This window comes from Aegilops tauschii, unplaced genomic scaffold, assembly GCF_002575655.3.
Source record: "Aegilops tauschii subsp. strangulata cultivar AL8/78 unplaced genomic scaffold, Aet v6.0 ptg000777l_obj, whole genome shotgun sequence".
In the NCBI taxonomy this organism is placed as follows: Eukaryota; Viridiplantae; Streptophyta; class Magnoliopsida; order Poales; family Poaceae; genus Aegilops; species Aegilops tauschii.
In genome coordinates, this window is record NW_027333006.1 from 40093 (window position 1) to 152030 (window position 111938).

A 111938-nucleotide genomic window follows, 5' to 3' on the forward strand; every position below is an offset into this window, starting at 1 on the left:
GCTGATCCTGGACGTGTACGTCATGTATACGTGTGCCTTGCTTGGTGTTGTGCAGACACGTGGTTTGTTTTGAGAAAACAAAGTGTTGCTAGGTCCAACACGTGTGCACAAGAGTGGTTTGGCATGGATCGAAAGGATTTGATTCTTTTCTGCTAGGTGCGCGGAGAAGCTAATAAATCAAACACGAGCATAATAATTTGCAGACGAGGGACTTGTCAGATTCAAGTTTGCATGAAAGTTTTGCTAGGTTGGTTTGATCAGATGGCTTGGAGCGTGTGGAGAGGCAACGGAGGACGTGGACAAGCGTGTCATGTGGATCATGCATACACAGGGCGTCAAGCAATGCATGGAGAAGTGCGGGCGACACGACGCAGGGTGGAGCATGGTTGTAGTCGGATAATTTCGGCTGGGTTGGACTGGACAGTGACAGTCTGACGGATCGGCAGGGATGTTGGTCAAAGCAGAAGACGGCGGTGATTTCAGTGATGACGGCATAAGCGCGTGATGCTGATGGTGGTCGAATTCTGGGGCGTGGAAACACGTGGTGCATACCTGAGGGCTTGTGCGGCTTCGACAGACTATGTCGCGGGGTTGATTCAAGATGGTGCACACATGAGAGAGCTTGAAGTCGACGGGGCGCGGGGTAGCATGGCCAGCTACATGGAGTCATGTTGAAGGTGAAGCTGGAGTCTGATGGATGACTACACTCTGTGCTGATGGAGGGGCTATGACGTAAGAATTCGGACAGTCGAAGCCTATTTCAGCGGGATAGCGAGAGACACATGGTTCAGACTAGTTACCAGTGGTCTGATGGAGACGTGATACTCGACATCGGTTAGTGATGATCGATGGTTCTCTGCAGTGGGGGTTAAGTGGTGTGGGTTCGCGACCCTTGAGACTCGATCGGGACAGCAGAGGCTCGACGCGGTGATAGCGGCGAGGTATGCGGTAAGCACGGGACACAACGACAGGCCAAGGCACTAGTGGTCAGACATGTGGTCAGACAAAGTGTGCAGGGGTGCTGAAGCAGTGTTGGAGAGTACCGGATTCTAGTTGGTGACTGGGTCTATCGGTGCCGGTTGATGGACAGGAGTTGACCATGGAGAATCTGAGAAAGTCGCGGAAAGTCTGAAATTGTCAAAAGCTGAGAGAGTACATGGCCGTATATTCTGTGGTTTTCAGTGCACATGGCAAAGTGCGGATGACAAATACAGAAGGAGGCGGAGTGCTATAGTTGTGGGACATGCCAGAGACTATCCGGAATAAGGACGAGACAACTGTGAATTTGACTCATGATGACAAAGGGCGACGGTGAAATTTCTTCAAGTTTTAGACAAGGAATCAAGAAAGAGCAGTGACGTTGAGTTTAGGTAACTCCTATATGTAGCATCCAATATGTAAGTTGTTCACTTTCATGCAGACAGTGGTCGGTGTGTGATGGCGTTGAGTGGATACTCCAGAAATTGGGAGCCCAAAGTAGAGTAATGAAGAACTTAATTTTTGCTCGAGTGCTGACTGTGAAGAGGACGAGAAGGGACTACAGTTGTAGGTGGAGTCACATGGAGTCTAGGAGTAGCAGCAGTGCTCATGGTGTATCTCAAGTGCAATGTACATGGAAGTTCGATGCATGGATGAATTCAAGGTGCTGGAGAATATTCGCCAAGGTAGAGTTGTTAGAGTTGTGTCGAATATTATTGTAAAAGATAGGTTACAGTTGGACTTGGTTTTTTAAACTGTGTGTAGACATGGTAGGAGTTGTGTCCTAATAGGACACTTGTATCCTAGGCCTCTCATATATATCGAGAGTAGACACACGATGTAACCTATGCCAACATAATAACACAGGCACACAGGGGGAGCCGGCGGCGTCTGCCGGCGCCCGGATGGCTGGTGTGCGGTATTGTAGCGGTGTCACGGGAAGGAGCGCCCGTAGTCGGGCCCCGGGATGTAGCCATGATGGTGAACATCGTTAACAAATCTTGGTGACGTGCTTGTCTGATTGCTTGGTCCTCGGGATATCCCTCTAGTAGCAGCACAAAGAAAGAGGAAGAACGGCAACCGAAAATCATACCGACGAAAAAGGAAAAATCTTTGTCTTCACACAACCACCACCCATCCAAGGCCTAAACCGGTCAGTAGACCTCCAGACACCATAGCCCGCGACCTCAACGAAACCCGGGGATCTTCGACCCCGCTGGCTCCTAGACGAATGCAAGAGCCCCACCTAATCGCGAACGGAGCCCGAGGAAACTTATTCAGACGCGATGCCGCCGCAACAGCCTCGACATCATCTCCTTCAACACTAACCCTATTGAGAACCCATCCGATGCACAGCTCCGAGGTTCCCCCTCCCTCCCGCTATCGGAGTGGCCGGCGAAGGGAGAGGGAACCAGTGGCAGCGCCGACGGCACTCGAACGTGGTCGCCTCCTTTTGTCTGTGTACGAGTAGCAATGTGGACATGAGTCGTCCATCCTATTTTAGCTAGGTAGTGCGTCTACACGTTCCAGATTTTGGAAGCTTCTAATTCTTGGTTTTTAGTTTTCTTTTTTTTCATTTATCTGTTCATTTTCCTTGATTTTTTGAGGATTTTTTCTTTTAAAAAAAGTTTAGAAAATTTCAGAAGTGGTCGTGCTTAAAAGAAAAAATCTTCCTTTTAGGGGAAAAATCAAGATCTCAAAAAATCAGAATTTTTAAAATTGTTCAAAAAACTTAAAAAAATTTGTTCACAAAACATTTTCTAGAAAATGCGCATGTTTTTCATAAAAATGTTGTAAAAGTGGCAAAAAATGTTTATTTTTCTTAAAATTAAATAGTTTTCGTGTTTGTTTTTGAAACCATAATAATTTTCCCGTTTTTATAGAAAAGAAAGTAAAAAAACATCCTTAAAACAAGTAAAATTAAAAAGATCTAGTTAAATCACTAAATACCAGCGGACGACAATGTCACTGCTAGCGGACGGAATGGTCCGACCCATAGCGGACGTTCTATGATTCATTCCGTCATTTTGACGCACAGAGTGTCTTATAGGAGCTCTCCTCGCGAAGAGCAGTGAATAGGGCCACTGACTCTGTACATTTTAAAACCAAGCTGATAGAAACCAAATCGAGCCTATTTTTCTTTGGTTAATACGATTTTTTATTTATGGTATGGTATAGAATCTAGATAAGGATGAAGAGGGACCTTGGGCGGCGCATGGACATCACACGAAACGTGTCACCAGGGAGTGTCAAAACCGTTGTTTGTTGGAAAAGTCCAAAATAAACCTTAATTTGTAGGCGAAAGCTAAATCGAGCCTGAACTTCTAATCCTCGAAATCAGCACACCAAACAATCTGATCCCCGTCTATTTTAAACCTAGAGCGTGTTTACAGGGATTGTCAACGTGGCATCAGATTTCAAAACATGTTCCACATTTTCTTGAAATTTTCAATCATTTTGAAATCAGAATATTCCTAAAAGCATAAGAATTCCAATTTTTTTTGCAAAAATGTGAACAACTTTTTGGAATTATGAACAGTTTTTGAAACCTGAATAAAATTTAAAGTGCAAAAAAACTTTCAAAATTTGTTCCAAGTTTTTAAAAAATTAGAAAGTGTTCGCATTTTAAAATTTTGCTCAGGTTTCAAAATTTATTCACATTTTTTAAAAAAATTTATGTTTAAAAATGTTCATGTTTTAAAAAATTGTTCTCAGTTAAATTTTTTGTTCATGTTTAAAAATTTGTTAGCGTTTAAACAATGGTTCATGTTTATAAAATGTGCGGGGATTTCAAAAATGCTTCATGTTTTCCAAATTTGTTGTTGCTTTTCAAAAAATGTTCATAATTCCAAAAGTTGTCCACAACTTTGCAAAAATGTTTCTAAATTGAAATATTGTTTTTTTGTTTCAAGAATATTTGGATTCAGTATTGTTGATAATTTTCAAGAAAATGTTTTTGAATTTCGACACCATGTTGTGTGCTTAAATATTTTCGCGCTTCTCATTTATCACCAACAGTCATCAGTTAGAGTGGTTAGCCGGAGTTGTTCAGCAGCGTTAGATCACAAGTGTGATTCCCTGTGAGTCTTACATTTTTCGGTATTTTCAAGCCGCGCACTACATAAAAGAAAAACTCAATTCGCCCTGGTGGGGCGGCCAAGTTGCCTCCTGCCGCACCCAATGATCTCTGCTGCCACCTCGACAATCCCTTCGAAAACCCACTCAGGGTTTAAACTAGGCCGGAATAAGAGTTCAGTGTGCTGATTTCAGGGATTAAAAGTTTGGGGTTCAATTTAGCAATCGTTTACAAGTTTAAGGTTTGTTTCTGATTTTTTTTTCCTTAGATCTTTGCCTCAATCTAACAGCGCGCGAGCGACCTGCGGAGGGTTCGGCCGGTCGACCGGACCGAATCGTTTCCCTTATTCTTTTTTTTTGTGGTGTCTGCGACATCGTTTCCCTTAATCAAGTTGTGCGTTTTCGACGTCGACTGGTCGCTCATTTTTTGTTTCGATCCCAATCTTTCTTGGCAAGATAAGTTGAACTCAGAAAAGGTTGAAAGTTGGCATGGTATCATAATTTCACCCACATAGCATGTGCAAAAAAGTACAGAGGGTTACCGCAAAAACTGGATGCACTTCGTGTACAAAATGGACAATCTCTTTCGAAGTATCAGGGTTTCGGACGAAAACTCATCTGTTACAAAGGCATTTCATTTTTTAAATAACCTAAGCATTAACAAATTGAATATAATGATAAAACACACTAATATTAAACATAAGAAAAAAGAATCACTGAAAAATCTATTTTCAAAGTTAAGTTATTCACAAACTAGTGATTCACACAAATTTCAAATATTTCAAAATTTAAACTATTCAAATTTGTAAACTACCGGCACTAACAGAAAGTTTGTAATTTTTTGTACCTAAAGCAAAAATATTCACAAAAAAACTCTAAATACAGCAAAAAAACAAATCAAAAATAAATAAAGCAAAAAAAATAAAGCAAAAAAAAAGAAAATTAAAAAGCCCACCTACTGGGCCAGAGCGGCCTGCATACGACTAGAAACCCAACCTATAGTTGGGCCAGGATGCAGGCCCGCAAGCCCAGTAGGCCCACATGCAGAGTAGGAGAGGTAGGCCCAGAAGGCCTACTTTTGAGAGGAGCTCAAAGCAGTGCCCGCGCCGGGGCTTATAAACTGGTCTGGGCGCTCCTCAACTAGCGAGATGGGACTAAACTTCTGCGCCCCTCGCCTGGCAGCGCACACCCTTTAGTACCGGGTCGTGGCTCCAACCGGTACTAAAAGGGGGTCTTTAGTACCGGTTGGTGCCACCACCCGGTACTAAAGGGGGGCACTTCCCGCCGCTTGGCCTGGCCAAAACAGACCTTTAGTATCGGTTGGTGGCTTCAACCGGTACTAAAAGGTGTGTTCTATATAAGAAAACACTTCAAATTTTTTTTTCAGTTTCTCATCTCTCCCTCTGCTTCTTTCTCCTCTGCCCCGTCGCTGTCCGTGTCGCTGTCCGTCGCCGGCCCGGCCGTCCCCGTCCTCGTCGCCGCGCCCCGCCCCGTCGTCCCGTCGTCCCCGCCCGGCCCGTCCCCGTCCCCGTCGTCGCCGCCCCGTCCCCATCCCCGTCGTCACCGCCCGTCTCCGTCCCCGTCGCTGCCCCCCGTTGCCGCGCCTCGCCGGTGAGCTCCTGCCCCGGCCGCCATGTCCACACACACATTTTATTTTTTTGACATTTCCATCATTTTCTTTTAGTTATTTTAAAACTGAAAAGGCGATCCAGGGGGTGCAAAGAAAGTTAGTAATGGCGCACCTTCATAAAGTGCGCCATTACTATGTGTATGACTTGGTCAAAGTTAGTAATGGCGCACTTTGTGTAGGTGCGCCATTACTAAGTTTGACATAGTAATGGCGCACCTATGCAAAGTGCGCCATTACTAAGTTTGACGCAGTCATACACATAGTAATGACGCACTTTGTACATGTGCACCATTACTATGTCAATTAGTAATGGCACGCTATCATGTGGTGCGCCACTGCTAATAATTTTTTTTTCAAAACTAGTAATGGCGCACCACACATCAGATGCGCCATTAGTAATATGTCAATAATGGCGCACCTGTATGTGGTGCGCCATTAATGTCCATATTAGCTATAGCCCTTTTCCTAGTAGTGACATGTATGACATCATAATCTCCGCACTGGTCCACCTCCTCCTTCGACATTGGCATAGTTTCAGACTCATACGTCTTTACTGTTGCCAACTTGTCGGTTTTTTATATTTATTTATTTTGTTAAATTATTCATTTGTGGTTGCGTGCATCTTAGCTATAGAGGCACATCCGACAATGCACAAGTCAGCTCAAGCTACATCTAGCAACACTATATCTCGTCAATAGATAATAGCATCTATAGCAGATTCCCTATCCTAAAATTTCAAAATGTATTCCTCATCAAAAAAAAACTATTTTCAGGGGATTATACTTTTCTTCATCTAGCAAGTTCCCTATAGCTTTATCTCTCAAAAAATTATTTTGCCAATCGATTCAAACCTTTGCTCAAATAATTGAAACAAATTCATCACATTTCAAAGCAACATAAACTATTCAATGCACCACAGCATAATTGAACTACGAGCATAGATAAAGTCCAACTGATCCATCAAACAACTAAACATAACCATAATTTGTGCTAAAAGGTACCGAATGAATGAGTTCGTTGAAAAAACCAAACACATGGTGGACAAAAAGATCATAGTTCACATACTAAAAGCTAATGTGAAAAAAATGCTCAAGGAACCTTCTAGAAGGTTCTAAAACCGGTAAAAACCTAAGCCGGCCCATTTCTTGATGTTCGCTCGGTCGCATGTACGTCTTGTCAACAGTTTGCAAGGTGGCGAATAGGGAATTCCGGCTAAGCAAGCGACGCTAAATCCTGCGCCCTCTGCACCCGCTATAGTACAATAGTGCTGCGATCCAAACGGGGGACGTCCTGCTTAATTGTACACTGCAGTAACCACCCCGCCATCCCCAACTGGACGTGCTAGCTTTCATCTTTTTATGTCTTTTCTTCGTTAATTTTTCTTTTGTTTTTATTTCGTTTTTTGTTTTTATTTTTCTTCTTCCTGGGTTTGACGAACGTTTTTTTTTCAAATTCGATGAACTTTTTCCAAATTTAAAGAACTTTTTTTCCAATCCGATGAACTTTTTTAAGATTGGTGAAATTTTTTCAAAATCGATGAACTGTTTTTCAAATCTATGGTATTTTTTAAAAAGTGATGAAGTTTTCCCAATTTCATGAACTTTTTTCCGAAATTTGATGCAAAAATCAATGAACTTCTCCAAATCGAGGAACTGTTTTTCAAATTTGATGATTTTTTTTTGAAAAGTTAACACAGTCAACTGCAAAGCGGTCAAACGTTTAATGGTCAACACAGTCAACTCAATTGAACGATCAAAGCGGTCAATTGAACTGAACGAGCGAGTTTCTTTTTGTGGAGCGATCGAAGGAAGGAGAGCTCCTCCTTGGCGCCTTCAGCGCCCGCTGGCGATTCCAGCGCCCACTGTGTCACTAGCATGGGCCTGGCCCAGCAGCGAACGCTGGCTGCTGCCGCTCGCTTGATCGCTGGCTATCGCTGCCCGCTCGATCGCTGGCTCCCGCTTGATCTTTTTTTCTTCATTCTAAAAATGCTACAGTACAGACTATTTTTCTTAGAAAAAACCGGTTTGCTACTGTATGTACACTTGTCTTAGAAAAAAGTTCATCAACTTTAAAAATAAGTTCATTGAATTTGAAAAAAAAAATCATCGTGTTTCAAAAAAGTTCATCGAGTTTGAAAAAAGTTCATCGAGTTTCAAAAAAGTTCATCGAGTTTGAGAAAAAGTTCATCGAGCTTCAAAAAAGTTCATCGAGCTTCAAAAAAGTTCATCGAGTTTGAGAAAAAGTTCATCGAGCTCAAAAACTGTTCATCGAGTTTGAAAAAAGTTCACCGAGTTAGAAAAAAGTTCATCGAGATTTTAAAAAAGTTCATTGATTTTAAAAAAAGTTCATCGAATTTGAGAAAAAGTTCACCAAAATTTGAAATATAAATTTCATCGAATTTGAGAAAAAGTTCATAGATTTTGCATCAAACCCAGGAAGAAAGAGAAAAAAGAAAAACGGAAAATGGAAAAAGGAAAAAGGAAAAAGGAAAAAAGAAAAGACAAGGAAGAAAAGAACAAGAAAGATGCACGTAACCACATTACGCTTGCTAGCGTGGTGGTTAGTGATGTGTGCTGCTGAAGCAGGAGGTTGCTTGTTCGAATCCCGGTTCACCCGCTTTTCTTTTGCTTCGCGATTTTTGCGGGAAGCAAAACGGGCCGGCCCAAAAACGCGACGCGAGGAGAGGGGGGTATGCGCCCGATTGCGGGAACAACTAAAACGGGCGAGGCGCCAAATAGGATTTAGCTGAAGGAAGGGATCGATCCAGATAAGTGGGCCGGCCCAAGTGAGCTTGGACATAAGCGCCATGAGGCAAAAGCAGTGCATAAGGCACCAATGAAGAGGACTCGCAAGCGACACGCGTTCGGAGGCGAGAGTGGTTCATGGGCTGGCCCGACATGTTAGGCGAGCAATATTAACGCTCATCAGTACTACCTCTATATACCATTTTTTATTCAATTTGCATGGGATTCAGGTAGCACCGCGAGTGCCATCGATAAACCATCTTTTGTTCGTCGATGACAGCCTGTTGGTCTTCAAGGCAAACGATATGGGTGCTACAGAGGGAACCTAGTTCTGTACATATACTATCAAGCAACAGGGCAACGAATCAATTACTCGAGGTCTTCAATTTTCTTCAGTAAAGGGTTGTCGGATACCACACGCCAAGAAATAAAGTCTCTCCTCAACGTCCCAAATGAAACCTTGGGCGAGAACTAATTGGGCATGCCGTCCGACATTGGAAATTCCAAGAACGGGGCCTTCAAGTATCTAAAGGACCGATTATGGAGTAAGATTCAGGGCATGTCCAGTCCCAGAGGTGCAAGCCATGGAAGCAGCGTGAGGTCCAATCCTATGCCCAAGAGGTTCATATATCTCAGGCTCTCCCAAGATCACAATAAATTTGAAGGATGGCCATCACTTTGGATATCCAACAAATTCGAACAGAGATCAAGTGCTCCAGATGCTCCAAAGAAAATAGGGATAGACGCCTGTTAAATATGTTTTCCGGCCATGGTATTGCTGATCACAAATCGACTCATTATTTCCATGTTGGAGCTCCAGGACATGTCCAGTCCGGTTGCTGCACCGGACACCGCTCCACTAGCAGTAGTCGCTGCCTTTCCGCCACGAGACGCTGCTCTGGGCCATGGAGAGAACCGCTGCTACCGGACCTCTAGGTGCGTCAGATATGCATGAATGGGCAGGATCAATTGACCAATCTATTTCAATATACCCCCTTGAAACGTTTGCATCTAGCCCCTGAAAACATCATGTCTTTGCAACTTACTCTCCACGTCCAATGGATTAGCATATAGGCAGGCCAGCAAATTGACATATACCCCCTTGAAACGGTTGCATCTAGCCGCTGGAAACATCATGTCTTTGCATCGAGTAAAGTATATATAGCCAGCGTCATAGAACATTGTTCTGAATCAAAAGAGCCGGAGAGCATTTCACAGCCAATTGGCATATGTGTGAGATAAACCAAGAAAAGTAGCTTTCCTGACTGTGAAAAGATAAACAACAAACTCACTGAATACAACATGTGCGTGAATGGGTGTTGCAAAATCTCTTTTCACAAACTAGGTGCTTGACTAAAACAAACAAATATAGTCACTTTCAGTGCAATCAAGAAGCAATATTTAATTTCTCCGAAGTTCCGAAGTTCTAAATTTTAAGTTTCAAAGAAGAGCAGATTGCTTAACACTTCTTTGGAACTGAGTGGCCATTCTAGAGGAAGCTGTACACAATTGTATGAAATGTTTCAGAGAAACAAAAGTAAACTGCAAATCGATGTTTGGCCATCACCCTATTGTAAAATTGGGGATGCGTTGACAATACTGTCCATGGGTAGAAACAAAGGCAAACTGCTAACCGATGTTCGGCCTCTCCTTCTCTCTTATTCAGCATCAATATCTCTAAACCACAGTCGGCCATGTCCTAGAACCAAGTGACCGAGGTGAGAGGTAAAAACATAATCAAAATGATCAAAATGATATGCTCAGGACTATGATCAAAATATAAAACATGTCAACCCTTAAAATACCAAATCAATAGTATTAGATTTATCATGAAATATATTTTCATATGATATGTGTACTATTCCTACATGTTGTAGATATAGATAATTTTCTCTGTAGTTTCGGTTAAAATTTATGAAGTTTGATTTTTCCTGAAAGTCAATGCGCAATATATGACGGAAAAGGTAGCTTCCTCGATGGCTCCATGGTGCGATGTGATTATTGCCGTCCGATGTCATGCATGAATCGCAGAAATTTGCCAACGTGGCCTGACATGAGAGAATCATTCGCTCCCTTGTGTTTCATGCGCGACACGTTCATCACCGTCAGATTTGCTAGACTCCACCTTCTTGGATCTTCTAGTCACAAACAATTTTCAAAGAGAAACACTGATTGAAAGAAAGAATGGATGCTTGTATTTTGATAATTTGTTCAGGCTTATATACTGTCTGAACAGTCGTTTACAATGTCAGTTGTTACATGTTTCCATCCTACGGAAGAGGTAAACTGCCATACACAATGTTTGGACAAAGTAGGTCTTCCAACTGCTGGTAGTTTAGCCTAAAGATAACGCTAATTGTCTATTAGCCTAATGCTAACTACCCATGACAATTTTGACCAACAGATAGCCAACACCACGTCATCCCCTTTCCATCTCGTTCGGATTCGTCGCTATCTTGAAGCCTATGCTCTACAATATGTTTACCGTGGTAGGTAGGGGAGATTCTACAACAACTCTCATCGCTCGCTCGGGGATTGGCTACGAGCTACATCATGCGTGAGACTTCCCTGAGAAAGCACATATTGGGGGGTATTAGGGGTGTTGATTTCGGATGAGGAAATTTGAAGCCTCACTGGACTACAATCTATCTGACGCCAACATCTACGCGTGAGATTTTCCATGAGAAAGCACATATTGGGGGGATTAGAAAAAATGTTTATAATATAAAAACTATATAGAAAATAAAATATGCCAAATGAAAAAAATCAGGAAGAAAGAAAAAAGAAGGAAAACCAAAGCCAAAATACGACACAGGAAAAAGAGGAAAAAACTCATCAGCAGCCAACGACCGAGAACAACACAGCGAACCCACGCGTACATATCCTAAAAAAAGACGCCGATAAGTGCCACACGTGTGGGCGTTAGGGGGGCTGCCCACACATTTTGTGTGGTGTATAAGAGGAACAGCCCACACACCCACGTGTGGGCAAAAAAAGTAATGCCCACACACCTCTTTTTTCCCTCCCGACCCCTCTCACACGCGTGCGTGTGGGCGAAATAGATAACGCCCACACGCCCCGTACGTCAGGCCTCGTACCTCGTGGTCCCGCATGCCCGCGTGACAGTCACCGCGCGTCCTGCAGTTGCCATGGTCCAGACCCTCGTCCATGTTCGTTTAACTGCAGTTGCCATGTCGCTGAACTTCGGTTGCCATGTCAGACAACTACAGTTGCCATGGTGCTCAACTGCAGTTGTCATGTATGATCTGATCTACTGTAGTTGCCATGATTTCAAAACTTTAGGAGTTGCCACCCACTAAACACTAGCAGTTGCCATGTAGCACTACAAGAAGGCATGGCAAAAAAACATGTTCGGGTAAAAAAGAGAGTTGCCATGTGCTCACAAGCACGCTAGGGCAGTTGCCATGTAAAAGAAAGAGTTGCCATCTGCTTACGTGCACGCTACGGCAGTTGCCATGTACCATGCAAAAACACATGGCAACTCGGGTAAAAAAGAGTTGCCATCTGCTTACAAGCAAAGCTAGGGCAGTTGTCATATACCTGCAGAAACACATGGCAACTACCAGCTTTGGGTGTGGGCTAGGAGACGGGCGTGTGGGCGAAGTGATAAACGCCCACACACCATAGGTTGAGTCATAGCAGAGAGGAAAAGAAAGCAGACACAAATTCGCAGCGCGGCGCGGCTCCGGCTTCCTGTAAACGTAGCCAGGTGTCGCCGGCGCCGGTCCTTACCGCCGCCGCGCCAGGAGATGATGCTGCCCGGGCATGCCTTGTGCCGCGCTGAACAAGGTAAGCCAGACTCCCCTTATCTGAGCTCACTCCAAGGTTGCGTTGCAACACCGGGACCCGTGCTTGATGTCTTGTTTGCTTTGCTTCGTTAGAGAATCTCCAACAGATGCGCTAGATTAGCCGCGCGCTGAAAAAAACGACTATATTGCGTGATCGAAACTGGCGCTCGAGCAGACAAACCTGTTGGAAAGTCGGACTTTGCTTAGCGTTTCTGTGGGGGTGTGAGGTGACGGCAATTCAGTGTTCGCCGTGGTGGCTGTTCTAGGATCTTCGTTGCCCCGCTTGTTCACTGTCCAAATCGTTTGGAGCTCGGTTGGGAGTCGTGGGAATGGTGGAGGTGAGTAGCTCCTGCGCTGCCCTTGCTTTGCTGTGTAGCGGGAGCCTAATCAGGGAATGCTTCAAGAGCTTAGAATTGTCTCATGCCATGAACCCGTGTCTTTGATGGAACATTTGCACTATATTTTCTTGCCCGTTCTTATTAAATAGCCCTGCTTCAGTACTCCCGCCGTTAAAAAATACTTGTCGTGGTTTTAGTTAGCTCAAAAGATCCGTTGCTCATTGGTGGAACACTTCACTGTATTTTTTTAACCGTTCTTATCAAATAGTGCTGCTTCAGTAGGTAGATCTGTTTCTAGAGAGAACTAGTTAATTATTGGCTTAATAAGGAATGCTTTGGAGGCAATCGAGACGATAAGTATTCTGAGTGTCCTTAATTCACCATCGCTTTGAGATAAACATAAGTGTGTCTGTTCTGTACTTAAAAAAAAAGTCTGTACTCTAGCCTCATTTCGCATCAACTCAGTTAAATTAAAAGTATGTACTCTAGCCTCATTTCGCATCAACTCAGTTAAATTGCATTAGTGGTAGATGGTCTTGAAAACATTTCGACCTGACTAGTTAGAAAGGCAGGTTGTGTATTACTCCCTCCGTCCCATAATATAAGAGCGCTTTTGACACTAATGGGCCATGCGGACCATGGGCTGTTCACACTAATTCTGTAGATATGTGAGTTCATATCAATTAGTTGCACTTCTCAGCATACCCCTATCTTAATTAAGATGATGCTGATTGGTTGGTTGTACTGTTTCTTGGCAGGACTGTTTGAAGATGCTCCAAGGAAACTTTTATTTAATTTCTTGGTTGTTATATTGGCTCTGGAATTTATCAATAAGGCTGATTTGATTGCCAAAACATCGGCTCTAAAGGCTGACACTCACACTCCTATTATGTCTGCTTCACAAGAATGGAGTTCAGTTCGGCCCATGGTATCCCAAACCAAAGTTGTCACAAGTATTGCAATGAGTCAGCATAGACAAAAGAAGCCATATTCATCACCATCAGCTCTATCATCTGTGCACTCTCCTATCTCTGCGCCGAGCTATAGCTCCATCTCGGGTGCTTCTGAACTCTCTTTTGATTCACTGGACCTGTTCGATCCTTCGATGCAGCACAACAGGCGCTCAGCAGAAGAGGTTCCTGCTCATGTGGATGCTGACCTCCCTGATGCAGCTTCGAATACTAGTACAGCTCCTTCTGGAGTGGTGCAGCCCCCACTATCTCCATACGATGGTAACTTTTCAAGTTTTCCTAGATCCTGAAATAATTTAATTCCAAATGATTTCATCATGTCAAACATGACTACAAATTACATAAAAGGTGATACTTGTGTATTTTAATCTAATCTGCATCTTCCTCATTTGGGAAAGTAGCACCATGTGACTGATCGTAATATCAATTGTCTTACCCATAGTTTTAAATAGCACGCTATGCCTCTTAGCGGCGGACCTTTTCTAAACGCTATAGCGCGCTATTTAAAATGTGTGTTCATGTATTTGGACCAAAGTGCCTTAGCACAGTACCTCTTCTAAACGCTATAGCGTGTTATAACAGAGCTATATCGCGCTATTTAAAACCACTCTTACCTGGCTGTAAATTATATAAGCTTGTTAGCTTTTATTAGTTCAAGCATAATGTTTTGATCCATCATTTTGGAATGGTGACTGATGAAATGGTTGGTAGCAGTTTCATAAATAATCAATGGTGATGGATAACATTTGACATCAATCATAGATACTTATGTATGTTAGTACACCCTGATATTTGCTCTAGATGCGCTGTCGTACAGTCAAATATGTTATATAATTCACTCTCTGTTTCACTAGGCTGTTGTGCTCCGAACATGGTACAGAGACGAGGTAGCGAGAACTGCCATTGTGTTTACCCGGTAAGAGTTGTGCTCTTTCTTCACAATGTTTCCTTGAATTCAAATTGGAGCAACGAATTTCTTGAGGAGCTTGCGTCACATCTCAACTTGCGGGTTACTCAGTTTGAGATTGTAAATTTCTATGTTGTTGGAACTTCTGGGCTAAATATGACAATGGACATAGCTCCCCACACTGGAAATAGCTTCTCATCCGAACAAGTTACTGCGATGAATTATTCTCTTAGCCTGCATACAATTCGGATCAATCCAGTACTGATTGGGGACTACAATCTTCTTGATCTAGTGTGGTTCAGGCCATTGGCTCCAGCTCCTGGTAATCCTTTGACACCTTGACATTCTTCTATGTGTTACAAAGCTGTAGATCTTTTAGTGTCTAATTAAGGTAGAGAAACTGGAATTCCACTTCATTTAGTTCTCTTTTAATTATGTCCGATTGTCGACTGCTTGAACCTTGAACCACCAACTTGTCCATTCTATCTGTCAGATGCAAACTCAAACAATCCTCGATGACACATCTTACTACTCATCCGGTTTGAAGATCTTGCTACTCATTCGAGCATTTCTGATCGCTGTAAATCAAGCCTGTCAGATCTAACTATGAATCGTCAGTTCCCTCACGTTTCTTCAGGTGTGGCAATGCCTGTAATTTGAATAAAGTTGTTCAGGTTAGTGGTTAAACTGAAACCCATCTTGAACCAGGAACCTTGCCTCGGACTACTTGTTCTCGACTTAGTTGGCACTGGAAACTTGAACCAATTTATTTCTGGCGAACACCCACATAGATGGATTTAACTGATTTATTCACGGGACTGCTCGACAGGAACCACCTTATGGTTGTGGGCAAGACATATCCATATGAATGATGTGTGTTGAACTGCTTAGCATATTGACAGCAAACAAATCCATCCGTGGCTGATAATATCATCTGTTTAGCACCGTGACCTATTCAGAAGTAGATCATCAACATCTTCTCCTGTGAACACTAGTTAAGTTGTGTTCGTCACTTGACAGTATTCGCTTACACATTGGCATTGACTATTCTGACCTGAAATTGCCGATGACACCTGAACAATCACACCAATCTGATCTCAAAACGAATTCATCACCACTAATCCTAAAACTGACAAGAGGCTTCCCTATTGGTCACTATAAGATCAACTTCAAGTGATGATCTTTTCTTGAGAAAATAAGAACTGGCCCTTATTTTTCATGTATAAACTTATCTCTCTCAGAGGTTAATGGTTATGCATAGAAAACAACGGCCTTTCTTATTCTAGAGAAAACAACAGTGGTTGTTCCTGTAACAGAAATTACTAATGTGCTAGACTAGTAGATGAATAGCAAGTTAATTCTGTTCAAATGTGTACGATAAACAAAAGGAATATATTTGTCCGTCCTTTAACAAGCTCTGCTTCAATTGTATGTATTTAGTAGTTGTGTCCAGTTTATTTGAAAAGTGCACGAGTTCTTGACACACTGGTTAATTCTGGAGTTTATGACGCATATACAAATAGGTTTGCCAAAAGGGTCTTTAACTAGAATATTTCCACACATTTTGCAAGATGCAATCACTAACTAGAAGATTGTAGAAGTTACTTCCCCGTTTGATGCCTTTTCCCCTCCAAAATTTTGATGCAGATGCAATAGCAGGCAGCTCGAGCGTACTTATGCTTCTTTTTGCATTTTGGTTGGGCTACAGGAAGTACGGATCCAAAAGGAAATCAAAGGAGAGAGCAAAGATTGAGTCCATCCTACAAAAGAATGGAACTGTCCATTTGAAACGGTACACTTATGCCCAAGTGAAAAGAATAACGAGATCTTTTGCTGAAAAGCTAGGTCAAGGTGGATTTGGTGCTGTTTACAGAGGCGACCTCTTTGATGGTCGTCAGATAGCAGTCAAAATACTCAAGGACTACAAGACTGATGGGGAGGATTTCATCAATGAGGTAGCTAGCATTAGTAGAACTTCTCACGTTAACGTTCTTAATCTCTTAGGATTTTGCTTGGAAGGATCTAAAAGGGCATTAATTTATGACTATATGCCTAATGGTTCACTTGAAAAGTATGCCTTCAAGGATGGCTCTAAAGGTGGAAATACTTTAGGTTGGGAAAAATTATTTGATATAGCAGTGGGCATTGCTCGAGGACTTGAATATCTCCACAGAGGATGCAATACCCGCATGGTGCATTTTGATATCAAGCCCCACAACATTCTATTGGATCAAAATTTCTGTCCAAAGATTTCTGATTTTGGACTAGCCAAGCAGTGCCTCAATAAAGAAAGTGTTATTTCCATTGGTGGTGCAAGAGGAACAATAGGCTATATAGCCCCCGAGGTTTATTCGAAGCAATTTGGAACAGTAAGTACTAAGTCTGATGTTTACAGTTATGGAATGATGGTTCTTGAGATGGTTGGGGCAAGGGACAAGAATATCAGCCAAAATAGTGAATCTACCAGCCAATATTTCCCACAATGGATTTATGAACATTTAGATGAATATTGTCTTAGTGCTTCCGAGATAAATGGAGGGACCTCAGAGATTGTAAGGAAGATGATAGTGGTAGGGAGGTGCATACAGTTGAGTCCTACAGATCGTCCAACAATGACTAGAGTTGTCGAGATGCTTGAAGGGAGCACAACTAACATCGAATTGCCACCAACGGTGCTCTTGAGTTGATAGGTTTGTATTGTTCTCCGGCACTTGCTCAAGTATTGCATAATTTGTGAGAAAGATTGGAAATTTTTAATTCTTAAATGATGGACTGAAAATTTAAAGACTTCCGAGTGCCATTTGTGTGTATGCAGTGGGGATTCCACCAAATTATTGACCGAGTGTGACCATATTTGTGGAGACATATTCTAATTGGGCCTAGCAATTGGCAGCTCATGACGGGCGTGAGGGCGTGTGCACGTTTTTTTTCTTCTTTTTTCTCCTGGTTTTGTTGTTTTTCTATTTTTATTATAAATTTTCCTCTCGGTAGTGTTTTTTAGAAAATTTGATTACTTTTAAATATACAAACTTTTTTAATTTATCATATATTTCTAATTCGTGAAAATTTCTTAAAATTTTGTGATTTTTAAAATTCGTAAACACTTTTGCAAATTCCTGAGTATTTTATTTTTTTGAACATTATTCCAAATCTGTCATAATTTTGAAAATTTATGAATCTTTTAAATCCGTGAATTTTTTATTTCACCAACTTTTTCAAAACTGAAAATGATAAAAGATAGCATTCTTTTCCAAGCCAGCAGGAGTGAACCAGAGGATTGTGGGCCGTGGCCCGTGCCCATTTTTGTGGCAACCTGGCCCTTAAAGCGCAAAATAGGAGCATTTTCTATTTACCGCGCATTGCGACTTAATATCGAGTCTTACATAGAGCCTACGAGCGAGTGGCTGGACTGGGCCATCTCAGTTTTGGTTTTTTTAGAAAGCATGCTTGTATTCAAATCATCAAATCTCTACTTCTAATGGACGAGTTGGTTGAATAGTCCCCCCACTTTCGTCTGGTTTTTTTTCGACTGGTTTTTTTCGTCCCACCTTCGTCTGGTTTTTTTTCGTCGTTTTTTTTTCGTCTGGTTTTTCTTTCGTATCTCACCCCGCACGTAAAACTAACCTCAATCTCGATCTGTTTCATCTCAGCCTCCAGCCCCGAGAGGAGCCGCCGCCGCCGCCGAGAGGAGACGCCCCAGCCCCGAGAGGAGCCACCGCCGCCGAGAGGAGACGCCCCAACCCCGAGAGGATCCGCCGCCGCTGGGGAACGAGGTCGCCGCCGCCTCCCTCGCCCGCGGCCATGATGACCGATCTGGCGTGGGCGCCGCAGATCACCCTCTGGTCCATGGCCTCGACCAGGTACGAATCCCTCCTCCACTTCTTCTGGTTTGGTTATTTCCGCATCTTGATCTGATTCGGGCGTGTGTGCAGTTTGCTATGATCTGGCGACGGGATGCAAGGAGAAGCTGCTGCGGTTTCAAGGGGCCGTGAGGATGCCCACCATGAAGGCGTGTCTGGGATGATGGAGGTGATATCCAGGCCCTGCTGATATCGGCCAGGTCCCCGATGCCGTCGACTGGCGGCGGCCACCGTGTCCTCTTCCATGGCGTCGGCGGGGCCTTCCCCTGCCAAGCGCAGCGGCTCCTTGGCTGGATCACCGTCGCACACCTCGCCGGCGTGGTCGGCAAGATCTGCATCTCGATCCTCGCCACTCTCCATCCTCTTGCAGGTAATAGGCTTTCCGCCCCCTCTTTTATCTCCCGCGTTCTCGTGTGCACGGATTGTGAGCGTGAAGGAATATTTCTCTTCTATTTCATGGTGCTGCTGTGCTCCTTCTGCCTTCACACTGCACATATATAGATTCTTCAAAGGAATTGGATGCTGATAATATCAACTTAGTTCCCTGAATGTGATATATATATATATTCTTCCCTCGCTTTGAATTGATTGCCCCAAACAATATATCTCTGGTTGACAGTCATGGCCTATTATTATTGTTGTTAATTTACAACACTCTGCGCTGTATTGTCCAATCATGGTCCAAACTTAAACCTTGGCTGTGGATTCATTGTATGTACCATATGCTGTTCATAGCTACAAAATTGCAATCTCTTGAAAATGTTCTTGAATACAGTAATTTTTTTGTCACATAACCCATATGCTGATGATAAAGTTTGTTGTATGAGCTTGTGGCATACTGATCCGACAGGTGGCAGGTATGCGTTCAGATGTTGCAGCTCTAAGGAAGGGTAGTATATGGCACATGGCTTTGTGGGTTGTTCGACAAGAAGTGTTTTGGGCATATTCGAAAGGCAATCTTGTCAAAATTGTACATCGATTTTCTTATTCCGCCATCAGCTTCTATTGATATGAGCGATACAAAAAGTTCAGCACTGAATTTTAGTATGTTAACTTGCAAGATTTCTCGTGACTATTTTTTTTGTTATAGGTTTATAAATTTCGAAATATAGTTGCAGCTTCACGGAATGGACGGCCCAAATTATGTTAGTGTCTATATGTTTACTTGGTGGTGGTCTAGCGTGAGTGACACCTGCATCTGTAACTTACCCATTGGATGTTGTTCGAAATCACCTGACAACACAGGTGATGCTTTTCTTCCTTTTGTGATTTGTGAATAACACTAAGCCAATCAATCAATCAATATAACTTCCAGTTAGAACTTAGAGCATCTTTACCTAACGCTTTCATGCAATGCAGCTTTACAGACCAAAGGAACAGGTTTTAGTAAGCTAAACTTTCATGTCTATAAAATTCTGCAGAAAACCACTAGGTATTACAAGGGCATCTTTCACACGTTGTCTACAATTTGTAGAGAAGAGAGTGGTAGAGGATTGTATAAAGGCCTTTGGTCCACCTTATTGGTAAGCCGTCTGCTTCTACTGAGAATTGTTTTTTAGTTGACTTCCCAGTAACTTTTATGAGTTACAGGGAGTTGGACCTGATATATCAATCAACGTTTATGTATATGAATCCCTGAGGTCTCATTGGCAAATGGAAAGTTGAATGTCAAACTGTGCGACCAATGATTTGCTATGGTACCTCCCTCTTCTCTCTTCTATGAACCCTATAACACACGTCTCAAATCTTAATTTCTTTTATCCTATTGCAGGTTAATTCCAGTTGGCTGTGTTAACCTACAGTAATCAATCAAGTCAACAAATATAACAATGATACTTTGTCTTCTGATTTTTGGTGGTGATTTTTTTTGTGACTGAACTAACAGGAGCTGAAGCATGTGTTCTTATTTTTTTATATGACTAGATGCATATGAACTGAAGCTCCATAATTTTCTTTTCAAGTCGACATTGGTGGCAACCAATACAATTAGCGTTATTTACAACCAATGAAGTCTTATAATTTTCTTTCTTAGAAATATACAGTGACACTGACTATCATTTAGTAGCTCTACCGGCACTAGCCAAAAACAATAATATTTATTTATTTAACCACCAAATAGAACAATAGGTTATTCTGCATTATGGGTACACAAATCACAACACTATATTTCAGCTGTAGAAATCTGTGTGGATGCCTGCTGATATTTTAAGCCTACATATTGCCGATTTGGTTTGAGGAATGCTTGAAGCATAATTTACTCCCTAATGTGCAAATAGCAGTATCATTTTTTGTCAAGAAACTGAGAAGACGGAAGAGAGTTGGTGTTGTCAGTGTGGTGAGCCTATGCGGCAACCACAAGGCTGAAGTCTGCTTTGATCGTTGTTCAAGATTTGAGCTTTGGCTCCGGTTTTGATAGCTCTATATCAGTGAGTTTAGTACAGTAACTATTTTAAGTATCTTTACTGTGCATAGTTGCATACATTTTATTCATGGATTAGTCTTGGTAATATTAACATTTGAAAAGCAATTTTTGTGTGACCATTTTTTCATCTTAGTATCTCCATCTACCAGCAAAAGGCAACGTGCACAAACCTGTATTTAACATGCAACATGAGATAGTGTGCATCGAAACTATGCTTATGTTTTTGTGACATTCATGTGGCATCTCATTTTATTATCCATTTCTGTAGCATGCAATGTTTATTTTCTTCTTTTGGTCCATAATCCCTCCTCAAAGAAATATAAGAGTGTTTAGATCACTAAAGAAGTGATCTAAACGCTCTTATATTTCTTTACATAGGGAGTACATGTCATGATTGTTGGATACACATGCAGACTTTCAACGAGTTTTTGTTCTCGGACTTGGGATCCACAGTCCAAAGTTGATTGGTGGATCAAGTGAACTTGGTGCATCTCCATTCAAGCTGGTGTACAATTACCAGCCTGCTTGTTTAGCGCAGTCTCCACAATCATACAAGCAAATGAGCATCTGTGGTGGCTTTGGGCGCGTGTTTGAGGCTGGTCCGGTATTTAGATCAGAAAAATCAAACACTCACAGGCATCTGTGTGAGTTTATTGGGTTGGATGCAGAAATGGAGATTAAGAAGCACTACTTTGAGGCAAGGAAGATTTGGAGGAAATAATTCTTTAGTTTGTCTATTGAAGCGATGCTGACCAAGTACTGATTTTTGTTTTCAGGTTTGTGATATCATAGATTGCTAATTGTAGCAATATTCAAACACCCAAATGAAAATTGTCAGAAGGAACTCGAGACAATAAATAGGCAGTATCCATTTGAACCTCTGAAGGTAAGACATTACTCCTTACTGTTTTGTGTTGTTATATGTGTGCTTTTGCTTAATTTACTGTCTCAACTTCTTCTAATTTATATACAGTACCTAGAGAAAACGTTGAAGCTAACGTACGAGGAAGGGATTAAAATGCTCAAGGTACTAACATGTACTTTTATGTATGTCTATGATATCATTATTGTGGCGTTGTATACAATATGCTCTTTTTTGTTGTTCTCACAGTATGATCGATACTAGAACTTAATAGCCCAATTATATTGCATGAAAGGCCTTTGTTGGAAATGATAAAACAGCTAGACAGTGAAATGCCGACCAGCCCCATGTCACTCCATCCCCATGGGCGACCCTAAGCCCGGCGACCCCCACCCTCCTCCCCTCACCGTCGCCGAGCGGGCGGCGGCGGGGACGGTTCCTTTTCTCCGCGGTTGTGTCCTCCATGAGTTGGGGAGCTCATGGGGCGGGCGGCAAGCGGAGGGCGACGGCCAGCGCGGTGTCGTGCCTCTTGCGTCGGCGGATGTGGTGAGGTGGGTGGCCTAGGAGGCGTGGGCGACTCGGTTGCTGGGGCAGCTGCCCGGGAGCGGGCTCGAAGGCTCAGATCATGGCGGTCCCGATCTGTCCGCTCCGGCCATGGGGCTGGCCGTTGGATACTGTGACATGGGCATGGTTGGGCTGCGTCCAGGCCGTGCTTACTGCGTGAGCTTTGGCTTTCGTGGTGTATCTGAGGCTCGGTTGTGTTGTGTTGTGCGTTGGTGTTGACTCGCCTCCATGTTGGTCGTGCGGATCGATCGAAGGGCTCTCGGAACTGGTGGTCATGGTTTGCTGCTGCCCGTATAGCGTGGTCTTGGCTTGCTCTCGATCTGCGGTGGCTGAGTTCCTTCCTCGGGGCTGGGTTAGGTCGAGGGGCTTAGGACGAAAGTCTTGGTTTGATGGGCGTTGAAGGATACCAGCGACCATGGCGTTGTAGCTCCCTCCTCTTTGGAGTTGTCATCGATGAGTTCCTCCTCTTCACTAGACCATGGCTTGCTGGTTTTAAGGGTTGCCGTGGGGGTTGTTGGTGTGGGCGGCCATCTCCTGAGGTCTGCCAGCTGTTGTGGGTCACTCTGGGCGAAATCTTAAGTCTTCGAAGGGGGTCGATGACCGCGACTTACTTTGTCCGTGTCAACAAACAATTCGAAATACCTCGACTTTTTCAGAACAGGTCCGAGTCAAATAGCAATGATTCGAAGCACTTCTTTTTCCATTACACTATTTCAGAAACCTAATGACTCGATTGTATGGATATGGAAAATACAGGATTTCCGATCCTAGCGGGAAAAGGAGGGAAACGGCGGCACCCTTGGGCGTCGTTATCCTTCTTGAAGGCATCTCGGAAGAGTTCATCCACTCATCTCTGGGGTGTGGGCAAGTTGGTGGTATAGTTTCGAGTTGGCTGATGTCGGAATTGTTGTTTCTTTTTTGTTTCTCTTCTTTTTTCGGGGCTTTGCACAATTTTCCCTTTTAAATCGCGTGGTTTTCGGCCTTGTTTTCCTCATAAACAGGGCCATTCTGTAATTTTATTTTCCTCTCTTAATGAATTGGGCAAAGCTCCTGCCTTTCTCCTAAAAAAGGCCTTTGTTGGGTAGACAATACATCTACATATAACAACTGTGCAGACTACAAATGTTTTCCCCATTCCTTCCCAAATTAGAAAAGGTATAATTAAGTTCAATGACATGTGGGTTTACCAAGGTAACCAATCAAGCTAAACTGGATTAGCATTTTTTTCTACTCCCTCCGTCGTAAAATATAAGAGCGTTTTTGACACTATACTAGAGTCAAAAACACTCTTATATTATGGGACGGAGGGAGTAACTTCTATGAATGCCACACAAATTGTAATGGTAATTTCTATACATGTGTGTGATTTTGCAGCATACCAATGAAGCCTTAAAAATAACTTGGATTGGTGAAAAGTAAAATTAGACGGTGGGAGCTGTGTGAGTACGCAAGTTGTACCTTGTCGGTTTTGATGACAAGAAGTCTCTCTATGAGGGCATCCATAGCTTGATGATTTTGCACCTCTAAGATTGCCTTTAATGATTTTCTGTTTGCCTTTATATATTGCAGGTTTCATTCTGGAATCCTCTAGGCAGGGTGCTTGCAATCCCCTACATCTCGGCTGCAACAAAAAAGACCCAACGAGGCTGTTGTTTCAAGCTCAGACCCTCTTCATTGCACGCGGTGCTAGAAGGAGAACTGGGTTGTGGTGGTGTTGCTGGTCGTTTTCCTTTTTACTTTTGCACTTTGGCCATCATAAACGACACAGGCTTGCTCCCCGGATGGATCTCTTTCTCTCCCTGGATCTTTTAAACAGGTGTTGTGATTAAAATTGTGATAAATCAGTGTTCATCACTATTCTTTTTGGACTTGAATAGATCTATGTCTAAATTACACATAATGTGTAGGAGAAAATTACTATAGCTGGACTTTCATGTCTTTCTTGAATCCATGGCAAAGCATAGTCACCTTAGTACTATGTTGCTTTGCACATGTCTTCTCATGGCCTTATTAAAGATCTTGTTTCCATGGCTTTAAACACAAGATGATATTTTTGTAGCATATTTCATATAAGTTTTCCTCCTATAAGGCTATAATTTCAAATTCAAGCCCACCCAACACACAAAGTTTCTATCTTCTTATTTTCTATACAAGTAGTAGCTTGCGCAGCGGTGGTGTTGATGAACGACACCCAATGCAGAGGCGGCAGTTACCATAGGGAAGAGGTCAAGAACATCTAGCTCTTGTGGTGTTCCTCCTCATTGTTGTCATCGCCATCAACAGCAACAATGACGACCGGCTCATGGGACGGCTACTAGAGAGGGAGCGAGGAAGGGGGAGACAGATCTTTCAGGTACAATGGTACGACAACCATGTTTTGAAATATCAATGAGATTTGGTGCTAAGTTAGCATCGTGTTTTATCCAATCTATCAAACACCATAAGTTTCATGTCGAATGTGTTGTAGAAATATGTTCTTCCATAAATATGGTTTTAGTCCTTCATATTTTAGTATCGTTGTAAATTTATCCATTCACATATCACTCTGAGAAACATTTTTAATTGGGGGAAGGAAGAATGGAAGAAAAGAAGAGTGCTTTGACGTAAAAAAAAGAAGTCATCAATATAGCCCGTTGCAACGCACGGGCGTTCTACTAGGAGATGCAAGTGAAGTGGAATAATGAAAATACATTGCATCAAGTACATTTTCCGATTGTTACTGTAATTTTTTTCTATACATGTGAAAATGGAAGTGCATTATGCTTATGTATGCAATCAAAAAAAAATTAAAAGGCCCGTGGCAACGCATGGGCATTGTACTAGGGAAATAAGACGAATAGACATGCAGACTAAGCTCCATATCCAAGGGATTTTGGTAGTACATGCCATGTTTATGCTCACTGTTGAATAGTCTGTATATAACTATTTATGCAATACTTGGACCACAGGAGCAATTCATTCTGTATATTTTGCTGGGGATTGTGCCTTGCAGTCAATTTATAGAAGGGTAAGATGTATCGCAATATCTTTGACTTGCATTCTCTGCGATGTCAAGTAAGAAAATAGAATATATACTCTTTGAATTATCTTTTCTTTTTTTCGATGTCTCTATCTTACTTCTATAATCCAATTGGCATTCGCTAGAGTTTCTGTTGATGAAACATTTGTTTTGTGATGTGAGGAGGTTCTGTTTGTGACTTTGCAATCAATATTCGTAGATACGGTTCGTAGATCATGATATCTGCACAATCTCAATCTACTCCTGTGACCATATATTGTATTAATGGGTTGTGTCAGGGTTATTTTATCAACTGCTGGGTTGTTGATCTACATTACGGTTTAATTCTTACACGAATTAATGTTGACTCGATTCTCTGTAGTAGGTTGAGAGGCTTCTCCTCTCATGATTTACTCTGATTAGTTTGCCTGGCTCCATGCTCCTCATGATTTCTTTGAATTTTTCTGTAGGAGCTCGGTCAAAAATCACCTAAGGAAAATCTGTCGTTCTTCTCTACAAGGGTTGCATGTGGAATTTGAGGAGAATCTGTGCACCAGCATCCGACTCCTTGATGTTGCTCTGATCATATTGTGTAAATATATTTCTAATAAAGCAATCGCCCGATGGTGTACATGTTGTAAATAACAAGATGTAATCATCAAGTGTGAGAGATGGCAACATCATGATGGGATGGTATGTACTGTTGTGCTCATCAATAGAGTTAGATCACTTTTCTGTCTGAGAGTCGATTTTTTTGTGTTAGATGGATTGACAAGTACCAAAGATTGATGCCAAGCAGAACTAAAACCTGTCCATGGATTACCTTCGGTCCCGCATTCCAATCAACATCATTGGGCCGAGCGAGCGCGCGGGTGGCGCAAGAGGCAATGGGCAGCCGGTGGAGACTGAGTGGTGAGCGGCGGTGGCGAGGTCGAGCAATTGGCACCAGCGGCGAGTAGGCAATTACCGTGACGGGCGAGCGGACGAGGCGTGTAGGTGTCACGATTGCATCACAATTGGAATAAAGTAAACAATGCATACGTGTGGCTATTGACTGATTTTGTGTGTTGTGTGCTTGTGTTAACAGCCAGCCAAATCAATCAGCCAAGGGCCATTATGTACGTGAGTGTGTTAACAGTGGGTATATCTGAAGATTATTTCTCAACTCGGCATGTGGGTAGAGACTAAAAAGACGATGCCATGGTAGCATGGCAGACCTGGCAAGTGCCACGAACATCATGATATTCTTCCTTTTCTTAATTCCTTGATTTGAAAATTAATTTGCTCTGCATGTATAGGAACATAGCAGTCGGGCAAACGACACTTTGGCATCTTGATCTATCAAGGGATTTTTTTTTACTTTAGAAAATGTGGGTTCGGATTGGTCTGTTGAGTTATGGCTGGCTGATCGGAATAATTTTTCTATTTAAAAAATGTGGCAAATAGCATTTCATTAGAGATTGGTCTGTTGAGTTATGGTTGGCTGATCATAATAATTTTCCTATTTAAAAATGTAGCAAATAGCATTTCATTAGAGATGGCTTTGCAGCAAATTGCAAATCACGCAAACCAAGCCATCGTCGCCTCGTTGCTCTCGCCGGGAGCGACAACAACCGCCGGTCTCTTCTTCGCCTTCTTAGCCGGCATCTCCTCCATCCGGATGCCCTGCGGCACGAGCCACTCCGCCACCGCATGGGACTCGACCTCCAGGAAGTTTAGATCCGTCTTCGGCCGTCCGGCACGCCACACCGCCACGTCGTAGGCACAAGCAGCCTCATCGGCGGTGGGATACGTGCCGAGCCACCAACGCTGCCCGGCATCGGAGAACTCCAGTCCGAAGGTCCCGGAGGGCTTCGCCCTCATGCCGAAGAAACCGGACTTTCCCTTCGGCGTCTTCTTCGGCGCCATCGGGGAGCGGGCGGCGGCCAAGCGGGGAGCGGGGCGGCGACGTGCGGCGCGGGGCGGACGCGGACGGAGCGGGGCGGCGGCGTGCGGCGCGGAGCAGAAGCGGACGGAGCGGAGCGGTGGACGGACCGGAGAGGAGGCGAACGGAGCAGGGCCGGAGAGGAGGCGGACGGAGCGGGGCCGGGCGGAGGATGGACCGGAGGCGGAGGCGGCCGGAGAGGAGGCGGGCGGGGTCGGGGCGGCCGGAGCGGAGGCGAACGTGATGGGGCAGCGCAGCGGTAGGCGGCGGCCTAGGCGGGGTGGAATCAGTGGTGGGGATCTGGATCTACGACGGGGCGAGACCTTAGAATGTTAACATGTAACTCTTGCAAACTATTTCAAAAGCCCGTGGCAACGCACGGCCAGTCTACTAGTAATACATAGTCCTTGACACGTACAAGTAAGCACACCCTAACGCACACACAAAAAACTAGAAAAACAAAGAGCACTCTAACAAGTAGTAAAATACAAAGTGTTAGAGTTGTGTCGAATATTATTGTACAAAGTAGGTTATAGTTGCACTTGGTTTTTGAACTATGTGTAGACAAGGTAGTAGTTGTGTCCTAATAGGACACTTCTATCCTAGGCCTTTCATATATATCGAGGGTTGACACACGATGTAACCTATGCCAACATAATAGCACATGCACGCAGGGGAGGCGGTGGCGCGTGTTGACGCCCGGGTGGCCGGTGTGCGGTATTGTAGCGGTGTCACGGGGAGTAGCGCCCGTAGTCAGGCCCCGGGGATGTAGTCATGATGGTGAACCTCATTAACAAGTCTTGGTGATGTGCTTGTGTGATTGCTTGATCCTCGGTAGATCGATGGTGCGCTTCGGATTCATTCTAACCAGTAGTATCATGAGCAAGGTTTTGAAGAGGTTTTGGATCGTTGTTGATCAAGAGGAAAAGCTCCGATGGTCGGTCTTGAAGAGAGGCGTCGTGTTCTATTCCGATCTACTGACGGTACGCAGCAGATAAGGTCTGATGTGAAGGTCAGATGGTCGTGACACGGAGGCCAAAGCAGCAGGTTTGGAAGCAATCGGAAGCAACCAAGGCAGCGGCAGGTCGGATCTGAAGCAGCGGCGGCTAGGGCACGGAGCGCAGCGAGCGTCGCAGGAGGCAGTCACCAGGGCGGGCCAAGGCGTGGAATTTTCTGCGGGACGGCTGTATTTTGGTTTTCTGCGGGACGGCTGCAGGCCCAGGTGCTGGGTGGCCGAGAAGGTAGCGGTGCTGCTGATCCTGGACGTGTACGTCATGTATACGTGTGCCTTGCTTGGTGTTGTGCAGACACGTGGTTTGTTTTGAGAAAACAAAGTGTTGCTAGGTCCAACACGTGTGCACAAGAGTGGTTTGGCATGGATCGAAAGGATTTGATTCTTTTCTGCTAGGTGCGCGGAGAAGCTAATAAATCAAACACGAGCATAATAATTTGCAGACGAGGGACTTGTCAGATTCAAGTTTGCATGAAAGTTTTGCTAGGTTGGTTTGATCAGATGGCTTGGAGCGTGTGGAGAGGCAACGGAGGACGTGGACAAGCGTGTCATGTGGATCATGCATACACAGGGCGTCAAGCAATGCATGGAGAAGTGCGGGCGACACGACGCAGGGTGGAGCATGGTTGTAGTCGGATAATTTCGGCTGGGTTGGACTGGACAGTGACAGTCTGACGGATCGGCAGGGATGTTGGTCAAAGCAGAAGACGGCGGTGATTTCAGTGATGACGGCATAAGCGCGTGATGCTGATGGTGGTCGAATTCTGGGGCGTGGAAACACGTGGTGCATACCTGAGGGCTTGTGCGGCTTCGACAGACTATGTCGCGGGGTTGATTCAAGATGGTGCACACATGAGAGAGCTTGAAGTCGACGGGGCGCGGGGTAGCATGGCCAGCTACATGGAGTCATGTTGAAGGTGAAGCTGGAGTCTGATGGATGACTACACTCTGTGCTGATGGAGGGGCTATGACGTAAGAATTCGGACAGTCGAAGCCTATTTCAGCGGGATAGCGAGAGACACATGGTTCAGACTAGTTACCAGTGGTCTGATGGAGACGTGATACTCGACATCGGTTAGTGATGATCGATGGTTCTCTGCAGTGGGGGTTAAGTGGTGTGGGTTCGCGACCCTTGAGACTCGATCGGGACAGCAGAGGCTCGACGCGGTGATAGCGGCGAGGTATGCGGTAAGCACGGGACACAACGACAGGCCAAGGCACTAGTGGTCAGACATGTGGTCAGACAAAGTGTGCAGGGGTGCTGAAGCAGTGTTGGAGAGTACCGGATTCTAGTTGGTGACTGGGTCTATCGGTGCCGGTTGATGGACAGGAGTTGACCATGGAGAATCTGAGAAAGTCGCGGAAAGTCTGAAATTGTCAAAAGCTGAGAGAGTACATGGCCGTATATTCTGTGGTTTTCAGTGCACATGGCAAAGTGCGGATGACAAATACAGAAGGAGGCGGAGTGCTATAGTTGTGGGACATGCCAGAGACTATCCGGAATAAGGACGAGACAACTGTGAATTTGACTCATGATGACAAAGGGCGACGGTGAAATTTCTTCAAGTTTTAGACAAGGAATCAAGAAAGAGCAGTGACGTTGAGTTTAGGTAACTCCTATATGTAGCATCCAATATGTAAGTTGTTCACTTTCATGCAGACAGTGGTCGGTGTGTGATGGCGTTGAGTGGATACTCCAGAAATTGGGAGCCCAAAGTAGAGTAATGAAGAACTTAATTTTTGCTCGAGTGCTGACTGTGAAGAGGACGAGAAGGGACTACAGTTGTAGGTGGAGTCACATGGAGTCTAGGAGTAGCAGCAGTGCTCATGGTGTATCTCAAGTGCAATGTACATGGAAGTTCGATGCATGGATGAATTCAAGGTGCTGGAGAATATTCGCCAAGGTAGAGTTGTTAGAGTTGTGTCGAATATTATTGTAAAAGATAGGTTACAGTTGGACTTGGTTTTTTAAACTGTGTGTAGACATGGTAGGAGTTGTGTCCTAATAGGACACTTGTATCCTAGGCCTCTCATATATATCGAGAGTAGACACACGATGTAACCTATGCCAACATAATAACACAGGCACACAGGGGGAGCCGGCGGCGTCTGCCGGCGCCCGGATGGCTGGTGTGCGGTATTGTAGCGGTGTCACGGGAAGGAGCGCCCGTAGTCGGGCCCCGGGATGTAGCCATGATGGTGAACATCGTTAACAAATCTTGGTGACGTGCTTGTCTGATTGCTTGGTCCTCGGGATATCCCTCTAGTAGCAGCACAAAGAAAGAGGAAGAACGGCAACCGAAAATCATACCGACGAAAAAGGAAAAATCTTTGTCTTCACACAACCACCACCCATCCAAGGCCTAAACCGGTCAGTAGACCTCCAGACACCATAGCCCGCGACCTCAACGAAACCCGGGGATCTTCGACCCCGCTGGCTCCTAGACGAATGCAAGAGCCCCACCTAATCGCGAACGGAGCCCGAGGAAACTTATTCAGACGCGATGCCGCCGCAACAGCCTCGACATCATCTCCTTCAACACTAACCCTATTGAGAACCCATCCGATGCACAGCTCCGAGGTTCCCCCTCCCTCCCGCTATCGGAGTGGCCGGCGAAGGGAGAGGGAACCAGTGGCAGCGCCGACGGCACTCGAACGTGGTCGCCTCCTTTTGTCTGTGTACGAGTAGCAATGTGGACATGAGTCGTCCATCCTATTTTAGCTAGGTAGTGCGTCTACACGTTCCAGATTTTGGAAGCTTCTAATTCTTGGTTTTTAGTTTTCTTTTTTTTCATTTATCTGTTCATTTTCCTTGATTTTTTGAGGATTTTTTCTTTTAAAAAAAGTTTAGAAAATTTCAGAAGTGGTCGTGCTTAAAAGAAAAAATCTTCCTTTTAGGGGAAAAATCAAGATCTCAAAAAATCAGAATTTTTAAAATTGTTCAAAAAACTTAAAAAAATTTGTTCACAAAACATTTTCTAGAAAATGCGCATGTTTTTCATAAAAATGTTGTAAAAGTGGCAAAAAATGTTTATTTTTCTTAAAATTAAATAGTTTTCGTGTTTGTTTTTGAAACCATAATAATTTTCCCGTTTTTATAGAAAAGAAAGTAAAAAAACATCCTTAAAACAAGTAAAATTAAAAAGATCTAGTTAAATCACTAAATACCAGCGGACGACAATGTCACTGCTAGCGGACGGAATGGTCCGACCCATAGCGGACGTTCTATGATTCATTCCGTCATTTTGACGCACAGAGTGTCTTATAGGAGCTCTCCTCGCGAAGAGCAGTGAATAGGGCCACTGACTCTGTACATTTTAAAACCAAGCTGATAGAAACCAAATCGAGCCTATTTTTCTTTGGTTAATACGATTTTTTATTTATGGTATGGTATAGAATCTAGATAAGGATGAAGAGGGACCTTGGGCGGCGCATGGACATCACACGAAACGTGTCACCAGGGAGTGTCAAAACCGTTGTTTGTTGGAAAAGTCCAAAATAAACCTTAATTTGTAGGCGAAAGCTAAATCGAGCCTGAATTTCTAATCCTCGAAATCAGCACACCAAACAATCTGATCCCCGTCTATTTTAAACCTAGAGCGTGTTTACAGGGATTGTCAACGTGGCATCAGATTTCAAAACATGTTCCACATTTTCTTGAAATTTTCAATCATTTTGAAATCAGAATATTCCTAAAAGCATAAGAATTCCAATTTTTTTTGCAAAAATGTGAACAACTTTTTGGAATTATGAACAGTTTTTGAAACCTGAATAAAATTTAAAGTGCAAAAAAACTTTCAAAATTTGTTCCAAGTTTTTAAAAAATTAGAAAGTGTTCGCATTTTAAAATTTTGCTCAGGTTTCAAAATTTATTCACATTTTTTAAAAAACTTTATGTTTAAAAATGTTCATGTTTTAAAAAATTGTTCTCAGTTAAATTTTTTGTTCATGTTTAAAAATTTGTTAGCGTTTAAACAATGGTTCATGTTTATAAAATGTCCGGGGATTTCAAAAATGCTTCATGTTTTCCAAATTTGTTGTTGCTTTTCAAAAAATGTTCATAATTCCAAAAGTTGTCCACAACTTTGCAAAAATGTTTCTAAATTGAAATATTGTTTTTTTGTTTCAAGAATATTTGGATTCAGTATTGTTGATAATTTTCAAGAAAATGTTTTTGAATTTCGACACCATGTTGTGTGCTTAAATATTTTCGCGCTTCTCATTTATCACCAACAGTCATCAGTTAGAGTGGTTAGCCGGAGTTGTTCAGCAGCGTTAGATCACAAGTGTGATTCCCTGTGAGTCTTACATTTTTCGGTATTTTCAAGCCGCGCACTACATAAAAGAAAAACTCAATTCGCCCTGGTGGGGCGGCCAAGTTGCCTCCTGCCGCACCCAATGATCTCTGCTGCCACCTCGACAATCCCTTCGAAAACCCACTCAGGGTTTAAACTAGGCCGGAATAAGAGTTCAGTGTGCTGATTTCAGGGATTAAAAGTTTGGGGTTCAATTTAGCAATCGTTTACAAGTTTAAGGTTTGTTTCTGATTTTTTTTTTCCTTAGATCTTTGCCTCAATCTAACAGCGCGCGAGCGACCTGCGGAGGGTTCGGCCGGTCGACCGGACCGAATCGTTTCCCTTATTCTTTTTTTTTTGTGGTGTCTGCGACATCGTTTCCCTTAATCAAGTTGTGCGTTTTCGACGTCGACTGGTCGCTCATTTTTTGTTTCGATCCCAATCTTTCTTGGCAAGAAAAGTTGAACTCAGAAAAGGTTGAAAGTTGGCATGGTATCATAATTTCACCCACATAGCATGTGCAAAAAAGTACAGAGGGTTACCGCAAAAACTGGATGCACTTCGTGTACAAAATGGACAATCTCTTTCGAAGTATCAGGGTTTCGGACGAAAACTCATCTGTTACAAAGGCATTTCATTTTTAAAATAACCTAAGCATTAACAAATTGAATATAATGATAAAACACACTAATATTAAACATAAGAAAAAAGAATCACTGAAAAATCTATTTTCAAAGTTAAGTTATTCACAAACTAGTGATTCACACAAATTTCAAATATTTCAAAATTTAAACTATTCAAGTTTGTAAACTACCGGCACTAACAGAAAGTTTGTAATTTTTTGTACCTAAAGCAAAAATATTCACAAAAAAACTCTAAATACAGCAAAAAAACAAATCAAAAATAAATAAAGCAAAAAAAATAAAGCAAAAAAAAAAAGAAAATTAAAAAGCCCACCTACTGGGCCAGAGCGGCCTGCATACGACTAGAAACCCAACCTGTAGTTGGGCCAGGATGCAGGCCCGCAAGCCCAGTAGGCCCACATGCAGAGTAGGAGAGGTAGGCCCAGAAGGCCTACTTTTGAGAGGAGCTCAAAGCAGTGCCCGCGCCGGGGCTTATAAACTGGTCTGGGCGCTCCTCAACTAGCGAGATGGGACTAAACTTCTGCGCCCCTCGCCTGGCAGCGCACACCCTTTAGTACCGGGTCGTGGCTCCAACCGGTACTAAAGGGGGGTCTTTAGTACCGGTTGGTGCCACCACCCGGTACTAAAGGGGGGCACTTCCCGCCGCTTGGCCTGGCCAAAACAGACCTTTAGTATCGGTTGGTGGCTTCAACCGGTACTAAAAGGTGTGTTCTATATAAGAAAACACTTCAAATTTTTTTTTCAGTTTCTCATCTCTCCCTCTGCTTCTTTCTCCTCTGCCCCGTCGCTGTCCGTGTCGCTGTCCGTCGCCGGCCCGGCCGTCCCCGTCCTCGTCGTCCTCGTCGCCGCGCCCCGCCCCGTCGTCCCGTCGTCCCCGCCCGGCCCGTCCCCGTCCCCGTCGTCGCCGCCCCGTCCCCATCCCCGTCGTCACCGCCCGTCTCCGTCCCCGTCGCTGCCCCCCGTTGCCGCGCCTCGCCGGTGAGCTCCTGCCCCGGCCGCCATGTCCACACACACATTTTATTTTTTTGACATTTCCATCATTTTCTTTTAGTTATTTTAAAACTGAAAAGGCGATCCAGGGGGTGCAAAGAAAGTTAGTAATGGCGCACCTTCATAAAGTGCGCCATTACTATGTGTATGACTTGGTCAAAGTTAGTAATGGCGCACTTTGTGTAGGTGCGCCATTACTAAGTTTGACATAGTAATGGCGCACCTATGCAAAGTGCGCCATTACTAAGTTTGACGCAGTCATACACATAGTAATGGCGCACTTTGTACATGTGCACCATTACTATGTCAATTAGTAATGGCACGCTATCATGTGGTGCGCCACTGCTAATAATTTTTTTTTCAAAACTAGTAATGGCGCACCACACATCAGATGCGCCATTAGTAATATGTCAATTATGGCGCACCTGTATGTGGTGCACCATTAATGTCCATATTAGCTATAGCCCTTTTCCTAGTAGTGACATGTATGACATCATAATCTCCGCACTGGTCCACCTCCTCCTTCGACATTGGCATAGTTTCAGACTCATACGTCTTTACTGTTGCCAACTTGTCGGTTTTTTATATTTATTTATTTTATTAAATTATTCATTTGTGGTTGCGTGCATCTTAGCTATAGAGGCACATCCGACAATGCACAAGTCAGCTCAAGCTACATCTAGCAACACTATATCTCGTCAATAGATAATAGCATCTATAGCAGATTCCCTATCCTAAAATTTCAAAATGTATTCCTCATCCAAAAAAAACTATTTTCAGGGGATTATACTTTTCTTCATCTAGCAAGTTCCCTATAGCTTTATCTCTCAAAAAATTATTTTGCCAATCGATTCAAACCTTTGCTCAAATAATTGAAACAAATTCATCACATTTCAAAGCAACATAAACTATTCAATGCACCACAGCATAATTGAACTACGAGCATAGATAAAGTCCAACTGATCCATCAAACAGCTAAACATAACCATAATTTGTGCTAAAAGGTACCGAATGAATGAGTTCGTTGAAAAAACCAAACACATGGTGGACAAAAAGATCATAGTTCACATACGAACATTCTTTTGTAAAAGTGAACAACTTTTGAAAATGCAAACAATCTATGAATATTTTCCGAAATCTTGAACAATTTTGAAATTAAAAACATTTTCTGAAAACATGGAGAATTGTTGATTTTTTTGGAATAGCGAATCATTTTAGAAATGTCAACCATTTTCTGAAAATCTGAACAATTTTTAAAATTATGAACATTTTTAGAAATTATGAGTATTTTTCTTAGAAAATGCAATTAAAAAAAAATTAACATGTTTTGAGAATATGTGAGTTTTGGGGAAAATTATAAAAGAATAAGAAAATAAAAAAAACATAAACACAAGTAAAGTAAGCTAATGTGAAAAAAATGCTCAAGGAACCTTCTAGAAGGTTCTAAAACCGGTAAAAACCTAAGCCGGCCCATATCTTGATGTTCGCTCGGTCGCATGTACGTCTTGTCAACAGTTTGCAAGGTGGCGAATAGGGAATTCCGGCTAAGCAAGCGACGCTAAATCCTGCGCCCTCTGCACCCGCTATAGTACAATAGTGCTGCGATCCAAACGGGGGACGTCCTGCTTAATTGTACACTGCAGTAACCACCCCGCCATCCCCAACTGGACGTGCTAGCTTTCATCTTTTTATGTCTTTTCTTCATTAATTTTTCTTTTGTTTTTATTTCGTTTTTTGTTTTTATTTTTCTTCTTCCTGGGTTTGACGAACGTTTTTTTTTCAAATTCGATGAACTTTTTCCAAATTTAAAGAACTTTTTTTCCAATCCGATGAACTTTTTTAAGATTGGTGAAATTTTTTCAAAATCGATGAACTGTTTTTCAAATCTATGGTATTTTTTAAAAAGTGATGAAGTTTTCCCAATTTCATGAACTTTTTTCCGAAATTTGATGCAAAAATCAATGAACTTCTCCAAATCGAGGAACTGTTTTTCAAATTTGATGATTTTTTTTTGAAAAGTTAACACAGTCAACTGCAAAGCGGTCAAACGTTTAATGGTCAACACAGTCAACTCAATTGAACGATCAAAGCGGTCAATTGAACTGAACGAGCGAGTTTCTTTTTGTGGAGCGATCGAAGGAAGGAGAGCTCCTCCTTGGCGCCTTCAGCGCCCGCTGGCGATTCCAGCGCCCACTGTGTCACTAGCATGGGCCTGGCCCAGCAGCGAACGCTGGCTGCTGCCGCTCGCTTGATCGCTGGCTATCGCTGCCCGCTCGATCGCTGGCTCCCGCTTGATCTTTTTTTCTTCATTCTAAAAATGCTACAGTACAGACTATTTTTCTTAGAAAAAACCGGTTTGCTACTGTATGTACACTTGTCTTAGAAAAAAGTTCATCAACTTTAAAAATAAGTTCATTGAATTTGAAAAAAAAAAATCATCGTGTTTCAAAAAAGTTCATCGAGTTTGAAAAAAGTTCATCGAGTTTCAAAAAAGTTCATCGAGTTTGAGAAAAAGTTCATCGAGCTTCAAAAAAGTTCATCGAGCTTCAAAAAAGTTCATCGAGTTTGAGAAAAAGTTCATCGAGCTCAAAAACTGTTCATCGAGTTTGAAAAAAGTTCACCGAGTTAGAAAAAAGTTCATCGAGATTTTAAAAAAGTTCATTGATTTTAAAAAAAGTTCATCGAATTTGAGAAAAAGTTCACCAAAATTTGAAATATAAATTTCATCGAATTTGAGAAAAAGTTCATAGATTTTGCATCAAACCCAGGAAGAAAGAGAAAAAAGAAAAACGGAAAATGGAAAAAGGAAAAAGGAAAAAGGAAAAAAGAAAAGACAAGGAAGAAAAGAACAAGAAAGATGCACGTAACCACATTACGCTTGCTAGCGTGGTGGTTAGTGATGTGTGCTGCTGAAGCAGGAGGTTGCTTGTTCGAATCCCGGTTCACCCGCTTTTCTTTTGCTTCGCGATTTTTGCGGGAAGCAAAACGGGCCGGCCCAAAAACGCGACGCGAGGAGAGGGGGGTATGCGCCCGATTGCGGGAACAACTAAAACGGGCGAGGCGCCAAATAGGATTTAGCTGAAGGAAGGGATCGATCCAGATAAGTGGGCCGGCCCAAGTGAGCTTGGACATAAGCGCCATGAGGCAAAAGCAGTGCATAAGGCACCAATGAAGAGGACTCGCAAGCGACACGCGTTCGGAGGCGAGAGTGGTTCATGGGCTGGCCCGACATGTTAGGCGAGCAATATTAACGCTCATCAGTACTACCTCTATATACCATTTTTTATTCAATTTGCATGGGATTCAGGTAGCACCGCGAGTGCCATCGATAAACCATCTTTTGTTCGTCGATGACAGCCTGTTGGTCTTCAAGGCAAACGATATGGGTGCTACAGAGGGAACCTAGTTCTGTACATATACTATCAAGCAACAGGGCAACGAATCAATTACTCGAGGTCTTCAATTTTCTTCAGTAAAGGGTTGTCGGATACCACACGCCAAGAAATAAAGTCTCTCCTCAACGTCCCAAATGAAACCTTGGGCGAGAACTAATTGGGCATGCCGTCCGACATTGGAAATTCCAAGAACGGGGCCTTCAAGTATCTAAAGGACCGATTATGGAGTAAGATTCAGGGCATGTCCAGTCCCAGAGGTGCAAGCCATGGAAGCAGCGTGAGGTCCAATCCTATGCCCGAGAGGTTCATATATCTCAGGCTCTCCCAAGATCACAATAAATTTGAAGGATGGCCATCACTTTGGATATCCAACAAATTCGAACAGAGATCAAGTGCTCCAGATGCTCCAAAGAAAATAGGGATAGACGCCTGTTAAATATGTTTTCCGGCCATGGTATTGCTGATCACAAATCGACTCATTATTTCCATGTTGGAGCTCCAGGACATGTCCAGTCCGGTTGCTGCACCGGACACCGCTCCACTAGCAGTAGTCGCTGCCTTTCCGCCACGAGACGCTGCTCTGGGCCATGGAGAGAACCGCTGCTACCGGACCTCTAGGTGCGTCAGATATGCATGAATGGGCAGGATCAATTGACCAATCTATTTCAATATACCCCCTTGAAACGTTTGCATCTAGCCCCTGAAAACATCATGTCTTTGCAACTTACTCTCCACGTCCAATGGATTAGCATATAGGCAGGCCAGCAAATTGACATATACCCCCTTGAAACGGTTGCATCTAGCCGCTGGAAACATCATGTCTTTGCATCGAGTAAAGTATATATAGCCAGCGTCATAGAACATTGTTCTGAATCAAAAGAGCCGGAGAGCATTTCACAGCCAATTGGCATATGTGTGAGATAAACCAAGAAAAGTAGCTTTCCTGACTGTGAAAAGATAAACAACAAACTCACTGAATACAACATGTGCGTGAATGGGTGTTGCAAAATCTCTTTTCACAAACTAGGTGCTTGACTAAAACAAACAAATATAGTCACTTTCAGTGCAATCAAGAAGCAATATTTAATTTCTCCGAAGTTCCGAAGTTCTAAATTTTAAGTTTCAAAGAAGAGCAGATTGCTTAACACTTCTTTGGAACTGAGTGGCCATTCTAGAGGAAGCTGTACACAATTGTATGAAATGTTTCAGAGAAACAAAAGTAAACTGCAAATCGATGTTTGGCCATCACCCTATTGTAAAATTGGGGATGCGTTGACAATACTGTCCATGGGTAGAAACAAAGGCAAACTGCTAACCGATGTTCGGCCTCTCCTTCTCTCTTATTCAGCATCAATATCTCTAAACCACAGTCGGCCATGTCCTAGAACCAAGTGACCGAGGTGAGAGGTAAAAACATAATCAAAATGATCAAAATGATATGCTCAGGACTATGATCAAAATATAAAACATGTCAACCCTTAAAATACCAAATCAATAGTATTAGATTTATCATGAAATATATTTTCATATGATATGTGTACTATTCCTACATGTTGTAGATATAGATAATTTTCTCTGTAGTTTCGGTTAAAATTTATGAAGTTTGATTTTTCCTGAAAGTCAATGCGCAATATATGACGGAAAAGGTAGCTTCCTCGATGGCTCCATGGTGCGATGTGATTATTGCCGTCCGATGTCATGCATGAATCGCAGAAATTTGCCAACGTGGCCTGACATGAGAGAATCATTCGCTCCCTTGTGTTTCATGCGCGACACGTTCATCACCGTCAGATTTGCTAGACTCCACCTTCTTGGATCTTCTAGTCACAAACAATTTTCAAAGAGAAACACGGATTGAAAGAAAGAATGGATGCTTGTATTTTGTCGTTTACAATGTCAGTTGTTACATGTTTCCATCCTACGGAAGAGGTAAACTGCCATACACAATGTTTGGACAAAGTAGGTCTTCCAACTGCTGGTAGTTTAGCCTAAAGATAACGCTAATTGTCTATTAGCCTAATGCTAACTACCCATGACAATTTTGACCAACAGATAGCCAACACCACGTCATCCCCTTTCCATCTCGTTCGGATTCGTCGCTATCTTGAAGCCTATGCTCTACAATATGTTTACCGTGGTAGGTAGGGGAGATTCTACAACAACTCTCATCGCTCGCTCGGGGATTGGCTACGAGCTACATCATGCGTGAGACTTCCCTGAGAAAGCACATATTGGGGGGTATTAGGGGTGTTGATTTCGGATGAGGAAATTTGAAGCCTCACTGGACTACAATCTATCTGACGCCAACATCTACGCGTGAGATTTTCCATGAGAAAGCACATATTGGGGGGATTAGAAAAAATGTTTATAATATAAAAACTATATAGAAAATAAAATATGCCAAATGAAAAAAATCAGGAAGAAAGAAAAAAGAAGGAAAACCAAAGCCAAAATACGACACAGGAAAAAGAGGAAAAAACTCATCAGCAGCCAACGACCGAGAACAACACAGCGAACCCACGCGTACATATCCTAAAAAAAGACGCCGATAAGTGCCACACGTGTGGGCGTTAGGGGGGCTGCCCACACATTTTGTGTGGTGTATAAGAGGAACAGCCCACACACCCACGTGTGGGCAAAAAAAGTAATGCCCACACACCTCTTTTTTCCCTCCCGACCCCTCTCACACGCGTGCGTGTGGGCGAAATAGATAACGCCCACACGCCCCGTACGTCAGGCCTCGTACCTCGTGGTCCCGCATGCCCGCGTGACAGTCACCGCGCGTCCTGCAGTTGCCATGGTCCAGACCCTCGTCCATGTTCGTTTAACTGCAGTTGCCATGTCGCTGAACTTCGGTTGCCATGTCAGACAACTACAGTTGCCATGGTGCTCAACTGCAGTTGTCATGTATGATCTGATCTACTATAGTTGCCATGATTTCAAAACTTTAGGAGTTGCCACCCACTAAACACTAGCAGTTGCCATGTAGCACTACAAGAAGGCATGGCAAAAAAACATGTTCGGGTAAAAAAGAGAGTTGCCATGTGCTCACAAGCACGCTAGGGCAGTTGCCATGTAAAAGAAAGAGTTGCCATCTGCTTACGTGCACGCTACGGCAGTTGCCATGTACCATGCAAAAACACATGGCAACTCGGGTAAAAAAGAGTTGCCATCTGCTTACAAGCAAAGCTAGGGCAGTTGTCATATACCTGCAGAAACACATGGCAACTACCAGCTTTGGGTGTGGGCTAGGAGACGGGCGTGTGGGTGAAGTGATAAACGCCCACACACCAGCCCCCGTGTGGTGAAAAAAGGACGTGTGGGCGACCGGATGAATGCCCACACACCAGCTTAGTCCTACGTGGCACACAAAAACTGCTAAAACGCGCCAAGATTCGTGCAGAATTGGTTGGACGAGGATCCATGCGTGTGGGCGAGTTGCCAGACGCCCACACGTGTGGGCGTTAACATTTTCGTAAAAAAAAAAGAAGAACCCACGTGTACATGACCGGCCCACCTTCCTCCGCTGCGAGCGATGAGAGTTGTTGGGGCATAGACGCGACTGCTTGACGCCCGCCAATGCCCCCAACAACCCCAGCCGCAACCACGATTCCGCCGCCGCCGCCGAGCTCTTCACTTCGGGCACCGCTGCTGCTGCGAGGCGACACTATGAGGATTTTGACGATGTTGCCATGCCAGATGCCGCAAGCATGGTGCCGTGCAGTCGATGAGAGCGAGAGGGAGGCACGGCCGCACGGGTAGTGATGCGCGATGCGTGCGTGAGCATTGCCCAAGGTTGATAGAGGGTCACGCCTCACGCGGCTACTGATTATTTCATATCTACAGCCGGCTGGCGCCTAGCGCCGGCCAACGCGGCCGAACACCGAACGTCCGCGTTCTCCCACCTGCTCCCTTGTTTCTGCCAAGTCTCTTTCTCCTACCAAACTCCCACCATAGGTTGAGTCATAGCAGAGAGGAAAAGAAAGCAGACACAAATTCGCAGCGCGGCGCGGCTCCGGCTTCCTGTAAACGTAGCCAGGTGTCGCCGGCGCCGGTCCTTACCGCCGCCGCGCCAGGAGATGATGCTGCCCGGGCATGCCTTGTGCCGCGCTGAACAAGGTAAGCCAGACTCCCCTTATCTGAGCTCACTCCAAGGTTGCGTTGCAACACCGGGACCCGTGCTTGATGTCTTGTTTGCTTTGCTTCGTTAGAGAATCTCCAACAGATGCGCTAGATTAGCCGCGCGCTGAAAAAAACGACTATATTGCGTGATCGAAACTGGCGCTCGAGCAGACAAACCTGTTGGAAAGTCGGACTTTGCTTAGCGTTTCTGTGGGGGTGTGAGGTGACGGCAATTCAGTGTTCGCCGTGGTGGCTGTTCTAGGATCTTCGTTGCCCCGCTTGTTCACTGTCCAAATCGTTTGGAGCTCGGTTGGGAGTCGTGGGAATGGTGGAGGTGAGTAGCTCCTGCGCTGCCCTTGCTTTGCTGTGTAGCGGGAGCCTAATCAGGGAATGCTTCAAGAGCTTAGAATTGTCTCATGCCATGAACCCGTGTCTTTGATGGAACATTTGCACTATATTTTCTTGCCCGTTCTTATTAAATAGCCCTGCTTCAGTACTCCCGCCGTTAAAAAATACTTGTCGTGGTTTTAGTTAGCTCAAAAGATCCGTTGCTCATTGGTGGAACACTTCACTGTATTTTTTTAACCGTTCTTATCAAATAGTGCTGCTTCAGTAGGTAGATCTGTTTCTAGAGAGAACTAGTTAATTATTGGCTTAATAAGGAATGCTTTGGAGGCAATCGAGACGATAAGTATTCTGAGTGTCCTTAATTCACCATCGCTTTGAGATAAACATAAGTGTGTCTGTTCTGTACTAAAAAAAAAGTCTGTACTCTAGCCTCATTTCGCATCAACTCAGTTAAATTAAAAGTATGTACTCTAGCCTCATTTCGCATCAACTCAGTTAAATTGCATTAGTGGTAGATGGTCTTGAAAACATTTCGACCTGACTAGTTAGAAAGGCAGGTTGTGTATTACTCCCTCCGTCCCATAATATAAGAGCGCTTTTGACACTAATGGGCCATGCGGACCATGGGCTGTTCACACTAATTCTGTAGATATGTGAGTTCATATCAATTAGTTGCACTTCTCAGCATACCCCTATCTTAATTAAGATGATGCTGATTGGTTGGTTGTACTGTTTCTTGGCAGGACTGTTTGAAGATGCTCCAAGGAAACTTTTATTTAATTTCTTGGTCGTTATATTGGCTCTGGAATTTATCAATAAGGCTGATTTGATTGCCAAAACATCGGCTCTAAAGGCTGACACTCACACTCCTATTATGTCTGCTTCACAAGAATGGAGTTCAGTTCGGCCCATGGTATCCCAAACCAAAGTTGTCACAAGTATTGCAATGAGTCAGCATAGACAAAAGAAGCCATATTCATCACCATCAGCTCTATCATCTGTGCACTCTCCTATCTCTGCGCCGAGCTATAGCTCCATCTCGGGTGCTTCTGAACTCTCTTTTGATTCACTGGACCTGTTCGATCCTTCGATGCAGCACAACAGGCGCTCAGCAGAAGAGGTTCCTGCTCATGTGGATGCTGACCTCCCTGATGCAGCTTCGAATACTAGTACAGCTCCTTCTGGAGTGGTGCAGCCCCCACTATCTCCATACGATGGTAACTTTTCAAGTTTTCCTAGATCCTGAAATAATTTAATTCCAAATGATTTCATCATGTCAAACATGACTACAAATTACATAAAAGGTGATACTTGTGTATTTTAATCTAATCTGCATCTTCCTCATTTGGGAAAGTAGCACCATGTGACTGATCGTAATATCAATTGTCTTACCCATAGTTTTAAATAGCACGCTATGCCTCTTAGCGGCGGACCTTTTCTAAACGCTATAGCGCGCTATTTAAAATGTGTGTTCATGTATTTGGACCAAAGTGCCTTAGCACAGTACCTCTTCTAAACGCTATAGCGTGTTATAACAGAGCTATATCGCGCTATTTAAAACCACTCTTACCTGGCTGTAAATTATATAAGCTTGTTAGCTTTTATTAGTTCAAGCATAATGTTTTGATCCATCATTTTGGAATGGTGACTGATGAAATGGTTGGTAGCAGTTTCATAAATAATCAATGGTGATGGATAACATTTGACATCAATCATAGATACTTATGTATGTTAGTACACCCTGATATTTGCTCTAGATGCGCTGTCGTACAGTCAAATATGTTATATAATTCACTCTCTGTTTCACTAGGCTGTTGTGCTCCGAACATGGTACAGAGACGAGGTAGCGAGAACTGCCATTGTGTTTACCCGGTAAGAGTTGTGCTCTTTCTTCACAATGTTTCCTTGAATTCAAATTGGAGCAACGAATTTCTTGAGGAGCTTGCGTCACATCTCAACTTGCGGGTTACTCAGTTTGAGATTGTAAATTTCTATGTTGTTGGAACTTCTGGGCTAAATATGACAATGGACATAGCTCCCCACACTGGAAATAGCTTCTCATCCGAACAAGTTACTGCGATGAATTATTCTCTTAGCCTGCATACAATTCGGATCAATCCAGTACTGATTGGGGACTACAATCTTCTTGATCTAGTATGGTTCAGGCCATTGGCTCCAGCTCCTGGTAATCCTTTGACACCTTGACATTCTTCTATGTGTTACAAAGCTGTAGATCTTTTAGTGTCTAATTAAGGTAGAGAAACTGGAATTCCACTTCATTTAGTTCTCTTTTAATTATGTCCGATTGTCGACTGCTTGAACCTTGAACCACCAACTTGTCCATTCTATCTGTCAGATGCAAACTCAAACAATCCTCGATGACACATCTTACTACTCATCCGGTTTGAAGATCTTGCTACTCATTCGAGCATTTCTGATCGCTGTAAATCAAGCCTGTCAGATCTAACTATGAATCGTCAGTTCCCTCACGTTTCTTCAGGTGTGGCAATGCCTGTAATTTGAATAAAGTTGTTCAGGTTAGTGGTTAAACTGAAACCCATCTTGAACCAGGAACCTTGCCTCGGACTACTTGTTCTCGACTTAGTTGGCACTGGAAACTTGAACCAATTTATTTCTGGCGAACACCCACATAGATGGATTTAACTGATTTATTCACGGGACTGCTCGACAGGAACCACCTTATGGTTGTGGGCAAGACATATCCATATGAATGATGTGTGTTGAACTGCTTAGCATATTGACAGCAAACAAATCCATCCGTGGCTGATAATATCATCTGTTTAGCACCGTGACCTATTCAGAAGTAGATCATCAACATCTTCTCCTGTGAACACTAGTTAAGTTGTGTTCGTCACTTGACAGTATTCGCTTACACATTGGCATTGACTATTCTGACCTGAAATTGCCGATGACACCTGAACAATCACACCAATCTGATCTCAAAACGAATTCATCACCACTAATCCTAAAACTGACAAGAGGCTTCCCTATTGGTCACTATAAGATCAACTTCAAGTGATGATCTTTTCTTGAGAAAATAAGAACTGGCCCTTATTTTTCATGTATAAACTTATCTCTCTCAGAGGTTAATGGTTATGCATAGAAAACAACGGCCTTTCTTATTCTAGAGAAAACAACAGTGGTTGTTCCTGTAACAGAAATTACTAATGTGCTAGACTAGTAGATGAATAGCAAGTTAATTCTGTTCAAATGTGTACGATAAACAAAAGGAATATATTTGTCCGTCCTTTAACAAGCTCTGCTTCAATTGTATGTATTTAGTAGTTGTGTCCAGTTTATTTGAAAAGTGCACGAGTTCTTGACACACTGGTTAATTCTGGAGTTTATGACGCATATACAAATAGGTTTGCCAAAAGGGTCTTTAACTAGAATATTTCCACACATTTTGCAAGATGCAATCACTAACTAGAAGATTGTAGAAGTTACTTCCCCGTTTGATGCCTTTTCCCCTCCAAAATTTTGATGCAGATGCAATAGCAGGCAGCTCGAGCGTACTTATGCTTCTTTTTGCATTTTGGTTGGGCTACAGGAAGTACGGATCCAAAAGGAAATCAAAGGAGAGAGCAAAGATTGAGTCCATCCTACAAAAGAATGGAACTGTCCATTTGAAACGGTACACTTATGCCCAAGTGAAAAGAATAACGAGATCTTTTGCTGAAAAGCTAGGTCAAGGTGGATTTGGTGCTGTTTACAGAGGCGACCTCTTTGATGGTCGTCAGATAGCAGTCAAAATACTCAAGGACTACAAGACTGATGGGGAGGATTTCATCAATGAGGTAGCTAGCATTAGTAGAACTTCTCACGTTAACGTTCTTAATCTCTTAGGATTTTGCTTGGAAGGATCTAAAAGGGCATTAATTTATGACTATATGCCTAATGGTTCACTTGAAAAGTATGCCTTCAAGGATGGCTCTAAAGGTGGAAATACTTTAGGTTGGGAAAAATTATTTGATATAGCAGTGGGCATTGCTCGAGGACTTGAATATCTCCACAGAGGATGCAATACCCGCATGGTGCATTTTGATATCAAGCCCCACAACATTCTATTGGATCAAAATTTCTGTCCAAAGATTTCTGATTTTGGACTAGCCAAGCAGTGCCTCAATAAAGAAAGTGTTATTTCCATTGGTGGTGCAAGAGGAACAATAGGCTATATAGCCCCCGAGGTTTATTCGAAGCAATTTGGAACAGTAAGTACTAAGTCTGATGTTTACAGTTATGGAATGATGGTTCTTGAGATGGTTGGGGCAAGGGACAAGAATATCAGCCAAAATAGTGAATCTACCAGCCAATATTTCCCACAATGGATTTATGAACATTTAGATGAATATTGTCTTAGTGCTTCCGAGATAAATGGAGGGACCTCAGAGATTGTAAGGAAGATGATAGTGGTAGGGAGGTGCATACAGTTGAGTCCTACAGATCGTCCAACAATGACTAGAGTTGTCGAGATGCTTGAAGGGAGCACAACTAACATCGAATTGCCACCAACGGTGCTCTTGAGTTGATAGGTTTGTATTGTTCTCCGGCACTTGCTCAAGTATTGCATAATTTGTGAGAAAGATTGGAAATTTTTAATTCTTAAATGATGGACTGAAAATTTAAAGACTTCCGAGTGCCATTTGTGTGTATGCAGTGGGGATTCCACCAAATTATTGACCGAGTGTGACCATATTTGTGGAGACATATTCTAATTGGGCCTAGCAATTGGCAGCTCATGACGGGCGTGAGGGCGTGTGCACGCTTTTTTTCTTCTTTTTTCTCCTGGTTTTGTTGTTTTTCTATTTTTATTATAAATTTTCCTCTCGGTAGTGTTTTTTAGAAAATTTGATTACTTTTAAATACACAACTTTTTTAATTTATCATATATTTCTAATTCGTGAAAATTTCTTAAAATTTTGTGATTTTTAAAATTCGTAAACACTTTTGCAAATTCCTGAGTATTTTATTTTTTTGAACATTATTCCAAATCTGTCATAATTTTGAAAATTTATGAATCTTTTAAATCCGTGAATTTTTTATTTCACCAACTTTTTCAAAACTGAAAATGATAAAAGATAGCATTCTTTTCCAAGCCAGCAGGAGTGAACCAGAGGATTGTGGGCCGTGGCCCGTGCCCATTTTTGTGGCAACCTGGCCCTTAAAGCGCAAAATAGGAGCATTTTCTATTTACCGCGCATTGCGACTTAATATCGAGTCTTACATAGAGCCTACGAGCGAGTGGCTGGACTGGGCCATCTCAGTTTTGGTTTTTTTTAGAAAGCATGCTTGTATTCAAATCATCAAATCTCTACTTCTAATGGACGAGTTGGTTGAATAGTCCCCCCACTTTCGTCTGGTTTTTTTTCGACTGGTTTTTTTTCGTCCCACCTTCGTCTGGTTTTTTTTCGTCGTTTTTTTTTGGTCTGGTTTTTCTTTCGTATCTCACCCCGCACGTAAAACTAACCTCAATCTCGATCTGTTTCATCTCAGCCTCCAGCCCCGAGAGGAGCCGCCGCCGCCGCCGAGAGGAGACGCCCCAGCCCCGAGAGGAGCCACCGCCGCCGAGAGGAGACGCCCCAACCCCGAGAGGATCCGCCGCCGCCGGGGAACGAGGTCGCCGCCGCCTCCCTCGCCCGCGGCCATGATGACCGATCTGGCGTGGGCGCCGCAGATCACCCTCTGGTCCATGGCCTCGACCAGGTACGAATCCCTCCTCCACTTCTTCTGGTTTGGTTATTTCCGCATCTTGATCTGATTCGGGCGTGTGTGCAGTTTGCTATGATCTGGCGACGGGATGCAAGGAGAAGCTGCTGCGGTTTCAAGGGGCCGTGAGGATGCCCACCATGAAGGCGTGTCTGGGATGATGGAGGTGATATCCAGGCCCTGCTGATATCGGCCAGGTCCCCGATGCCGTCGACTGGCGGCGGCCACCGTGTCCTCTTCCATGGCGTCGGCGGGGCCTTCCCCTGCCAAGCGCAGCGGCTCCTTGGCTGGATCACCGTCGCACACCTCGCCGGCGTGGTCGGCAAGATCTGCATCTCGATCCTCGCCACTCTCCATCCTCTTGCAGGTAATAGGCTTTCCGCCCCCTCTTTTATCTCCCGCGTTCTCGTGTGCACGGATTGTGAGCGTGAAGGAATATTTCTCTTCTATTTCATGGTGCTGCTGTGCTCCTTCTGCCTTCACACTGCACATATATAGATTCTTCAAAGGAATTGGATGCTGATAATATCAACTTAGTTCCCTGAATGTGATATATATATATATTCTTCCCTCGCTTTGAATTGATTGCCCCAAACAATATATCTCTGGTTGACAGTCATGGCCTATTATTATTGTTGTTAATTTACAACACTCTGCGCTGTATTGTCCAATCATGGTCCAAACTTAAACCTTGGCTGTGGATTCATTGTATGTACCATATGCTGTTCATAGCTACAAAATTGCAATCTCTTGAAAATGTTCTTGAATACAGTAATTTTTTTGTCACATAACCCATATGCTGATGATAAAGTTTGTTGTATGAGCTTGTGGCATACTGATCCGACAGGTGGCAGGTATGCGTTCAGATGTTGCAGCTCTAAGGAAGGGTAGTATATGGCACATGGCTTTGTGGGTTGTTCGACAAGAAGTGTTTTGGGCATATTCGAAAGGCAATCTTGTCAAAATTGTACATCGATTTTCTTATTCCGCCATCAGCTTCTATTGATATGAGCGATACAAAAAGTTCAGCAATGAATTTTAGTATGTTAACTTGCAAGATTTCTCGTGACTATTTTTTTTGTTATAGGTTTATAAATTTCGAAATATAGTTGCAGCTTCACGGAATGGACGGCCCAAATTATGTTAGTGTCTATATGTTTACTTGGTGGTGGTCTAGCGTGAGTGACACCTGCATCTGTAACTTACCAATTGGATGTTGTTCGAAATCACCTGACAACACAGGTGATGCTTTTCTTCCTTTTGTGATTTGTGAATAACACTAAGCCAATCAATCAATCAATATAACTTCCAGTTAGAACTTAGAGCATCTTTACCTAACGCTTTCATGCAATGCAGCTTTACAGACCAAAGGAACAGGTTTTAGTAAGCTAAACTTTCATGTCTATAAAATTCTGCAGAAAACCACTAGGTATTACAAGGGCATCTTTCACACGTTGTCTACAATTTGTAGAGAAGAGAGTGGTAGAGGATTGTATAAAGGCCTTTGGTCCACCTTATTGGTAAGCCGTCTGCTTCTACTGAGAATTGTTTTTTAGTTGACTTCCCAGTAACTTTTATGAGTTACAGGGAGTTGGACCTGATATATCAATCAACGTTTATGTATATGAATCCCTGAGGTCTCATTGGCAAATGGAAAGTTGAATGTCAAACTGTGCGACCAATGATTTGCTATGGTACCTCCCTCTTCTCTCTTCTATGAACCCTATAACACACGTCTCAAATCTTAATTTCTTTTATCCTATTGCAGGTTAATTCCAGTTGGCTATGTTAACCTACAGTAATCAATCAAGTCAACAAATATAACAATGATACTTTGTCTTCTGTTTTTTGGTGGTGATTTTTTTTGTGACTGAACTAACAGGAGCTGAAGCATGTGTTCTTATTTTTTTATATGACTAGATGCATATGAACTGAAGCTCCATAATTTTCTTTTCAAGTCGACATTGGTGGCAACCAATACAATTAGCGTTATTTACAACCAATGAAGTCTTATAATTTTCTTTCTTAGAAATATACAGTGACACTGACTATCATTTAGTAGCTCTACCGGCACTAGCCAAAAACAATAATATTTATTTATTTAACCACCAAATAGAACAATAGGTTATTCTGCATTATGGGTACACAAATCACAACACTATATTTCAGCTGTAGAAATCTGTGTGGATGCCTGCTGATATTTTAAGCCTACATATTGCCGATTTGGTTTGAGGAATGCTTGAAGCATAATTTACTCCCTAATGTGCAAATAGCAGTATCATTTTTTGTCAAGAAACTGAGAAGACGGAAGAGAGTTGGTGTTGTCAGTGTGGTGAGCCTATGCGGCAACCACAAGGCTGAAGTCTGCTTTGATCGTTGTTCAAGATTTGAGCTTTGGCTCCGGTTTTGATAGCTCTATATCAGTGAGTTTAGTACAGTAACTATTTTAAGTATCTTTACTGTGCATAGTTGCATACATTTTATTCATGGATTAGTCTTGGTAATATTAACATTTGAAAAGCAATTTTTGTGTGACCATTTTTTCATCTTAGTATCTCCATCTACCAGCAAAAGGCAACGTGCACAAACCTGTATTTAGCATGCAACATGAGATAGTGTGCATCGAAACTATGCTTATGTTTGTGACATTCATGTGGCATCTCATGCAGATAGATTTTATTATCCATTTCTGTAGCATGCAATGTTTATTTTCTTCTTTTGGTCCATAATCCCTCCTCAAAGAAATATAAGAGTGTTTAGATCACTAAAGAAGTGATCTAAACGCTCTTATATTTCTTTACATAGGGAGTACATGTCATGATTGTTGGATACACATGCAGACTTTCAGCGAGTTTTTGTTCTCGGACTTGGGATCCACAGTCCAAAGTTGATTGGTGGATCAAGTGAACTTGGTGCATCTCCATTCAAGCTGGTGTACAATTACCAGCCTGCTTGTTTAGCGCAGTCTCCACAATCATACAAGCAAATGAGCATCTGTGGTGGCTTTGGGCGCGTGTTTGAGGCTGGTCCGGTATTTAGATCAGAAAAATCAAACACTCACAGGCATCTGTGTGAGTTTATTGGGTTGGATGCAGAAATGGAGATTAAGAAGCACTACTTTGAGGCAAGGAAGATTTGGAGGAAATAATTCTTTAGTTTGTCTATTGAAGCGATGCTGACCAAGTACTGATTTTTGTTTTCAGGTTTGTGATATCATAGATTGCTAATTGTAGCAATATTCAAACACCCAAATGAAAATTGTCAGAAGGAACTCGAGACAATAAATAGGCAGTATCCATTTGAACCTCTGAAGGTAAGACATTACTCCTTACTGTTTTGTGTTGTTATATGTGTGCTTTTGCTTAATTTACTGTCTCAACTTCTTCTAATTTATATACAGTACCTAGAGAAAACGTTGAAGCTAACGTACGAGGAAGGGATTAAAATGCTCAAGGTACTAACATGTACTTTTATGTATGTCTATGATATCATTATTGTGGCGTTGTATACAATATGCTCTTTTTTGTTGTTCTCACAGTATGATCGATACTAGAACTTAATAGCCCAATTATATTGCATGAAAGGCCTTTGTTGGAAATGATAAAACAGCTAGACAGTGAAATGCCGACCAGCCCCATGTCACTCCATCCCCATGGGCGACCCTAAGCCCGGCGACCCCCACCCTCCTCCCCTCACCGTCGCCGAGCGGGCGGCGGCGGGGACGGTTCCTTTTCTCCGCGGTTGTGTCCTCCATGAGTTGGGGAGCTCATGGGGCGGGCGGCAAGCGGAGGGCGACGGCCAGCGCGGTGTCGTGCCTCTTGCGTCGGCGGATGTGGTGAGGTGGGTGGCCTAGGAGGCGTGGGCGACTCGGTTGCTGGGGCAGCTGCCCGGGAGCGGGCTCGAAGGCTCAGATCATGGCGGTCCCGATCTGTCCGCTCCGGCCATGGGGCTGGCCGTTGGATACTGTGACATGGGCATGGTTGGGCTGCGTCCAGGCCGTGCTTACTGCGTGAGCTTTGGCTTTCGTGGTGTATCTGAGGCTCGGTTGTGTTGTGTTGTGCGTTGGTGTTGACTCGCCTCCATGTTGGTCGTGCGGATCGATCGAAGGGCTCTCGGAACTGGTGGTCATGGTTTGCTGCTGCCCGTATAGCGTGGTCTTGGCTTGCTCTCGATCTGCGGTGGCTGAGTTCCTTCCTCGGGGCTGGGTTAGGTCGAGGGGCTTAGGACGAAAGTCTTGGTTTGATGGGCGTTGAAGGATACCAGCGACCATGGCGTTGTAGCTCCCTCCTCTTTGGAGTTGTCATCGATGAGTTCCTCCTCTTCACTAGACCATGGCTTGCTGGTTTTAAGGGTTGCCGTGGGGGTTGTTGGTGTGGGCGGCCATCTCCTGAGGTCTGCCAGCTGTTGTGGGTCACTCTGGGCGAAATCTTAAGTCTTCGAAGGGGGTCGATGACCGCGACTTACTTTGTCCGTGTCAACAAACAATTCGAAATACCTCGACTTTTTCAGAACAGGTCCGAGTCAAATAGCAATGATTCGAAGCACTTCTTTTTCCATTACACTATTTCAGAAACCTAATGACTCGATTGTATGGATATGGAAAATACAGGATTTCCGATCCTAGCGGGAAAAGGAGGGAAACGGCGGCGCCCTTGGGCGTCGTTATCCTTCTTGAAGGCATCTCGGAAGAGTTCATCCACTCATCTCTGGGGTGTGGGCAAGTTGGTGGTATAGTTTCGAGTTGGCTGATGTCGGAATTGTTGTTTCTTTTTTGTTTCTCTTCTTTTTTCGGGGCTTTGCACAATTTTCCCTTTTAAATCGCGTGGTTTTCGGCCTTGTTTTCCTCATAAACAGGGCCATTCTGTAATTTTATTTTCCTCTCTTAATGAATTGGGCAAAGCTCCTGCCTTTCTCCTAAAAAAGGCCTTTGTTGGGTAGACAATACATCTACATATAACAACTGTGCAGACTACAAATGTTTTCCCCATTCCTTCCCAAATTAGAAAAGGTATAATTAAGTTCAATGACATGTGGGTTTACCAAGGTAACCAATCAAGCTAAACTGGATTAGCATTTTTTTTCTACTCCCTCCATCGTAAAATATAAGAGCGTTTTTGACACTATACTAGAGTCAAAAACACTCTTATATTATGGGATGGAGGGAGTAACTTCTATGAATGCCACACAAATTGTAATGGTAATTTCTATACATGTGTGTGATTTTGCAGCATACCAATGAAGCCTTAAAAATAACTTGGATTGGTAAAAAGTAAAATTAGACGGTGGGAGCTGTGTGAGTACGCAAGTTGTACCTTGTCGGTTTTGATGACAAGAAGTCTCTCTATGAGGGCATCCATAGCTTGATGATTTTGCACCTCTAAGATTGCCTTTAATGATTTTCTGTTTGCCTTTATATATTGCAGGTTTCATTCTGGAATCCTCTAGGCAGGGTGCTTGCAATCCCCTACATCTCGGCTGCAACAAAAAAGACCCAACGAGGCTGTTGTTTCAAGCTCAGACCCTCTTCATTGCACGCGGTGCTAGAAGGAGAACTGGGTTGTGGTGGTGTTGCTGGTCGTTTTCCTTTTTACTTTTGCACTTTGGCCATCATAAACGACACAGGCTTGCTCCCCGGATGGATCTCTTTCTCTCCCTGGATCTTTTAAACAGGTGTTGTGATTAAAATTGTGATAAATCAGTGTTCATCACTATTCTTTTTGGACTTGAATAGATCTATGTCTAAATTACACATAATGTGTAGGAGAAAATTACTATAGCTGGACTTTCATGTCTTTCTTGAATCCATGGCAAAGCATAGTCACCTTAGTACTATGTTGCTTTGCACATGTCTTCTCATGGCCTTATTAAAGATCTTGTTTCCATGGCTTTAAACACAAGATGATATTTTTGTAGCATATTTCATATAAGTTTTCCTCCTATAAGGCTATAATTTCAAATTCAAGCCCACCCAACACACAAAGTTTCTATCTTCTTATTTTCTATACAAGTAGTAGCTTGCGCAGCGGTGGTGTTGATGAATGACACCCAATGCAGAGGCGGCAGTTACCATAGGGAAGAGGTCAAGAACATCTAGCTCTTGTGGTGTTCCTCCTCATTGTTGTCATCGCCATCAACAGCAACAATGACGACCGGCTCATGGGACGGCTACTAGAGAGGGAGCGAGGAAGGGGGAGACAGATCTTTCAGGTACAATGGTACGACAACCATGTTTTGAAATATCAATGAGATTTGGTGCTAAGTTAGCATCGTGTTTTATCCAATCTATCAAACACCATAAGTTTCATGTCGAATGTGTTGTAGAAATATGTTCTTCCATAAATATGGTTTTAGTCCTTCATATTTTAGTATCGTTGTAAATTTATCCATTCACATATTACTCTGAGAAACATTTTTAATTGGGGGAAGGAAGAATGGAAGAAAAGAAGAGTGCTTTGACGTAAAAAAAAGAAGTCGTCAATATAGCCCGTTGCAACGCACGGGCGTTCTACTAGGAGATGCAAGTGAAGTGGAATAATGAAAATACATTGCATCAAGTACATTTTCCGATTGTTACTGTAATTTTTTTCTATACATGTGAAAATGGAAGTGCATTATGCTTATGTATGCAATCAAAAAAAAATTAAAAGGCCCGTGGCAACGCATGGGCATTGTACTAGGGAAATAAGACGAATAGACATGCAGACTAAGCTCCATATCCAAGGGATTTTGGTAGTACATGCCATGTTTATGCTCACTGTTGAATAGTCTGTATATAACTATTTATGCAATACTTGGACCATAGGAGCAATTCATTCTGTATATTTTGCTGGGGATTGTGCCTTGCAGTCAATTTATAGAAGGGTAAGATGTATCGCAATATCTTTGACTTGCATTCTCTGTGATGTCAAGTAAGAAAATAGAATATATACTCTTTGAATTATCTTTTCTTTTTTTCGATGTCTCTATCTTACTTCTATAATCCAATTGGCATTCGCTAGAGTTTCTGTTGATGAAACATTTGTTTTGTGATGTGAGGAGGTTCTGTTTGTGACTTTGCAATCAATATTCGTAGATACGGTTCGTAGATCATGATATCTGCACAATCTCAATCTACTCCTGTGACCATATATTGTATTAATGGGTTGTGTCAGGGTTATTTTATCAACTGCTGGGTTGTTGATCTACATTACGGTTTAATTCTTACACGAATTAATGTTGACTCGATTCTCTGTAGTAGGTTGAGAGGCTTCTCCTCTCATGATTTACTCTGATTAGTTTGCCTGGCTCCATGCTCCTCATGATTTCTTTGAATTTTTCTGTAGGAGCTCGGTCAAAAATCACCTAAGGAAAATCTGTCGTTCTTCTCTACAAGGGTTGCATGTGGAATTTGAGGAGAATCTGTGCACTAGCATCCGACTCCTTGATGTTGCTCTGATCATATTGTGTAAATATATTTCTAATAAAGCAATCGCCCGATGGTGTACATGTTGTAAATAACAAGATGTAATCATCAAGTGTGAGAGATGGCAACATCATGATGGGATGGTATGTACTGTTGTGCTCATCAATAGAGTTAGATCACTTTTCTGTCTGAGAGTCGATTTTTTTGTGTTAGATGGATTGACAAGTACCAAAGATTGATGCCAAGCAGAACTAAAACCTGTCCATGGATTACCTTCGGTCCCGCATTCCAATCAACAGCATTGGGCCGAGCGAGCGCGCGGGTGGCGCAAGAGGCAATGGGCAGCCGGTGGAGACTGAGTGGTGAGCGGCGGTGGCGAGGTCGAGCAATTGGCACCAGCGGCGAGTAGGCAATTACCGTGACGGGCGAGCGGACGAGGCGTGTAGGTGTCACGATTGCATCACAATTGGAATAAAGTAAACAATGCATACGTGTGGCTATTGACTGATTTTGTGTGTTGTGTGCTTGTGTTAACAGCCAGCCAAATCAATCAGCCAAGGGCCATTATGTACATGAGTGTGTTAACAGTGGGTATATCTGAAGATTATTTCTCAACTCGGCATGTGGGTAGAGACTAAAAAGACGATGCCATGGTAGCATGGCAGACCTGGCAAGTGCCACGAACATCATGATATTCTTCCTTTTCTTAATTCCTTGATTTGAAAATTAATTTGCTCTGCATGTATAGGAACATAGCAGTCGGGCAAACGACACTTTGGCATCTTGATCTATCAAGGGATTTTTTTTTACTTTAGAAAATGTGGGTTCGGATTGGTCTGTTGAGTTATGGCTGGCTGATCGGAATAATTTTTCTATTTAAAAAATGTAGCAAATAGCATTTCATTAGAGATTGGTCTGTTGAGTTATGGCTGGCTGATCATAATAATTTTCCTATTTAAAAATGTAGCAAATAGCATTTCATTAGAGATGGCTTTGCAGCAAATTGCAAATCACGCAAACCAAGCCATCGTCGCCTCGTTGCTCTCGCCGGGAGCGACAACAACCGCCGGTCTCTTCTTCGCCTTCTTAGCCGGCATCTCCTCCATCCGGATGCCCTGCGGCACGAGCCACTCCGCCACCGCATGGGACTCGACCTCCAGGAAGTTTAGATCCGTCTTCGGCCGTCCGGCACGCCACACCGCCACGTCGTAGGCACAAGCAGCCTCATCGGCGGTGGGATACGTGCCGAGCCACCAACGCTGCCCGGCATCGGAGAACTCCAGTCCGAAGGTCCCGGAGGGCTTCGCCCTCATGCCGAAGAAACCGGACTTTCCCTTCGGCGTCTTCTTCGGCGCCATCGGGGAGCGGGCGGCGGCCAAGCGGGGAGCGGGGCGGCGACGTGCGGCGCGGGGCGGACGCGGACGGAGCGGGGCGGCGGCGTGCGGCGCGGAGCAGAAGCGGACGGAGCGGGGCGGTGGACGGACCGGAGAGGAGGCGAACGGAGCAGGGCCGGAGAGGAGGCGGATGGAGCGGGGCCGGGAGGAGGATGGACCGGAGGCGGAGGCGGCCGGAGAGGAGGCGGGCGGGGTCGGGGCGGCCGGAGCGGAGGCGAACGTGATGGGGCAGCGCAGCGGTAGGCGGCGGCCTAGGCGGGGTGGAATCAGTGGTGGGGATCTGGATCTACGACGGGGCGAGACCTTAGAATGTTAACATGTAACTCTTGCAAACTATTTCAAAAGCCCGTGGCAACGCACGGCCAGTCTACTAGTAATACATAGTCCTTGACACGTACAAGTAAGCACACCCTAACGCACACACAAAAAACTAGAAAAACAAAGAGCACTCTAACAAGTAGTAAAATACAAAGTGTTAGAGTTGTGTCGAATATTATTGTACAAAGTAGGTTATAGTTGCACTTGGTTTTTGAACTGTGTGTAGACAAGGTAGTAGTTGTGTCCTAATAGGACACTTCTATCCTAGGCCTTTCATATATATCGAGGGTTGACACACGATGTAACCTATGCCAACATAATAGCACATGCACGCAGGGGAGGCGGTGGCGCGTGTTGACGCCCGGGTGGCCGGTGTGCGGTATTGTAGCGGTGTCACGGGGAGTAGCGCCCGTAGTCAGGCCCCGGGGATGTAGTCATGATGGTGAACCTCGTTAACAAGTCTTGGTGATGTGCTTGTGTGATTGCTTGATCCTCGGTAGATCGATGGTGCGCTTCGGATTCATTCTAACCAGTAGTATCATGAGCAAGGTTTTGAAGAGGTTTTGGATCGTTGTTGATCAAGAGGAAAAGCTCCGATGGTCGGTCTTGAAGAGAGGCGTCGTGTTCTATTCCGATCTACTGACGGTACGCAGCAGATAAGGTCTGATGTGAAGGTCAGATGGTCGTGACACGGAGGCCAAAGCAGCAGGTTTGGAAGCAATCGGAAGCAACCAAGGCAGCGGCAGGTCGGATCTGAAGCAGCGGCGGCTAGGGCACGGAGCGCAGCGAGCGTCGCAGGAGGCAGTCACCAGGGCGGGCCAAGGCGTGGAATTTTCTGCGGGACGGCTGTATTTTGGTTTTCTGCGGGACGGCTGCAGGCCCAGGTGCTGGGTGGCCGAGAAGGTAGCGGTGCTGCTGATCCTGGACGTGTACGTCATGTATACGTGTGCCTTGCTTGGTGTTGTGCAGACACGTGGTTTGTTTTGAGAAAACAAAGTGTTGCTAGGTCCAACACGTGTGCACAAGAGTGGTTTGGCATGGATCGAAAGGATTTGATTCTTTTCTGCTAGGTGCGCGGAGAAGCTAATAAATCAAACACGAGCATAATAATTTGCAGACGAGGGACTTGTCAGATTCAAGTTTGCATGAAAGTTTTGCTAGGTTGGTTTGATCAGATGGCTTGGAGCGTGTGGAGAGGCAACGGAGGACGTGGACAAGCGTGTCATGTGGATCATGCATACACAGGGCGTCAAGCAATGCATGGAGAAGTGCGGGCGACACGACGCAGGGTGGAGCATGGTTGTAGTCGGATAATTTCGGCTGGGTTGGACTGGACAGTGACAGTCTGACGGATCGGCAGGGATGTTGGTCAAAGCAGAAGACGGCGGTGATTTCAGTGATGACGGCATAAGCGCGTGATGCTGATGGTGGTCGAATTCTGGGGCGTGGAAACATGTGGTGCATACCTGAGGGCTTGTGCGGCTTCGACAGACTATGTCGCGGGGTTGATTCAAGATGGTGCACACATGAGAGAGCTTGAAGTCGACGGGGCGCGGGGTAGCATGGCCAGCTACATGGAGTCATGTTGAAGGTGAAGCTGGAGTCTGATGGATGACTACACTCTGTGCTGATGGAGGGGCTATGACGTAAGAATTCGGACAGTTGAAGCCTATTTCAGCGGGATAGCGAGAGACACATGGTTCAGACTAGTTACCAGTGGTCTGATGGAGACGTGATACTCGACATCGGTTAGTGATGATCGATGGTTCTCTGCAGTGGGGGTTAAGTGGTGTGGGTTCGCGACCCTTGAGACTCGATCGGGACAGCAGAGGCTCGACGCGGTGATAGCGGCGAGGTATGCGGTAAGCACGGGACACAACGACAGGCCAAGGCACTAGTGGTCAGACATGTGGTCAGACAAAGTGTGCAGGGGTGCTGAAGCAGTGTTGGAGAGTACCGGATTCTAGTTGGTGACTGGGTCTATCGGTGCCGGTTGATGGACAGGAGTTGACCATGGAGAATCTGAGAAAGTCGCGGAAAGTCTGAAATTGTCAAAAGCTGAGAGAGTACATGGCCGTATATTCTGTGGTTTTCAGTGCACATGGCAAAGTGCGGATGACAAATACAGAAGGAGGCGGAGTGCTATAGTTGTGGGACATGCCAGAGACTATCCGGAATAAGGACGAGACAACTGTGAATTTGACTCATGATGACAAAGGGCGACGGTGAAATTTCTTCAAGTTTTAGACAAGGAATCAAGAAAGAGCAGTGACGTTGAGTTTAGGTAACTCCTATATGTAGCATCCAATATGTAAGTTGTTCACTTTCATGCAGACAGTGGTCGGTGTGTGATGGCGTTGAGTGGATACTCCAGAAATTGGGAGCCCAAAGTAGAGTAATGAAGAACTTAATTTTTGCTCGAGTGCTGACTGTGAAGAGGACGAGAAGGGACTACAGTTGCAGGTGGAGTCACATGGAGTCTAGGAGTAGCAGCAGTGCTCATGGTGTATCTCAAGTGCAATGTACATGGAAGTTCGATGCATGGATGAATTCAAGGTGCTGGAGAATATTCGCCAAGGTAGAGTTGTTAGAGTTGTGTCGAATATTATTGTAAAAGATAGGTTACAGTTGGACTTGGTTTTTTAAACTGTGTGTAGACATGGTAGGAGTTGTGTCCTAATAGGACACTTGTATCCTAGGCCTCTCATATATATCGAGAGTAGACACACGATGTAACCTATGCCAACATAATAACACAGGCACACAGGGGGAGCCGGCGGCGTCTGCCGGCGCCCGGATGGCTGGTGTGCGGTATTGTAGCGGTGTCACGGGGAGGAGCGCCCGTAGTCGGGCCCCGGGATGTAGCCATGATGGTGAACATCGTTAACAAATCTTGGTGACGTGCTTGTCTGATTGCTTGGTCCTCGGGATATCCCTCTAGTAGCAGCACAAAGAAAGAGGAAGAACGGCAACCGAAAATCATACCGACGAAAAAGGAAAAATCTTTGTCTTCACACAACCACCACCCATCCAAGGCCTAAACCGGTCAGTAGACCTCCAGACACCATAGCCCGCGACCTCAACGAAACCCGGGGATCTTCGACCCCGCTGGCTCCTAGACGAATGCAAGAGCCCCACCTAATCGCGAACGGAGCCCGAGGAAACTTATTCAGACGCGATGCCGCCGCAACAGCCTCGACATCATCTCCTTCAACACTAACCCTATTGAGAACCCATCCGATGCACAGCTCCGAGGTTCCCCCTCCCTCCCGCTATCGGAGTGGCCGGCGAAGGGAGAGGGAACCAGTGGCAGCGCCGACGGCACTCGAACGTGGTCGCCTCCTTTTGTCTGTGTACGAGTAGCAATGTGGACATGAGTCGTCCATCCTATTTTAGCTAGGTAGTGCGTCTACACGTTCCAGATTTTGGAAGCTTCTAATTCTTGGTTTTTAGTTTTCTTTTTTTCATTTATCTGTTCATTTTCCTTGATTTTTTGAGGATTTTTTCTTTTAAAAAAAAGTTTAGAAAATTTCAGAAGTGGTCGTGCTTAAAAGAAAAAATCTTCCTTTTAGGGGAAAAATCAAGATCTCAAAAAATCAGAATTTTTAAAATTGTTCAAAAAACTTAAAAAAATTTGTTCACAAAACATTTTCTAGAAAATGCGCATGTTTTTCATAAAAATGTTGTAAAAGTGGCAAAAAATGTTTATTTTTCTTAAAATTAAATAGTTTTCGTGTTTGTTTTTGAAACCATAATAATTTTCCCGTTTTTATAGAAAAGAAAGTAAAAAAACATCCTTAAAACAAGTAAAATTAAAAAGATCTAGTTAAATCACTAAATACCAGCGGACGACAATGTCACTGCTAGCGGACGGAATGGTCCGACCCATAGCGGACGTTCTATGATTCATTCCGTCATTTTGACGCACAGAGTGTCTTATAGGAGCTCTCCTCGCGAAGAGCAGTGAATAGGGCCACTGACTCTGTACATTTTAAAACCAAGCTGATAGAAACCAAATCGAGCCTATTTTTCTTTGGTTAATACGATTTTTTATTTATGGTATGGTATAGAATCTAGATAAGGATGAAGAGGGACCTTGGGCGGCGCATGGACATCACACGAAACGTGTCACCAGGGAGTGTCAAAACCGTTGTTTGTTGGAAAAGTCCAAAATAAACCTTAATTTGTAGGCGAAAGCTAAATCGAGCCTGAACTTCTAATCCTCGAAATCAGCACACCAAACAATCTGATCCCCGTCTATTTTAAACCTAGAGCGTGTTTACAGGGATTGTCAACGTGGCATCAGATTTCAAAACATGTTCCACATTTTCTTGAAATTTTCAATCATTTTGAAATCAGAATATTCCTAAAAGCATAAGAATTCCAATTTTTTTTGCAAAAATGTGAACAACTTTTTGGAATTATGAACAGTTTTTGAAACCTGAATAAAATTTAAAGTGCAAAAAAACTTTCAAAATTTGTTCCAAGTTTTTAAAAAATTAGAAAGTGTTCGCATTTTAAAATTTTGCTCAGGTTTCAAAATTTATTCACATTTTTTAAAAAACTTTATGTTTAAAAATGTTCATGTTTTAAAAAATTGTTCTCAGTTAAATTTTTTGTTCATGTTTAAAAATTTGTTAGCGTTTAAACAATGGTTCATGTTTATAAAATGTCCGGGGATTTCAAAAATGCTTCATGTTTTCCAAATTTGTTGTTGCTTTTCAAAAAATGTTCATAATTCCAAAAGTTGTCCACAACTTTGCAAAAATGTTTCTAAATTGAAATATTGTTTTTTTGTTTCAAGAATATTTGGATTCAGTATTGTTGATAATTTTCAAGAAAATGTTTTTGAATTTCGACACTATGTTGTGTGCTTAAATATTTTCGCGCTTCTCATTTATCACCAACAGTCATCAGTTAGAGTGGTTAGCCGGAGTTGTTCAGCAGCGTTAGATCACAAGTGTGATTCCCTGTGAGTCTTACATTTTTCGGTATTTTCAAGCCGCGCACTACATAAAAGAAAAACTCAATTCGCCCTGGTGGGGCGGCCAAGTTGCCTCCTGCCGCACCCAATGATCTCTGCTGCCACCTCGACAATCCCTTCAAAAACCCACTCAGGGTTTAAACTAGGCCGGAATAAGAGTTCAGTGTGCTGATTTCAGGGATTAAAAGTTTGGGGTTCAATTTAGCAATCGTTTACAAGTTTAAGGTTTGTTTCTGATTTTTTTTCCTTAGATCTTTGCCTCAATCTAACAGCGCGCGAGCGACCTGCGGAGGGTTCGGCCGGTCGACCGGACCGAATCGTTTCCCTTATTCTTTTTTTTTGTGGTGTCTGCGACATCGTTTCCCTTAATCAAGTTGTGCGTTTTCGACGTCGACTGGTCGCTCATTTTTTGTTTCGATCCCAATCTTTCTTGGCAAGAAAAGTTGAACTCAGAAAAGGTTGAAAGTTGGCATGGTATCATAATTTCACCCACATAGCATGTGCAAAAAAGTACAGAGGGTTACCGCAAAAACTGGATGCACTTCGTGTACAAAATGGACAATCTCTTTCGAAGTATCAGGGTTTCGGACGAAAACTCATCTGTTACAAAGGCATTTCATTTTTTAAATAACCTAAGCATTAACAAATTGAATATAATGATAAAACACACTAATATTAAACATAAGAAAAAAGAATCACTGAAAAATCTATTTTCAAAGTTAAGTTATTCACAAACTAGTGATTCACACAAATTTCAAATATTTCAAAATTTAAACTATTCAAATTTGTAAACTACCGGCACTAACAGAAAGTTTGTAATTTTTTGTACCTAAAGCAAAAATATTCACAAAAAAACTCTAAATACAGCAAAAAAACAAATCAAAAATAAATAAAGCAAAAAAAATAAAGCAAAAAAAAAGAAAATTAAAAAGCCCACCTACTGGGCCAGAGCGGCCTGCATACGACTAGAAACCCAACCTGTAGTTGGGCCAGGATGCAGGCCCGCAAGCCCAGTAGGCCCACATGCAGAGTAGGAGAGGTAGGCCCAGAAGGCCTACTTTTGAGAGGAGCTCAAAGCAGTGCCCGCGCCGGGGCTTATAAACTGGTCTGGGCGCTCCTCAACTAGCGAGATGGGACTAAACTTCTGCGCCCCTCGCCTGGCAGCGCACACCCTTTAGTACCGGGTCGTGGCTCCAACCGGTACTAAAGGGGGGTCTTTAGTACCGGTTGGTGCCACCACCCGGTACTAAAGGGGGGCACTTCCCGCCGCTTGGCCTGGCCAAAACAGACCTTTAGTATCGGTTGGTGGCTTCAACCGGTACTAAAAGGTGTGTTCTATATAAGAAAACACTTCAAATTTTTTTTTCAGTTTCTCATCTCTCCCTCTGCTTCTTTCTCCTCTGCCCCGTCGCTGTCCGTGTCGCTGTCCGTCGCCGGCCCGGCCGTCCCCGTCCCCGTCGTCCTCGTCGCCGCGCCCCGCCCCGTCGTCCCGTCGTCCCCGCCCGGCCCGTCCCCGTCCCCGTCGTCGCCGCCCCGTCCCCATCCCCGTCGTCACCGCCCGTCTCCGTCCCCGTCGCTGCCCCCCGTTGCCGCGCCTCGCCGGTGAGCTCCTGCCCCGGCCGCCATGTCCACACACACATTTTATTTTTTTGACATTTCCATCATTTTCTTTTAGTTATTTTAAAACTGAAAAGGCGATCCAGGGGGTGCAAAGAAAGTTAGTAATGGCGCACCTTCATAAAGTGCGCCATTACTATGTGTATGACTTGGTCAAAGTTAGTAATGGCGCACTTTGTGTAGGTGCGCCATTACTAAGTTTGACATAGTAATGGCGCACCTATGCAAAGTGCGCCATTACTAAGTTTGACGCAGTCATACACATAGTAATGGCGCACTTTGTACATGTGCACCATTACTATGTCAATTAGTAATGGCACGCTATCATGTGGTGCGCCACTGCTAATAATTTTTTTTTTCAAAACTAGTAATGGCGCACCACACATCAGATGCGCCATTAGTAATATGTCAATAATGGCGCACCTGTATGTGGTGCGCCATTAATGTCCATATTAGCTATAGCCCTTTTCCTAGTAGTGACATGTATGACATCATAATCTCCGCACTGGTCCACCTCCTCCTTCGACATTGGCATAGTTTCAGACTCATACGTCTTTACTGTTGCCAACTTGTCGGTTTTTTATATTTATTTATTTTGTTAAATTATTCATTTGTGGTTGCGTGCATCTTAGCTATAGAGGCACATCCGACAATGCACAAGTCAGCTCAAGCTACATCTAGCAACACTATATCTCGTCAATAGATAATAGCATCTATAGCAGATTCCCTATCCTAAAATTTCAAAATGTATTCCTCATCCAAAAAAAACTATTTTCAGGGGATTATACTTTTCTTCATCTAGCAAGTTCCCTATAGCTTTATCTCTCAAAAAATTATTTTGCCAATCGATTCAAACCTTTGCTCAAATAATTGAAACAAATTCATCACATTTCAAAGCAACATAAACTATTCAATGCACCACAGCATAATTGAACTACGAGCATAGATAAAGTCCAACTGATCCATCAAACAACTAAACATAACCATAATTTGTGCTAAAAGGTACCGAATGAATGAGTTCGTTGAAAAAACCAAACACATGGTGGACAAAAAGATCATAGTTCACATACGAACATTCTTTTGTAAAAGTGAACAACTTTTGAAAATGCAAACAATCTATGAATATTTTCCGAAATCTTGAACAATTTTGAAATTAAAAACATTTTCTGAAAACATGGAGAATTGTTGATTTTTTTGGAATAGCGAATCATTTTAGAAATGTCAACCATTTTCTGAAAATCTGAACAATTTTTAAAATTATGAACATTTTTAGAAATTATGAGTATTTTTCTTAGAAAATGCAATTAAAAAAAATTAACATGTTTTGAGAATATGTGAGTTTTGGGGAAAATTATAAAAGAATAAGAAAATAAAAAAAACATAAACACAAGTAAAGTAAGCTAATGTGAAAAAAATGCTCAAGGAACCTTCTAGAAGGTTCTAAAACCGGTAAAAACCTAAGCCGGCCCATATCTTGATGTTCGCTCGGTCGCATGTACGTCTTGTCAACAGTTTGCAAGGTGGCGAATAGGGAATTCCGGCTAAGCAAGCGACGCTAAATCCTGCGCCCTCTGCACCCGCTATAGTACAATAGTGCTGCGATCCAAACGGGGGACGTCCTGCTTAATTGTACACTGCAGTAACCACCCCGCCATCCCCAACTGGACGTGCTAGCTTTCATCTTTTTATGTCTTTTCTTCGTTAATTTTTCTTTTGTTTTTATTTCGTTTTTTGTTTTTATTTTTCTTCTTCCTGGGTTTGACGAACGTTTTTTTTTCAAATTCGATGAACTTTTTCCAAATTTAAAGAACTTTTTTTCCAATCCGATGAACTTTTTTAAGATTGGTGAAATTTTTTCAAAATCGATGAACTGTTTTTCAAATCTATGGTATTTTTTAAAAAGTGATGAAGTTTTCCCAATTTCATGAACTTTTTTCCGAAATTTGATGCAAAAATCAATGAACTTCTCCAAATCGAGGAACTGTTTTTCAAATTTGATGATTTTTTTTTGAAAAGTTAACACAGTCAACTGCAAAGCGGTCAAACGTTTAATGGTCAACACAGTCAACTCAATTGAACGATCAAAGCGGTCAATTGAACTGAACGAGCGAGTTTCTTTTTGTGGAGCGATCGAAGGAAGGAGAGCTCCTCCTTGGCGCCTTCAGCGCCCGCTGGCGATTCCAGCGCCCACTGTGTCACTAGCATGGGCCTGGCCCAGCAGCGAACGCTGGCTGCTGCCGCTCGCTTGATCGCTGGCTATCGCTGCCCGCTCGATCGCTGGCTCCCGCTTGATCTTTTTTTCTTCATTCTAAAAATGCTACAGTACAGACTATTTTTCTTAGAAAAAACCGGTTTGCTACTGTATGTACACTTGTCTTAGAAAAAAGTTCATCAACTTTAAAAATAAGTTCATTGAATTTGAAAAAAAAAAATCATCGTGTTTCAAAAAAGTTCATCGAGTTTGAAAAAAGTTCATCGAGTTTCAAAAAAGTTCATCGAGTTTGAGAAAAAGTTCATCGAGCTTCAAAAAAGTTCATCGAGCTTCAAAAAAGTTCATCGAGTTTGAGAAAAAGTTCATCGAGCTCAAAAACTGTTCATCGAGTTTGAAAAAAGTTCACCGAGTTAGAAAAAAGTTCATCGAGATTTTAAAAAAGTTCATTGATTTTAAAAAAAGTTCATCGAATTTGAGAAAAAGTTCACCAAAATTTGAAATATAAATTTCATCGAATTTGAGAAAAAGTTCATAGATTTTGCATCAAACCCAGGAAGAAAGAGAAAAAAGAAAAACGGAAAATGGAAAAAGGAAAAAGGAAAAAGGAAAAAAGAAAAGACAAGGAAGAAAAGAACAAGAAAGATGCACGTAACCACATTACGCTTGCTAGCGTGGTGGTTAGTGATGTGTGCTGCTGAAGCAGGAGGTTGCTTGTTCGAATCCCGGTTCACCCGCTTTTCTTTTGCTTCGCGATTTTTGCGGGAAGCAAAACGGGCCGGCCCAAAAACGCGACGCGAGGAGAGGGGGGTATGCGCCCGATTGCGGGAACAACTAAAACGGGCGAGGCGCCAAATAGGATTTAGCTGAAGGAAGGGATCGATCCAGATAAGTGGGCCGGCCCAAGTGAGCTTGGACATAAGCGCCATGAGGCAAAAGCAGTGCATAAGGCACCAATGAAGAGGACTCGCAAGCGACACGCGTTCGGAGGCGAGAGTGGTTCATGGGCTGGCCCGACATGTTAGGCGAGCAATATTAACGCTCATCAGTACTACCTCTATATACCATTTTTTATTCAATTTGCATGGGATTCAGGTAGCACCGCGAGTGCCATCGATAAACCATCTTTTGTTCGTCGATGACAGCCTGTTGGTCTTCAAGGCAAACGATATGGGTGCTACAGAGGGAACCTAGTTCTGTACATATACTATCAAGCAACAGGGCAACGAATCAATTACTCGAGGTCTTCAATTTTCTTCAGTAAAGGGTTGTCGGATACCACACGCCAAGAAATAAAGTCTCTCCTCAACGTCCCAAATGAAACCTTGGGCGAGAACTAATTGGGCATGCCGTCCGACATTGGAAATTCCAAGAACGGGGCCTTCAAGTATCTAAAGGACCGATTATGGAGTAAGATTCAGGGCATGTCCAGTCCCAGAGGTGCAAGCCATGGAAGCAGCGTGAGGTCCAATCCTATGCCCGAGAGGTTCATATATCTCAGGCTCTCCCAAGATCACAATAAATTTGAAGGATGGCCATCACTTTGGATATCCAACAAATTCGAACAGAGATCAAGTGCTCCAGATGCTCCAAAGAAAATAGGGATAGACGCCTGTTAAATATGTTTTCCGGCCATGGTATTGCTGATCACAAATCGACTCATTATTTCCATGTTGGAGCTCCAGGACATGTCCAGTCCGGTTGCTGCACCGGACACCGCTCCACTAGCAGTAGTCGCTGCCTTTCCGCCACGAGACGCTGCTCTGGGCCATGGAGAGAACCGCTGCTACCGGACCTCTAGGTGCGTCAGATATGCATGAATGGGCAGGATCAATTGACCAATCTATTTCAATATACCCCCTTGAAACGTTTGCATCTAGCCCCTGAAAACATCATGTCTTTGCAACTTACTCTCCACGTCCAATGGATTAGCATATAGGCAGGCCAGCAAATTGACATATACCCCCTTGAAACGGTTGCATCTAGCCGCTGGAAACATCATGTCTTTGCATCGAGTAAAGTATATATAGCCAGCGTCATAGAACATTGTTCTGAATCAAAAGAGCCGGAGAGCATTTCACAGCCAATTGGCATATGTGTGAGATAAACCAAGAAAAGTAGCTTTCCTGACTGTGAAAAGATAAACAACAAACTCACTGAATACAACATGTGCGTGAATGGGTGTTGCAAAATCTCTTTTCACAAACTAGGTGCTTGACTAAAACAAACAAATATAGTCACTTTCAGTGCAATCAAGAAGCAATATTTAATTTCTCCGAAGTTCCGAAGTTCTAAATTTTAAGTTTCAAAGAAGAGCAGATTGCTTAACACTTCTTTGGAACTGAGTGGCCATTCTAGAGGAAGCTGTACACAATTGTATGAAATGTTTCAGAGAAACAAAAGTAAACTGCAAATCGATGTTTGGCCATCAACCTATTGTAAAATTGGGGATGCGTTGACAATACTGTCCATGGGTAGAAACAAAGGCAAACTGCTAACCGATGTTCGGCCTCTCCTTCTCTCTTATTCAGCATCAATATCTCTAAACCACAGTCGGCCATGTCCTAGAACCAAGTGACCGAGGTGAGAGGTAAAAACATAATCAAAATGATCAAAATGATATGCTCAGGACTATGATCAAAATATAAAACATGTCAACCCTTAAAATACCAAATCAATAGTATTAGATTTATCATGAAATATATTTTCATATGATATGTGTACTATTCCTACATGTTGTAGATATAGATAATTTTCTCTGTAGTTTCGGTTAAAATTTATGAAGTTTGATTTTTCCTGAAAGTCAATGCGCAATATATGACGGAAAAGGTAGCTTCCTCGATGGCTCCATGGTGCGATGTGATTATTGCCGTCCGATGTCATGCATGAATCGCAGAAATTTGCCAACGTGGCCTGACATGAGAGAATCATTCGCTCCCTTGTGTTTCATGCGCGACACGTTCATCACCGTCAGATTTGCTAGACTCCACCTTCTTGGATCTTCTAGTCACAAACAATTTTCAAAGAGAAACACGGATTGAAAGAAAGAATGGATGCTTGTATTTTGATAATTTGTTCAGGCTTATATACTGTCTGAACAGTCGTTTACAATGTCAGTTGTTACATGTTTCCATCCTACGGAAGAGGTAAACTGCCATACACAATGTTTGGACAAAGTAGGTCTTCCAACTGCTGGTAGTTTAGCCTAAAGATAACGCTAATTGTCTATTAGCCTAATGCTAACTACCCATGACAATTTTGACCAACAGATAGCCAACACCACGTCATCCCCTTTCCATCTCGTTCGGATTCGTCGCTATCTTGAAGCCTATGCTCTACAATATGTTTACCGTGGTAGGTAGGGGAGATTCTACAACAACTCTCATCGCTCGCTCGGGGATTGGCTACGAGCTACATCATGCGTGAGACTTCCCTGAGAAAGCACATATTGGGGGGTATTAGGGGTGTTGATTTCGGATGAGGAAATTTGAAGCCTCACTGGACTACAATCTATCTGACGCCAACATCTACGCGTGAGATTTTCCATGAGAAAGCACATATTGGGGGGATTAGAAAAAATGTTTATAATATAAAAACTATATAGAAAATAAAATATGCCAAATGAAAAAAATCAGGAAGAAAGAAAAAAGAAGGAAAACCAAAGCCAAAATACGACACAGGAAAAAGAGGAAAAAACTCATCAGCAGCCAACGACCGAGAACAACACAGCGAACCCACGCGTACATATCCTAAAAAAAGACGCCGATAAGTGCCACACGTGTGGGCGTTAGGGGGGCTGCCCACACATTTTGTGTGGTGTATAAAAGGAACAGCCCACACACCCACGTGTGGGCAAAAAAAGTAATGCCCACACACCTCTTTTTTCCCTCCCGACCCCTCTCACACGGGTGCGTGTGGGCGTATAGATAACGCCCACACGCCCCGTACGTCAGGCCTCGTACCTCGTGGTCCCGCATGCCCGCGTGACAGTCACCGCGCGTCCTGCAGTTGCCATGGTCCAGACCCTCGTCCATGTTCGTTTAACTGCAGTTGCCATGTCGCTGAACTTCGGTTGCCATGTCAGACAACTACAGTTGCCATGGTGCTCAACTGCAGTTGTCATGTATGATCTGTTCTACTGTAGTTGCCATGATTTCAAAACTTTAGGAGTTGCCACCCACTAAACACTAGCAGTTGCCATGTAGCACTACAAGAAGGCATGGCAAAAAAACATGTTCGGGTAAAAAAGAGAGTTGCCATGTGCTCACAAGCACGCTAGGGCAGTTGCCATGTAAAAGAAAGAGTTGCCATCTGCTTACGTGCACGCTACGGCAGTTGCCATGTACCATGCAAAAACACATGGCAACTCGGGTAAAAAAGAGTTGCCATCTGCTTACAAGCAAAGCTAGGGCAGTTGTCATATACCTGCAGAAACACATGGCAACTACCAGCTTTGGGTGTGGGCTAGGAGACGGGCGTGTGGGCGAAGTGATAAACGCCCACACACCAGCCCCCGTGTGGTGAAAAAAGGACGTGTGGGCGACCGGATGAATGCCCACACACCAGCTTAGTCCTACGTGGCACACAAAAACTGCTAAAACGCGCCAAGATTCGTGCAGAATTGGTTGGACGAGGATCCATGCGTGTGGGCGAGTTGCCAGACGCCCACACGTGTGGGCGTTAACATTTTCGTAAAAAAAAAGAAGAACCCACGTGTACATGACCGGCCCACCTTCCTCCGCTGCGAGCGATGAGAGTTGTTGGGGCATAGACGCGACTGCTTGACGCCCGCCAATGCCCCCAACAACCCCAGCCGCAACCACGATTCCGCCGCCGCCGCCGAGCTCTTCACTTCGGGCACCGCTGCTGCTGCGAGGCGACACTATGAGGATTTTGACGATGTTGCCATGCCAGATGCCGCAAGCATGGTGCCGTGCAGTCGATGAGAGCGAGAGGGAGGCACGGCCGCACGGGTAGTGATGCGCGATGCGTGCGTGAGCATTGCCCAAGGTTGATAGAGGGTCACGCCTCACGCGGCTACTGATTATTTCATATCTACAGCCGGCTGGCGCCTAGCGCCGGCCAACGCGGCCGAACACCGAACGTCCGCGTTCTCCCACCTGCTCCCTTGTTTCTACCAAGTCTCTTTCTCCTACCAAACTCCCACCATAGGTTGAGTCATAGCAGAGAGGAAAAGAAAGCAGACACAAATTCGCAGCGCGGCGCGGCTCCGGCTTCCTGTAAACGTAGCCAGGTGTCGCCGGCGCCGGTCCTTACCGCCGCCGCGCCAGGAGATGATGCTGCCCGGGCATGCCTTGTGCCGCGCTGAACAAGGTAAGCCAGACTCCCCTTATCTGAGCTCACTCCAAGGTTGCGTTGCAACACCGGGACCCGTGCTTGATGTCTTGTTTGCTTTGCTTCGTTAGAGAATCTCCAACAGATGCGCTAGATTAGCCGCGCGCTGAAAAAAACGACTATATTGCGTGATCGAAACTGGCGCTCGAGCAGACAAACCTGTTGGAAAGTCGGACTTTGCTTAGCGTTTCTGTGGGGGTGTGAGGTGACGGCAATTCAGTGTTCGCCGTGGTGGCTGTTCTAGGATCTTCGTTGCCCCGCTTGTTCACTGTCCAAATCGTTTGGAGCTCGGTTGGGAGTCGTGGGAATGGTGGAGGTGAGTAGCTCCTGCGCTGCCCTTGCTTTGCTGTGTAGCGGGAGCCTAATCAGGGAATGCTTCAAGAGCTTAGAATTGTCTCATGCCATGAACCCGTGTCTTTGATGGAACATTTGCACTATATTTTCTTGCCCGTTCTTATTAAATAGCCCTGCTTCAGTACTCCCGCCGTTAAAAAATACTTGTCGTGGTTTTAGTTAGCTCAAAAGATCCGTTGCTCATTGGTGGAACACTTCACTGTATTTTTTTAACCGTTCTTATCAAATAGTGCTGCTTCAGTAGGTAGATCTGTTTCTAGAGAGAACTAGTTAATTATTGGCTTAATAAGGAATGCTTTGGAGGCAATCGAGACGATAAGTATTCTGAGTGTCCTTAATTCACCATCGCTTTGAGATAAACATAAGTGTGTCTGTTCTGTACTTAAAAAAAAAGTCTGTACTCTAGCCTCATTTCGCATCAACTCAGTTAAATTAAAAGTATGTACTCTAGCCTCATTTCGCATCAACTCAGTTAAATTGCATTAGTGGTAGATGGTCTTGAAAACATTTCGACCTGATTAGTTAGAAAGGCAGGTTGTGTATTACTCCCTCCGTCCCATAATATAAGAGCGCTTTTGACACTAATGGGCCATGCGGACCATGGGCTGTTCACACTAATTCTGTAGATATGTGAGTTCATATCAATTAGTTGCACTTCTCAGCATACCCCTATCTTAATTAAGATGATGCTGATTGGTTGGTTGTACTGTTTCTTGGCAGGACTGTTTGAAGATGCTCCAAGGAAACTTTTATTTAATTTCTTGGTCGTTATATTGGCTCTGGAATTTATCAATAAGGCTGATTTGATTGCCAAAACATCGGCTCTAAAGGCTGACACTCACACTCCTATTATGTCTGCTTCACAAGAATGGAGTTCAGTTCGGCCCATGGTATCCCAAACCAAAGTTGTCACAAGTATTGCAATGAGTCAGCATAGACAAAAGAAGCCATATTCATCACCATCAGCTCTATCATCTGTGCACTCTCCTATCTCTGCGCCGAGCTATAGCTCCATCTCGGGTGCTTCTGAACTCTCTTTTGATTCACTGGACCTGTTCGATCCTTCGATGCAGCACAACAGGCGCTCAGCAGAAGAGGTTCCTGCTCCTGTGGATGCTGACCTCCCTGATGCAGCTTCGAATACTAGTACAGCTCCTTCTGGAGTGGTGCAGCCCCCACTATCTCCATACGATGGTAACTTTTCAAGTTTTCCTAGATCCTGAAATAATTTAATTCCAAATGATTTCATCATGTCAAACATGACTACAAATTACATAAAAGGTGATACTTGTGTATTTTAATCTAATCTGCATCTTCCTCATTTGGGAAAGTAGCACCATGTGACTGATCGTAATATCAATTGTCTTACCCATAGTTTTAAATAGCACGCTATGCCTCTTAGCGGCGGACCTTTTCTAAACGCTATAGCGCGCTATTTAAAATGTGTGTTCATGTATTTGGACCAAAGTGCCTTAGCACAGTACCTCTTCTAAACGCTATAGCGTGTCATAACAGAGCTATATCGCGCTATTTAAAACCACTCTTACCTGGCTGTAAATTATATAAGCTTGTTAGCTTTTATTAGTTCAAGCATAATGTTTTGATCCATCATTTTGGAATGGTGACTGATGAAATGGTTGGTAGCAGTTTCATAAATAATCAATGGTGATGGATAACATTTGACATCAATCATAGATACTTATGTATGTTAGTACACCCTGATATTTGCTCTAGATGCGCTGTCGTACAGTCAAATATGTTATATAATTCACTCTCTGTTTCACTAGGCTGTTGTGCTCCGAACATGGTACAGAGACGAGGTAGCGAGAACTGCCATTGTGTTTACCCGGTAAGAGTTGTGCTCTTTCTTCACAATGTTTCCTTGAATTCAAATTGGAGCAACGAATTTCTTGAGGAGCTTGCGTCACATCTCAACTTGCGGGTTACTCAGTTTGAGATTGTAAATTTCTATGTTGTTGGAACTTCTGGGCTAAATATGACAATGGACATAGCTCCCCACACTGGAAATAGCTTCTCATCCGAACAAGTTACTGCGATGAATTATTCTCTTAGCCTGCATACAATTCGGATCAATCCAGTACTGATTGGGGACTACAATCTTCTTGATCTAGTGTGGTTCAGGCCATTGGCTCCAGCTCCTGGTAATCCTTTGACACCTTGACATTCTTCTATGTGTTACAAAGCTGTAGATCTTTTAGTGTCTAATTAAGGTAGAGAAACTGGAATTCCACTTCATTTAGTTCTCTTTTAATTATGTCCGATTGTCGACTGCTTGAACCTTGAACCACCAACTTGTCCATTCTATCTGTCAGATGCAAACTCAAACAATCCTCGATGACACATCTTACTACTCATCCGGTTTGAAGATCTTGCTACTCATTCGAGCATTTCTGATCGCTGTAAATCAAGCCTGTCAGATCTAACTATGAATCGTCAGTTCCCTCACGTTTCTTCAGGTGTGGCAATGCCTGTAATTTGAATAAAGTTGTTCAGGTTAGTGGTTAAACTGAAACCCATCTTGAACCAGGAACCTTGCCTCGGACTACTTGTTCTCGACTTAGTTGGCACTGGAAACTTGAACCAATTTATTTCTGGCGAACACCCACATAGATGGATTTAACTGATTTATTCACGGGACTGCTCGACAGGAACCACCTTATGGTTGTGGGCAAGACATATCCATATGAATGATGTGTGTTGAACTGCTTAGCATATTGACAGCAAACAAATCCATCCGTGGCTGATAATATCATCTGTTTAGCACCGTGACCTATTCAGAAGTAGATCATCAACATCTTCTCCTGTGAACACTAGTTAAGTTGTGTTCGTCACTTGACAGTATTCGCTTACACATTGGCATTGACTATTCTGACCTGAAATTGCCAATGACACCTGAAAAATCACACCAATCTGATCTCAAAACGAATTCATCACCACTAATCCTAAAACTGACAAGAGGCTTCCCTATTGGTCACTATAAGATCAACTTCAAGTGATGATCTTTTCTTGAGAAAATAAGAACTGGCCCTTATTTTTCATGTATAAACTTATCTCTCTCAGAGGTTAATGGTTATGCATAGAAAACAACGGCCTTTCTTATTCTAGAGAAAACAACAGTGGTTGTTCCTGTAACAGAAATTACTAATGTGCTAGACTGGTAGATGAATAGCAAGTTAATTCTGTTCAAATGTGTACGATAAACAAAAGGAATATATTTGTCCGTCCTTTAACAAGCTCTGCTTCAATTGTATGTATTTAGTAGTTGTGTCCAGTTTATTTGAAAAGTGCACGAGTTCTTGACACACTGGTTAATTCTGGAGTTTATGACGCATATACAAATAGGTTTGCCAAAAGGGTCTTTAACTAGAATATTTCCACACATTTTGCAAGATGCAATCACTAACTAGAAGATTGTAGAAGTTACTTCCCCGTTTGATGCCTTTTCCCCTCCAAAATTTTGATGCAGATGCAATAGCAGGCAGCTCGAGCGTACTTATGCTTCTTTTTGCATTTTGGTTGGGCTACAGGAAGTACGGATCCAAAAGGAAATCAAAGGAGAGAGCAAAGATTGAGTCCATCCTACAAAAGAATGGAACTGTCCATTTGAAACGGTACACTTATGCCCAAGTGAAAAGAATAACGAGATCTTTTGCTGAAAAGCTAGGTCAAGGTGGATTTGGTGCTGTTTACAGAGGCGACCTCTTTGATGGTCGTCAGATAGCAGTCAAAATACTCAAGGACTACAAGACTGATGGGGAGGATTTCATCAATGAGGTAGCTAGCATTAGTAGAACTTCTCACGTTAACGTTCTTAATCTCTTAGGATTTTGCTTGGAAGGATCTAAAAGGGCATTAATTTATGACTATATGCCTAATGGTTCACTTGAAAAGTATGCCTTCAAGGATGGCTCTAAAGGTGGAAATACTTTAGGTTGGGAAAAATTATTTGATATAGCAGTGGGCATTGCTCGAGGACTTGAATATCTCCACAGAGGATGCAATACCCGCATGGTGCATTTTGATATCAAGCCCCACAACATTCTATTGGATCAAAATTTCTGTCCAAAGATTTCTGATTTTGGACTAGCCAAGCAGTGCCTCAATAAAGAAAGTGTTATTTCCATTGGTGGTGCAAGAGGAACAATAGGCTATATAGCCCCCGAGGTTTATTCGAAGCAATTTGGAACAGTAAGTACTAAGTCTGATGTTTACAGTTATGGAATGATGGTTCTTGAGATGGTTGGGGCAAGGGACAAGAATATCAGCCAAAATAGTGAATCTACCAGCCAATATTTCCCACAATGGATTTATGAACATTTAGATGAATATTGTCTTAGTGCTTCCGAGATAAATGGAGGGACCTCAGAGATTGTAAGGAAGATGATAGTGGTAGGGAGGTGCATACAGTTGAGTCCTACAGATCGTCCAACAATGACTAGAGTTGTCGAGATGCTTGAAGGGAGCACAACTAACATCGAATTGCCACCAACGGTGCTCTTGAGTTGATAGGTTTGTATTGTTCTCCGGCACTTGCTCAAGTATTGCATAATTTGTGAGAAAGATTGGAAATTTTTAATTCTTAAATGATGGACTGAAAATTTAAAGACTTCCGAGTGCCATTTGTGTGTATGCAGTGGGGATTCCACCAAATTATTGACCGAGTGTGACCATATTTGTGGAGACATATTCTAATTGGGCCTAGCAATTGGCAGCTCATGACGGGCGTGAGGGCGTGTGCACGTTTTTTTTCTTCTTTTTTCTCCTGGTTTTGTTGTTTTTCTATTTTTATTATAAATTTTCCTCTCGGTAGTGTTTTTTAGAAAATTTGATTACTTTTAAATATACAAACTTTTTTAATTTATCATATATTTCTAATTCGTGAAAATTTCTTAAAATTTTGTGATTTTTAAAATTCGTAAACACTTTTGCAAATTCCTGAGTATTTTATTTTTTTGAACATTATTCCAAATCTGTCATAATTTTGAAAATTTATGAATCTTTTAAATCCGTGAATTTTTTATTTCACCAACTTTTTCAAAACTGAAAATGATAAAAGATAGCATTCTTTTCCAAGCCAGCAGGAGTGAACCAGAGGATTGTGGGCCGTGGCCCGTGCCCATTTTTGTGGCAACCTGGCCCTTAAAGCGCAAAATAGGAGCATTTTCTATTTACCGCGCATTGCGACTTAATATCGAGTCTTACATAGAGCCTACGAGCGAGTGGCTGGACTGGGCCATCTCAGTTTTGGTTTTTTTAGAAAGCATGCTTGTATTCAAATCATCAAATCTCTACTTCTAATGGACGAGTTGGTTGAATAGTCCCCCCACTTTCGTCTGGTTTTTTTTCGACTGGTTTTTTTTCGTCGTTTTTTTTTCGTCTGGTTTTTCTTTCGTATCTCACCCCGCACGTAAAACTAACCTCAATCTCGATCTGTTTCATCTCAGCCTCCAGCCCCGAGAGGAGCCGCCGCCGCCGCCGAGAGGAGACGCCCCAGCCCCGAGAGGAGCCACCGCCGCCGAGAGGAGACGCCCCAACCCCGAGAGGATCCGCCGCCGCCGGGGAACGAGGTCGCCGCCGCCTCCCTCGCCCGCGGCCATGATGACCGATCTGGCGTGGGCGCCGCAGATCACCCTCTGGTCCATGGCCTCGACCAGGTACGAATCCCTCCTCCACTTCTTCTGGTTTGGTTATTTCCGCATCTTGATCTGATTCGGGCGTGTGTGCAGTTTGCTATGATCTGGCGACGGGATGCAAGGAGAAGCTGCTGCGGTTTCAAGGGGCCGTGAGGATGCCCACCATGAAGGCGTGTCTGGGATGATGGAGGTGATATCCAGGCCCTGCTGATATCGGCCAGGTCCCCGATGCCGTCGACTGGCGGCGGCCACCGTGTCCTCTTCCATGGCGTCGGCGGGGCCTTCCCCTGCCAAGCGCAGCGGCTCCTTGGCTGGATCACCGTCGCACACCTCGCCGGCGTGGTCGGCAAGATCTGCATCTCGATCCTCGCCACTCTCCATCCTCTTGCAGGTAATAGGCTTTCCGCCCCCTCTTTTATCTCCCGCGTTCTCGTGTGCACGGATTGTGAGCGTGAAGGAATATTTCTCTTCTATTTCATGGTGCTGCTGTGCTCCTTCTGCCTTCACACTGCACATATATAGATTCTTCAAAGGAATTGGATGCTGATTATATCAACTTAGTTCCCTGAATGTGATATATATATATATTCTTCCCTCGCTTTGAATTGATTGCCCCAAACAATATATCTCTGGTTGACAGTCATGGCCTATTATTATTGTTGTTAATTTACAACACTCTGCGCTGTATTGTCCAATCATGGTCCAAACTTAAACCTTGGCTGTGGATTCATTGTATGTACCATATGCTGTTCATAGCTACAAAATTGCAATCTCTTGAAAATGTTCTTGAATACAGTAATTTTTTTGTCACATAACCCATATGCTGATGATAAAGTTTGTTGTATGAGCTTGTGGCATACTGATCCGACAGGTGGCAGGTATGCGTTCAGATGTTGCAGCTCTAAGGAAGGGTAGTATATGGCACATGGCTTTGTGGGTTGTTCGACAAGAAGTGTTTTGGGCATATTCGAAAGGCAATCTTGTCAAAATTGTACATCGATTTTCTTATTCCACCATCAGCTTCTATTGATATGAGCGATACAAAAAGTTCAGCACTGAATTTTAGTATGTTAACTTGCAAGATTTCTCGTGACTATTTTTTTTGTTATAGGTTTATAAATTTCGAAATATAGTTGCAGCTTCACGGAATGGACGGCCCAAATTATGTTAGTGTCTATATGTTTACTTGGTGGTGGTCTAGCGTGAGTGACACCTGCATCTGTAACTTACCCATTGGATGTTGTTCGAAATCACCTGACAACACAGGTGATGCTTTTCTTCCTTTTGTGATTTGTGAATAACACTAAGCCAATCAATCAATCAATATAACTTCCAGTTAGAACTTAGAGCATCTTTACCTAACGCTTTCATGCAATGCAGCTTTACAGACCAAAGGAACAGGTTTTAGTAAGCTAAACTTTCATGTCTATAAAATTCTGCAGAAAACCACTAGGTATTACAAGGGCATCTTTCACACGTTGTCTACAATTTGTAGAGAAGAGAGTGGTAGAGGATTGTATAAAGGCCTTTGGTCCACCTTATTGGTAAGCCGTCTGCTTCTACTGAGAATTGTTTTTTAGTTGACTTCCCAGTAACTTTTATGAGTTACAGGGAGTTGGACCTGATATATCAATCAACGTTTATGTATATGAATCCCTGAGGTCTCATTGGCAAATGGAAAGTTGAATGTCAAACTGTGCGACCAATGATTTGCTATGGTACCTCCCTCTTCTCTCTTCTATGAACCCTATAACACACGTCTCAAATCTTAATTTCTTTTATCCTATTGCAGGTTAATTCCAGTTGGCTGTGTTAACCTACAGTAATCAATCAAGTCAACAAATATAACAATGATACTTTGTCTTCTGATTTTTGGTGGTGATTTTTTTTGTGACTGAACTAACAGGAGCTGAAGCATGTGTTCTTATTTTTTTATATGACTAGATGCATATGAACTGAAGCTCCATAATTTTCTTTTCAAGTCGACATTGGTGGCAACCAATACAATTAGCGTTATTTACAACCAATGAAGTCTTATAATTTTCTTTCTTAGAAATATACAGTGACACTGACTATCATTTAGTAGCTCTACCGGCACTAGCCAAAAACAATAATATTTATTTATTTAACCACCAAATAGAACAATAGGTTATTCTGCATTATGGGTACACAAATCACAACACTATATTTCAGCTGTAGAAATCTGTGTGGATGCCTGCTGATATTTTAAGCCTACATATTGCCGATTTGGTTTGAGGAATGCTTGAAGCATAATTTACTCCCTAATGTGCAAATAGCAGTATCATTTTTTGTCAAGAAACTGAGAAGACGGAAGAGAGTTGGTGTTGTCAGTGTGGTGAGCCTATGCGGCAACCACAAGGCTGAAGTCTGCTTTGATCGTTGTTCAAGATTTGAGCTTTGGCTCCGGTTTTGATAGCTCTATATCAGTGAGTTTAGTACAGTAACTATTTTAAGTATCTTTACTGTGCATAGTTGCATACATTTTATTCATGGATTAGTCTTGGTAATATTAACATTTGAAAAGCAATTTTTGTGTGACCATTTTTTCATCTTAGTATCTCCATCTACCAGCAAAAGGCAACGTGCACAAACCTGTATTTAACATGCAACATGAGATAGTGTGCATCGAAACTATGCTTATGTTTGTGACATTCATGTGGCATCTCATGCAGATAGATTTTATTATCCATTTCTGTAGCATGCAATGTTTATTTTCTTCTTTTGGTCCATAATCCCTCCTCAAAGAAATATAAGAGTGTTTAGATCACTAAAGAAGTGATCTAAACGCTCTTATATTTCTTTACATAGGGAGTACATGTCATGATTGTTGGATACACATGCAGACTTTCAGCGAGTTTTTGTTCTCGGACTTGGGATCCACAGTCCAAAGTTGATTGGTGGATCAAGTGAACTTGGTGCATCTCCATTCAAGCTGGTGTACAATTACCAGCCTGCTTGTTTAGCGCAGTCTCCACAATCATACAAGCAAATGAGCATCTGTGGTGGCTTTGGGCGCGTGTTTGAGGCTGGTCCGGTATTTAGATCAGAAAAATCAAACACTCACAGGCATCTGTGTGAGTTTATTGGGTTGGATGCAGAAATGGAGATTAAGAAGCACTACTTTGAGGCAAGGAAGATTTGGAGGAAATAATTCTTTAGTTTGTCTATTGAAGCGATGCTGACCAAGTACTGATTTTTGTTTTCAGGTTTGTGATATCATAGATTGCTAATTGTAGCAATATTCAAACACCCAAATGAAAATTGTCAGAAGGAACTCGAGACAATAAATAGGCAGTATCCATTTGAACCTCTGAAGGTAAGACATTACTCCTTACTGTTTTGTGTTGTTATATGTGTGCTTTTGCTTAATTTACTGTCTCAACTTCTTCTAATTTATATACAGTACCTAGAGAAAACGTTGAAGCTAACGTACGAGGAAGGGATTAAAATGCTCAAGGTACTAACATGTACTTTTATGTATGTCTATGATATCATTATTGTGGCGTTGTATACAATATGCTCTTTTTTGTTGTTCTCACAGTATGATCGATACTAGAACTTAATAGCCCAATTATATTGCATGAAAGGCCTTTGTTGGAAATGATAAAACAGCTAGACAGTGAAATGCCGACCAGCCCCATGTCACTCCATCCCCATGGGCGACCCTAAGCCCGGCGACCCCCACCCTCCTCCCCTCACCGTCGCCGAGCGGGCGGCGGCGGGGACGGTTCCTTTTCTCCGCGGTTGTGTCCTCCATGAGTTGGGGAGCTCATGGGGCGGGCGGCAAGCGGAGGGCGACGGCCAGCGCGGTGTCGTGCCTCTTGCGTCGGCGGATGTGGTGAGGTGGGTGGCCTAGGAGGCGTGGGCGACTCGGTTGCTGGGGCAGCTGCCCGGGAGCGGGCTCGAAGGCTCAGATCATGGCGGTCCCGATCTGTCCGCTCCGGCCATGGGGCTGGCCGTTGGATACTGTGACATGGGCATGGTTGGGCTGCGTCCAGGCCGTGCTTACTGCGTGAGCTTTGGCTTTCGTGGTGTATCTGAGGCTCGGTTGTGTTGTGTTGTGCGTTGGTGTTGACTCGCCTCCATGTTGGTCGTGCGGATCGATCGAAGGGCTCTCGGAACTGGTGGTCATGGTTTGCTGCTGCCCGTATAGCGTGGTCTTGGCTTGCTCTCGATCCGCGGTGGCTGAGTTCCTTCCTCGGGGCTGGGTTAGGTCGAGGGGCTTAGGACGAAAGTCTTGGTTTGATGGGCGTTGAAGGATACCAGCGACCATGGCGTTGTAGCTCCCTCCTCTTTGGAGTTGTCATCGATGAGTTCCTCCTCTTCACTAGACCATGGCTTGCTGGTTTTAAGGGTTGCCGTGGGGGTTGTTGGTGTGGGCGGCCATCTCCTGAGGTCTGCCAGCTGTTGTGGGTCACTCTGGGCGAAATCTTAAGTCTTCGAAGGGGGTCGATGACCGCGACTTACTTTGTCCGTGTCAACAAACAATTCGAAATACCTCGACTTTTTCAGAACAGGTCCGAGTCAAATAGCAATGATTCGAAGCACTTCTTTTTCCATTACACTATTTCAGAAACCTAATGACTCGATTGTATGGATATGGAAAATACAGGATTTCCGATCCTAGCGGGAAAAGGAGGGAAACGGCGGCGCCCTTGGGCGTCGTTATCCTTCTTGAAGGCATCTCGGAAGAGTTCATCCACTCATCTCTGGGGTGTGGGCAAGTTGGTGGTATAGTTTCGAGTTGGCTGATGTCGGAATTGTTGTTTCTTTTTTGTTTCTCTTCTTTTTTCGGGGCTTTGCACAATTTTCCCTTTTAAATCGCGTGGTTTTCGGCCTTGTTTTCCTCATAAACAGGGCCATTCTGTAATTTTATTTTCCTCTCTTAATGAATTGGGCAAAGCTCCTGCCTTTCTCCTAAAAAAGGCCTTTGTTGGGTAGACAATACATCTACATATAACAACTGTGCAGACTACAAATGTTTTCCCCATTCCTTCCCAAATTAGAAAAGGTATAATTAAGTTCAATGACATGTGGGTTTACCAAGGTAACCAATCAAGCTAAACTGGATTAGCATTTTTTTTCTACTCCCTCCGTCGTAAAATATAAGAGCGTTTTTGACACTATACTAGAGTCAAAAACACTCTTATATTATGGGACGGAGGGAGTAACTTCTATGAATGCCACACAAATTGTAATGGTAATTTCTATACATGTGTGTGATTTTGCAGCATACCAATGAAGCCTTAAAAATAACTTGGATTGGTAAAAAGTAAAATTAGACGGTGGGAGCTGTGTGAGTACGCAAGTTGTACCTTGTCGGTTTTGATGACAAGAAGTCTCTCTATGAGGGCATCCATAGCTTGATGATTTTGCACCTCTAAGATTGCCTTTAATGATTTTCTGTTTGCCTTTATATATTGCAAGTTTCATTCTGGAATCCTCTAGGCAGGGTGCTTGCAATCCCCTACATCTCGGCTGCAACAAAAAAGACCCAACGAGGCTGTTGTTTCAAGCTCAGACCCTCTTCATTGCACGCGGTGCTAGAAGGAGAACTGGGTTGTGGTGGTGTTGCTGGTCGTTTTCCTTTTTACTTTTGCACTTTGGCCATCATAAACGACACAGGCTTGCTCCCCGGATGGATCTCTTTCTCTCCCTGGATCTTTTAAACAGGTGTTGTGATTAAAATTGTGATAAATCAGTGTTCATCACTATTCTTTTTGGACTTGAATAGATCTATGTCTAAATTACACATAATGTGTAGGAGAAAATTACTATAGCTGGACTTTCATGTCTTTCTTGAATCCATGGCAAAGCATAGTCACCTTAGTACTATGTTGCTTTGCACATGTCTTCTCATGGCCTTATTAAAGATCTTGTTTCCATGGCTTTAAACACAAGATGATATTTTTGTAGCATATTTCATATAAGTTTTCCTCCTATAAGGCTATAATTTCAAATTCAAGCCCACCCAACACACAAAGTTTCTATCTTCTTATTTTCTATACAAGTAGTAGCTTGCGCAGCGGTGGTGTTGATGAACGACACCCAATGCAGAGGCGGCAGTTACCATAGGGAAGAGGTCAAGAACATCTAGCTCTTGTGGTGTTCCTCCTCATTGTTGTCATCGCCATCAACAGCAACAATGACGACCGGCTCATGGGACGGCTACTAGAGAGGGAGCGAGGAAGGGGGAGACAGATCTTTCAGGTACAATGGTACGACAACCATGTTTTGAAATATCAATGAGATTTGGTGCTAAGTTAGCATCATGTTTTATCCAATCTATCAAACACCATAAGTTTCATGTCGAATGTGTTGTAGAAATATGTTCTTCCATAAATATGGTTTTAGTCCTTCATATTTTAGTATCGTTGTAAATTTATCCATTCACATATCACTCTGAGAAACATTTTTAATTGGGGGAAGGAAGAATGGAAGAAAAGAAGAGTGCTTTGACGTAAAAAAAAGAAGTCGTCAATATAGCCCGTTGCAACGCACGGGCGTTCTACTAGGAGATGCAAGTGAAGTGGAATAATGAAAATACATTGCATCAAGTACATTTTCCGATTGTTACTGTAATTTTTTTCTATACATGTGAAAATGGAAGTGCATTATGCTTATGTATGCAATCAAAAAAAAAATTAAAAGGCCCGTGGCAACGCATGGGCATTGTACTAGGGAAATAAGACGAATAGACATGCAGACTAAGCTCCATATCCAAGGGATTTTGGTAGTACATGCCATGTTTATGCTCACTGTTGAATAGTCTGTATATAACTATTTATGCAATACTTGGACCATAGGAGCAATTCATTCTGTATATTTTGCTGGGGATTGTGCCTTGCAGTCAATTTATAGAAGGGTAAGATGTATCGCAATATCTTTGACTTGCATTCTCTGTGATGTCAAGTAAGAAAATAGAATATATACTCTTTGAATTATCTTTTCTTTTTTTCGATGTCTCTATCTTACTTCTATAATCCAATTGGCATTCGCTAGAGTTTCTGTTGATGAAACATTTGTTTTGTGATGTGAGGAGGTTCTGTTTGTGACTTTGCAATCAATATTCGTAGATACGGTTCGTAGATCATGATATCTGCACAATCTCAATCTACTCCTGTGACCATATATTGTATTAATGGGTTGTGTCAGGGTTATTTTATCAACTGCTGGGTTGTTGATCTACATTACGGTTTAATTCTTACACGAATTAATGTTGACTCGATTCTCTGTAGTAGGTTGAGAGGCTTCTCCTCTCATGATTTACTCTGATTAGTTTGCCTGGCTCCATGCTCCTCATGATTTCTTTGAATTTTTCTGTAGGAGCTCGGTCAAAAATCACCTAAGGAAAATCTGTCGTTCTTCTCTACAAGGGTTGCATGTGGAATTTGAGGAGAATCTGTGCACCAGCATCCGACTCCTTGATGTTGCTCTGATCATATTGTGTAAATATATTTCTAATAAAGCAATCGCCCGATGGTGTACATGTTGTAAATAACAAGATGTAATCATCAAGTGTGAGAGATGGCAACATCATGATGGGATGGTATGTACTGTTGTGCTCATCAATAGAGTTAGATCACTTTTCTGTCTGAGAGTCGATTTTTTTGTGTTAGATGGATTGACAAGTACCAAAGATTGATGCCAAGCAGAACTAAAACCTGTCCATGGATTACCTTCGGTCCCGCATTCCAATCAACAGCATTGGGCCGAGCGAGCGCGCGGGTGGCGCAAGAGGCAATGGGCAGCCGGTGGAGACTGAGTGGTGAGCGGCGGTGGCGAGGTCGAGCAATTGGCACCAGCGGCGAGTAGGCAATTACCGTGACGGGCGAGCGGACGAGGCGTGTAGGTGTCACGATTGCATCACAATTGGAATAAAGTAAACAATGCATACGTGTGGCTATTGACTGATTTTGTGTGTTGTGTGCTTGTGTTAACAGCCAGCCAAATCAATCAGCCAAGGGCCATTATGTACGTGAGTGTGTTAACAGTGGGTATATCTGAAGATTATTTCTCAACTCGGCATGTGGGTAGAGACTAAAAAGACGATGCCATGGTAGCATGGCAGACCTGGCAAGTGCCACGAACATCATGATATTCTTCCTTTTCTTAATTCCTTGATTTGAAAATTAATTTGCTCTGCATGTATAGGAACATAGCAGTCGGGCAAACGACACTTTGGCATCTTGATCTATCAAGGGATTTTTTTTTACTTTAGAAAATGTGGGTTCGGATTGGTCTGTTGAGTTATGGCTGGCTGATCGGAATAATTTTTCTATTTAAAAAATGTAGCAAATAGCATTTCATTAGAGATTGGTCTGTTGAGTTATGGCTGGCTGATCATAATAATTTTCCTATTTAAAAATGTAGCAAATAGCATTTCATTAGAGATGGCTTTGCAGCAAATTGCAAATCACGCAAACCAAGCCATCGTCGCCTCGTTGCTCTCGCCGGGAGCGACAACAACCACCGGTCTCTTGTTCGCCTTCTTAGCCGGCATCTCCTCCATCCGGATGCCCTGCGGCACGAGCCACTCCGCCACCGCATGGGACTCGACCTCCAGGAAGTTTAGATCCGTCTTCGGCCGTCCGGCACGCCACACCGCCACGTCGTAGGCACAAGCAGCCTCATCGGCGGTGGGATACGTGCCGAGCCACCAACGCTGCCCGGCATCGGAGAACTCCAGTCCGAAGGTCCCGGAGGGCTTCGCCCTCATGCCGAAGAAACCGGACTTTCCCTTCGGCGTCTTCTTCGGCGCCATCGGGGAGCGGGCGGCGGCCAAGCGGGGAGCGGGGCGGCGACGTGCGGCGCGGGGCGGACGCGGACGGAGCGGGGCGGCGGCGTGCGGCGCGGAGCAGAAGCGGACGGAGCGGGGCGGTGGACGGACCGGAGAGGAGGCGAACGGAGCAGGGCCGGAGAGGAGGCGGACGGAGCGGGGCCGGGCGGAGGATGGACCGGAGGCGGAGGCGGCCGGAGAGGAGGCGGGCGGGGTCGGGGCGGCCGGAGCGGAGGCGAACGTGATGGGGCAGCGCAGCGGTAGGCGGCGGCCTAGGCGGGGTGGAATCAGTGGTGGGGATCTGGATCTACGACGGGGCGAGACCTTAGAATGTTAACATGTAACTCTTGCAAACTATTTCAAAAGCCCGTGGCAACGCACGGCCAGTCTACTAGTAATACATAGTCCTTGACACGTACAAGTAAGCACACCCTAACGCACACACAAAAAACTAGAAAAACAAAGAGCACTCTAACAAGTAGTAAAATACAAAGTGTTAGAGTTGTGTCGAATATTATTGTACAAAGTAGGTTATAGTTGCACTTGGTTTTTGAACTGTGTGTAGACAAGGTAGTAGTTGTGTCCTAATAGGACACTTCTATCCTAGGCCTTTCATATATATCGAGGGTTGACACACGATGTAACCTATGCCAACATAATAGCACATGCACGCAGGGGAGGCGGTGGCGCGTGTTGACGCCCGGGTGGCCGGTGTGCGGTATTGTAGCGGTGTCACGGGGAGTAGCGCCCGTAGTCAGGCCCCGGGGATGTAGTCATGATGGTGAACCTCGTTAACAAGTCTTGGTGATGTGCTTGTGTGATTGCTTGATCCTCGGTAGATCGATGGTGCGCTTCGGATTCATTCTAACCAGTAGTATCATGAGCAAGGTTTTGAAGAGGTTTTGGATCGTTGTTGATCAAGAGGAAAAGCTCCGATGGTCGGTCTTGAAGAGAGGCGTCGTGTTCTATTCCGATCTACTGACGGTACGCAGCAGATAAGGTCTGATGTGAAGGTCAGATGGTCGTGACACGGAGGCCAAAGCAGCAGGTTTGGAAGCAATCGGAAGCAACCAAGGCAGCGGCAGGTCGGATCTGAAGCAGCGGCGGCTAGGGCACGGAGCGCAGCGAGCGTCGCAGGAGGCAGTCACCAGGGCGGGCCAAGGCGTGGAATTTTCTGCGGGACGGCTGTATTTTGGTTTTCTGCGGGACGGCTGCAGGCCCAGGTGCTGGGTGGCCGAGAAGGTAGCGGTGCTGCTGATCCTGGACGTGTACGTCATGTATACGTGTGCCTTGCTTGGTGTTGTGCAGACACGTGGTTTGTTTTGAGAAAACAAAGTGTTGCTAGGTCCAACACGTGTGCACAAGAGTGGTTTGGCATGGATCGAAAGGATTTGATTCTTTTCTGCTAGGTGCGCGGAGAAGCTAATAAATCAAACACGAGCATAATAATTTGCAGACGAGGGACTTGTCAGATTCAAGTTTGCATGAAAGTTTTGCTAGGTTGGTTTGATCAGATGGCTTGGAGCGTGTGGAGAGGCAACGGAGGACGTGGACAAGCGTGTCATGTGGATCATGCATACACAGGGCGTCAAGCAATGCATGGAGAAGTGCGGGCGACACGACGCAGGGTGGAGCATGGTTGTAGTCGGATAATTTCGGCTGGGTTGGACTGGACAGTGACAGTCTGACGGATCGGCAGGGATGTTGGTCAAAGCAGAAGACGGCGGTGATTTCAGTGATGACGGCATAAGCGCGTGATGCTGATGGTGGTCGAATTCTGGGGCGTGGAAACACGTGGTGCATACCTGAGGGCTTGTGCGGCTTCGACAGACTATGTCGCGGGGTTGATTCAAGATGGTGCACACATGAGAGAGCTTGAAGTCGACGGGGCGCGGGGTAGCATGGCCAGCTACATGGAGTCATGTTGAAGGTGAAGCTGGAGTCTGATGGATGACTACACTCTGTGCTGATGGAGGGGCTATGACGTAAGAATTCGGACAGTCGAAGCCTATTTCAGCGGGATAGCGAGAGACACATGGTTCAGACTAGTTACCAGTGGTCTGATGGAGACGTGATACTCGACATCGGTTAGTGATGATCGATGGTTCTCTGCAGTGGGGGTTAAGTGGTGTGGGTTCGCGACCCTTGAGACTCGATCGGGACAGCAGAGGCTCGACGCGGTGATAGCGGCGAGGTATGCGGTAAGCACGGGACACAACGACAGGCCAAGGCACTAGTGGTCAGACATGTGGTCAGACAAAGTGTGCAGGGGTGCTGAAGCAGTGTTGGAGAGTACCGGATTCTAGTTGGTGACTGGGTCTATCGGTGCCGGTTGATGGACAGGAGTTGACCATGGAGAATCTGAGAAAGTCGCGGAAAGTCTGAAATTGTCAAAAGCTGAGAGAGTACATGGCCGTATATTCTGTGGTTTTCAGTGCACATGGCAAAGTGCGGATGACAAATACAGAAGGAGGCGGAGTGCTATAGTTGTGGGACATGCCAGAGACTATCCGGAATAAGGACGAGACAACTGTGAATTTGACTCATGATGACAAAGGGCGACGGTGAAATTTCTTCAAGTTTTAGACAAGGAATCAAGAAAGAGCAGTGACGTTGAGTTTAGGTAACTCCTATATGTAGCATCCAATATGTAAGTTGTTCACTTTCATGCAGACAGTGGTCGGTGTGTGATGGCGTTGAGTGGATACTCCAGAAATTGGGAGCCCAAAGTAGAGTAATGAAGAACTTAATTTTTGCTCGAGTGCTGACTGTGAAGAGGACGAGAAGGGACTACAGTTGCAGGTGGAGTCACATGGAGTCTAGGAGTAGCAGCAGTGCTCATGGTGTATCTCAAGTGCAATGTACATGGAAGTTCGATGCATGGATGAATTCAAGGTGCTGGAGAATATTCGCCAAGGTAGAGTTGTTAGAGTTGTGTCGAATATTATTGTAAAAGATAGGTTACAGTTGGACTTGGTTTTTTAAACTGTGTGTAGACATGGTAGGAGTTGTGTCCTAATAGGACACTTGTATCCTAGGCCTCTCATATATATCGAGAGTAGACACACGATGTAACCTATGCCAACATAATAACACAGGCACACAGGGGGAGCCGGCGGCGTCTGCCGGCGCCCGGATGGCTGGTGTGCGGTATTGTAGCGGTGTCACGGGGAGGAGCGCCCGTAGTCGGGCCCCGGGATGTAGCCATGATGGTGAACATCGTTAACAAATCTTGGTGACGTGCTTGTCTGATTGCTTGGTCCTCGGGATATCCCTCTAGTAGCAGCACAAAGAAAGAGGAAGAACGGCAACCGAAAATCATACCGACGAAAAAGAAAAAATCTTTGTCTTCACACAACCACCACCCATCCAAGGCCTAAACCGGTCAGTAGACCTCCAGACACCATAGCCCGCGACCTCAACGAAACCCGGGGATCTTCGACCCCGCTGGCTCCTAGACGAATGCAAGAGCCCCACCTAATCGCGAACGGAGCCCGAGGAAACTTATTCAGACGCGATGCCGCCGCAACAGCCTCGACATCATCTCCTTCAACACTAACCCTATTGAGAACCCATCCGATGCACAGCTCCGAGGTTCCCCCTCCCTCCCGCTATCGGAGTGGCCGGCGAAGGGAGAGGGAACCAGTGGCAGCGCCGACGGCACTCGAACGTGGTCGCCTCCTTTTGTCTGTGTACGAGTAGCAATGTGGACATGAGTCGTCCATCCTATTTTAGCTAGGTAGTGCGTCTACACGTTCCAGATTTTGGAAGCTTCTAATTCTTGGTTTTTAGTTTTCTTTTTTTTCATTTATCTGTTCATTTTCCTTGATTTTTTGAGGATTTTTTCTTTTAAAAAAAAGTTTAGAAAATTTCAGAAGTGGTCGTGCTTAAAAGAAAAAATCTTCCTTTTAGGGGAAAAATCAAGATCTCAAAAAATCAGAATTTTTAAAATTGTTCAAAAAACTTAAAAAAATTTGTTCACAAAACATTTTCTAGAAAATGCGCATGTTTTTCATAAAAATGTTGTAAAAGTGGCAAAAAATGTTTATTTTTCTTAAAATTAAATAGTTTTCGTGTTTGTTTTTGAAACCATAATAATTTTCCCGTTTTTATAGAAAAGAAAGTAAAAAAACATCCTTAAAACAAGTAAAATTAAAAAGATCTAGTTAAATCACTAAATACCAGCGGACGACAATGTCACTGCTAGCGGACGGAATGGTCCGACCCATAGCGGACGTTCTATGATTCATTCCGTCATTTTGACGTACAGAGTGTCTTATAGGAGCTCTCCTCGCGAAGAGCAGTGAATAGGGCCACTGACTCTGTACATTTTAAAACCAAGCTGATAGAAACCAAATCGAGCCTATTTTTCTTTGGTTAATACGATTTTTTATTTATGGTATGGTATAGAATCTAGATAAGGATGAAGAGGGACCTTGGGCGGCGCATGGACATCACACGAAACGTGTCACCAGGGAGTGTCAAAACCGTTGTTTGTTGGAAAAGTCCAAAATAAACCTTAATTTGTAGGCGAAAGCTAAATCGAGCCTGAACTTCTAATCCTCGAAATCAGCACACCAAACAATCTGATCCCCGTCTATTTTAAACCTAGAGCGTGTTTACAGGGATTGTCAACGTGGCATCAGATTTCAAAACATGTTCCACATTTTCTTGAAATTTTCAATCATTTTGAAATCAGAATATTCCTAAAAGCATAAGAATTCCAATTTTTTTTGCAAAAATGTGAACAACTTTTTGGAATTATGAACAGTTTTTGAAACCTGAATAAAATTTAAAGTGCAAAAAAACTTTCAAAATTTGTTCCAAGTTTTTAAAAAATTAGAAAGTGTTCGCATTTTAAAATTTTGCTCAGGTTTCAAAATTTATTCACATTTTTTAAAAAACTTTATGTTTAAAAATGTTCATGTTTTAAAAAATTGTTCTCAGTTAAATTTTTTGTTCATGTTTAAAAATTTGTTAGCGTTTAAACAATGGTTCATGTTTATAAAATGTCCGGGGATTTCAAAAATGCTTCATGTTTTCCAAATTTGTTGTTGCTTTTCAAAAAATGTTCATAATTCCAAAAGTTGTCCACAACTTTGCAAAAATGTTTCTAAATTGAAATATTGTTTTTTTGTTTCAAGAATATTTGGATTCAGTATTGTTGATAATTTTCAAGAAAATGTTTTTGAATTTCGACACCATGTTGTGTGCTTAAATATTTTCGCGCTTCTCATTTATCACCAACAGTCATCAGTTAGAGTGGTTAGCCGGAGTTGTTCAGCAGCGTTAGATCACAAGTGTGATTCCCTGTGAGTCTTACATTTTTCGGTATTTTCAAGCCGCGCACTACATAAAAGAAAAACTCAATTCGCCCTGGTGGGGCGGCCAAGTTGCCTCCTGCCGCACCCAATGATCTCTGCTGCCACCTCGACAATCCCTTCGAAAACCCACTCAGGGTTTAAACTAGGCCGGAATAAGAGTTCAGTGTGCTGATTTCAGGGATTAAAAGTTTGGGGTTCAATTTAGCAATCGTTTACAAGTTTAAGGTTTGTTTCTGATTTTTTTTTCCTTAGATCTTTGCCTCAATCTAACAGCGCGCGAGCGACCTGCGGAGGGTTCGGCCGGTCGACCGGACCGAATCGTTTCCCTTATTCTTTTTTTTTGTGGTGTCTGCGACATCGTTTCCCTTAATCAAGTTGTGCGTTTTCGACGTCGACTGGTCGCTCATTTTTTGTTTCGATCCCAATCTTTCTTGGCAAGAAAAGTTGAACTCAGAAAAGGTTGAAAGTTGGCATGGTATCATAATTTCACCCACATAGCATGTGCAAAAAAGTACAGAGGGTTACCGCAAAAACTGGATGCACTTCGTGTACAAAATGGACAATCTCTTTCGAAGTATCAGGGTTTCGGACGAAAACTCATCTGTTACAAAGGCATTTCATTTTTTAAATAACCTAAGCATTAACAAATTGAATATAATGATAAAACACACTAATATTAAACATAAGAAAAAAGAATCACTGAAAAATCTATTTTCAAAGTTAAGTTATTCACAAACTAGTGATTCACACAAATTTCAAATATTTCAAAATTTAAACTATTCAAATTTGTAAACTACCGGCACTAACAGAAAGTTTGTAATTTTTTGTACCTAAAGCAAAAATATTCACAAAAAAACTCTAAATACAGCAAAAAAACAAATCAAAAATAAATAAAGCAAAAAAAATAAAGCAAAAAAAAAGAAAATTAAAAAGCCCACCTACTGGGCCAGAGCGGCCTGCATACGACTAGAAACCCAACCTGTAGTTGGGCCAGGATGCAGGCCCGCAAGCCCAGTAGGCCCACATGCAGAGTAGGAGAGGTAGGCCCAGAAGGCCTACTTTTGAGAGGAGCTCAAAGCAGTGCCCGCGCCGGGGCTTATAAACTGGTCTGGGCGCTCCTCAACTAGCGAGATGGGACTAAACTTCTGCGCCCCTCGCCTGGCAGCGCACACCCTTTAGTACCGGGTCGTGGCTCCAACCGGTACTAAAGGGGGGTCTTTAGTACCGGTTGGTGCCACCACCCGGTACTAAAGGGGGGCACTTCCCGCCGCTTGGCCTGGCCAAAACAGACCTTTAGTATCGGTTGGTGGCTTCAACCGGTACTAAAAGGTGTGTTCTATATAAGAAAACACTTCAAATTTTTTTTTCAGTTTCTCATCTCTCCCTCTGCTTCTTTCTCCTCTGCCCCGTCGCTGTCCGTGTCGCTGTCCGTCGCCGGCCCGGCCGTCCCCGTCCCCGTCGTCCTCGTCGCCGCGCCCCGCCCCGTCGTCCCGTCGTCCCCGCCCGGCCCGTCCCCGTCCCCGTCGTCGCCGCCCCGTCCCCATCCCCGTCGTCACCGCCCGTCTCCGTCCCCGTCGCTGCCCCCCGTTGCCGCGCCTCGCCGGTGAGCTCCTGCCCCGGCCGCCATGTCCACACACATATTTTATTTTTTTGACATTTCCATCATTTTCTTTTAGTTATTTTAAAACTGAAAAGGCGATCCAGGGGGTGCAAAGAAAGTTAGTAATGGCGCACCTTCATAAAGTGCGCCATTACTATGTGTATGACTTGGTCAAAGTTAGTAATGGCGCACTTTGTGTAGGTGCGCCATTACTAAGTTTGACATAGTAATGGCGCACCTATGCAAAGTGCGCCATTACTAAGTTTGACGCAGTCATACACATAGTAATGGCGCACTTTGTACATGTGCACCATTACTATGTCAATTAGTAATGGCACGCTATCATGTGGTGCGCCACTGCTAATAATTTTTTTTTCAAAACTAGTAATAGCGCACCACACATCAGATGCGCCATTAGTAATATGTCAATAATGGCGCACCTGTATGTGGTGCGCCATTAATGTCCATATTAGCTATAGCCCTTTTCCTAGTAGTGACATGTATGACATCATAATCTCCGCACTGGTCCACCTCCTCCTTCGACATTGGCATAGTTTCAGACTCATACGTCTTTACTGTTGCCAACTTGTCGGTTTTTTATATTTATTTATTTTGTTAAATTATTCATTTGTGGTTGCGTGCATCTTAGCTATAGAGGCACATCCGACAATGCACAAGTCAGCTCAAGCTACATCTAGCAACACTATATCTCGTCAATAGATAATAGCATCTATAGCAGATTCCCTATCCTAAAATTTCAAAATGTATTCCTCATCCAAAAAAAACTATTTTCAGGGGATTATACTTTTCTTCATCTAGCAAGTTCCCTATAGCTTTATCTCTCAAAAAATTATTTTGCCAATCGATTCAAACCTTTGCTCAAATAATTGAAACAAATTCATCACATTTCAAAGCAACATAAACTATTCAATGCACCACAGCATAATTGAACTACGAGCATAGATAAAGTCCAACTGATCCATCAAACAACTAAACATAACCATAATTTGTGCTAAAAGGTACCGAATGAATGAGTTCGTTGAAAAAACCAAACACATGGTGGACAAAAAGATCATAGTTCACATACGAACATTCTTTTGTAAAAGTGAACAACTTTTGAAAATGCAAACAATCTATGAATATTTTCCGAAATCTTGAACAATTTTGAAATTAAAAACATTTTCTGAAAACATGGAGAATTGTTGATTTTTTTGGAATAGCGAATCATTTTAGAAATGTCAACCATTTTCTGAAAATCTGAACAATTTTTAAAATTATGAACATTTTTAGAAATTATGAGTATTTTTCTTAGAAAATGCAATTAAAAAAAAAGTAACATGTTTTGAGAATATGTGAGTTTTGGGGAAAATTATAAAAGAATAAGAAAATAAAAAAAACATAAACACAAGTAAAGTAAGCTAATGTGAAAAAAATGCTCAAGGAACCTTCTAGAAGGTTCTAAAACCGGTAAAAACCTAAGCCGGCCCATATCTTGATGTTCGCTCGGTCGCATGTACGTCTTGTCAACAGTTTGCAAGGTGGCGAATAGGGAATTCCGACTAAGCAAGCGACGCTAAATCCTGCGCCCTCTGCACCCGCTATAGTACAATAGTGCTGCGATCCAAACGGGGGACGTCCTGCTTAATTGTACACTGCAGTAACCACCCCGCCATCCCCAACTGGACGTGCTAGCTTTCATCTTTTTATGTCTTTTCTTCGTTAATTTTTCTTTTGTTTTTATTTCGTTTTTTGTTTTTATTTTTCTTCTTCCTGGGTTTGACGAACGTTTTTTTTTCAAATTCGATGAACTTTTTCCAAATTTAAAGAACTTTTTTTCCAATCCGATGAACTTTTTTAAGATTGGTGAAATTTTTTCAAAATCGATGAACTGTTTTTCAAATCTATGGTATTTTTTAAAAAGTGATGAAGTTTTCCCAATTTCATGAACTTTTTTCCGAAATTTGATGCAAAAATCAATGAACTTCTCCAAATCGAGGAACTGTTTTTCAAATTTGATGATTTTTTTTGAAAAGTTAACACAGTCAACTGCAAAGCGGTCAAACGTTTAATGGTCAACACAGTCAACTCAATTGAACGATCAAAGCGGTCAATTGAACTGAACGAGCGAGTTTCTTTTTGTGGAGCGATCGAAGGAAGGAGAGCTCCTCCTTGGCGCCTTCAGCGCCCGCTGGCGATTCCAGCGCCCACTGTGTCACTAGCATGGGCCTGGCCCAGCAGCGAACGCTGGCTGCTGCCGCTCGCTTGATCGCTGGCTATCGCTGCCCGCTCGATCGCTGGCTCCCGCTTGATCTTTTTTTCTTCATTCTAAAAATGCTACAGTACAGACTATTTTTCTTAGAAAAAACCGGTTTGCTACTGTATGTACACTTGTCTTAGAAAAAAGTTCATCAACTTTAAAAATAAGTTCATTGAATTTGAAAAAAAAAATCATCGTGTTTCAAAAAAGTTCATCGAGTTTGAAAAAAGTTCATCGAGTTTCAAAAAAGTTCATCGAGTTTGAGAAAAAGTTCATCGAGCTTCAAAAAAGTTCATCGAGCTTCAAAAAAGTTCATCGAGTTTGAGAAAAAGTTCATCGAGCTCAAAAACTGTTCATCGAGTTTGAAAAAAGTTCACCGAGTTAGAAAAAAGTTCATCGAGATTTTAAAAAAGTTCATTGATTTTAAAAAAAGTTCATCGAATTTGAGAAAAAGTTCACCAAAATTTGAAATATAAATTTCATCGAATTTGAGAAAAAGTTCATAGATTTTGCATCAAACCCAGGAAGAAAGAGAAAAAAGAAAAACGGAAAATGGAAAAAGGAAAAAGGAAAAAGGAAAAAAGAAAAGACAAGGAAGAAAAGAACAAGAAAGATGCACGTAACCACATTACGCTTGCTAGCGTGGTGGTTAGTGATGTGTGCTGCTGAAGCAGGAGGTTGCTTGTTCGAATCCCGGTTCACCCGCTTTTCTTTTGCTTCGCGATTTTTGCGGGAAGCAAAACGGGCCGGCCCAAAAACGCGACGCGAGGAGAGGGGGGTATGCGCCCGATTGCGGGAACAACTAAAACGGGCGAGGCGCCAAATAGGATTTAGCTGAAGGAAGGGATCGATCCAGATAAGTGGGCCGGCCCAAGTGAGCTTGGACATAAGCGCCATGAGGCAAAAGCAGTGCATAAGGCACCAATGAAGAGGACTCGCAAGCGACACGCGTTCGGAGGCGAGAGTGGTTCATGGGCTGGCCCGACATGTTAGGCGAGCAATATTAACGCTCATCAGTACTACCTCTATATACCATTTTTTATTCAATTTGCATGGGATTCAGGTAGCACCGCGAGTGCCATCGATAAACCATCTTTTGTTCGTCGATGACAGCCTGTTGGTCTTCAAGGCAAACGATATGGGTGCTACAGAGGGAACCTAGTTCTGTACATATACTATCAAGCAACAGGGCAACGAATCAATTACTCGAGGTCTTCAATTTTCTTCAGTAAAGGGTTGTCGGATACCACACGCCAAGAAATAAAGTCTCTCCTCAACGTCCCAAATGAAACCTTGGGCGAGAACTAATTGGGCATGCCGTCCGACATTGGAAATTCCAAGAACGGGGCCTTCAAGTATCTAAAGGACCGATTATGGAGTAAGATTCAGGGCATGTCCAGTCCCAGAGGTGCAAGCCATGGAAGCAGCGTGAGGTCCAATCCTATGCCCGAGAGGTTCATATATCTCAGGCTCTCCCAAGATCACAATAAATTTGAAGGATGGCCATCACTTTGGATATCCAACAAATTCGAACAGAGATCAAGTGCTCCAGATGCTCCAAAGAAAATAGGGATAGACGCCTGTTAAATATGTTTTCCGGCCATGGTATTGCTGATCACAAATCGACTCATTATTTCCATGTTGGAGCTCCAGGACATGTCCAGTCCGGTTGCTGCACCGGACACTGCTCCACTAGCAGTAGTCGCTGCCTTTCCGCCACGAGACGCTGCTCTGGGCCATGGAGAGAACCGCTGCTACCGGACCTCTAGGTGCGTCAGATATGCATGAATGGGCAGGATCAATTGACCAATCTATTTCAATATACCCCCTTGAAACGTTTGCATCTAGCCCCTGAAAACATCATGTCTTTGCAACTTACTCTCCACGTCCAATGGATTAGCATATAGGCAGGCCAGCAAATTGACATATACCCCCTTGAAACGGTTGCATCTAGCCGCTGGAAACATCATGTCTTTGCATCGAGTAAAGTATATATAGCCAGCGTCATAGAACATTGTTCTGAATCAAAAGAGCCGGAGAGCATTTCACAGCCAATTGGCATATGTGTGAGATAAACCAAGAAAAGTAGCTTTCCTGACTGTGAAAAGATAAACAACAAACTCACTGAATACAACATGTGCGTGAATGGGTGTTGCAAAATCTCTTTTCACAAACTAGGTGCTTGACTAAAACAAACAAATATAGTCACTTTCAGTGCAATCAAGAAGCAATATTTAATTTCTCCGAAGTTCCGAAGTTCTAAATTTTAAGTTTCAAAGAAGAGCAGATTGCTTAACACTTCTTTGGAACTGAGTGGCCATTCTAGAGGAAGCTGTACACAATTGTATGAAATGTTTCAGAGAAACAAAAGTAAACTGCAAATCGATGTTTGGCCATCACCCTATTGTAAAATTGGGGATGCGTTGACAATACTGTCCATGGGTAGAAACAAAGGCAAACTGCTAACCGATGTTCGGCCTCTCCTTCTCTCTTATTCAGCATCAATATCTCTAAACCACAGTCGGCCATGTCCTAGAACCAAGTGACCGAGGTGAGAGGTAAAAACATAATCAAAATGATCAAAATGATATGCTCATGACTATGATCAAAATATAAAACATGTCAACCCTTAAAATACCAAATCAATAGTATTAGATTTATCATGAAATATATTTTCATATGATATGTGTACTATTCCTACATGTTGTAGATATAGATAATTTTCTCTGTAGTTTCGGTTAAAATTTATGAAGTTTGATTTTTCCTGAAAGTCAATGCGCAATATATGACGGAAAAGGTAGCTTCCTCGATGGCTCCATGGTGCGATGTGATTATTGCCGTCCGATGTCATGCATGAATCGCAGAAATTTGCCAACGTGGCCTGACATGAGAGAATCATTCGCTCCCTTGTGTTTCATGCGCGACACGTTCATCACCGTCAGATTTGCTAGACTCCACCTTCTTGGATCTTCTAGTCACAAACAATTTTCAAAGAGAAACACGGATTGAAAGAAAGAATGGATGCTTGTATTTTGATAATTTGTTCAGGCTTATATACTGTCTGAACAGTCGTTTACAATGTCAGTTGTTACATGTTTCCATCCTACGGAAGAGGTAAACTGCCATACACAATGTTTGGACAAAGTAGGTCTTCCAACTGCTGGTAGTTTAGCCTAAAGATAACGCTAATTGTCTATTAGCCTAATGCTAACTACCCATGACAATTTTGACCAACAGATAGCCAACACCACGTCATCCCCTTTCCATCTCGTTCGGATTCGTCGCTATCTTGAAGCCTATGCTCTACAATATGTTTACCGTGGTAGGTAGGGGAGATTCTACAACAACTCTCATCGCTCGCTCGGGGATTGGCTACGAGCTACATCATGCGTGAGACTTCCCTGAGAAAGCACATATTGGGGGGTATTAGGGGTGTTGATTTCGGATGAGGAAATTTGAAGCCTCACTGGACTACAATCTATCTGACGCCAACATCTACGCGTGAGATTTTCCATGAGAAAGCACATATTGGGGGGATTAGAAAAAATGTTTATAATATAAAAACTATATAGAAAATAAAATATGCCAAATGAAAAAAATCAGGAAGAAAGAAAAAAGAAGGAAAACCAAAGCCAAAATACGACACAGGAAAAAGAGGAAAAAACTCATCAGCAGCCAACGACCGAGAACAACACAGCGAACCCACGCGTACATATCCTAAAAAAAGACGCCGATAAGTGCCACACGTGTGGGCGTTAGGGGGGCTGCCCACACATTTTGTGTGGTGTATAAGAGGAACAGCCCACACACCCACGTGTGGGCAAAAAAAGTAATGCCCACACACCTCTTTTTTCCCTCCCGACCCCTCTCACACGCGTGCGTGTGGGCGAAATAGATAACGCCCACACGCCCCGTACGTCAGGCCTCGTACCTCGTGGTCCCGCATGCCCGCGTGACAGTCACCGCGCGTCCTGCAGTTGCCATGGTCCAGACCCTCGTCCATGTTCGTTTAACTGCAGTTGCCATGTCGCTGAACTTCGGTTGCCATGTCAGACAACTACAGTTGCCATGGTGCTCAACTGCAGTTGTCATGTATGATCTGTTCTACTGTAGTTGCCATGATTTCAAAACTTTAGGAGTTGCCACCCACTAAACACTAGCAGTTGCCATGTAGCACTACAAGAAGGCATGGCAAAAAAACATGTTCGGGTAAAAAAGAGAGTTGCCATGTGCTCACAAGCACGCTAGGGCAGTTGCCATGTAAAAGAAAGAGTTGCCATCTGCTTACGTGCACGCTACGGCAGTTGCCATGTACCATGCAAAAACACATGGCAACTCGGGTAAAAAAGAGTTGCCATCTGCTTACAAGCAAAGCTAGGGCAGTTGTCATATACCTGCAGAAACACATGGCAACTACCAGCTTTGGGTGTGGGCTAGGAGACGGGCGTGTGGGCGAAGTGATAAACGCCCACACACCAGCCCCCGTGTGGTGAAAAAAGGACGTGTGGGCGACCGGATGAATGCCCACACACCAGCTTAGTCCTACGTGGCACACAAAAACTGCTAAAACGCGCCAAGATTCGTGCAGAATTGGTTGGACGAGGATCCATGCGTGTGGGCGAGTTGCCAGACGCCCACACGTGTGGGCGTTAACATTTTCGTAAAAAAAAAGAAGAACCCACGTGTACATGACCGGCCCACCTTCCTCCGCTGCGAGCGATGAGAGTTGTTGGGGCATAGACGCGACTGCTTGACGCCCGCCAATGCCCCCAACAACCCCAGCCGCAACCACGATTCCGCCGCCGCCGCCGAGCTCTTCACTTCGGGCACCGCTGCTGCTGCGAGGCGACACTATGAGGATTTTGACGATGTTGCCATGCCAGATGCCGCAAGCATGGTGCCGTGCAGTCGATGAGAGCGAGAGGGAGGCACGGCCGCACGGGTAGTGATGCGCGATGCGTGCGTGAGCATTGCCCAAGGTTGATAGAGGGTCACGCCTCACGCGGCTACTGATTATTTCATATCTACAGCCGGCTGGCGCCTAGCGCCGGCCAACGCGGCCGAACACCGAACGTCCGCGTTCTCCCACCTGCTCCCTTGTTTCTGCCAAGTCTCTTTCTCCTACCAAACTCCCACCATAGGTTGAGTCATAGCAGAGAGGAAAAGAAAGCAGACACAAATTCGCAGCGCGGCGCGGCTCCGGCTTCCTGTAAACGTAGCCAGGTGTCGCCGGCGCCGGTCCTTACCGCCGCCGCGCCAGGAGATGATGCTGCCCGGGCATGCCTTGTGCCGCGCTGAACAAGGTAAGCCAGACTCCCCTTATCTGAGCTCACTCCAAGGTTGCGTTGCAACACCGGGACCCGTGCTTGATGTCTTGTTTGCTTTGCTTCGTTAGAGAATCTCCAACAGATGCGCTAGATTAGCCGCGCGCTGAAAAAAACGACTATATTGCGTGATCGAAACTGGCGCTCGAGCAGACAAACCTGTTGGAAAGTCGGACTTTGCTTAGCGTTTCTGTGGGGGTGTGAGGTGACGGCAATTCAGTGTTCACCGTGGTGGCTGTTCTAGGATCTTCGTTGCCCCGCTTGTTCACTGTCCAAATCGTTTGGAGCTCGGTTGGGAGTCGTGGGAATGGTGGAGGTGAGTAGCTCCTGCGCTGCCCTTGCTTTGCTGTGTAGCGGGAGCCTAATCAGGGAATGCTTCAAGAGCTTAGAATTGTCTCATGCCATGAACCCGTGTCTTTGATGGAACATTTGCACTATATTTTCTTGCCCGTTCTTATTAAATAGCCCTGCTTCAGTACTCCCGCCGTTAAAAAATACTTGTCGTGGTTTTAGTTAGCTCAAAAGATCCGTTGCTCATTGGTGGAACACTTCACTGTATTTTTTTAACCGTTCTTATCAAATAGTGCTGCTTCAGTAGGTAGATCTGTTTCTAGAGAGAACTAGTTAATTATTGGCTTAATAAGGAATGCTTTGGAGGCAATCGAGACGATAAGTATTCTGAGTGTCCTTAATTCACCATCGCTTTGAGATAAACATAAGTGTGTCTGTTCTGTACTTAAAAAAAAAGTCTGTACTCTAGCCTCATTTCGCATCAACTCAGTTAAATTAAAAGTATGTACTCTAGCCTCATTTCGCATCAACTCAGTTAAATTGCATTAGTGGTAGATGGTCTTGAAAACATTTCGACCTGACTAGTTAGAAAGGCAGGTTGTGTATTACTCCCTCCGTCCCATAATATAAGAGCGCTTTTGACACTAATGGGCCATGCGGACCATGGGCTGTTCACACTAATTCTGTAGATATGTGAGTTCATATCAATTAGTTGCACTTCTCAGCATACCCCTATCTTAATTAAGATGATGCTGATTGGTTGGTTGTACTGTTTCTTGGCAGGACTGTTTGAAGATGCTCCAAGGAAACTTTTATTTAATTTCTTGGTCGTTATATTGGCTCTGGAATTTATCAATAAGGCTGATTTGATTGCCAAAACATCGGCTCTAAAGGCTGACACTCACACTCCTATTATGTCTGCTTCACAAGAATGGAGTTCAGTTCGGCCCATGGTATCCCAAACCAAAGTTGTCACAAGTATTGCAATGAGTCAGCATAGACAAAAGAAGCCATATTCATCACCATCAGCTCTATCATCTGTGCACTCTCCTATCTCTGCGCCGAGCTATAGCTCCATCTCGGGTGCTTCTGAACTCTCTTTTGATTCACTGGACCTGTTCGATCCTTCGATGCAGCACAACAGGCGCTCAGCAGAAGAGGTTCCTGCTCATGTGGATGCTGACCTCCCTGATGCAGCTTCGAATACTAGTACAGCTCCTTCTGGAGTGGTGCAGCCCCCACTATCTCCATACGATGGTAACTTTTCAAGTTTTCCTAGATCCTGAAATAATTTAATTCCAAATGATTTCATCATGTCAAACATGACTACAAATTACATAAAAGGTGATACTTGTGTATTTTAATCTAATCTGCATCTTCCTCATTTGGGAAAGTAGCACCATGTGACTGATCGTAATATCAATTGTCTTACCCATAGTTTTAAATAGCACGCTATGCCTCTTAGCGGCGGACCTTTTCTAAACGCTATAGCGCGCTATTTAAAATGTGTGTTCATGTATTTGGACCAAAGTGCCTTAGCACAGTACCTCTTCTAAACGCTATAGCGTGTTATAACAGAGCTATATCGCGCTATTTAAAACCACTCTTACCTGGCTGTAAATTATATAAGCTTGTTAGCTTTTATTAGTTCAAGCATAATGTTTTGATCCATCATTTTGGAATGGTGACTGATGAAATGGTTGGTAGCAGTTTCATAAATAATCAATGGTGATGGATAACATTTGACATCAATCATAGATACTTATGTATGTTAGTACACCCTGATATTTGCTCTAGATGCGCTGTCGTACAGTCAAATATGTTATATAATTCACTCTCTGTTTCACTAGGCTGTTGTGCTCCGAACATGGTACAGAGACGAGGTAGCGAGAACTGCCATTGTGTTTACCCGGTAAGAGTTGTGCTCTTTCTTCACAATGTTTCCTTGAATTCAAATTGGAGCAACGAATTTCTTGAGGAGCTTGCGTCACATCTCAACTTGCGGGTTACTCAGTTTGAGATTGTAAATTTCTATGTTGTTGGAACTTCTGGGCTAAATATGACAATGGACATAGCTCCCCACACTGGAAATAGCTTCTCATCCGAACAAGTTACTGCGATGAATTATTCTCTTAGCCTGCATACAATTCGGATCAATCCAGTACTGATTGGGGACTACAATCTTCTTGATCTAGTATGGTTCAGGCCATTGGCTCCAGCTCCTGGTAATCCTTTGACACCTTGACATTCTTCTATGTGTTACAAAGCTGTAGATCTTTTAGTGTCTAATTAAGGTAGAGAAACTGGAATTCCACTTCATTTAGTTCTCTTTTAATTATGTCCGATTGTCGACTGCTTGAACCTTGAACCACCAACTTGTCCATTCTATCTGTCAGATGCAAACTCAAACAATCCTCGATGACACATCTTACTACTCATCCGGTTTGAAGATCTTGCTACTCATTCGAGCATTTCTGATCGCTGTAAATCAAGCCTGTCAGATCTAACTATGAATCGTCAGTTCCCTCACGTTTCTTCAGGTGTGGCAATGCCTGTAATTTGAATAAAGTTGTTCAGGTTAGTGGTTAAACTGAAACCCATCTTGAACCAGGAACCTTGCCTCGGACTACTTGTTCTCGACTTAGTTGGCACTGGAAACTTGAACCAATTTATTTCTGGTGAACACCCACATAGATGGATTTAACTGATTTATTCACGGGACTGCTCGACAGGAACCACCTTATGGTTGTGGGCAAGACATATCCATATGAATGATGTGTGTTGAACTGCTTAGCATATTGACAGCAAACAAATCCATCCGTGGCTGATAATATCATCTGTTTAGCACCGTGACCTATTCAGAAGTAGATCATCAACATCTTCTCCTGTGAACACTAGTTAAGTTGTGTTCGTCACTTGACAGTATTCGCTTACACATTGGCATTGACTATTCTGACCTGAAATTGCCGATGACACCTGAACAATCACACCAATCTGATCTCAAAACGAATTCATCACCACTAATCCTAAAACTGACAAGAGGCTTCCCTATTGGTCACTATAAGATCAACTTCAAGTGATGATCTTTTCTTGAGAAAATAAGAACTGGCCCTTATTTTTCATGTATAAACTTATCTCTCTCAGAGGTTAATGGTTATGCATAGAAAACAACGGCCTTTCTTATTCTAGAGAAAACAACAGTGGTTGTTCCTGTAACAGAAATTACTAATGTGCTAGACTAGTAGATGAATAGCAAGTTAATTCTGTTCAAATGTGTACGATAAACAAAAGGAATATATTTGTCCGTCCTTTAACAAGCTCTGCTTCAATTGTATGTATTTAGTAGTTGTGTCCAGTTTATTTGAAAAGTGCACGAGTTCTTGACACACTGGTTAATTCTGGAGTTTATGACGCATATACAAATAGGTTTGCCAAAAGGGTCTTTAACTAGAATATTTCCACACATTTTGCAAGATGCAATCACTAACTAGAAGATTGTAGAAGTTACTTCCCCGTTTGATGCCTTTTCCCCTCCAAAATTTTGATGCAGATGCAATAGCAGGCAGCTCGAGCGTACTTATGCTTCTTTTTGCATTTTGGTTGGGCTACAGGAAGTACGGATCCAAAAGGAAATCAAAGGAGAGAGCAAAGATTGAGTCCATCCTACAAAAGAATGGAACTGTCCATTTGAAACGGTACACTTATGCCCAAGTGAAAAGAATAACGAGATCTTTTGCTGAAAAGCTAGGTCAAGGTGGATTTGGTGCTGTTTACAGAGGCGACCTCTTTGATGGTCGTCAGATAGCAGTCAAAATACTCAAGGACTACAAGACTGATGGGGAGGATTTCATCAATGAGGTAGCTAGCATTAGTAGAACTTCTCACGTTAACGTTCTTAATCTCTTAGGATTTTGCTTGGAAGGATCTAAAAGGGCATTAATTTATGACTATATGCCTAATGGTTCACTTGAAAAGTATGCCTTCAAGGATGGCTCTAAAGGTGGAAATACTTTAGGTTGGGAAAAATTATTTGATATAGCAGTGGGCATTGCTCGAGGACTTGAATATCTCCACAGAGGATGCAATACCCGCATGGTGCATTTTGATATCAAGCCCCACAACATTCTATTGGATCAAAATTTCTGTCCAAAGATTTCTGATTTTGGACTAGCCAAGCAGTGCCTCAATAAAGAAAGTGTTATTTCCATTGGTGGTGCAAGAGGAACAATAGGCTATATAGCCCCCGAGGTTTATTCGAAGCAATTTGGAACAGTAAGTACTAAGTCTGATGTTTACAGTTATGGAATGATGGTTCTTGAGATGGTTGGGGCAAGGGACAAGAATATCAGCCAAAATAGTGAATCTACCAGCCAATATTTCCCACAATGGATTTATGAACATTTAGATGAATATTGTCTTAGTGCTTCCGAGATAAATGGAGGGACCTCAGAGATTGTAAGGAAGATGATAGTGGTAGGGAGGTGCATACAGTTGAGTCCTACAGATCGTCCAACAATGACTAGAGTTGTCGAGATGCTTGAAGGGAGCACAACTAACATCGAATTGCCACCAACGGTGCTCTTGAGTTGATAGGTTTGTATTGTTCTCCGGCACTTGCTCAAGTATTGCATAATTTGTGAGAAAGATTGGAAATTTTTAATTCTTAAATGATGGACTGAAAATTTAAAGACTTCCGAGTGCCATTTGTGTGTATGCAGTGGGGATTCCACCAAATTATTGACCGAGTGTGACCATATTTGTGGAGACATATTCTAATTGGGCCTAGCAATTGGCAGCTCATGACGGGCGTGAGGGCGTGTGCACGTTTTTTTTCTTCTTTTTTCTCCTGGTTTTGTTGTTTTTCTATTTTTATTATAAATTTTCCTCTCGGTAGTGTTTTTTAGAAAATTTGATTACTTTTAAATATACAAACTTTTTTAATTTATCATATATTTCTAATTCGTGAAAATTTCTTAAAATTTTGTGATTTTTAAAATTCGTAAACACTTTTGCAAATTCCTGAGTATTTTATTTTTTTGAACATTATTCCAAATCTGTCATAATTTTGAAAATTTATGAATCTTTTAAATCCGTGAATTTTTTATTTCACCAACTTTTTCAAAACTGAAAATGATAAAAGATAGCATTCTTTTCCAAGCCAGCAGGAGTGAACCAGAGGATTGTGGGCCGTGGCCCGTGCCCATTTTTGTGGCAACCTGGCCCTTAAAGCGCAAAATAGGAGCATTTTCTATTTACCGCGCATTGCGACTTAATATCGAGTCTTACATAGAGCCTACGAGCGAGTGGCTGGACTGGGCCATCTCAGTTTTGGTTTTTTTAGAAAGCATGCTTGTATTCAAATCATCAAATCTCTACTTCTAATGGACGAGTTGGTTGAATAGTCCCCCCACTTTCGTCTGGTTTTTTTTCGACTGGTTTTTTTTCGTCCCACCTTCGTCTGGTTTTTTTTCGTCGTTTTTTTTTCGTCTGGTTTTTCTTTCGTATCTCACCCCGCACGTAAAACTAACCTCAATCTCGATCTGTTTCATCTCAGCCTCCAGCCCCGAGAGGAGCCGCCGCCGCCGCCGAGAGGAGACGCCCCAGCCCCGAGAGGAGCCACCGCCGCCGAGAGGAGACGCCCCAACCCCGAGAGGATCCGCCGCAGCCGGGGAACGAGGTCGCCGCCGCCTCCCTCGCCCGCGGCCATGATGACCGATCTGGCGTGGGCGCCGCAGATCACCCTCTGGTCCATGGCCTCGACCAGGTACGAATCCTTCCTCCACTTCTTCTGGTTTGGTTATTTCCGCATCTTGATCTGATTCGGGCGTGTGTGCAGTTTGCTATGATCTGGCGACGGGATGCAAGGAGAAGCTGCTGCGGTTTCAAGGGGCCGTGAGGATGCCCACCATGAAGGCGTGTCTGGGATGATGGAGGTGATATCCAGGCCCTGCTGATATCGGCCAGGTCCCCGATGCCGTCGACTGGCGGCGGCCACCGTGTCCTCTTCCATGGCGTCGGCGGGGCCTTCCCCTGCCAAGCGCAGCGGCTCCTTGGCTGGATCACCGTCGCACACCTCGCCGGCGTGGTCGGCAAGATCTGCATCTCGATCCTCGCCACTCTCCATCCTCTTGCAGGTAATAGGCTTTCCGCCCCCTCTTTTATCTCCCGCGTTCTCGTGTGCACGGATTGTGAGCGTGAAGGAATATTTCTCTTCTATTTCATGGTGCTGCTGTGCTCCTTCTGCCTTCACACTGCACATATATAGATTCTTCAAAGGAATTGGATGCTGATAATATCAACTTAGTTCCCTGAATGTGATATATATATATTCTTCCCTCGCTTTGAATTGATTGCCCCAAACAATATATCTCTGGTTGACAGTCATGGCCTATTATTATTGTTGTTAATTTACAACACTCTGCGCTGTATTGTCCAATCATGGTCCAAACTTAAACCTTGGCTATGGATTCATTGTATGTACCATATGCTGTTCATAGCTACAAAATTGCAATCTCTTGAAAATGTTCTTGAATACAGTAATTTTTTTGTCACATAACCCATATGCTGATGATAAAGTTTGTTGTATGAGCTTGTGGCATACTGATCCGACAGGTGGCAGGTATGCGTTCAGATGTTGCAGCTCTAAGGAAGGGTAGTATATGGCACATGGCTTTGTGGGTTGTTCGACAAGAAGTGTTTTGGGCATATTCGAAAGGCAATCTTGTCAAAATTGTACATCGATTTTCTTATTCCGCCATCAGCTTCTATTGATATGAGCGATACAAAAAGTTCAGCACTGAATTTTAGTATGTTAACTTGCAAGATTTCTCGTGACTATTTTTTTTGTTATAGGTTTATAAATTTCGAAATATAGTTGCAGCTTCACGGAATGGACGACCCAAATTATGTTAGTGTCTATATGTTTACTTGGTGGTGGTCTAGCGTGAGTGACACCTGCATCTGTAACTTACCCATTGGATGTTGTTCGAAATCACCTGACAACACAGGTGATGCTTTTCTTCCTTTTGTGATTTGTGAATAACACTAAGCCAATCAATCAATCAATATAACTTCCAGTTAGAACTTAGAGCATCTTTACCTAACGCTTTCATGCAATGCAGCTTTACAGACCAAAGGAACAGGTTTTAGTAAGCTAAACTTTCATGTCTATAAAATTCTGCAGAAAACCACTAGGTATTACAAGGGCATCTTTCACACGTTGTCTACAATTTGTAGAGAAGAGAGTGGTAGAGGATTGTATAAAGGCCTTTGGTCCACCTTATTGGTAAGCCGTCTGCTTCTACTGAGAATTGTTTTTTAGTTGACTTCCCAGTAACTTTTATGAGTTACAGGGAGTTGGACCTGATATATCAATCAACGTTTATGTATATGAATCCCTGAGGTCTCATTGGCAAATGGAAAGTTGAATGTCAAACTGTGCGACCAATGATTTGCTATGGTACCTCCCTCTTCTCTCTTCTATGAACCCTATAACACACGTCTCAAATCTTAATTTCTTTTATCCTATTGCAGGTTAATTCCAGTTGGCTGTGTTAACCTACAGTAATCAATCAAGTCAACAAATATAACAATGATACTTTGTCTTCTGATTTTTGGTGGTGATTTTTTTTGTGACTGAACTAACAGGAGCTGAAGCATGTGTTCTTATTTTTTTATATGACTAGATGCATATGAACTGAAGCTCCATAATTTTCTTTTCAAGTCGACATTGGTGGCAACCAATACAATTAGCGTTATTTACAACCAATGAAGTCTTATAATTTTCTTTCTTAGAAATATACAGTGACACTGACTATCATTTAGTAGCTCTACCGGCACTAGCCAAAAACAATAATATTTATTTATTTAACCACCAAATAGAACAATAGGTTATTCTGCATTATGGGTACACAAATCACAACACTATATTTCAGCTGTAGAAATCTGTGTGGATGCCTGCTGATATTTTAAGCCTACATATTGCCGATTTGGTTTGAGGAATGCTTGAAGCATAATTTACTCCCTAATGTGCAAATAGCAGTATCATTTTTTGTCAAGAAACTGAGAAGACGGAAGAGAGTTGGTGTTGTCAGTGTGGTGAGCCTATGCGGCAACCACAAGGCTGAAGTCTGCTTTGATCGTTGTTCAAGATTTGAGCTTTGGCTCCGGTTTTGATAGCTCTATATCAGTGAGTTTAGTACAGTAACTATTTTAAGTATCTTTACTGTGCATAGTTGCATACATTTTATTCATGGATTAGTCTTGGTAATATTAACATTTGAAAAGCAATTTTTGTGTGACCATTTTTTCATCTTAGTATCTCCATCTACCAGCAAAAGGCAACGTGCACAAACCTGTATTTAACATGCAACATGAGATAGTGTGCATCGAAACTATGCTTATGTTTGTGACATTCATGTGGCATCTCATGCAGATAGATTTTATTATCCATTTCTGTAGCATGCAATGTTTATTTTCTTCTTTTGGTCCATAATCCCTCCTCAAAGAAATATAAGAGTGTTTAGATCACTAAAGAAGTGATCTAAACGCTCTTATATTTCTTTACATAGGGAGTACATGTCATGATTGTTGGATACACATGCAGACTTTCAGCGAGTTTTTGTTCTCGGACTTGGGATCCACAGTCCAAAGTTGATTGGTGGATCAAGTGAACTTGGTGCATCTCCATTCAAGCTGGTGTACAATTACCAGCCTGCTTGTTTAGCGCAGTCTCCACAATCATACAAGCAAATGAGCATCTGTGGTGGCTTTGGGCGCGTGTTTGAGGCTGGTCCGGTATTTAGATCAGAAAAATAAACACTCACAGGCATCTGTGTGAGTTTATTGGGTTGGATGCAGAAATGGAGATTAAGAAGCACTACTTTGAGGCAAGGAAGATTTGGAGGAAATAATTCTTTAGTTTGTCTATTGAAGCGATGCTGACCAAGTACTGATTTTTGTTTTCAGGTTTGTGATATCATAGATTGCTAATTGTAGCAATATTCAAACACCCAAATGAAAATTGTCAGAAGGAACTCGAGACAATAAATAGGCAGTATCCATTTGAACCTCTGAAGGTAAGACATTACTCCTTACTGTTTTGTGTTGTTATATGTGTGCTTTTGCTTAATTTACTGTCTCAACTTCTTCTAATTTATATACAGTACCTAGAGAAAACGTTGAAGCTAACGTACGAGGAAGGGATTAAAATGCTCAAGGTACTAACATGTACTTTTATGTATGTCTATGATATCATTATTGTGGCGTTGTATACAATATGCTCTTTTTTGTTGTTCTCACAGTATGATCGATACTAGAACTTAATAGCCCAATTATATTGCATGAAAGGCCTTTGTTGGAAATGATAAAACAGCTAGACAGTGAAATGCCGACCAGCCCCATGTCACTCCATCCCCATGGGCGACCCTAAGCCCGGCGACCCCCACCCTCCTCCCCTCACCGTCGCCGAGCGGGCGGCGGCGGGGACGATTCCTTTTCTCCGCGGTTGTGTCCTCCATGAGTTGGGGAGCTCATGGGGCGGGCGGCAAGCGGAGGGCGACGGCCAGCGCGGTGTCGTGCCTCTTGCGTCGGCGGATGTGGTGAGGTGGGTGGCCTAGGAGGCGTGGGCGACTCGGTTGCTGGGGCAGCTGCCCAGGAGCGGGCTTGAAGGCTCAGATCATGGCGGTCCCGATCTGTCCGCTCCGGCCATGGGGCTGGCCGTTGGATACTGTGACATGGGCATGGTTGGGCTGCGTCCAGGCCGTGCTTACTGCGTGAGCTTTGGCTTTCGTGGTGTATCTGAGGCTCGGTTGTGTTGTGTTGTGCGTTGGTGTTGACTCGCCTCCATGTTGGTCGTGCGGATCGATCGAAGGGCTCTCGGAACTGGTGGTCATGGTTTGCTGCTGCCCGTATAGCGTGGTCTTGGCTTGCTCTCGATCCGCGGTGGCTGAGTTCCTTCCTCGGGGCTGGGTTAGGTCGAGGGGCTTAGGACGAAAGTCTTGGTTTGATGGGCGTTGAAGGATACCAGCGACCATGGCGTTGTAGCTCCCTCCTCTTTGGAGTTGTCATCGATGAGTTCCTCCTCTTCACTAGACCATGGCTTGCTGGTTTTAAGGGTTGCCGTGGGGGTTGTTGGTGTGGGCGGCCATCTCCTGAGGTCTGCCAGCTGTTGTGGGTCACTCTGGGCGAAATCTTAAGTCTTCGAAGGGGGTCGATGACCGCGACTTACTTTGTCCGTGTCAACAAACAATTCGAAATACCTCGACTTTTTCAGAACAGGTCCGAGTCAAATAGCAATGATTCGAAGCACTTCTTTTTCCATTACACTATTTCAGAAACCTAATGACTCGATTGTATGGATATGGAAAATACAGGATTTCCGATCCTAGCGGGAAAAGGAGGGAAACGGCGGCGCCCTTGGGCGTCGTTATCCTTCTTGAAGGCATCTCGGAAGAGTTCATCCACTCATCTCTGGGGTGTGGGCAAGTTGGTGGTATAGTTTCGAGTTGGCTGATGTCGGAATTGTTGTTTCTTTTTTGTTTCTCTTCTTTTTTCGGGGCTTTGCACAATTTTCCCTTTTAAATCGCGTGGTTTTCGGCCTTGTTTTCCTCATAAACAGGGCCATTCTGTAATTTTATTTTCCTCTCTTAATGAATTGGGCAAAGCTCCTGCCTTTCTCCTAAAAAAGGCCTTTGTTGGGTAGACAATACATCTACATATAACAACTGTGCAGACTACAAATGTTTTCCCCATTCCTTCCCAAATTAGAAAAGGTATAATTAAGTTCAATGACATGTGGGTTTACCAAGGTAACCAATCAAGCTAAACTGGATTAGCATTTTTTTTCTACTCCCTCCGTCGTAAAATATAAGAGCGTTTTTGACACTATACTAGAGTCAAAAACACTCTTATATTATGGGACGGAGGGAGTAACTTCTATGAATGCCACACAAATTGTAATGGTAATTTCTATACATGTGTGTGATTTTGCAGCATACCAATGAAGCCTTAAAAATAACTTGGATTGGTAAAAAGTAAAATTAGACGGTGGGAGCTGTGTGAGTACGCAAGTTGTACCTTGTCGGTTTTGATGACAAGAAGTCTCTCTATGAGGGCATCCATAGCTTGATGATTTTGCACCTCTAAGATTGCCTTTAATGATTTTCTGTTTGCCTTTATATATTGCAAGTTTCATTCTGGAATCCTCTAGGCAGGGTGCTTGCAATCCCCTACATCTCGGCTGCAACAAAAAAGACCCAACGAGGCTGTTGTTTCAAGCTCAGACCCTCTTCATTGCACGCGGTGCTAGAAGGAGAACTGGGTTGTGGTGGTGTTGCTGGTCGTTTTCCTTTTTACTTTTGCACTTTGGCCATCATAAACGACACAGGCTTGCTCCCCGGATGGATCTCTTTCTCTCCCTGGATCTTTTAAACAGGTGTTG

The 111938-nt window shown here is 43.4% G+C and overlaps 4 protein-coding genes across 12 annotated transcripts; all 4 read left to right on the top strand.

Annotated features, from left to right (window-relative positions):
* The first annotated feature begins 5979 nt into the window (after positions 1-5979).
* LOC141034336 (LEAF RUST 10 DISEASE-RESISTANCE LOCUS RECEPTOR-LIKE PROTEIN KINASE-like 2.3) lies at positions 5980-25657 on the top strand. 5 transcript variants are annotated; one of them, XR_012196087.1, is made up of 4 exons: positions 5980-13806; positions 14400-14774; positions 16100-20009; positions 20084-25657. XR_012196087.1 is itself a non-coding variant. In XM_073506304.1 (4 exons), exons 1-3 carry the CDS (start codon positions 13296-13298, stop codon positions 17137-17139), a joined length of 1926 nt encoding a protein of 641 aa, XP_073362405.1. In that variant the 5' UTR covers positions 5981-13295; the 3' UTR covers positions 17140-17142; positions 18103-25657. The 5 variants fall into 5 exon arrangements, 2 of the variants coding, with proteins under 2 accessions (XP_073362404.1, XP_073362405.1); XR_012196086.1 differs by having other exon boundaries at positions 16100-19557; positions 19734-25657; XR_012196085.1 differs by having other exon boundaries at positions 16100-18312; positions 18385-25657.
* Positions 25658-40904: 15247 nt separating this feature from the next.
* On the top strand, positions 40905-54966 carry LOC141034337 (LEAF RUST 10 DISEASE-RESISTANCE LOCUS RECEPTOR-LIKE PROTEIN KINASE-like 2.3). Its single transcript, XM_073506305.1, has 5 exons — positions 40905-41537; positions 42632-43105; positions 43699-44073; positions 45399-47612; positions 47685-54966. Exons 1-4 carry the CDS (start codon positions 41498-41500, stop codon positions 46436-46438), a joined length of 1929 nt encoding a protein of 642 aa, XP_073362406.1. The 5' UTR covers positions 40905-41497; the 3' UTR covers positions 46439-47612; positions 47685-54966.
* A 15582-nt stretch (positions 54967-70548) lies between these two features.
* LOC141034335 (LEAF RUST 10 DISEASE-RESISTANCE LOCUS RECEPTOR-LIKE PROTEIN KINASE-like 2.3) lies at positions 70549-84278 on the top strand. 5 transcript variants are annotated; one of them, XR_012196084.1, is made up of 6 exons: positions 70549-70873; positions 71969-72442; positions 73036-73410; positions 74736-76923; positions 76996-78620; positions 78695-84278. XR_012196084.1 is itself a non-coding variant. In XM_073506302.1 (4 exons), the coding sequence occupies exons 1-4, from the start codon at positions 70834-70836 to the stop codon at positions 75773-75775; spliced, it is 1929 nt and encodes a 642-aa protein (XP_073362403.1). In that variant the 5' UTR covers positions 70549-70833; the 3' UTR covers positions 75776-84278. The 5 variants fall into 5 exon arrangements, 1 of the variants encoding a protein (XP_073362403.1); XR_012196083.1 differs by having other exon boundaries at positions 76996-78168; positions 78345-84278; XR_012196082.1 differs by having other exon boundaries at positions 70551-70873; positions 74736-75778; positions 76714-76923; positions 76996-84278.
* An 8636-nt stretch (positions 84279-92914) lies between these two features.
* Positions 92915-108194, top strand: LOC141034339 (LEAF RUST 10 DISEASE-RESISTANCE LOCUS RECEPTOR-LIKE PROTEIN KINASE-like 2.3). Its single transcript, XM_073506308.1, has 5 exons — positions 92915-100186; positions 101282-101755; positions 102349-102723; positions 104049-106262; positions 106335-108194. Exons 1-4 carry the CDS (start codon positions 100147-100149, stop codon positions 105086-105088), a joined length of 1929 nt encoding a protein of 642 aa, XP_073362409.1. The 5' UTR covers positions 92915-100146; the 3' UTR covers positions 105089-106262; positions 106335-108194.
* Positions 108195-111938: the final 3744 nt, after the last annotated feature.

What these genes read in the sequence shown, in the direction of transcription:
- LOC141034336 (XM_073506303.1), top strand. Translation starts at nt 13,296, where the DNA reads ATGATGCTGATTGGTTGGTTGTACTGTTTCTTGGCAGGACTGTTTGAA. An exon ending in CCCACTATCTCCATACGATG is followed by an intron (nt 13,807 to 14,399) that starts GTAACTTTTCAA and finishes CTGTTTCACTAG; the next exon opens with GCTGTTGTGCTCCGAACATG. An exon ending in GCCATTGGCTCCAGCTCCTG is followed by an intron (nt 14,775 to 16,099) that starts GTAATCCTTTGA and finishes ATTTTGATGCAG; the next exon opens with ATGCAATAGCAGGCAGCTCG.
- LOC141034337 (XM_073506305.1), top strand. Translation starts at nt 41,498, where the DNA reads ATGATGCTGCCCGGGCATGCCTTGTGCCGCGCTGAACAAG. An exon ending in CTTGTGCCGCGCTGAACAAG is followed by an intron (nt 41,538 to 42,631) that starts GTAAGCCAGACT and finishes GTTTCTTGGCAG; the next exon opens with GACTGTTTGAAGATGCTCCA. An exon ending in GCCATTGGCTCCAGCTCCTG is followed by an intron (nt 44,074 to 45,398) that starts GTAATCCTTTGA and finishes ATTTTGATGCAG; the next exon opens with ATGCAATAGCAGGCAGCTCG.
- LOC141034335 (XM_073506302.1), top strand. Translation starts at nt 70,834, where the DNA reads ATGATGCTGCCCGGGCATGCCTTGTGCCGCGCTGAACAAG. An exon ending in CTTGTGCCGCGCTGAACAAG is followed by an intron (nt 70,874 to 71,968) that starts GTAAGCCAGACT and finishes GTTTCTTGGCAG; the next exon opens with GACTGTTTGAAGATGCTCCA. An exon ending in GCCATTGGCTCCAGCTCCTG is followed by an intron (nt 73,411 to 74,735) that starts GTAATCCTTTGA and finishes ATTTTGATGCAG; the next exon opens with ATGCAATAGCAGGCAGCTCG.
- LOC141034339 (XM_073506308.1), top strand. Translation starts at nt 100,147, where the DNA reads ATGATGCTGCCCGGGCATGCCTTGTGCCGCGCTGAACAAG. An exon ending in CTTGTGCCGCGCTGAACAAG is followed by an intron (nt 100,187 to 101,281) that starts GTAAGCCAGACT and finishes GTTTCTTGGCAG; the next exon opens with GACTGTTTGAAGATGCTCCA. An exon ending in CCCACTATCTCCATACGATG is followed by an intron (nt 101,756 to 102,348) that starts GTAACTTTTCAA and finishes CTGTTTCACTAG; the next exon opens with GCTGTTGTGCTCCGAACATG.